We start from the raw sequence: 105,720 nt of genomic DNA, 5'->3' as shown, positions 1-105,720 counted from the left end.
TCTATTACATGTATTTGTCTTTGTTTAATGCCATTAATTGTTGAAGTTCCCCTGATTAATGGGGTTGAACACTATTTCTAGGCTTGTTTGTCCTGACTGGCATTTTCAAGGGAGCTTCACCAAAAGGTGATTGTGTCTTTAGTTTGAATACTAATTTATCACTGCACTCACAGATTCCCTTCATGTGCCAAGCAACAAATTGCCTGACTTGCCCGTACTCTGTCATCCCTTTAAAAAAGCAATCAAGACAATGAGTTTATTCATATAATAAATTATAAAACCTCTATTGTCTTTAATGCGCATGTCTAAACAACAACCAGTCTACAGGTTAATCTAATATCAACCCCATTCGGTTTCTTTACTGGTAACCTGCCATAGTATACATTTGACCAAATTCAAGAACCAACATGAGAATTTGTTTAGGTAACCAACCAGAGCATTTAAAGCCATAAGATATTATAACTATTTTTCTTTTAATATTTAAAAAACATGCGTGTCAACAGAACAGGCAATCATATTAGAAAACATGTAATTACCCAGTATGCTAGTATTTTTCTCAGTGTTAAGGTACTTCATGTTGGGTGATTCCAAGTACGCTCTACATAAAAAGTGTAACTCAAAATCTTGTACTGTTTTTTCACTGTGTAGTGTAATTCACTGCAGTTTTAATGCAGCATTTCATTAACAGAATAATTGAAAAGGAAACTAAAGTGAGTAAAATCTTTTAGCACTGTAACAGCGCCCATGTTTTAGCCTGGTAAGCACATCAATGCTTTGCTGAAATCCATAATAGGTAAGTAAATAATAATCTAGTGTTTTCTACAAAGTCAGGCTGACTGATTAGGTGTTGAAAATATGAGAGCATGGGAATGCTTGTGGTTAACAGTTCTTCAAAAATGAGCATTTATGACCAGGACTTTCCACAGAAAAAGCCAGACATCAGCCTGCAAAAAGGGTAATCACTATTTTGCTCTTTGCTCATGAAATTAAAAAAAAAAAAGGATATTAACTTTGCAATATCTATTACAGTCTTCTCCCCCAAAAAGGAACATTATTAAATTTACTGTAAATTCTAAAAATACATATTTTACAATCCACTTATAAAGTTCTAGTATTAAATATTTAAAGGAAAAAATATTGCCTTGTTCCATTGTCACATCAGTGCACATAGTTTCACAGCTAGTCCTGAACAACACAATTTTATGTAACCTTAAATACAACAGACCTTTAGTAAAATGTTTTTTCTTTTATAATAAAACCAAAATAAACTTCAGCTTCTGTTTTATATGCCAGTTGAGATTCTTTGCAGTAATTCCTTCCACATCTGCTCTGCAGCTTTCAGGTTTATAAAAGCAGCATCTCCCTATTTCCTTTCTTCAAGATACCCATATGCTGTGTTTTATAGACATGTTGGTACAGTTTAACACGGAGTCACTAATTACAACTTGGAGTCATATATATGCTAAGGCAAAGAAAATGAATACTTGTGGTTATGAGGCATTTAATACTGAAAATCCCAGACAAAAGTCAAAAATTGACTAGTCAAATCCCAGTCAAAAATTCTTGAGTGTGGTAACATACCAAAAAAGTGCACCTGAAATTATCACAAAAGTAATAAAAACAAAATTGAGACTGAAAGGAAAATAAGTAAATAATAAAACTATACATAAGCACCACCAGGTTCTAAACTAATGACCTACAATCATGCAGAAAAATTACCAAGAAGACTGCGACAGCAAAACTGCTGCTAAAGAACCAAATGGTTTGTGAATGGGGCTGGTATGGAAACATCTTCATAAAACGTTTGTCCAAAACAAATTTCTAGGATTTCTGAAAACAGTAGAGTGTTGATATCGCCTGGTTTCAAGTTTCTCAGGTGCCAGTGTATTATAAATGTGATCGGCTTTCCAGTGAACAGTCCATCGATGGCAGCATTTGAGGGGAGAGAGAGCATAAGATGACCTCAAACCACATTAATATTCACCATATGCAGGATTAGTTTTGCAGTGTCCTGACTGATCTGTAGTGCTGTATTTCCTTTTCTGCACACCCAATATGCCGGTCCCCCTGACAGTACAACCATAATAGCTCCCATTGATTCCACCTCTGAGAGATGACAGTGTAAGCACACCTGAAAGGAGCTGCTGTTCTTTACAGCAAATTGTATGTCGTCAGTATGGTAATGATCTGTATAAAAATTTGGGACCCTAAACAAATCCATTAAGCTCCAGAGAAATAGATCTGGGCTGCAATTTCAAGAAGTGAAGTGTAACCCTTCGTGCTTCTGTCTAGAAGTGCCAAATGCTTTAAAAACATTTAAATGGGAGAAACGAACTGTGAATAATGCCTCTTCATTAATTACCTACCTGGAACATATTTCCAACTGTGCATATAAAAGAGGAAATCTGTCTTATCATGAAAAAAGATCTGCAAGGACTGTAAAAATGCTTTCAATCCTGAAATGAAGTTCTAATATATCTCAGTAGACAAAAGGCAAATTAGAAAAACATAATACAAAAATATCTGCGGGCATCAGAGAATTTGGAAAGACCATAGAATCCTCCAGAAAATTTTATAGAGCAGAATCAAACTGGCAAATGTATTTTTCTTGAGGAAAACAGTCTTTAAATTTCTAGATTAAAATTGACATCTAGGGAGCTACAGGCTAAAATAATGTCCATCACCTTGAGCCCAAGGTTTCCAGGTTTACAAAAAGGCATAGTAAAGAAATAGAAATGTGGGTTTACTCTAGTTTTCCTATTTTTTTTTTCCATGCTAATAATGGGATACAGGCTGCAATCTGAAGCAAGCAACATGCTGTCAAGGGTATTCTTATATAATCAGCAGAGAACAAACTGTTCCTTCTTGTCCTTAAATCTGTACCCAATCACACAGACAGGCTTCAGTGGGACAGCTTTGCTACAGAGAACTTGCCAGTGAGAGAACAAAGATTTTCCTTTCCCCCCAGACTTTTCCTTTCCCTTTTCTCCCTCTTCTCTCCCCCACCTAAGAGAACAGGAGAGACAAGAGGCTGTTCCGTAAAGCAGTGTCAAGATGATTTATTATAGACATTGAAATTAAAATTTCCAAGTCTCGCTGATGCAAAAAATATGGTTAATCTGTAAAGTTTATTGCTTGTCTTAACATATGTATATGTGTATGCGTACATTTCACTCCTTCCTTCCTTCCTTCCTTCCTTGAAAAAACAACCTAACTGTGCTGATAACATCAGAAATTCAAATTTTTTGCAAACTAAGAAGTAACAAACTGCAAAGGAAATACAGCTACATGGTTCTGGCAGGTAAAGCAGAAAAGGGAGATAAATCACATAAGCAAACGAGGCTTCTGGGGAAGAAAAGGCTGTCCTGCTACTTGCAGTCCTCCCACGCAAGATCTCAGATTGTAGTACTTTGTTATCACTCTCCATTTTTAATAATGGAAAAAATGTTTTGTCATATGGCAAGAATAAAGAACACCAGCTAAGTGTTTTCATATGGGCTCTCTACATACGTTACTTCAATAGCAGAACATAGGGTCTTTTTCATAGTGCATAAAGATGATGTTTAATGAAGAAATTCAACACACATCTTTTACGAGGCATGGACTGACATGAAATAATTCTGGCAAAGTGAAAAAAACCCAATAGAATCATGTTTACTTTTTAAAAGCTAACAGTTTTTTCTTTCACTTCCTGCTCAAAAGCCAATAGTGACTGAACAATTTTTATGGTAATATAAAGTAGTATTTGTTTTATGTAATAAAGTACTAATGGGAAAACAAGAAAGTAAATATTAATATCTAATTCACAGTGCACTGTATTTTTATAAAATAAAATGGATTTGCCACGTAGCCTTTCCAAATAATATTAAAAAGGTTTTTTTCTTCTCTAACATTACTCAGCTTCCCAAAAACTGTCCAGTACTTCCTACGAAGCAGAACAACACCTACCAGTGCCAGTTAACACCAGCAAAAAATACTCCAGCCAATCTTCCAATGGAAAACATGTTGACAAGTATTTTTTCTAGTTCACTGCAGTACTTAGCCATGCCACCTCCTCCGTTTCTAATATTTCTCTCCCTTAATTTAAGTTGGTACAACCTTTCCCAACTCTGCCAGGCTTTAGGCACAGTATGGTGAATCTATGCTCAAAAGCTTGCACAACTTCCTTATTTAATCAGCTGCTCTGCCTGAAGAGGCTCTTCCAGCACACCTGCTCCTGTCCATAGCCCTGCGCTGTGGTGACCAGAGCAACAGTTACTGGGAAACCCTGGCATTGGAAATATTTGGCAGTAGGGCCTGGGCATGAGGTACTAGATGATGTATAAGGCCTCTCTGCCTCAGCACCTGCAGCAAGAACCTGCTCAAGAACTACGCAGGGGTCTCACCCCAGCCCCAAAATAAAAATTAAGAGTGGAACAGAAATAGTTTTTAAATCCCTCAGCAAAACAGGAGAAGAACAGAGCAACAAGGTCAACTGCTCAGACAGCATAAGTGCTCTGTTTCTGTGCAACATTAGAACCAGTAGCCTAAATTCAGCCTGGCCCACCACAACTTGCCACAAAGAATTTAACAGTAAGAATGTACTTGTTATCCCTTGCTTTTTTTTTTTTTTTTTTTTTTTTTTTTTTTTTTTTTTTTTAAAATAAGAATATTTAGGACATATGCTACATGTCCAGACTGCATCGTACCCAGTACCATCATTACTGATAAGATGGCCAATCTCATTACAAGATCCCTGCCAACTCGCTGATGTTCGCATGAAGGGAGCAGAGTGTCTCTCCCTGCTCCCTAGAATTTCAGAGAGCCTTGCCAAAGTCCTCCAGCACCATCTAGAATCTTTTGCTCTGGGGGGGTGCAGGATACAGTTTAAAACATCAGAGAAAAGTGTTTAAGAGATTATTCAAGAGTCTCCTGAGCAGCATTTTGTGTAGTCAGTAAGATGCTTCAACAGCATTTGGAATCCTACTTAAATTTAATATTTACACTGAGTACATCACCGCACTGAAACTTTTAATGTCTAGATCGGGGGATCTGGTTTTTCAAGACAATTTAATCTTACACCCTGAGGAATAAATTAAGAAAGACAGCCCCACCTGCTGACAGAACAGTCACAGTACAGAGGGAAAATGAACTTGCTCGCTGGCTGGAAAACACGAGCTTTCTCGCCACCTCTTTCATACAGACCCCAAAAACACCTTATTACAGCACTGCAAGAACTCAAATCTCTTTTTCCCTTTGCTTAGCATGTAAACTCTGCTCTCAAATCCGCTTGCCATCTTTTCTGGAATTCACTGCTTCTTGTCAGAGTAACGTGCAAACTATATTTAGTAGTGTCAGAAAATACAGTTCCATAAAAGCTACTTGAAGGACAATCAACTGAAACCTATTTGAAGAGTTCATCTGCATATTTTATCTCATGTACTACTTCCTGTGCTCAGGGTTGTAAGAACACTTTATCAAATCAATAAAGTGCAGTGTTCGTAAGTATTTTGCAACTTCAGTGAAGTTTGTTTTCCAATAATGGGAATGCTTTTTAATTTGAAATCCTTTGATCTCTTTTTTTTTTTGGTAGGTTTTTTTGTGTGTAAATAGCATAATTCTGTAATTTTGTTTTAAGAAATTTTGTTTTATTATCTAGTAATAGCCTTTGTCTCTTATGTCACTAATCATTTCTAAATAAAGATATTAATACTATCCAAAAAGCTCTTTCCCCCCCGCCTCCTTCAAAGCTTAAATATCTATCTATTAGATTAGCTGTTCCAAAGAACACACAGAACTGCCAGGAGGAAGTGGAAAAGTTTCTTTCATAAATAATCTTCCCTTGCCCATACCAGGCACAGTTAGATCTCCTGGAAGTACCTTGCTTTTCCTTCACTTTAAAGCATGTGAATCAAACAGTGGCAAGTTGTCCTACAATGAGTTTATTTTTGAGCATACCAAGTGAAGAGGATGCTGGATAGACAGACCAACACTGCCAGTAATTCCCCACGATGTAACTCACAGTCCCTCATCTATTTTTCCCTCTCTAAGTTACACCCAGAAAAAAAGGTCTGTCACTGCCTCTCAAAGTTCTCAAGCACAAGCCTGAGAAGTCACTTCTGTTATCTTCTGCTCTTATAAGAACTGACAACACTGTAGGAAGCAGCACTGCTGCAAGGATAATAGAAGTTAGCAATCTTTCTGTAATACTTACCAAATGTGATTTTTTTTCCTCTTCAGTGAAAAGTTAATAATTAACACACAAGATAATGGGAACCACATGGATGAATCAAGTATCACCTTGTGACAAGTGGGACATGAGTTGAATTCCAATCATGATATATGGTAATAAAACAGAACAAAAAAATCCACAGAAACAGACTGCCACTTGGACACAGGAAAATTTAACTTTACTGATCTGTCAATGCCACAGTGTTTCCAGTTAAGAAATTCATGTATGGAAGTTGAGGAAGCTTCATTTTTTTCACTAGCTTGCTGCAAGGCATAAAAAGTGACGCAACACGATAATATTAGCAGAACTTGAGGCCTATGTTCATGTTTACCAGGGACTGTTTGATAACAGTCCTTTCATTAAGTTTTACAATCAATACATTCAGTTATATTCCACTAATCAATGCAAAGCCAGAGATTAATTCTTCAGGATCATTTTATTAGCAGTGAGGAATATAAATCTCTTATGAAAATATTCTTAACATTTCAATATACAAGAATTGTCTATAAAAATATACTACTAAATAACAAAGCCAGTAACTTCTACAAAACATATAATTCAACATATATTAAACAATATATAGGACATAGCAAAAATCCTTTAATTAATGCTGAGGGTATTTTGACCCCTTTTTGTCGAACAATAATTCACATAACATAGGAAACTACTCATTCTGATATACAGAAGTTATCACCATAGCACTCTATGTGTGCTCCCCCCTGAATTTTCCTGCATCTGCAGGAACATAAAGCCACAACTTTTCTTTGGATGGACAGGGAGTTATGACCCCAAAAGCATTCTGCTGGTAGCTGCAATGTCCTGTGCTGAAGTCAGTGTTCACATCTGCTGTCGGCACTGCCAACACTGAATCCATGATGGGACAGGAACAATGTTTTTATTACCCTTGTGGGGCTAATGCCACAGATGAGCCTGCCATGGTAATCATGGTTAGAGAACTAAAAAACAGACTTCTCCTGGGTAACTACTGCTAGTTAGAAAGGAAATAACTTTGAAAGAGGCTGCCTTCCTAGAAATAAACCTTCCAACAGGCAGCTCTTAAAGAAAAGCTCAGGGAAGAGAAAATACCATGGGAGTAGTTGTTTATTTTAAATTATGATCAAGGGAAGTACGATCCATTTTGTCATTACTAATTATGGGAAGCACCATCTTGAACTTTTTGGAATTAGGAATCTGTTTTCAGAATAAAAATTACACATTTAACTAGCAACATCACCAATGTTTTTGAGGTTACTTCATGCCTGGCGTTAGACAAATGCCATTTTAATTATATAGACCACCCTTGTCTACACAATGAGCTTGTCAAATTCTTGGTGTAGACTTATTTAAAAGTCCTTCTTTAAAGGACTTTTAGAGCATACTTTAAACAACCAACTTAACCTGAAAGAAATTGGCTGGTGCACAATGACAGTACAAAGCCATCAGCTTTCTATAGAAGAGTTGGATACATAAGGCTTTAAGGCTACAAAGTCTCACTGAAGACCACCAGCAATTAGTGTCTTGCATAGTAAAGAATATATGAACCAAAGTTATGATGCATCGCTAACAACTAAATCTTTTTATCCCTATGTTTCTGTGCAAAATAACCAGTAATTAATTATTATGCTTTCTATTCAGAATCTACTGAAATCAGAACACTGAATGAATATGTTGAAATTCAAGAGAAACTTAACATTACAACAAAGCAATTGCAATGCAACAATATTCCATCGTGTTACATAGGCAGGAGTTTCTATTAGAATAGTATATTTATCCAACTTTAAAGTAAAGATCACAACAGGACACTACAGACAATGAACATCAATGTATTTCTGACTCAAAGCTCAGAAAAGTAACTTTTGACCCTGAGAAACTTGCTGTATTAAAAAGCTAAAAAAGATGAGAATATAAAAGAACCAAGGCTCAGCCAGTTTCATTTCAGATTCTCACACTGTTAAGCTTTGAAGGAAAGTTTTACCATCCTGACAGAAATTTTAAGAAACATTTTCAATTAAAAAACTCCAGCATTTCATGGTATCCACACTTTCATAGTTTCATTATCTTTAAGGCTTGCAAATAATATTTAGGTTTTCAACTATATTTGAGAGGAAAAAAAAAATTTAAAAGTGAGGTGGTTGAAGAACTTAAAGCTTAAATGCCTTTCACACCCAACATCACCTAGAAAAACCAATTACAGAAACTAGCTAGTCATGCTTTATGGATAGAGAAGCCCTAGTCAAGTCCTTCATTCTCATTCCAGTTAAACAGTTCCCTAAAAGATCTATCAAAATCAAAACAATGTTCCAAAACATACATCCTCCAACATAAGATCTGGTTTAGATTATTATTTTAGCAACTTAAATATTTAGCAAGGTTTAAGAACAGCAAGAGGAAATAAGCAGATGAAGCCATAAGGAAACTCTGTATGTTTGAACAAAGAAAAAAACCAATCATCTGGGGGTTTTGGCACAACTAGTATATTGAAAGAGTTTCTGCTAGAACTTGAGACAAAAATTACAAACCACTATACCTAGATGTTGATTTCTGGTCATGTAGCATATTTTCTACAATTACTTATGTGTTAAGGGCAAGAAAACAATCCTTTTTCCAGTAACCTGTTCTTCTCTACTAAGTGTAAACAAGATTCATTGAAATCATATGAACTAAAGATGTTTTTCAATGCAAGCTTCCAAATAATTTTTATTCTGTACTGACAAAGCAGTGTTCATATGCTGTAATTTAAACTACTTACTAATCTTACTTCCTGATGTTTTTATACTGTCATCAAGTTTAGGCTACCCTGGTTTTGCCCTCTCCAACAACCTTACCAAAAAGATGTGTACTGGATGAGCTCCCAGGGGTAGCTCATCACATAACCACATAAGCATTGAGCCAAGGAGAGAACAGGGCTAGCTGACAATCCAAGTTTGCAACAATCTGAACTGCTTTGGAACCACACCTTATAAGCTGCAATTCAAACACATACATATTACACATGAAGTGAAGCAGTGAAAAATGCAGTCTGTTTTCCTTCCTTCCCCTGAAAGCCATTGCTCAGTGGCAGTGATGGTTAAGCAGCAGAAAATCAATCCCAGTTCACAGCTTCAAGTATTAAGCAAAAAGAGTGCCAAACCGGAATTTTATTATTATGTGAGGCTTTTAAGAGATAGTAAAGCAGTTTCCTGACCTTGTCAGCAGTGGCTGAGCTTCAGCATTCAGGAAAATCAGAGAACAGACAGCTGTAAGCAGGAACCAATTCTACCACTCAAGTGGTGGATGAGAATCTTCTCATATCCATAAAGACACTCAGATTCACCGTGCAGGTTTTACCTACAGAAACTTGGACAAAGATAGCTCCTCATATCCAGATACACGGAAAAGGTTTTTCTGTGAGGTAATGAAAAACACCTGGAGGACAACTCAACCATTGGTCCCAGCCAGCACGGCTTCATGGATGGCAAGTCTTGATTGTCAAGCCTGATTTCCTTCTACTAGAGGGTAGCCCACCTAGTCAGTCTAGAAAAGCCAGGACACATAATCTTTCTGGTCTTCAGCAGAGCTTCAGACACTGTCACAGCATCCTTCAGGACAAAATGTCCAGCACACAGCTGGAGAACTGTATTAAACAATAGGTGAGCAACTGACCAAGTGACCTTAGCAACTCCTCATAACTCTGAAAACCTCCTCAAGATACAAAGGACCAAATAAAGACTCGCTACAATTTTCTTTAAACTTTACTGAGACCAGACCCAAAAGTATGTAATGTTCAGCTTGGGAAAATCCCACTTCCTGATGCTAAACATTTAGTCCTCCTGAAATGTGAAGGACACCAACACCAGGAATAAAACTATTTTTCTTTAGTATTTGTTGCATTCAAGATAAAGCCTACACAAGTGAGAAGATGTGCAAGAGAAGTGATAAATACAGATTTTAAAGGGCCAGCGTGAGAAGCAGGGCTGAAGTTGCCCACTAGCACAGTCTGATGCAGTGTGGATGCCCGAATGTGATGTGTACGCACAGTGTCACCCTTCCACCAAGCTTTCCTCAAACCTGTTCTGTAGAATCTCTGTATGCCCTTGGCCAACCTGCATTTTCTGTGAAACTTTGCACTCTTGTACATTGCGCTCTTGAACATTTTTAGGAAACAGGCAAAAGCTTTAATGTAAATCCTCCTAAGTTAATGAAGGCAAAGGAGACTCAAACTTGGTCTTAAAAAGAACTTTTGTATAGAAGAATCTAAAAAGAGTCATAAGCAGCATTAAATATAACCTATATTAAATACCTAAAAAATATAATCTTTTGCATAGAATAAAGAAAAGTGCAGCTACAGCGCAGCATTCCACACCAGAAGAAAGGGTTAATTTATGTGTAGTTACTTAATTAACTGTGTCTCTCATCACTGAGACTGCAGCAACTAAAGACATGTTTATAAGGAAAATCACTTTGGAAAAACAAAAAAAGTGATAAGGTTGCTTCACTATGTGAAGTAAGTGCAAATACTTGAAATTCTTTTTTTAAAAGAGCAAAGCTGATACGTAATTTTCACAAGTTGGTTTTCTCCTGACATTACTTAGAAAAATTAAATCGCTTTTGTTCTTTTAGAATCCAAATTAAAATTAAATTCGCATTTGGCATCCGTTTTGTGCAAAATAATAATTAGAAAGCTTATAGAAATACAAGCTTTATCTATACTGTGAAAGCTGGTTGTTTAAGGATTATCAACTCTTCATTCCCTTCTAACTTTTGTACTGCAATCCCTGTGGTAATCAAGCACAGAATAGTATTAAGTCTGGGAGACTTATTTCCACTGCTCTGAAAAATAAAGGAAGAGTTTAAGTGGAGAGTCAGGAACTTTAAGAAAATAAATATAGTCCACTTTTGAAAGAAAGCAACAACTTTTAAGTATCTTTCTACTGCCCATATTAGCATGCCTAAATGTAAGAAAGAAAAGTATATACCTCATCTGTTGCTAAAACATCTTAAATTTTGGTTTAAAAAAAAAGTCAAGTTACTTTACTGGATATAATTTGGTACTACAGTTTAGTAAATGGGATATTTGAAATAAATTAAAATAAATATTATGTTTATATATCTTTCAAGGTTGCTTGTTTCTGTAACGAATTTGTGTGTATACTGTTAGATTTCCCTCTGTTTGGCTTTTTTCACACTATGTCTCCACTTACGAATGGCAGTTCCAGTACTACTGGCTACTACACAAAGGGCACCACCCACAGTCCACCAAGTTGGTAGCTGATTGAGAAAAAGAGCTTGTAAAATAAAAGCAAACACCACATCCATTGTTCTCATTATTGATACTGGTCCAGCTTTCTCTATCTGTAATGCTTTTGTGAGAAATACCTGACCCCCCAACCCTAGCAAGCCTATTAATATTAGAAAAACCCTATCTCTACCACAATGTGGTAAACGCCATTCATTCAAAATGAACAATGCTATAACACATCCAATTAATCCAATGACGGCGTAATACCAAATTGACAAAAAATAATGCACAGATTTCCCCACCTTCCTTATTATAACAATAGTCGAAGCTGCAGATAACGTGCTTGCAATCGCTGCTATAGTTCCTTTAAGGTGATCCGAGTAACTTCCTTCAATCCCTGTAACACGTGAGCCAAACAGAAATGGTGGTCTGGCAATAAGAATCACTCCAGTGATTGCAAAGAGAGTAAACAGAAGATCCCAAAGGCTGTATTTCTCTTTGAGAAAGATCCATGCCAACAACGATGTAAAAACAGGACTGGTAAAAGTTATCACAGTGGCATCAGCTAGAGGCATGGCTTGGTAAGCGTAGTAGAGAAGAACCATTGCAATAGAGCCAAGGAATCCTCGGAAGAAAAGAAAAATTCTTTTACCTTTTGGTCCCAAAAACCCTGTTCTGAAAAACAGAAATGTCACATTAATGTCACTGTCTTGCTTATTTCATGACTAACATCCAAATGTATTTCAGTATGGTATACACTTTTCTTGACAAGGGAGTTTAATACCCAAAAATTCTTAACTGTCTGATCACAGACCAATTTATTTCCACCATGACCCCCAACCACATTCAGAGTCCAGAACCTGTTCTTCTAGTGATTAATTTTTCACTTGGAAAATAACCCAAGAGTATCCACAAATTACCTTCTGTTTTTTCAAGATCACCCCTTTGTGGAAATAAAAGCATTTGATACAATAATCCTAGCAGAAGACTCTACCATTCAGAGAGTCAAAGGTTTTCAGTTTTCTGAATCGTATTAAGAAACTATCAACTAATCTAAAATAATGCAGTTATGCAACTGAAGTCAAAACTAAAATAACATTGCAACTGTAATTTGAGTGATAATTCTAGATGTAGTTTTAAGAAATAACTTTAAACATTTTTTACACTTACTTGTAGTATATTAAACCGGGAAGAACAAATGCCATTTGGAAAACACATCGAAATGCACTCACTTCCACTGAATGTACATCTTCTATTTTTTTAAGGAATAAAGAGGCCACTGAGAAAAGGAAGGCAGACAGTATGGTGTAAAACAGACCAAGTCCTGGGCACGCAGCTTTCTTCTTTGTCTCTGCAACAGATAAACTACAATTAATAAGGATCTATTAGAAGACTTCTCTGATCAGGCAGCTCCATACACTGCAGTGCTCCACATATCTGTAACAATTTTTGTGATGGAGAACAGGGGAACCAAAGAAACAAATGCAAATACTACATGTATTTACCAGACCTATCTCAAAAATACTTTTCACTGACCATCATGGGTCCTCTTTTTTCTTAAAACAGGGTGTAAGAGATGAACTCTAACACCTGAGATACAAACCATGGCAGTTCTATGTGAGTTAGTAGACAACTTCTTGTAGGTATCAGACTAGTACGGGTGATTTACTATAGAGCCTGGTCACAATTCTGCCCAGAAACCAATAAATACAACAGACTACAAAACAGTCCATGGTCAGATTCTGAAACTATTATCTTGGGAATCAGCTGCTCAGTTAACTCAGGTTCCTAAGCAAAAATTTAATTCCCTTTCTCACAAATACACAATGTAAAATCTGTGTACAGAACATCACTAATGTTAAAACATCAGTGGTCCGATATCTATCATAATTCCATGCAGACCTTAGTTTATGCTTATTTATCAGACTTCCACTTCCTGAAAGTTTCCCAAGTCTAATATTTCTATGCAGGTTTCCTCATTGCCTCAGGCTCTCTTCAACAACATACTCTTCCTCGTTCCACTCATTCTCTCCACCCAAAACTATTAAAAAAAAAAAGGGGGGGGGGAGAAAAAGGAAGGAGCGGGAGAACTGTGAGACAAAGAACTGTGTTGAGGTCAGCAGCAGCAATCTCCATGGAAATCAGCCTTTTCTGTTATTGCTTTGTGGCATAAAAGGAACAGTATTTCCACTGAACCTAGAGATGAATACCAGGGAAAATACAGGCCATCTAAAAATTTGAGTGGGGCATCACCTCACTATCTCTTTCTTTTTCTCTACCTGCATAAAATATTGGTTGTTTTTTTCCCTGTGACTCCCTCTAAAGATAGGATCAAGAACTCCATGTCCCAGAGCCAGTGTTTTGATAAGAGGGTGCCTCGTCTCACATCAGTGTAGCAGCCTGTGAGCCTTATGGATACTTTAAAACATAATCAGCCGGGTACTGCTGCGAGTTGCTTAGCAACTAAGTATGGTTTTGAGAGGTTGGTTTTTTTTAAATTAACAAAACTTGTCACAAACCATTTTGATCCTCCTTGAGATCAGCACTCAAAGCTGAGAAACTGCATCTCAGTGCCTAGAAGGAGAGACTGCAGGCTGACAGTCCTAGGGACCTGGCCTTTACAACAGCAACCACAACCTGAAGCAGGCAAAAGGTCTGCTTCCCAAGGAATCCTGCCACACTGCAGCTGAAAACGAGTTACAGCTTCTATCTGAAATATTCCTGTTTAGCAACAGCCTCTTACATAAGACTGACTACAAAAACTACTGCCAACCAGCACTGGACCAGGACACCCACCAACTATAAAACAAAGTGGATTTAAAAAATGTTCATGAACTACGTAATGCCTTAATCCACATAGGCACATAACAGAACTACAAAATCAACAGTCTCTAATATTGAAACAAGAGGAATCAGACTGGCCTACAACTGAAATGGGAAATCCAAACCCGGGCTGGCTTATGGATGAACACAGCACAAACAGAACTATTAACTTTTATTTCAGGCATGATAGCTTCTCTGATTATTACAGAATGAAGCCAACCTAAATAAAGGAAGCGTTGAAATGGAAAAAACAATTAAATTAAAGCAAAATACACTGAAAGGATCTTACACCCAGAACTAAGCTTTGAATTGTAAGGAACAAACAAAAATCAGAAGGAACTAATTTCTGTAAGCTACCCAATACACCAAGCCTATCAGAAACAGAATCTTCAGAATCTTGTAAGACTAGAATTTAAACCATCAACATCTTGAATTGCCAAAGCATGTACTCAGTGCAACGAGAAAGTGTTTTATTTCCTTTTAAAAATAAAATGGTCCAAGTTCTTCCACCAAAAACAAGAACTGCAGTTCTGAAGAGTAAGTTCTTTCAAAGTAAGTTTTAGGGAGAAGTTAGGTTAAGATAACATTCCCACCCCAAAAAATATTAAGCCTTGAAATACTAGCCTAACACCATCAAAACAGTCAAGCACTCATGCTTTTTTCAAAGAACGCAGCAGCCCAAAAATCAAAAGGTTTCAAGCAGTACCCAGGTCCTCTTTTTTGAGTGGCTATAGATTTGGTTTTCCAATTTTATTCCCTGGCCATCTCCACACGTAATGCTTTCAAACAATTTTCCATTCCTGTTTTAAGTCATAGGTAAATGCCTCCCACCGCTCCCTGTTTCAGGTGTAAATTCTAATTGTGTTTTTAATGCTGTACTTGCACAATGCATGCAATGAAGAAAATCACACTTCTCACACACAGGCATCTCAAGAACAGTAGCAAAGGCAGAGGAGTACTGGCTATGGGAAAGACGGTCAGCGAGAAGATGATCTCCCAGACCTTCAGGAAAGGCAGAAGAGTCTCCACATTGTGAAAAGCAGAAGAGCTCTCTGTGACTTCTGTAAAGTGCCAGGAGCACATCAGCCTGCAGTGGAATTAATCATGGTCATGCAGACAAGATCTACATGTGATTCATAGTCTTCAGTCATAGACTCAGTCAACAATTTCGTGAGACAGATAGGCCAAAACCAAAGTACTCTTTCTGGTTAATTAATGAAAGTTTGTCAGGGTTTCAAACACCGTTTTTTAGGGGTTTTTTTCCCAAGTTTTGCTTTAGAAGTGACACTAATGTGAGTTTCACTAATGTGAGTTTCACTAATGTGAGTTTCACTAATGTGAGTTTCATGGTGAAGGACTCTGGCCTCTTCACAACTCACCAACAAACGTATTTTCTGCTGGAACGTCAATTACAATCAATTTAATGACAAGCACGTTTTCAGTGAAGTAGTTTTTTTAAAAAAAAGTACTCGAGATAACATCAGAAATTATTTTAGGATGGCATCTATGTTTTATGAGAACTGCACCTTAAACCTACATGGTCCATATTCCACAATACGTTTGTGGCTTTATCAATTGAAAATCATCCCGAAGTGAAGCGCTGACTCGAGTTAGGATAAAACGATTACACTCAGACTAAAGCAATGTAAGAATTGCCCAAGAAGTCACAGTCCTAAGGACGTGGACTAACTAAAGCGCATTCTCAAATGCGTTTATAGTGCCAGAAGTTCACACAGGCAAAAGGCACCTCTACTTACCCAAACCTGACAAGTCTTACTTTAAAACTTTAAAAACAGGAAGTACTGTTTTCCCGAGGAATAATCGCTCCCGAAGCTCTCTCAAAGGCCACAGAGCGGCCCGGCCCCGGGGATGAGCGGTGCCGGCGCTCTGGCCGCTCCCGGGGTGCGGAGGGCGCCGGGCACCCGGCCCGAGCCGCGCCCGGCACGAAGGCACAGGGCACAGGGGCACGGAGCAGGTCGTGCCCGCCGGCTCGCTGACTCCTCCACCGCGGCCGGCTTGTCCGGCCAAGAGGAGCGGGAGGAAGAGGGCGAGGCCGAACCCGCTCGCAGGTGACCCGCGGGCACCAGGTGCGAGCCGCCGGGGGGCGGCTCGGCGGCGGCTCGGCGGCTCCTGCCGGCGGCGGGGCGGGCACCGATGCCGGGCGCCCTCTGCAGCCGCCCGAGCCCGCTCCCCGCCCCGCCGCCACGTGCGGACGGCCCGGTGCCCTCGGGCCGCTTCTTCTTGCCCCGCGGGATGTCACCCCGAGAGCGGGCAGCCCAGCGGGGACGACGCTGCCCCCCTGCCCCGCCTGCCGGAGTCCCGCTCCTCACCAGGTGCCTCGCAGCAGAACGGCCAGGACGCGCCCGAGCGGCAGCCACAAGCGCGGCGCTCCTCGGCGCCCGCCGCCTCGACGCCGGGCGCCGGGCACAGGCGCGGCTGCACCGCACCCGGCCCATCCTCCCGGCCCGGCGGCACCTCCGGCTCCTGCCCGCCCGCCGCCGGAGCGGCGTCGCCCTCTCCGCCCTGACACAGCACCATGGGGCTGCCGCGATGCTCCCGGCGGCTCCTCGGCTGCGGGCGACACCTGCCCTCCTGCGCATGCGGTGCGGCCGCCCAGCGCCGCCCGCCCTCCGCCCGCCCGCAGCGCCGGGCACCCGCGGGGGCGGTTACACCGGGGCCCGGCTCCGCCGCCCCCCGCCGGGCCAGGCCCGGCCCCGCCCGGAGCCGGCCGGGCGGCCCGTCCCTCCCGCGGCGGGTACCTTGCCTGCGGGCCCGGCGGCCGCCGAGCGCCCCTGCCGGGACAGGAGGCGGCGCCCCGCCGCTTCCTCCCTGGCGTCCCCGGAGAGGGACCCGGCGAGGGCAGCGGGAGCGGCGCCGGGGAGCAGCGAGGCCGCGGTGCCTCGGGAGGGGGAGCTCTGAGCCCGCCGGAGAGCCGAGGGGGCCGCGCAGGCCGCGGCTGCTTCCGAGCAGAGGACACAAAACACTGGGAGAAGGTGACGCGAAGTTATTTTAGGGGCGTTGTTGCATCATGTGCGCGCCCGAAATGAAAGCAGCGCAGTGTGTGTCCGCGGCACTGACCCGGCTCGGCTCGACTCGGCTCGGCTCGGCTCGGCTCGGCTCGGCTCGGCTCTGCTCTTCACTTCAGCCCCAGCCCTGCCCCGGCCTGGCTGGCACGGCGGGAATTCCCGCTGGGCCGGGCTCCGCGCCCCTCGGAAGAGCCGGGATGCGCCCCGGCGGGCCCGTCGGCGTCGCCCTGTTACTGGGCAGCCAGAGCATCGCTCCCTGCGGGAGCTGCTGCCTGCCTCGGCTGCACTCTGGGGGCAGAAGGGACATGGGAACCTGGTGGGCAATTCACTCAGGATTGTTAGTAGGGTACGGAAATCACTCAGCCACCTTCTCGTATGTTTTCTCTTAAGAAAACAATGCCGCCTGTGCCTTTGGGCCAGGGAATCGGGAAGGGTAGAGAGAAAAACAGGAGCAGCCCTTTTTCCTTACCCATGAAAAAGTTCAGAGCAAAAGAAGCAGAGTGAATTTAAAATGCTAATTTTTTTCCCTTTTGAGCAAGTTGAACTATTATCAGTAATTAAAATGAGAGGAATTTCTATTAAAAGGAAAGATTTATGTTCACATTAATCTCTTAGCTGAATAAATTAATCTGTTTATTTCTTTATTCTTAACAAAGGGAAATGTAATCTACAGCTTTAGCAAAATGAATGCCAAATGGTAGATAAAAGCTATTTAATACAAACGATTTTAAGTTTTCCCTCAAGCTACCTCATAAAAGCTATTTCAAGCTTTCGGTGTCTCTAATTTAGCACATTTTATAGTCCATGCTAACCCACCAGAGGCTGTAAGTATTTCATTATCTTGGAGCCAGCATTTGATTAATGTGACCAGAATTGTTTCACAAATTGTTCTTTACTAAAAATTAGATGTGCTATATCAATTATTAAAATAAGAGAAATCAATTAATAACGTTGTGTTGAACAATTATTTCTAAATATTTACATTATCTTGCTATAAAACAAGAAAATAATTAAATATATGCTGCAGTGTTTATAAACAACTTGTGTTACAGTTCCTATCAACATAGCTCTCTACAAAGTTTATAGTGAAAGCTTTACTAAATCTTTCCTCTGGAGATGAAAAATTTCCTAAACAGACACTCTTAATTAAGAAGTTGCTTTTTCTTAGTGCACTTCCCTGTTACTCAGAGTTTGGTTTAATTTAGAAAGGGAGGTGCAAATAAACCTGGCAGCCTGCTGCTTTCTCAAGAACCTTACACTTCTCTTCACTCCAAGGTAGTGCAGCACAAAACTAGAGCTGTCCTTCCCCAGACAAGTTTTGGTGGAAGAGCAGTGAGGGTTCTCTCTCAGCAGCCATCCCGGGCTGGTGACCCCACAGGTGTCTCAGAGGAGACACCTGGCACATCCCTGGGGCAGTGGGGGTACAGCAGAGCGTATCCACTCGAATTCTTGTGGCTGTCTGTACACTCACTTGGTGAGTTGCCTCTCGAGTCGGTAACAGCAGAAGCAGCTGGCTAACTCAAGTCTCCAGTGGAGAAAACCAGAGCCCAAACATGGTCCACAGTTCAAATGCAGAACAAATTTTAGTGAGTTCTTACAATTTCTGGCTATTCATTAAAATATGCAGATTATGTATTTGTTTTTCAATAGTAGATTTTTTTAAAGTGCCACAGTGCCAAGTACTGAGCTGTAGACAGTTCCAAAGAGACTGCAACAATCCCTTCTGTACCCCTCCATGTCTGGTTTTGAAAGAGAACATCTGAGGGCAGTGTTTGTTTATGCCAAGATACATGAAGTGTTCTGTTTGCTCCTGGTCAAACTGCCAGGTTTGTCTCAGCTTGAGAGCTTCCAAGTTCTCCTTGTAAAGTACAACCCTCTTCTCTGAACAAGGAAACAGAGCAATTGCAGCTGCCCAAACTAACCAGCAGGCAAATGTAATTTGCAGTCATGCTGCCCTAGATGGGAGAATTAAGTACCTTCATAAATGTGACAGGTCAGTGTCTCATGCAGCTTTTTCAAGTACAGATTAAGTCTCATGTGTGTAATACTGTGCCCAGAACTAGCTGTTCCTTTCTCCAGCACATCACCTGTAATATCTTTGCTGAGTGCAAACTCCATAAGAAAGGGCTTTAGTAAACTTGGGCAATTTGATCATTGAAATTAAACTGCAGCACCAGCTAGAATGGCATTTATTTGGTTTCCATAATATCGTAAGTGCAGAAAGTGTGCCACCTCCTGCATAGTCACCGCTCTCCACACACTGAGCTTTCTTAGGTTGCTCTTTCCAAAGGAGGAATATTATAATCCTCTTCCAGAATTTAATTTAGGCACAGGTTTTTTCATTATAAATTCCAGGAACAAGCCAGTACTTTACTGCAGGTTGAGATCCAGGCCTGACAGGTGCTTTAAAGTCCTGTAATGAGTCACTGGTCTTGATCTGTGAGCCTGGTAAGGGACCCTTTGGTTTCCATCTCCCCCCCTGCAAATGCCGTTTCTGACTCCTCAGAGTGGCTTTCCAGAAACACTAACAAGCACAAATGACAAAGCAATTAAGTAAGTTTTGTGGAGAACCGTGGGACTTTGCTAAGAGATTATAAGAACTTTATCCACTATCAGATAATTTCTTTTATCCACCACTGATACATTCTAATAAGCTTTTTGGAACGCTGCAGCTCCTGGCGGTTTAGTGAGAACTAAATATAAACTGAGGGAGTCCTGGAACTGACCTGGCCCTTACTCACCTCTCCTAAGGGCAGCACTAAGAGCTCTGCAGAGCTCCGGCAGGAAAGAGGTCTGGATTCCTGGTACTGCACGTGGAGCACCCTGGTGACATCTATCCCAGTTTGATCTGAACATAGCTGTGTCAGCACTGTTATGCACTGCTTAAGCTATAAAAGTAGTAGATTTAAATCAAAACAGTAGTCCATGTCAATGGCTTTTATACTGTAAAAATGTCAATTCTGTAAAACCATTTTTTAAAGTTTAAGTTGTCTTGCAAAAAGCTCATCCAAAGAAATACAGACTAATGTGAAGGAAGTAACAAAATAAATAATAAACTTGCATGGTTTCCTTTCTTTCTGAAAAGGTTTAAAAAAAAAAATCAGATAAGAATTACTTTCTCAGCTTCTGAAATAGATCCAACTCTTAAGTGCATTGTAATAACCATTTACCTCTGCACCTGAGTGCCATAAAACTGATGATTATTGCAGCACCAAGGAGTTTCATTGTCCTAGTCATTCATTCAAACTTCTGTCCAACCCGGAGTTGTTTGGGAATCAGCTGAGGTTGATGGGCACATCTGGTGCCTTGAGAGGTCATCTACTCGACCCCCCCTGCTCAAAGCGGGGTCAGCTAGAGTTCAAGACACTCTCTCTCAGGATTTTGAATATCTCCAAGGATGGAAACTGCACCACCTCCCTGGGAAACATATTCCTGTGTTCAGTCACACATTAAAAAAAAAAAAAAAAAAAAAAAAAAAAAAAAAAAAAAAAAGTAAAAACAAAAGTTACGTTGAAAATGAATGAACACTTGTAGTCTTGCCGCCCAGTGAAAATGTGGTCCATATGAGCTCCTGCCTCCCCATCGAAATTCCAATCTGTCTTAGTGGGGTTTATGTCCATCTCAGGTGTTAGAAGAGACCTGTATTTTTCAGCTTCCCTGTTAAGGTGGATGGCGAATGATTCTTATTTTTGCCATCACCACAAATTGCTTCCACATGAATATAGAGGACTATTAGACAAACATTTTCATCTTGTGTCACAGTATGTTCCAAGTCTCACAGTTTTCTTCTTCCTGAGTTGGTGGTTGTAATGAATAGCACTATGAAACAGGAGATGGGGTGGAACATGGAAATAATAGGGAATCCTGCCATTACGGTCAATAGAATGGAGATATCCTGAGGCTCTTTTTAACTCCATTTTCCAGAGTGCACTATTAGCAGTTGCTCTTCAGGAGACTGAAAGTATTGAGATAGGTAGATTCAGTAGAAGTAAGAAGTAACAAAAAATTCTGTGGTTTCCAGAATGAAAGATTTTATTTTCTTTACTTCTGAAGAATTGAAAAATAATGGATAAGCAGGAGAATATTCAAATTCTTCTTCTATACTTGTTAGGGTGCTTTCAATCCCATATTAAAGGTATACTGCTGAGCAGATTTTGGTCACATAAAGGTCATGCTTCTGTCCTCAGATGGCTTAACTGCACTGCTCACTAAGTAATCAAGTCTCTGTAGCCAATATTCCTGGAAGGATAAATTTAAAATAATTTTCTGTGTACTCTGAAGATCGTAGTGGTTTCATTCTTGTATTTCACATAAGTGTCTGGAGAGCTTATGCAAATTTAGATGGTGATCCTTAAATTTAAAAAGTTATGTAATTTTGTTCTTCTCTTTAAGCATGTGGAAAAGGCTGTTATTCCAGTACATCTTCGAGAAAAAAAATATTTTCGTTTAATCTCCTAATGAAAAATCTGTCTTATTCCTCCTTTTTTTTTTCTCTATCGTTTTATTTCCACCAAAGAACATAAACATCTAAGCAAACCCACAGAGTGAACTTTAGTAACTCACTGGTAGAAAAGAAAATGAACAGTAGTCCTGGTTTTGTGGATCATTTGTATTTGCCACAGGCCAAAACACTAAGTTTTGTAAAGCACAGTGGTGGTGGGTGGCTTTCAGGTCTTGGCCTGGTGCTCTGAGGAAGCAGCAGCACTTGCTGTCGTACTGCGGTGAAGTTTTATAGATTGTTGCATAACTAGCATATCATGCTAATCTCAATGAAAGGAATTTTTAACAGTAAATGTGTATTTACACACCATGTGTGCCTCTCTCAGGTGTAACTCCTTCCTGTAAGGTGCATAGACATACATGGGTATGTTCTCTATTTTGTGCTGTGATACAGTGCAGGTAATGAACAGAATTCCTAACGTTTCCAACTGGCAGGGCTTGATAAAACATGTACAAGGGTATTACTTCTACTTCTTTAGGAGAATCTATATTTTTAATATAAACTTGGCAAGTCAACCAGTGTGAAAGTCTGAATTTGGAAAAGTCTCCTTTCTGGCCAAAGAATTGTGGGTGGGGTTTTCTTCAGGTATGTTGTCTCATTTGGTGGGTTGAAGGTATCTGAGTACTCACTATACATAAAAAACTTCCAGGAAAGTTCCTGGGGTTTTTTTAATGCTAGGGGAATATGGATTCACTGTAGCACAGGAACTCTTATAATTCCAGTTGTTTATTGGAGCCATTTATGCAATGAATGCAGGCTTGGCATGTTCCCTTTCCCTCACTGCATTTCTTGATGCATCAGTACTATTTTGAGTTATGAGTTATGAGTTACTAGCCATAAAACTGAGTAAAGCTCTGTTCCCTTTGAAGAAGTTGTTACTCATAAAGATTAGGATCAGTCAGTGGACACAGAGATGCACAGTGGGGAAAAAAAAAAAAAGGAAAATACAAGAAACTTTAAAAGAAATCCAGAAAAAAATTCAAAAATTAATGGCAAAAAGAAGAAATGAGCATGCTGGAATTTATGTATGCACTGCCCTCGGTAGCTGCTTCTCCTGGTAAGCATCTCCTCCTGGTAGTTGCTTAAATTTAGATCTTTCCAAAATACAGTGCTTTATTTTGAAATATCTAAATTTGGGGTTTCAACAATATAAGTCTTGAACATACTTTTCATTTTAAATTCTTTCCCAAATCTATCCCAATTTCTGTATCTTTCAATAAAACATGTTTGGGAATTTGGTAACATTTCTTGGATTCTTTTACCTCTCCCTTGGAGAGGTTCCTGGAAATCTTGGAAATACTTTTCCCCATTATTTAGTTGCCACTGTTTATAGCTGAAATTACTATAAAAGCTTGTTCAACACAGCTACTAAAGCCAAAGGGCTTGGAAGAGGGAAGGGCAGGTATAATTTGAAACACAGATAGAAAAAACAGGAGTAGGTAGAAGGTTATCATTTACCATTCTGCAACCTGCTTGAAAAGAAATGATGTAATCATTAAATACATACTTCTGAATTACTTGGAGAATGAGTAGCGGACAAGAAGGAGTATTCCTTTCTTCTTCATAGCATGCAGCACCATGGAGGGGAAAAGAAAAAAAGAGAGAAATAAAATATTATGTAACTTTAAAGTTTGTAGTGGTAACTTTCCAGAGATTTCTTTTCTGGCAGGCAGTACAGTACAAAAATCAGAACAGAGGAGTACAGCTTGAGTGCCATTGAGGGTCAGAACTCCCAAGGAGGAGTGGAGGAAAGTGCAAATAGCTCATAGTTGCCACTTTTGCTTGTCTTGTTTTGTTCTGTTCTATAATGCCCCTTATGACTGTGGAAAGAAGATAATTAGTTCTATTTTATTTTGTCACTGTCACTTTAACTGACTCTTTACAGCAGTAGAAATGGCTGAATGTATAGCTTCTCTTTGTGGAAAGGGAGAGAACTATTTCAATCAGCTGCATTTCTTGGCACTCACACAGTGTGTTTCGTATTCTGTAAGCTCTCTGCCTGGGGCTGCTCTGCGGGGCAAGAAGGGGGAAGTTTCCTTACTTGCCACTCCTATGAATTATTAAGCGATTGTTTATATTCCTTACTTGAAGGAGATTATTCTTCATTAGCTTCTACTTTTCCTCAAAAATTTACATAAAATGTAAATAACCTTGTCACAGGTGATGGATCAATATTAGTGTCTTGGGACTCTATAATACATTTAGATATTTTTATATATGTGAATGATTGATTATATTGTTACATTATTATATAAAGCATATTTGTGTTTGGTATTTATATATGGACAAACGATAAACGTATGAAATACTAACATGATTCAGCCTGTGCACCTCTCACCTTATTCCGACAAGCTGGTGCAATGCTCGCTCCTCTAAGTTTGCTTGTACTAGTATGTTTAAAGGGGAGTGATCTGAAATGCAACTCCGGCTTTTGTTAAGGAAAGAAAACCTTGCAACACAGATTTTAAAGCCCTTTCCCTTTGTCAGAGACATAAGTGGGGTCTTTTTTTTTTTTTTTTTCATTATTTTTTAATTGAGTCAGTGCTCCTTCATTACCTCCAGGAGCCGCAATGCAGAAGAGCATTCCTCATTAGAGCAAAAAACCCTGCTGCTGCCTTGCATGAGGGATGTACCTGTTCTAGGCATTTTGCTGTCCACAAGAAACCTCCTTAAGGCAAGAAGCAGGGTTTCTTTTCCTTTCTTGCTGGAGGCTGAGAGGGAATACTGGGAAATCACAGGGCTGTAATTCCCATACCGTTTGGTTTTCTAATAAACATCACTTCTGGCCAAGTAGGCAGGACATTTGGAGCACACAAAGCCAGGTCTAACTCCAAACGGTTATTTTTATGTCCCTGTAACCTCAGCTAGCTCAGATCCTGTGAACAGTGCCAGAGTGGCAGCCCCCTAGGAATGGGCTGACCAAGCTTTTGCGGTGTGTGCTGACCTCTGCAATCTGTTCCCGGCTGCCCAGCAAGCGGATGCTAAGTGAGCTCGGGTTTGATGACACACACAGGCTGGTTACTCCCTCTGAAATACCAGCAAAACCGCGAACGTTCTGCCGTGCACGAGCTGGTGCCCTCAAGACCTTGCTGAGCTGTCCTTGTCACTGAGAGGAATGCCTCTGCTCTGTGGCTGTACTTCAAGGAAATGGTTTCTGTTGAGGCATGAATGGAGCTCGCTCCCTTCTTCCAAGGGCAGCTTCTGGGCTGCCTGCACCGTGTGCAGGAACAAGGAGGGCTGTAAGGTATCTCAGAGAAGGAAGGACCTGGTTCGAGGGAGCTCTGGCTGTATAGAGTGATATTGTTCTGGCATAATTTATTTGCAATAGTCTCATCAGGTGCACTTTGCAGTTCATATCATTTCTTTAACTGATTATTTTGCAACTGCACTTAATTGCATTTATACAACTTTTAGATGAAGTCACAACCACACCCACAGGATTTTTTGATAAGCAGTTGAAATTAGCTTCATTTTTCTTACTCTTAGATCCTCTGATAGCGTCACTGCTCTCAAAACGATTTTACAGAAATTCTGAGATGAGTTGTAATTTTGGAACAAACATTCATTTCCAATTCAATTCAAGCAAATAAAATATGATTATCATAGTGCTGTTGCAGTTTGATATACTCCAGAACCCTGTATAAAAAGGCAGAGCTTTTCTAGCAGCTGCTAGGTGCCAGATATTTTTTCTTGGCCTCAGCCTTGAAGTGAGTTGAGTTTCAAGGACTCATTGTTGTCTTAAATAATACTAAGGAGAAGTTAAAGATAGGATTTAAGACTGGACTTATGTCAGTGCATATGAATTATTTAGAAGCAGTGGATTTTTATTTGTTTTTGCAATCTATAATCCAGGTAGCTAATGACTTCAGGTGTATACATTAAAAAGATGTTCTCTTTTTAGTAGTCGTCTGTATATCAGAAAATTTAGATATTCTGATATTCTGCAATTAAACTTTCTGTTCCAGACTTTTCCTTTTTCTTCCTTTGTTTCACACTTTGGAGCAACATAGATACGGTGCTTTTCCTGAATGGGCAGTATCTTTATGTTATTGTATATGGGGGACAAAAGGGACCAGGATAAGGGTTTCAAATTACACAGTTATTTGGAAATTGTGACAATAGGAATTGTTTGTTTGTTTGTTCTTCCAAAATTGGTGATTTGTTCCTGTGGTTTAGAAATTACTCCCTCACAGGAAAATACTCTTACCTGCTTAATCATAAGGTACTTTGCTACTAATATTCCTACAACTCTAATATTCAAATCTTAATAATAAGCTTATAAAAAGCTGAGTTCTGTTCTTCCCATGGGAATCTACTTCTGTCATGACTTACATAGCTGAAGCCAGCCTCAGTTGTGCAATTACATTCTCAAGTGCTTGCAAATTGTTTGCCAAATTTTTTTAATTGTTGACATAATTTCAGGGAATTATTGTTGCTGTTATTTTACAGATTTCATCAATGCTCACATTCTCAGTATTGTAAATGCTTCTGAATGGCCATCATATGCACATCTTATTTATGTTGTTTTGTGGACCTCAGCAACAAAGTTGAGCTAATTTCTGAGCACTATGTCTCAAGGACTGAAAATAGGAAATGCAACACTGGAGCACATTCATTATCCAGCTGCTTGGCTTTTCATCCAAAATGGTTACAGCCAGATGTTTCTGACAAGTGCAAAGACTCTCCTTTTCCCTAATAAAGAGCAATTTTGTTCAGTACTAAAGAAATAGAGTTAAAAGTTTTATGTAATTTATCAACGTTTGACTTTCTGAATGCTGTCCCCTGTGTCACTGCCTATGACAGTGAATGCCACAGTTTAATTTGTGGGGGAAGGAATTTTGGTTTATGGATTGGGGTTTGATAGTGTCAAATGCCATCTTGTTCCACACCCTCAATGAATTTTTCCACATCTCTCTGAGTCCTTAATTAGCCTGCAGAGTTTTTTGAGATGCTACATTAGTACTGCATGCAGTATCTCAAATAAGGCAACGGCAGTGATTTGCCATGACATGTAGTGTTGTATTCTCCCTATTATCCTGCACACGTGGTAGCATTATTTGTTCTTTCCTGTTGCTGTATATTGAGATTAGTATCTTTCTGAGTTGTACGCAACAATGTCAAGTTGACTTTCTTTACTGCTAATTTAAACTTCGCAAGCATTTCTTTCCTATGTATAGTATTTTTCATTTCTGGACCCTCAACTTCACTAGTCAGCCTGTCTCACTTGCTTAGTTACCTAACTTCTCCTGAAATTTTACACTTCCATTTTCATTTATAATTTCAGATAAATGTGGATCTTACCGGTCTGAAATCCCACTGGTTATTCCATTTAACTTTTTAGAAAAATAGATACAATGTTTGTTACTTCTAGTTCTTTTGGACATAAATGATTTTTAATGAAGGACTATGTATTCTTAGCAGATCAGCCTGTTTATTCTGAGGCTCTTTCAGCATTTTTGGATGCTCACCATCTGGGCAGGTTGACAACTTGCTAACATACTGCTGTCGCTATCCCAGGCCTTCGAACAGGAAGTGAGAAGGGGTCAGAAAGTCCTTTCTCAATTGAAATAATTCAGTAGGAAGAATAAAGTAAGGCTGAGTTGAAAACAACTTTTGAGAATTCAAAAATTGATGTGATGAATGGGAGATTTGGAACAGTAACATAATTATTGCCATCCTCTACTTCAGTTTATTTGGAGTATAAATAAACAATTCTATTAATATAAATATGCATATTTAGGGGCAAATTGCTTTCTACTGTAACAAATTTGAAGACAGAAGTATTACACTACCATAACTAATCGGAGCAATTCAAGGTCCAAGGTCTCAAAGCACAAATACAACACCACTTCTGTACAGCACACTGGAGGTCTTTGTAGTTACAGTTCATTTCAGGAAAATTCCTGAATAGAAATAGGGTTAGGTTTGCCTCTGAGCACTTTGTTTAAGTGAACTATAAACAGAGACATGCCTGTAACACCAGCCATTAGAATTCAGAGTCATCAGTAAGGAAGAAAAGTTGCCATTAGCAGTAAGTCAGGCAGTGTACCGCAGGTCGGTCTGGAGGAATTGAACTCCCCAGGACCTCTACATTTATCGGTGAGTTCCCAGCCACAGAAACACATTGAGCCATTCTAATCAATAGGAGTCTAAATCACAGCTTTACTGCCACGCTTAGGTCTCCAGATCAGCAAGAACGAGAGGGGAAGGCTTGCAGGCATATGAAAGGTAGTGGGAACTGTTGGCAATATGTGTAACAAATCAGAGAGAAAACCTGCTAGGCAGTGGGGGAGGCATTAACAACTGAGTGAATTGAGTGCTTGAGTTTGCATTTTCCATCTGCTGAACCTGGCTTAACTTCTGTCTGGCCCTGGCAGGGCCCTGGCCCTTTCTGTGGGCGGTAGCGTGCTCACCACTCCCTTTGGGCCACCACGGCTGAGACTGATGTAGCACACAGGTGTCAAAAGCAAAAAAAATCCACACATTAGGATCATGGATGTAGTGCATTAAGTTTGTAAGCCTCTTACTGAATTTTGCAAGAACTGGGTGATTAGCTGGATTTTCAGGGGTCCCCACTGAGGAGAAACACATTATGTCTTTCACAGGAAGGAAAATACTTCCTTGAAAGGGAAAACTTCCACTCTCTTGAGATTTGCTGTGGGCTTTATACTCTGTTCCTAGTTGTAACATTTTGGGCATGCTGACTTCTCTGCTTTCTCTTGGTGCTGTTGCCAGTCTGAGGACTTTTTGTTACTCCTATAGTTTAAAATATTCTTTATTTTCCATTGAATGCTAACACAATGTATTGTAATGCTTATATACATAAATACAGCTGTTAGTGAGCTTCCCACTAGAACATATCAAAGCGTATCACACGTTACTAACTATGCAAATAATTGTTTCCCATCCTCAAGCGTACTTCAAGTGGCTGTTACAACCCCTTCAAATAAAGTTAAAAAAAATAATTATGAGAAGTTATAATTAAAATTAAATACAAACCAATAATAAATTTCTGTTGGTTTTTTTACCTTATACAACAAGATATTTCCTTACTGAATTTCTTTCTTCATAGGAAGAGTGCATTTTGGAATATTTTTTCAATGGAAAATAAGTAGAAACAAAAAACCTGCAAGTTCTAGGCATTGCAATAGACAAAAGAAGTTGCACATGGTATAGTATAAAATATTCTGAATGTATTTTATATGTCTCTTCCCAAGTGGAGAGGTGCATATTCTTTAATATTTGTGCTCTATTAAAAAAATAATGAAGTAGCTGTAGGAATACAATACTATTCCATTAATGTTCTTTTTTTTCTTAGGCATTAACATGACTAAGCAGCGTCAACGATCAGCAGTACCCATTAATAGCCTTCAATACTGTCTTCTGTAATACATTTAGTACCTTACATACTCAGTCATAAACTAAACAATTAGGGAGTTTAGAAAGTCCGTTACAACTACAGAAGACAACCAATCAGCCACAAGTAACACATACTTTGCCGAAAGAAATAAGTTTTTTTAAACAGTATTTTTTAAAAGCATATATGATAAAAGGTTCTATTCTAGATTTTTTCTGACTCTTCCACTGATATCAGAAGGAGTACCATGCAGAGAACCAGGACAGAATAGGGCCTTAGCCTTATGCTCAGATGAGCTGTTAAAATGCCCAGTCTCTGAAATCAGGAAGAAACAGCACAGAGAGCCATCTAATGAGCCTTTGCGCTCTTCTACGTTAAGGATTATGAGTTCTGTTCTAAAAATACCCCAGTTCCTTATGTGGTACAAAGAAATGCTGTACTCGCACAATAAGAAACTGGCTGTTGTCCCTGTGAGTCTCCACCTGACATAAACCGACCAGAGAAAGGGATTTTCAAAAGAGAACAGGTTTTGATGCAGCATTTTATCATAATCAGCTGACCTTCCAAAAATGGCATAGGCGTTAAGAACTTCCCAAATCACTAGTGCTTGACTACAGGAAAAAATTATCTGAAGGAACAACCAAACTGATACTGCAGTTGTGTTCTCCAGCAGATTGATCCCTTGCTTCCCTCCACTGTCCCATGGCTAGTTTCATATGTATTGTGAATGTAAAATTCTAGTGACTCACACCCTTGCAGACATTTAAATTCCTCCTTTAAAGCCAGGGGTAACAGTGAATTCCTGTACATCTGTCACATTATTTCAGAGTGAGGTAACTCAGGAGAACAATCATGGCACTACGATAGCACAGGCCATAGCCAGCATAGCTGGCTGGCTCTGAAATACATTTCCATGAAACAACTTTTTCAAGATACACTGTGAGACAATACGTTGTTTGTAAATAAATGTTGGTAGCAGATTAGCAAGTATCTCCAACTCCACTTAAATTCAGCCAGATGTTTATAATATGTTCATAACGAGAAGGATGCATTGCCATTATCTTCATAATTTGATTGAGAGTGCATGTAGGCAAGTATAATGGGAAAAAATCAGATCAAAACCAGTGCGCATAATTCAATAGGACCTTAAGTAAAAGACTGAAACAGAAGACAAGAAGAAATAGAAAACACTTAATGGTTTGCTGGTAGATTGGAGATTGGGTTCATGACTTTATACTTCATTCCTTTCCCATGCAGGGAAGGGCATTGAAGAAGAAAGAAGCAAACTGAGGTGGCAATCATAGATGTGCAGCCAACATTGAGAAATAATAAAAAATATTATTTGGGTTCATCTGGCGTTTGAAATCATGCTCATGTAACAGCTAAAACTATATAAAGGAAATACGGTTTGACATATAAGGGAAACTGCCAGAAAGAGATTATTTATTAAGATGATTTTTGGAAATGTATTTATTAAGAAAAAAATGGGATGTTTCAGTTGTGAAATACAGTTTAAAAATCTTTCTACTCACATTGTAAATACTTATGGAAAAGGTAGTTATTAAGCCAAGTGCTTAGCAGGGCATATGCAGCTACGGATAAAAAGGCATCAGAAAAATTAACTTATAGAGTAGTATTGTTCAGGTGAGATTTTTTCTTTTCAAATAACATTAAATATAAAAGAAACCCCTCCATTCTTTATTACAGAAGCATACTGTTTAGGACTGGCTTCCTAAATATACATTAATCAGCTCATGTGATTAGCTGACATGCACAGTGCGATTAGTTTCATTCACCAATCTGTGAATGAACATCTGTGAATGGTAGAAATGTCTAGAAATGAACACAGTATTCTTGTCTGTATTTTAAAGATGGCACTGGAGCACAATGCTTGATAACTTAAGTGAACGCAAAGGTGTCTAAAATAAAATTGAGCTTTCTTCCTGAGCTGCAGCAAATCATCTTCAGCATCAGTGTAGGTTTCTCTCAAGTGGTGCACTAGATGTATGTAAACAAAAGACTATTTTAACTCTGAGCTTGTAATAGATTTTGATGCCACATTCAGATTTGGCACAATTTAACAGATATAGTTAGCTTCCCTGGAGTTGCATACACTATACAAACTGAATTTATCCTGCCACATTCAAAGTTCCCTGAATTTCAGAAGTACCTGGAACTAAGATTCGTTGCCGGGTAGTGGAAAAAAATTTACTTCCCATTCACTAGCTCCATTCAGAATAAGGAATAAATTCATTGAAGATTAAATAATTGCAACTACAGTGGAAAGACTTGACAAGGACACAGAATTCATGCAAGTGATGTGTGACAGTTCAACTATAGAAATAACACTAGCTGAAAAATAAGCTTTGCTTCTAGCTTTCAGCACAGTAACAGCCCCAGTGCTGTACAAGAGAATTTTTTTCTGCTGCTTCAGCATCAGGTGAAGAAGCACAGACCTTTACCTTGTCTTTCATTCTGCCAAGTTCTTTGTAAATTTTAAGAAAATCACATCCAGGTATACACAGTACAAAGGCCTATCCTACAACTAGATGTGCATAACTGAAACCTTCATCCTACAAGCACATCTAGATAACTAAATTCTTTTTTTCTGGTTAGAGTTCTGTTTAAGTCAGTGAAGCTTTACATAAGTGCAAGGATTGTCCAGGTGATAATTTATAGGCTTGTGTTTCAATGCACTGTTTTAATCAAGAACTTCTTGTTATTAGTCAAACCCACCTGATCTTCAATATTGTGCATCTTCTATGCAGTACAACACTGCATTGGGCAATATGCTTTCTTGGCTTTACTTTATATGTGTATAATATATACACAAATAAAAAGTATTACCTGCAAATAATATTTGGAATGTGAAAGACACAAAATGTAAACATTTTATTTGGCAGTTGTTTCAAACAGGTGAATAAATAAATGGAAAAGTACATCTTAATATTCTTTATAGCAACAGATGCAGTTGCACATGTATTTACATATTGTGGATGCAAAGAACAGTTAATTTAATTTCTTTTTGTTAAAAAATGCAACTTCCAACACCACTAGACTTGACAATTAAAGATGAAGATACTAGTAATACTTTGTTCTAGCAATCTCAACTTTTAAAGGCATTCATTTGGAAGTAAGATAAGAGAGTCATCATGCATTTAGTTCATTTTGTCCACTTACGGTAGAAAGTCTGATGTAATCTCAGAATTATGAGTGTCATGCGCTTAAGTCAACTATGACATGTTTATAAATCAATGTAGTTCCCTTAAAACTTGAAGCAAAGAGAAAATCTCGTTTATCGATGGAGACATGTATGAAAGATCTTGGTGCCTGTACGTTTAATTCTTGAAACTTCACAAATTTTGCCTTTTCCGCATCCCAATAATAGACTTGAGTGAAAGAATAATCACTTCCAAGAATGGCATATTGATAATTATTTATCTGAAGTGGTTGGAATACCATTGACCCTCGGGATGGCATCCTTTGTAAATCCAGAAATGCTGAACCACCCCATTTCATTACTTTAGAGTCCCCAATAAATCTTGTTAAGCAAATGTATACATCCTCTTTCACTTTGAAATGCTTCACAGCATATGCATCTTCCATATCTTGAATATCAAACCGCTTAACAAATTCATTTGTTCCTTTGTTCCATTGATATATTACAGGTCTTTGCGAACTACTTGACAGAATTAAATGTGGTTTGCCAGATATTTCAAGATACTCCACATCAGTATCTCTGTACCAGGCGTGCAGAGACTGATGGGAATAAAATCCATTCCCATTCCACTTGTAAACTGTGGTGAAACCAGCCTTTGAACTGTCTGCAACAACAAAATACCAGTCTTCAGCAATCCTGAAAGTTTCAATGTCATTGGGTTTTCGGATTTTAAGGATTTCAATATCTTGAATTTTTATAAACTTATTAGCAAAAATATCTCTTTTATATATGTGGGAGCCTCCAAACAGCTGTGCGACAATGACATACAGCTGACTCTCAATAACAATAGGTTTACACACAACAGTTGAAGTACCTATAAGAAGAAAAGTAAAAGACAGGGTTAGTACCAATTTTTGGATAATTTGTTGTAATGTTATCTGTCAAGCAGTGTTCATACCTGTAATGTTGTCGTAATTCCTGAACATCACTTCCACATGGTCCCATTCAAGAAAGATGCATTTTCCAGTAAAAGGCTGAGCAATAACCACGTGTTCATCATTCATATATGAGAAAGTATCTACTGACAGAGATTGGTATGGCAGGGACTGATAAACTTCAAATTCTGCAAAAGTGCACACAACAGATGATAATTACAGAGATATTTTACATACTGTACTGAAAAAAACAACTGCTTATCAGATACCAATTTGTTACAAATTACAGTATTTCATCGCTAGTCCAATTTTTCTGTTGATAAAGGAGCACTGCAATTTGTTTTTCAGCCTTTCTTAATAAAAAGAGGTACTGTTTTATGTCCCACTTTTCCAAATCATTGTGTAACATAATAAAGTTTGAGTACATACTGAAATATAGGACCCTGCTCCCAAATGATTCCCATGTCAGACTTAAACCAGCAGAGTTCATATTGATTTTAGTAGAAATTCCATGCAGAATGCAGCATTCCTACAAAAACAGGCTCTAGAATGAAAAACTATAGCTTTGACTTTAACAAGATTATAAATAATTTGAGGCACATTACCTGTAATAATGCAATCAAACTCTTTTGGAGAGAGGCTATTGATTTTGCGCTTCTTATATTCTGGTGGGCTTTCACAGTAAATGTCTTCAACAGTTGCATTGGTGCTGCCCAGCCACTCCACTAACCACTTCAGTTTGCAGTCACAATTAAATGCATTGCCTCTAAGGTCTCTACAACAAATAAATGATGCATTGAAAATAAGTAGTCAGCTGATGTTTTTCTCGAGAACAACAAAACAGGCTTTCGTTAAATATGTGCCCTCTTGCTTATTCTCACTTGAGGCCTTCCTGGCTTAATTTGTCCTGACCCATACTTTAACCTACATATCAGAACCCACACAGATTTAATTATATTAAGGTAATCAAGGAGACCATAACTTGGTGATCAGAAATTTTTATCAATTTCCCACAGTTTACAGGTACACCAACGCCTCCCAAATTAATGACCCCATTTCCTTTGGATTGCCCTTTCTCAGTAAGAGCATTCTAGATAACAAAATAGGAATTAATGTAACCTGATAGTCAGTCAGTCAGTATTCACTATCTCCTTTAGATACACACATTTAGGGCTTCAGGAGACACAAGCAAAGGAGTTCTGTTCAGGTCTTTTACAGCTGTCTTCAGTCAGATTTCTGATCGTATGTACAGGAACAGGCAAGCGCCAGGAACAGACTGTGTAACCACCTGGCCACCGTCAGCCGTGCCAAGTAATGCTCCAGCTACGCTGGCCATGGCCACATCTCACTGCTGCAGCTCTGCCCGAGGGATTCAGCCTACCTTCTTAATACTGGGAGCAGGCAAAGGATTTCCTGAGCTTATCAGCCCAGATCAGAACAGGATTTGGTGTATTGAAAACAGGATCTATTTCACTAAAGCAATTATAAGATTTATCTGTTTATCTATATTTTGTATTTTTACTGGTATTATATATATATACACACACAAGTTTATATGTGTATATATATTTAAACAAGCTGATGTTTTGATCTGGTTGGAATTAGATTTATTATGGGATACTTACTTAGAAACATGCTTTATTGATAAAAGATAGCTTTCCCAGGAATTGCTTGCACATTAAAATATTACTCCATTAAATATCATCCACCTTCCCTGCATGCCTTGCTCTCTCATGCATCCCTAAGGATCTTCCCTTCTTATTCACAAAATCTTAATGAACATGCAGCTTTATTACATAACAACTAACAATATTACTTATCTTCTTAACTGGTGGAAATTCAAAACTATCACAAATTTTCAACAAGAGCAGACAAAAAAACCATGCCTACCCATACTGTGTAGTCTCTACCCAGTAACAAGATCCACTACTGGCTACTGCTTTGAATGGTTACTCAGAATGTCCTCTAAAATAACCTCTCTATACTTCTAGTATAATTAAAAGATTAATTAATTTCTTTCTTACACATTCGTTAAAGAATCCAAGCCTTTAAATATGTCTTTTGGAAGTGACTGGAGATTATTATTTGCGAGACTCCTGTAAAAGAAAACACTTCAGAATTAGTGCTAGTTGTTCATGAAACTACTCATTTTTGCAAGTTGTGATATACTGTGTGGGGCTTTTTACTTACAGCAAAGAACACTGGTATTTTCCAGCACTTAGTTCTAAAAGATTGCTTTTAAGAATGGCTTATTTACTTTGTGACTTTTCCTTCCACTAAAATGCCATGCCTCCTTATGCCTTCTCACTCTTCAGCAACCTTGCAGCATTTACAATACTTCACTTAGCAGAGTAAAAAGTTCTATCACCTTTGGTGTTTTGCTAACACCATTTAACATTTGAAAACAATTAGTCATGATTTGATCCACTGATGTTTTCCCTATGAGATCCCAATACACGGTGTTCATATCACTGCAATTTACCCACTTTCTTGTACCTCTTCTGGAAGGAAAATCTTACTAATATGGGCAGATGGGCTTAGGTTTAGCTCATTGTTTTTGAAAATATGCCGTAATAGGCAATAAATTGCTGATCGGCATGAACTGCTTTCCTGGCATGTGCATGTGTGTGTGTAAATGTGCATCAGACCAGCAAAAAAATTTCATTAATTCCCAGTTTTCAATGCTGGGAAAACTTGTTCAAATTCAGTGAGTATTCCAGCAAGTAGAAGTGACATGGAAATGTGAGCAAGCTTTGAATGAACAGTGTATTACATTTCAGTCAGACTGTCTCTGTGAGTCTGCCAAAGGTCTCAGATGTCACGGAGGGCATGACAGAAAAAGGATAATGTTGTAGGGTATAGTCTATGCCTCTTCCAATTAACAGAATTATTTATTACTTATGAGAAGAAACAAAGATGGAAAGAAACCATTTTAGATTAAGATTCCAGTTAAAATCTGTAGCTAATAAGACTTAGAACCTCTTCTGTTTTAACTTGTAAACATAAATGTTATTTATTAATCACAATTTCTCTAGGCAAGCAAAGACACTTAGGCACATACTTAAATACAAGAACAAGCCCAGATCTACTAGGCCTGCTGCCTCATTAAAAATAACTGTTTGTCTGATCAGTAGTAGTAAATATGGGATGCTTCTATTAGTCCATTCTGACTTCACCACTTTCAAAGTACATCTGATTGTAACACTGTATGTGAATATATCATGTGCTTCACTTATGTGCAATTTCATGCTTCAGAGCAATTCTTTAAAAGTCAGGTAACTCACGTGAAGAAAGCTGTGTGGACTTGCAAGCTGAGACAAGTTTAATGCCCTATATTGTTTTTATATGTTATTATACAGCAAACTAAAAGGGAGGATGTACTTGGGAGTAGGAGTGGTTCACCGCTGCCATGGGTACATGGCTGACAGCAAAATCTAAGCAAGGTTTATGCATTTGCCAATCTCTGAATGAAAATTATGCATTTTTTAGTCTATTGTTAAAAAGCACACTTATATATGAGAAAACACTGTCTTGCCTAGATGGTGCTGTATGTGATATTTGGATTATAGTAAGAGAGTAAAGGTTGACTCAAACATGCAGTTAAACTAATGGTGACAGTTCTGAGAGAAGTGCAATCAAAATTACATATTGTGCAGAGAAATTACCATCCAATGCTAACTCTAAGATTTTGACATTAAATTAGTAACTTAGTAAAAAAAGGCAATTTTTAAAAATTTTTTCTGTTCTTAAATGTACTCTGACCAGAAAATAAATCCTATTGCACAATAATAAATTCTATATGGCTCTCTTTTACAATGACACACTGTAATTACTGAAGTTTAATTGCATTATAAAAATAAAAATGTTTGGATAGCTTACTGCATTCCAAAATTTATGTTGCAAAAAGGAAGTAAATAGAATAAATAGAACAAAGGTCATCTTATCTAACTTCATGGAACTTATTTGCATGCTCATTTATTATGATTCTTTTTAATATATTTTATCTACACAAGTACTCTCTTGTTTCTTAAATGAAAAGTGCCTCAGGGTGCCAAATGATCATTCTTAATGTGTATGTGAAATTTTCCCCAAACGATGGGGAGTGGTTCTTCAAGCAGATTAAACTAGTGGTGCCTTTGCAGTTATTTTCCACAAATTTCTCATTGTCTTTGTGAATAGTGCTCCATGGACAATAGCAGCATGATGCACAAATCTATGTCCCAAAAATGTGCATGAAATGGCAGTTGTGCCTCCAATGTGATTCTGTCTTTTTTATGTTTTCTCTTGTGAAACTCTGAAGCATCCCCAGAAACCAATGTAACAGGCAAGACAAGATGTTAGCCTTGGACTATATGCTCTGTGGAGAAGAAACTGTGCCTTCCTCTGTTTTAGAAACGCCATTTGTTCACTGGCAGCAGCAGCTACTAAATAAGTAAATGAGTATGATAAATAATGTACTGGACCCATTTGTGAATAGAAAGCTATTCATGTGCGCAAATATTTTGCAGATAGGGTCCCAGTTACCAGCTTTATCCAGCTATCTTTTTTTTCTAACAACAGTGTAATTCTGCCTGTACCTCTACATGGATTGTTATGGGATGTGCACAGCCTTTTCATGTACCTCTTTCCCTCTCCTCTCTCTTTCCTCTCCCTCAGACCTAGAGCCATTTTGTAAGTAACTTTATCTACACGAGTAGTCACAGTAGGCTTGGTTTCAGCCAGCTGTAAATCTTGTCCTGACCAAAAGGGAAAGCATAAAGTGTTTTATGGTACATTTACTAGGTGGTGAAGATATGGTGAATTGCAATTTGCCTATTATACTTATGCATTAACGGTTTAAAATAGAACCTTTGCTTTCTCTCCTCTGTCAAAATATATGAAAGAAGTTAAATGACCCTGTTTCAAAACCCTCTTGGGGGTTTTATCATGTTAAGGCCAAAAGGTCAGAATCCACTCCCTTGCCTATGACATGCATATGACATGCTTCAGAATGCAGATGCTCAGAACTGGGTATAAACCCATGTCAGGCACACTACAGATGTTTTAGCCTCATTTTTTCCCCTTTTCTCCTTTTGTATTTTTTTTCTGTTTTCTTATAGTGTGCATTTCATTTTTAAAAAATTTATTCCTCATTAAATTAAATTATTGCTAAAAGATAAACTTGCAGTAAGAGATAAAAGCCTGTATAAAAACTGTCTCCCTAGCTCAGAGACAAGGAAGCTACTCTTGTTTGCAGTGAAATATTTCAGGTATTTGTTGCCAATGTGTGTCTCGCCTGCTGAGGACAGTGTGAGAAATGCTCCTGCTGGTGAGGGCATAGGGAGCGTTGCTCCTACAGCACACTGGCATCCAGAGTGCCTTGGACTAACTTCCCCTCCCAGATAATGCAGCAAGGAGCTGCAGCAGGTCAGAGGGCAAGAGTTGGCCATGCTTCCAAGACAGCCAAAGGACTGAGCAGCACACAGGAAATGGTAAGCAGATCCCAGTGTCAGTGTGTGACAGATCCTGACTGGGAAGCTCCTGCTTGCATGCAGGAGAGGACAGGGTGCAGAGTAGGTGCAGAACGGAAGAAGTAGATCAGTAAGCCATAAAAAATACATCTTGTTGCAAGTCTTGTATTTAAAATTGCTCTGGGTGGGAATTTTCAAGTTTGATTTCATCAAATTCTTCTGTATGCTATTACTGTCTTAAGTGGACACAGGCACAGACAGTGATGGCCTGTCCCAAGAATGGCTGTAATATTCTCCTGGATCCATGTCAGATTGGGGTACCTGGGAAGAGGTGTGGGTCCATCCCTCAGCCTCTCACATTCCTAACCACATCTCCCACCTTCCTCCTTTCCAAGTCCCAAACTGGGACTCACCTCATCAGTGCCAAGACTCCTTCCTAATTCATACTCCTCCCTGCTCCTACACGCTCAGCTGGAAATCCCCTGTGCTCCAAGCAGAAAAAGTCAGGGAACTACTGCCAAACATGTGCTCCTTGGAAGCTGTTTGTACCTTTGCCTTCTACACATACCACAGTTTGGAAGCCATTGGTGGAAACACAAAGATTACCATTCTAATTAAATTATTATTAATACCACTTAAATAACCATGAACGGTTATATATGGAAATCAGAAACAAAACAACACAGTGGTTCAGTTACTATATTAAATATACCAAGTAATATATTCAATCCTTTTACTTACAGGTGAATTAAAGATTTCAGTCCTCTGAAAGTATTTCTTGAAATTGACTTAATGTTGTTGTTCTCTATGAACCTGTAATGGGTCGTAAAGGGATTCTGGTCAAAGCAATGCCTGGAACTTGGAAGCCCACCCACTCCATTTAATAATGCCAGGAAATATACTTTTATCCACTCACAAATATTCTAGATGAGGAAGGCCCATGAAAGCATCATCACTAATAACATCAAAAGTATTGGATGTAAACAACCTGCATAAAGAAATGCAAAAGGAAAGACCATTAGGTTATCAGCAGCTTTAGAAAATGGTTCAGCAAGCCATGGTAGGCCAAATTTCCACTGCCTGGTTTCATGTTTTTTTCTGTGCAAGCACTATAGGACTGTAAGGTTGATATATTGCACCACAGTGTGGTGCAAAGGGAAGGATCCAACAATTGTCTACTGGGGCCATCTGATAAAATTCCTTTGACTTCTGTGAGATGTTAATGTGGGTTTATCACGCCAGTAAACAATGGGATTGTATAAGTCCCTCTGGAGATGTACTAGGACAACGATGAAATCTTCAAGTACTACAGAGGTTTATTTTGTCTTGGTTTAAATTGCTGGTTAGTCAGACATCAGGTTGAATTTGCAACACTGACAGGAAGGAAAATCCTTTAACTTTTAAGTTAAACTTCTGAGTGTATTTAACCTGAGGGTACTGAAAGTTACTGGGGAAAAAAAAAAAAACCAAAGAAAAATCTCTTAAATGCAGACAGTGTTCAAGTCAGAATTATTTTTAAGACCTCATAATACCTATTGGAGATACTCTCAGTGTATGCATCTAACAGTAAAAATACCAGCAACACATTTAATTTTATATAATTTTGTAAGCATTAAAGTGGACAAGCATTGATTTTTCCAGCTTTATTTATGATTATCAGCCACGTTTGCATTTGTCCATTATAATCTAGCCATGGACTGCCACACTTTTAATGTGGTGAGACATCATAAAGTACAATGAACTTTACCCCAGTGGAATACTACATGCACATCTATATTTTAATCAATTGACCTGATGGATAAATAGATTCATCCTTAGACATTCAGGAATGCAAGATTTCCAAGTACTAATGAATCCACTTAATGAGTTAATCTCTTTTTTTGACGTTTACATTGAGAATAAATTGCAGGTAATTTATTTTCTCAGTTGGCTGTTGCAGATTGTGCTTTTTCCACTTTCAGTATGTTCCTATATGAAGTGTATGAAAAAATACAAGCAGGAAATTTTTCCTTTTTGTCAAATCAAGGAATACTTCAATTTTAGAGAAAACAAGTATTTTTATAGAATTCTTGAATCAGAAAACAAATTTATTAAATCCTGCAACTAATTTTACTTTTCTGATGTGATTTTATTGGATTATTTTTCCTTTTCTGCACCCTGGAATTTAGAGAACAGAGTGGTATCCCTTTAAATAGTATTGCTATTTTAGAAATTGCCAGGCTTACAGCATAGGTCTTGCACTTGGTGAGCTCATTTGCCTTCCAACTCATACCTCTCCCCAATGGCTATATGAGATGTATTTGATGCAGAAAGTAGTTTTTTTTCCCCCCAATTTGTCCTCAAACACCATAGTTGGTGCTTCTGGGCATAGAGGTTGAAGGTATGGCGCTGTAGCTAGGGACTGTATCACTTGGCAGGAACAGTACAGGGCTAGCAGGTACAAATCCTGATGCCATGATTACCTCCCTTCTTTCTGCAGGTTTTCATGTCATCAGTTTATAAGGGCACCCTCAGCACGTTGCTGATACACAGAGATAAAAGTGCTGAAGATGAGAGCTGGGAGGTTTTCTCTACATTTAGGGAACACTCCTGCTGGCACTTCACTGTAGCTGTGTAGGTTCTTTGTATTTTTGTTGTCACATGAAGAGCACAGAGCATACCATCCATACTACACAGGAAGAAAAGCTCTCCTGGACTGGGAATTACAAGTAGTGTTTAGCTCAAGACCATGATTTTTCCAGAGACCATTGGTGCTACTACATTAAAAATAGTAGTAAATAATAATAGCGGCAGAATTACACCATATTTAGGAATCTGTGACTAGTATATTAGAGATATCTAATTACATTTGGACTTCAAAAACCGAATGCCGGAGACTATTTCTACATGTATTTCTATTATTATAGAAATACATATAAGCTGCTAAATCTTGCTGTTGGCTGAATTAAACCTACCAATACAGCTATAATCATGCAAAGCTAAAACTTCCTGTAATGTTTATTTAACCTAAGGTTTCCATATTCTTTTTTCCCATACTATCTTCTGCCAAAGATGAAAATTTTTCTTTCCCACGTACAAACTGAAGTGGTGTCCCCACAGATACAATCCTGTTTCTATGGTCTGTGTTTAAGGAGTCATTTGCCTTAGATCAGGAGCCTGACATTCCAAGGACGGCAAGCCATTCAAATACCATGTTAAAAATATATCTGGAAAACAGATCAAAGCCCACAGTGGAACAAACCCTGCTTTTCTGGGGTCATAGTTTTTGTTGCAGCATTTATGAGCAGCACCGTAGAATGTGCATCTCATTGTACAGCAGAAATGGAAATCATTATCATTACCAAAATGTCATAAGACATTGCCCAAGCCCACTGTGCCAGGCACTATAATAACTCAAAATAAGATGACTGTGTCTGTCCTACTCTACCATGCCCAATTCTGCCTGCTTTGCAGTGGGATTGCTAAGTGTAGGTGGTGTATCGTAGCCAAGAGAGATGATGTCCTACTCACTCTCTTCAGATACAAGCCCCACCAGTGCTGCTGCTTTTTTTTCCCCCTCTCTTTTGAAAGGCCCATTGCAGAAATTATGTGAAATGTGTCCCTTTTGTGATCTGTGACCACCTGGGAAAAGCTTCTCTGGAATAAAGCACCATGGAAAAGCATTTAGGTTTCCATAGTAACTGCATTTACCTATTTACCCTGTATCCAAAATTATACAGTATGTCTGCACCTCCTTATCAGCTCCACTTGAGGTAGCAGAGTACAGACAGGGTCAGGGCTTCAGCTATCGGTACGCCACCAGTTTAATTTAAGAGCCAGAGAGCTCCAGTAAATCAACATTACACCTCTGACCACATCCAGAGTGCACGGGAAGTCGGTTTGGGACAGACATCCGATTTGGGTTTTGATCACACTGGGAAGTCTGCCTTCCCGGATTTCTGAGACAAATCTGGGTGTGTGTCAGGCTGGCAGCACATCCACTATAAACAGTTCAGGTTACACCCCCTCTACCTCTCTATAGCTCACAATTATATAATCGCATGCCCACATTTCTAGGAAAGCCTGTGAGCCTGTAAAAATCCTGTTTTGAAATGCAGCTAATAGTTAAACATCCCAAAATACTCTCTTTCTGTGTATACCTCATCACAGTATTTGATTTTGAAATAATTACTTCAGTCTTTAATTGGAAGAAAATTGTCATTGCTTTTAAGACCATGAAATAACAAACAGGGTCAAATCCAGGTACTATGAGGGCAAAACTCCCACTGAAGTGACTAAACTTCCACAGAAGTCCATGGCAATTTTACATGGAAAAGGACTTCAGGACCTGTCCCACTGCAGTGACGGGCCTGATCTCAGGGGCTCTGAGCTCACAGTCACTGGGAGTTGCAAATGGACAGCTTTATACTGGGATCAGGTCCCAGGAATGCAGATAATAAACAAGAATAGTTGTGGCAATACTTAAGTCCTTACTGTAACGTTAATTAAAGTATAACGAAGATAACATGCATTCTGTCACCAAAAGCTTCAGCATGTAAGCATTCAAAGTAGTACTGACAACAGACAGCCTTGCAAAATACTAAGTAAAAATTAAACATGCACTATCTTTCAAATGGCTAAAAAGTCTTGTATTTTATGATCTCATAAATCTTCTGCTGCTGTTTCTTATAAAATTAATACTAAGGCCCTTTCTGAAATATTTATGAATACATATACATTTCATAACAAAAACTGTATCATTTAAATATTTCTCACAGAAGCTGCAGAGATGGTGTGAGCAAAAAACTCCCTTCTGGGATTTTAGTAAAAGCAGATCTCACAAAGGATCTGTAAAGGAGAAAAAAACAACCATACATTAATGTAGCCTCATATGTCCATGGTTATACTGATCTGGTGATCACAGAGAAATTTATTTATATAAGTAAAAAAAATTACCTTCCCCCCCGCCCCCCAAACCCCGAATGTAATGTGACAGGTTTCATGTACTATACTAGAAGGTATAAAATGAGATGTGTGCACATACACAGACAGACAGACAGACAGATGAAAGAGATATAAAATCAAGATTCAAGGATGCAGCACAATTTTAACACATTAGCTGATGATTCTGAATGCTGGAGGTACTCCCTCCAGCAAGCATCCTTCTGTATGCACTGAAAACACCACACATCCTAGTTCATTTTAAATCATAAATTAAATAACCAAATGCTTACAGCCCTTACAGTGAGATAACATCAGGCGGAACGCTGCGAGGAATAGATCTGGCATTTTCACATAAAGCATTATCTTTGGTACAAGTACACCAGGCAGGACATTTTGGCTTCACTGGTTTCTTCCCTTCAGTCAGCAAAAGCACAGATAAAAGGCATAAGAAATAAGCAATTCTTCTAAAGGGTCTGCTGGCATTTCCCATTCTTTTGATCCGCTCTCGTTCCAGCCAGTTGAAAGAATATCCCAAAACATGAACAGGGTTCTTTATTCAGCCATTGGATGTCTTTCTCTAAGTCCAGGTCAATATTTGTCTCTCCTTTCCCAACCCTTTTCTTTCTCTTTCACTCTGTTTTTGTAGATAGAAACCTGCAGCTGATCTGTATGTTTCCACTCACTCAGGCAACGTAGTGCTCAGAGAAGAACCTGCGAGGTGCTGTAAGATGGGGAAAATCCAACCGGCTGAAGGGAAAAAAAAAAAAATAGGAAAGAAAAAAAAAAGACTTGCATCACCACTAAAACACTGAGCACAACACAGCATTAGATTGCAAAGTGATGTAACTGAGAAATACACTGCTTTCTGTTTTCACAGGGAGGCCCTTTCCCTGTTTCCAAAAATAGTACAGCATTATGTTTTGCTGGTGGGTGGGTGAGTGGGTGTGGGGTGGAGTGTATGTGTGTGGGGGGAGAAATCAGTCATCTCTTACTGGATCCCTACAACCTCATGAACCTTTAGAATTATGCTTCACATATTGCAAGCAGCAGAACTAATGGCAGTATCCACAGGAAAATGAAATCGAAGGAAACCATCAAAAGCATTGCTGCAAAAACTGTTAGATTAATTTTTATCCTCAGCCTTTATTGCACATATTTGTACCACTGAAAAACAAACTGCCACACATGGAAAATATTACAATGTATGAGAGAATGCCTTTGACTGTCATTCCTAAACAAAATATTTTCTCATGCAAAATAGACCCCAAATACAGCTCTTTTTTTTTCCTCCCCCCCCCTTTTTTTTTTTTTCTCAGAAAAAGAATTCTTATTTGTTGCATGTTTTCTGAGCTGGTTAAATAAAGGCATTGGTGGATCAAGCACAGTTCTATATGGACAACATTAATATAAAGTTCAAGTTAAAAAATGTATTTTCTTGAAACTGCTTTGATCATTTTAGATGGAAAAAAATCATTTAAATACCAGCTGTGTTAAACCCATAGTTAAGAATGGACCTTCTTTGAAGAGTGACAGGATAAGGACAGATCTTGGTGGTAATAATGAACCTTTACAATACTGCCTGGAGGCTGCAATCAAAATGAGTGCTAGGTGTGGTATGAGTGCTCTGCCAGATACATCCTCAGCCTGAAGACTTTACAGTAAAATACATTAAATATTTTACAGGAAACTTAAGCAGCACCTAAGTATTATTTTATTAAGAATGGTAAAACCAAACTAACAAATGACAAATGGCTGGGAAGCCATACAGGATGATTTTTTGTTCAATATAGTATTGCTATTAGACGAGTTTTGCAAACTTTAACAGGTCTTTACACTTCCCTGTTGGACTGTTTACATTAGACAGCTCACAAACACTACTGAGGTCAACCCAGTGGAACAAACACTCAATACCGTCAGGCTCACTATTAGCTCCTTCACATGGATGCTGTTTCCTCACCAGGAGACACCTCATCTCCTGATGAGGAGATCTCTTTTGATTTCACATGGCCACCTGACTCTGACCCATTGCTCCCACCCTACAAGCCACAAAATCACAAGATCAACATCAGACCGTGTCCATATTCCTCAGGAACAATCCCAGCAAGGCGTTAGTGCATATCCAGGTGCCCACCAGGGATTTAATAGGCTATGGGCAGAACAACAGCCTGCAAAACTGCAAGAAATTCAGTCTATGGATACAAGGCAGGACTCCAGCACTGCTGAATCCTTGACGGGGTGGTGGCTGAGGTCCATCCCCCTGGGAGGAGGGGAGACACCCAGAGCTCACACCGGGTGGTGGGATTGCATCCTCTGAGGGACTGGGTGCAGCCAGAAATGTCCAGAAAGCTTTCAGAGGCAGATGACCACCTTCAAAGGCCCTGCTGGGAGAGGACAGCACTGCCTGTGCATGGGCACACTTCTCACCAGGCATCTGAGCCCGTGGAAGGAAGGGCAACTCGTGCTTTCTCAGCTCCCTTGCTCTCTCTGTTGCACTTTTGTAAAGGTCTTTAATAATTTAAGTGTGGGCCCATGTTTTTGCTCTTAAGAAAACCTTCTCGTCAGCAGTCTCTCCCTGAAGCAGCACCAGCTAAGAGTGACAGAAACCTAGGTTATTTCTGAGCCCATCCACCTTCTCTAAGAAAACGGAACACAATTACAGTAGCCAAGGCATTGAAATCATTATTAAGTAAATGTTGATACCTTCCCATCCCCCAGTATAAAGGTGACTTCTTGTTCTGGAAATGATCTAATTGTACCTACTGAGAAGGAAGCTCGATTTGTAGGACTTGCATAAGTAGGCTACACCATCTTCTCCCCTCCAAGATGTCCAATGGCACAGACATGGTGAGGTGAGAACAGAAAATTCTCTAACTCTTTTTTTCTGAAAGAGGCCTGTTGTTGTTTGTTTGTTTATTCCTGGCAAAGCTACCCATTGCCATGGCAATATTTTGCCATTGATGGTGAAACCCCGTGTTTCATTTCCTTTGGCTCATTCACTGAAATCCACCATCAATTACCCAGGCACTTCTCTTTAATTAATACTCCAACCACACTGTGAACCTCCTGAAAACTTTGCAGTGTAGTGTTTTCTTCAGTGACAAAAGCACATTCTGCAGCAGAGCAGTAACCTGACTCCAGTTTTGTCCATGCAGAGAACCGCCTGGAAGTTAGTTTTCTATTCCAAACCACATGCCACAACAATCACTTTTTCCAAAATTGCAACATTATGAATATTTATAACGGCCCCATCAAAAGACAGGCATATTCGCGTTTTCCAGGGTCCTTTTCTGCCAAGCTCAGCATCTCATTTCCTGCCATGTAGCAGTTTAAAAACAAAGCGGTTCATGGATTTTCAGTGGCACAGCTTCTCTCCAGCCCGGCGACACTTGGCTCACCCTTTGCCGATGCCATCGCTGTTTGTTTGCGGGCCAGCGGAGCAGGCAGCGGCCCGCTGCGCCCACGGACCGGCGCCTGCCTCTCGGCCCCTGCTTGTTTTCCCGGGCGTTTCAGGTACTGAGTAGGCACAATGGGATTCAAAATCCATTTCTTTTTCTTTCCGCCGAGTTCCAGCAGGGGGGATGAGGGAGTTGTGGACGCGTTCCTCGGTCTGCTTCCCATCACTCGACGTTCTAGTCGAAAACCCCGCACCTTGCCGTGCCGGGGAGGGGGCCGGCGGTCAGGCGCGTTCCGGGCTGGGCAGCGGGACGCCGCACAGGGACACCGCCTGGGGGGTCACTGCCCGAGGGCCGCCGTGCGCCGCCGCCTCGCCGCGGCCCCGTCTCCCGGCAACGCGGCGGCCCCGGGCGGCGCCCGCGCCGAGCGGCCGAGGCCGGGCCCGGGCCCGGGGCAGCGCCAGGGCCGCCGCTCGCCTTCCCTCCGCCGGCCCGCGGCCGCTGCCGTGCCGGCGCTCGCTGTGGCGGCGGGAGGGAGCCGCGCGGGCCCACGGCGGGCGGCTGCAGCGCTTCCTGCACCAATGCGCCGTCACGGCTCGCCTCTCCGGCGTTGACCAGAGCCAAGCCCGCCTTAGGGACCGATGGTTTCCCACGCAGTGGCTCTGCGTGGTGAGACACAAATTGCTGTTTCTTCCAATGTATCCAAATTGTTTGGTAACGGCAATTTTTGATGATGATCAACCATCTAGTAAAAGTCTTGGTGCAGGTATATGACAGTCAAAATTAAAGCTACTTTTGCCTGCTGCCACTAGAGGTATCCACCACCCACCACTGCTTGTGTTCTTTGGTCAAACTTAGCACAACTTCCATGGCGTCATTTCTAGAGCAAACATCATCATCATCATTATTATTATTATTATTACTACTACTATCTAAGCATACATTTTAAGCACACATTCTCCAATATCTGGGTAAAATATTAATACTTCTACAAGTAAACCTGTTTGCTAAAATATTAGAGGACAGCGAACACAAATGGTCAGAACATAGAACAAAAATTATTTTAAAAAATATTTAATATTTTTCAAGGTATTAACTCCATGTCAATGACTATATTTGCATATTTGCATTAGACTAGAATGTTTTCATTACCAACATATGACAAAACTTGAATAATCTTCCTGTGATTTCAAGCTCAGTACATTGCCCTTTGCAGATCTATATCCCATTACAGTTACCCTTAATTTCATGCAGCTTTTAGAAAATTATTGCTTTTTCTCTGTTCAGGATGAGCTGCCTGCACATACATAGCCTAATCCAAAACCCACTGATGGTGATGATGAGACTTTACCGTGCTTGGTGTTAAGCCCATAATATTACACCACACAGATGGGCAATAGCTCGAATCACACCCAGTGTTCACGGGTCTCCTAAAGAACAAAACATTGTCATTGCTACGTTACCACTGTTTGCAGCAGAAGGATTTTGAGATCAAAGACTCCTACAAATACCTCATTTTGAGCCCGAGTTTCTGCTCTCTTGGCTCCACCCTTTTAAGAAATTCTGCAGCAAATGGCAAATTTAAAGCAGCTGAGAATGAGGCTGCACTTTCAATAAACAAAACTAAGTCTTGTGAATTCTAAACAGTTCTGAAAAGACTATGCTTCCTGGTGGATCTGGCACCAAGAGTCATTGCCAGGAAGAGGCCTTCCGCAGATTAGGTATAATAAAACTTGAGATGCCTTTACAACAGCTCATAGCACAGACAAGCTTGGGAATGATCACAACTCTGCCCAAAACTTTTTATTTGGAAAGCTCTGCTGACATTGCCCTATCCTATCTATACAGGTTCGTATTATAGGTATCCTTCTTTATTATACCAGTTTCATTAAAAGCAGAACAACCAGGCCAGTCCCTGAGTCAAAAAGCCAAGGAAATGGCTGCTTAACTGCTGCCAGCTTTGGAGGAAAGAAAGACTTGGAGGGTGGTCTCCTTTCCCTTCTGTAAAGTAGCCAGTTCACTGTTCATTACGGACTTAGAAGCGATCGTCCCTGAAGTGAGCTCTCATGGCAAAAATTTCATAGTGATGTACAACATCTGCTCCACTGAGCATATCCTCGTGAATGTGCAGGTGTCTCTGGAACTGCTTGCTGGTTTAGGTACACCAGAATTTGACCAATGACAAAAAATATGTCAGGAGAGATGTGCTGATCTTAGAATGATCTCTCTTTAAGAAAAACAGATGCACAGTGTATTTCTTTCAAAGGGAAGCCAGGCAAAATTAATCTGTTTCTAGGTTTTATTTTGTTGCAGCTAAGAACTTTCAACATCCTTATGATTCTTGATGCTTTATTTGCTTCCAAGCTCTGTCATAACCCAGTGTGCTTTGCAGCACCCAACCCAGCAGCGTCACCTTAACTGCTCTCCTGAAAACCATCCACTTTTGTCCAGACCTACACAAATAGTTCTTGCTTCGCTTCTATTGTCTGTGTTTTGCCTTGAAAATGCTAACAATGGATATTTAAAGTTGTGGGGGAAATGAAAGAGAAACATACAGGCTGAAGAGCAAACCAGAGCCCAATTCAAAGATGTATGAAGCTGTGCTACTTCATGCTTCGCAGCAGGAACAGATACCACACCTAATACAGGGGGAAGTGTAAGAAAGGAAACAGTATAAAAGAACACCAGCAGTTTCCACCTGCTGCAGAAATCTGGATATATATATATTTTTTAATTTTTCAAGACAACTCTCAAGAAAATTTGCCTGTAGTTTACTCAGGGAAGATCAACTTCTCCCGTGCTAGAAATGGGGACACTTCTGAGACAGTCAACATGCCCATCCATTTCAGTGGAACTGACATCACACTCATCACGTAGCATACATTCTATGGTAAGATTAAGTGCCCTCTATATAAACCTCTCAGCAAGGAGAAGTCTTGTTCAAATATACAAATTACTTTTTGCCTTTTTTTTTCCCTACATGGCTCTATCAGACATTAAAACCATGATACTAGTGAGAGAATCTATGCTTAATTTGTAATTCCCAGCTTCTTCAGAACTGGCATGGTCATTTTAAGAACGAATTTCTGTGCAATGCTTTCCTTAATAGGATAGTTTCCCTCTTCCCAACTCTTGCAAGTATTGATTCTGCTCTCTTTCACAGATCACTGCTGGTGTTTCTGTTCTAATGCTATTCTCTAAACTGGATTAAATAAGTTAGCTGGTAAAAGAACCAGAAAACAGATAAAACACAAAACAAACCCAAATCTTTCAAACCCACCCCACCCCTCCACCCTGAAAATTGCCAGAGCCAGAACAAGCAGCTGAGGACAGGAGTGGGCAGAGAGCATTGGTTTCAGTGTTAGAGAAAATGCATAGGGAGCTGCACACTTGAGCAGCAGTTTCATGTTACAAATGCTCAGGTTTAAATGAACCATAGGATAGAACTGGTGACAAAGTACCTCAGTCTCTACCGAACAGGACAAAGTATGAACCTCATAAAACACCCCAGTATTTACCTACCAGTGTTTAAAAATTATCATCTGACTGGAGGACAGAAGTTCAACAGGTGCATACAAACTGACGCTTCATAATTATCATCTGCACTCTGCCAGCTCCTTGCACTCTTAATGTGGTATTTATTCACAGAAGGTATCCTTCATGCCTACATTCAAAATAGGAGGGATAGAAAATCCAGTCCAGTAAGAACTCTGTATACCAAACAGAATGTCCCAGATTTTCCAGCATGAGCAAGTGCTTTCTGCAGACCCAAAACAACATACTACTGTCAGTGTAGCTAAATGCCATTTAATTGGCAGCTAGAAAAGTCTGTAATACATTTCTTCATGGAAAAATGTCTGAGCTCTTCCAGTGTGCCAAGATGCTAATTAAAAACAGACGGCATGTTACAAAATCCTTTCCTTGACCTGTGCTATCTTACATGCCCTTCTGTACTTTTTCATGGCATTGGCTCCCTGAAGAATTATTCTAATCTTTATAAACTTGTCTTTGATTTTCCTTGTCATTTTGAAGACACAAAAGAAGTAACAAAATATTATTTATTTAAAGGTACATAGGAAATTTATTTGTTACATGGCAGAGACAACAGGCTTTTGAGGAGAAAGGCTTTACTTGTTAAAAACAGGTTCCTATGTCCTGAATAATTTACAATGAAAGAAATCTTAGCACCACTGAAGTCACTGAAATACTTCAAGCAGAAGCCTTGCTGGAGTGCCATGGACATAATGAACTGCACAAGAGGAAGGATGTGCCTCATCAAACACATATTGTTTCATCATTGCTAATCGACATGCTTTACAAAACACAGATTTGGATCAGCACTGAAACATTTTAAGGGGTTTTTGGTGATAGCTCCACAAGTGTATTTCACTGATGTTTTTATTGTTCTCAACAACTCAAGAAATTTGGAAAAATACCTTATTTCAGTACGCGTTAATCCTTTTCACCTTAAGCAAGTACCAAATCTGCCTGACGTCCCACCCTACATTATGGCAGGCATGCTGCCACTGCACAAGCTGAGCACAGATTCTCTGTTAAGTCAAATACTGCACCAAGCTGAACTCCAAGGTCCCTTTTTCTTACAAACCACATTCGCCCTGCAGTGGAGACTTCAGAGTGCTGAAAATTTCATTACATCTGTTTGCTCATATCCCAATATGCTACATATTTAGTACAGCTTTAAGGAAAGATTTGCTCTTTTGGCTGCTGGCCCTTTCCCTCTGCAGTGGGAGAACAAAACCAACACAACATCTTTATCTAAGAACTGACTGTAGTTTTAAATATAATTTTCATAGCAACAGAGAAATACACATTTTAGTTATGACTGCTCAGAAGCTGAAGGATTTTCCCTACCTTGAACATGGTAACATTCACATTTTAAGTTCAAAAAGATTCATAATTATCGCTTTTCTAAGACAATAATCCAAATACTATACAGCTGACTTTCTTTTTGACACCAATCACTTGTAGGCATCTGTAAATTTCCACTGTTGCTGCCTTTGTGATTTGGGCAGTCATTAAAACTAGAGGGCCTAATTCCCTGGCTCAGTATAACACATCAGTAAGAAGTAATAAGCTCCTTCATGAAGCAATATAGCTCCCCAGCTAAATAAATGGCACACAGTACTGATTAAACAAAGGCACATGTGGCCTTTTTTCCCAAGATTTTTTTTAGAAGCAAATGGATGAATATATAAGAGAAAAAGACAAGGACAAAAACCCCCAGGTTTGGAAACTCGAGAGAACAGTTAACATCACAGAAACTGAGATGTTGGCTCCTAGGCATGGAAAGGGGGACCTGAGAAATTCACTAGAGAATTTCTTGGAGCAAGTAATGGCTGAAAGGAGCTTGGAACTGCAAATAGTCTCCTGCTGTTCAATTTTCTCTTCACTCAGGGAAATGAAGGCTGTACATTCACTGCAAATAAAGACTGGATCAAAGATATGCAATTCCATTAACAATTTATTTTCTTAAACAGAACAATTGGAAATGATTTTTTTAGACAACTGCTCAGGTCACAAATAGTAATAATCCTCTACTCTATGTTTCTGAAACCCCTGCTTCCCCCTTAGGGAGACAGATATCCCTTCATATGCACATTATATATATACATATATTTTAAGATCTCTCTTGAGCTATAAATAGCTTCTATTCACAGCCGAGCACCACAACCACTTATTCATTCTTTTCATGCTTTACCTGCTGTTTTCAAGGCTGCCCTGATGCTAAAAATAGCTTCGCATATTAGAGGAGGGTTGCTATAGATTCAGAATGGGTGATGTTCCAAAGACAGCTAAATCCCTCCTTGCTGAGGATCCGTGTGGGTGCATGTGATGGGCATCTGTGACCAGGGCTGTGATGCCTTTTCATAAAGACTCTTAGGCTCCAAGGATGGGGTATTTGTGTTGTTCTTAAGGCTGCATTGAACTGCAAATCAATAAAAATCATGGATGTCATTGCAAGTTTAAAGCTTTGTTTTTCATACTGTGGTGTTAGATTACAGTACAACAGTACCTTCATATATTAATGAAGCTAATATTCACATATCTTTTTAACTGGGAGAACAATTTAGTACTCTGTTGTATGGCCATATTTTTTCTGTGGGTATTGATGTCTTCAAGTCAGAAAATATCAAAAATGCTTCACTAGTCTTTTTACCTTTTCTAGTTCTTAACATTTGTGGTTGGATTATGACCATATCTAAGATAAATTAGGTAGTCAGAATAGTATTTTCCTTTTGTTCACAGACTCATATTATAGAAACCTGCCAAACACTGACTCTGTTAAGGCTGAGGTTCAAATAAAAGTTTTACAGGGCAAGAGTGGCATGGATTTACTAAACCAAGATTGATAAAAAACATTAAAACAGATCCTAATATAAATCTAAATAACACAATCCATTTTTTATGAGCAGAGTATTTAAGGCCAGTGTAATGCCAACTTGAGAGAATATTTCATGAAATGCCAAAGGAAATGTTTTTTCACTCAAATCTCACTTCATATCCGGGCCCTTATCTTCTATGGGGTTATGTTTGTATCCATTCAAGAGAGGCAGTCATCTAGATATGTAACTGTTAACATTTTGACTTACCAATTGTGAATTGAATGTGGTTTCAGCAAGTAGCAGGATCTCCCCCAGGGTACAAGCTGCAATATTTCTTTTTAGTTGCAGTAGATAACTGTCCTCAGTGTTTTTTGAGTCTGCCATTTTTACTTTTAGAGTTGTGGATATTGCACAGCTCAGTACTGCTGGCTATAAATATCATAACTTGATATTTGTGACTAAGTTAGACTAATGGTTGCCATTTAGGATAGTTATCTTTCCCATTCCACTTAGGTGCCATGGAATGAATAGTGCTCTGGAAATACTTTCAATAGAAAGGTTGATAGTATTTCAGTACTTCATGTCTTAATGATATTGGTGATTAAATAACATAAAATTGTATTTAATTTGAAATATAATCCCTATTCTTTCTAAACCCTGGTGATCAGTAGTATACTTTTACTAATAAAAGGTCAGTTCTAGCAGAATGGCTCACGGTATTATTAATTAAATGAGGTCTCACAGCAGTACTCTGTAAGCATGTTCATTAAAAACTGTGAAATAGGAATTTTTAACTGATTCTTCCTACTTCAGTGCTTGGACCAGCTTTTTTGTATCCCTGTATCCTTCAGTTTTCACTGAAGGATCAGTTATTGATCACCTCAACCTGAATACTAATAGCCTCTACGTGCAACTACTGTACTACTTTACTATGTAATCCCACTGAAATAGTAAGATAAAGTGAGGGTCGATTCTGTCATCATTACATTATATTATGCTCTTATACCTTAGTTTTTTTAAAACCTGACTCTGGGATTCCAAACAACTGACTGCAGCACTGTATATTGCAAGTAATCTCTGATTTATTTTCGTTGCTTAAGGACAACCCATGAAAAACACAGTGATGAATCCATCTTACTAGGTCCATAGTACAGTTTTCATGACTGGCCTTCTGGACTCCTGAGTTAAGAGCTCAACTTCTAAGTTAATATGAAACACATCTCTAAAAAAACAGGTGTTTTGTGGAAGGTGTTTGCAGGAATGAGACTGTACATCTCTATTAACATTACATCTTAGACTCAGCCTTCAAGGCACCTTTCTTTTCCAGGTTCTGTAGAATGCTGGAACACAAATAGTACATAACTGCTTGCATGATTCAGATGACATGACTTGTCTGTCACCTTTTTATACAGAAGACTTCAGATTCCAAACATTCCCTGTCAACGATTTGTACCTTTCCTCAATTCTCCTAAGTGAATATTATGAATATATATACATGGTGCATATATACATTATGCATAAGAATGCATGTCAGGAAAAGAGGGAATGCAAATCTTATCCACTATGGTTTAAAAATACAATGGACTGTAACTTTCTTCATGTAGTTTTCCTCTTCCAAAACATCTATGGGGAAACACTGTGATTTAAAGAAAATAAGTACATTGCTTGTACACATTACTAGATTTTCTTTCTCTAGCTTATTATTTTCTATGATTTTTTCATCTTATATAATAACTCCAATATCAAACTGGAAAAGCAAATTTGCCTTTCTCTTGTATTTATGTAATTGGATGCCATCAGTCACTTTGCACCAAAGCAGATCTAGCCATAAAAGTAAGATTAGGCATTCTTTGCTCTCTTAGGAAATACTTCATACTTCAGGGAATTTAAACATTCTAAAATCTCCTCAAATGAAAACTAGAACATGGTGGAGGAGTTAGTTTCTGGTTTCCACTTACTTAAATGCAGGTTGATAAAACTAAGAAGTAAGTATTTTGTACACTCTGGTAATTACTCTTAAATTAAATTCTTGATAGGCTGAAGTCACTACTCAAGTGTATGCATGCCTACATGCATGTGTAATCTTGTAGTGAGCTTTGTTCTGAGCAGAGTTGCCAGACTAAGCTCTGGAGACCAAAGTCACCTGCCCCAAAACAAATGTGGGACTAGCAGAGATGATTAAAGGACGCAAGACAGGAGTCTACATAATATATCTCTAGGGGATTTCTTTAGTAAAATTCCGTACATTTTGCAAAAATAAGCCCAAACTTCAGAGATAATACAGGGATATAATTCTAAGATTTTTTTTTTTTTAAATCAAAGTCTGATTTATTTCCATAACTGAATCAGTTGGTCTTTACAGGATCATACTGCTATTATTTACACTGTACATCATAACAAGGACTTGCAGAGAACTTAATTTTAATGAAATTTTCTGAAGTACACAGACGTTTTAGCATCAAGGTTGATGCTTTGAGTGTTCCTTTAATTACAACAAAAAGAATGAAAGAAGCAATCTGGTTTTCAAGATATTATAAGATTCTTACATAACTCTGTAGTCATAGGCAAGAAAACTAAAATAGGTGTTAGGAATTAAAACAGTTATAGTTCTTCTATAGTGTCTCTGTGATTCTTTAGCATGTTAAGAGTGGAAGTAATGAGACCATCAAATAAACTGTGGAACAGGACTTCAACTATTTCAGTCCAGTATAATGAAGACTAAGGCTGCTCTTCTATCCACAGTAATAAAAAAGTCTTGTGAATTGTGTATGAAGTTGGGAGGCCTTGTATACATGATAGAGGGTGGAGCTAAGGAAATAAATCAGATTGTTTAGGCTGTATTTTCTAACATTGTGGCCTAAACTGAGATTCTGTTTACAAAACTGATCAGCTGAGAAAAAGAGTGCAATTTCCACATTTTGACTTCTTGGGAGATTTTCAGATCATCAGGAAATTTCAACTTTATTTTTAATAACATTTGACATTTGTTTTTATCCTAACAGCAGAACAAGCTTAAGCTGAATTCGGGATGTACACCGTTGTCTTCTTCAGTTTTCCATGACTGTTTATTAAACCAATTTCCAAACTTTGGTCTCAAAATAAATGCTCTGTAGACAGACAATAGAACCAGCACCTTCAGTGCACTTGGCAGTAAGTAGTTGTGGACATGGAAGTGATTTGTTCACCCTAGAGGTAGAGGAGCCAGGAATAACAAAGGTCCATGGGTCAAATTCTACTTTGTATGTCCTTCTAAAATGCCATCATCTGTCAGATATGCCTTTAGATACACGAATTTTCAAAAGAACTGTTTTCCAAATTGCCTATCATATTGGAAGTCTTCGTGTTCTAGAAATTCTGTCTCCACACAATGTATCTGACATTGATATCCAGTGGTGTTAAACAGGAATAATTAAGAGAAAATATCCACAGACAACTGGAATTTAGGAAATTCAGTAATAGGATTAGATATTATATTATTAGCTCTATTTTATCTTATTAACAAGTGAAATGCCATACAATGATTGTGGCTACTTATACAAAGGTCCGAGATTTTAGAACAAGGAAGGAAACTGATGATCAATCAGATGCTATTTTTTCAAAGGCACTTTTCTAACAATGATTATGCACTGAAATGGTAATTGCAACTTCAGAATATCAAAAAACTGCACAGGCTCCTCTTGAAATAATGGACATAGCATGGCCTTGTCTATGATTATTTTTTGTAACTGACTCTATACTGGAAATACCTTTAAATACAGAAGTTCTTTTCTTGAGGAAATTATCAGCCAAACAAATAAAAATGCATTTGCCTTTTAGCACAGCAACATTGACATCTAGTGGTTAGTTAAGACTCATATTTAATATTCCCTACATGACAAAAAAAGTGGAACACAGCATTTATTGAACTTGACAAACCAGATATGCACTGCCAGCTATCTCCACATAGCCCATAGCCTCTAGATGATTACAGAATATCATTAGTCTTCAATGACTAGTTTGGAGTGAGCAGTACCTGTGATGGGAACTGGTGAGCGTGAGCCACTGCCCCTCATGTATAGCCCCACTGGTTTGCCCTGACTGTCAGGAAGTCTTAAGCTTGGGAATCAGCTGCCCGATTGTAGTGTGTACCTTCCTCAGGGCTTGCCAGGAGGCACAGTGCATCCCTGAAATTGTACAAGGGTACAGCTAAATGAAAAAGAGCTACAGTTCCTGAATGTGATGTTACTGGCATATGCGAACGTCCATTTTTAGCTTTACTTGCTTTTCCTACATATTACTAGGGGGCTTCAAATAGGAGGAGATGAAAATCAGGAACATGACAGATGCCAAAGTACTGTTCGTACAATGAAGAAACACAAATAAATGATTTGGCAACTTATTTCACAGACATGTAGGAGATAGGAAGGTGCCAATATCAAATTGCATTAGAAAGCAATTTCCTCATTTGTCAACAAAAAAACTGACTTAACGGAGAAAGAGGAAAGATTAAACAGGCCAAGCCTCAGTTTTACTAGCACTCTTGATGCTTCCACATACTGTCTCATAATCAAACTCAAATGTAGACTCTGGCAACAGTCACAATGGATGTAGCTGTCAGTGACTGCCCTGCCCTTGCTCTTCATACCAGTGGTAGCTGCCTCCTCGGGCCTGCTGGCAAAGCCTTCTGATTTGCTTCATTAACAACTGGAACAATTTTTAAAATTGGCTAACCAAACTAATTTTGACTCTACAGATCGGAGGCTGTTGAGTTTAAACAACTTTACCAGAAGATCTTAGGAGGCAATCCTCTTCTGCAGGAAGGCTGATGTGTTTCTTCCTGGCTAAATACTGTTAAGGAGTAAACAACTATGCTTCGTATTTCTTAAAAATACATAGAGAAATCTGAGTCAGAAAAAGAGCAATAAAATGCAGGAGTTCTCAAAGACATGACCTATATTAAAGGTTAAAGTACTTTCTCAGGCTGCAAAAAGGGAAAACTGTGGGGATATGTCTTCCAGTGTTTACAAATGTTATTCAAATTATTATCACTTCTTGTTTTCTGTGCAAACTAGGCAGGGCATTAAGAAATTAACTGAAGTAGCAACAAGGAACTTTTTTCTTAGATAGTAGGAAAAAACCCTTTATACCTAAAAGGTTAATAGACTAAGGTATTGAGCTGTGAAATCTCCTATACTAGAATGTTTTAGGAACAGCTCAAGAAGTATGTCAGGTATAATACTTTCATTTCTACATCTCTATAATGTATGTACCGTGTCTGACTTAAACTTTTTGGATACACCAGGTCTCATACTTTAGCCCATTCTAGATTTAGGGCAGAACTAAAGTTAAAGTTACAGTGATGTTTTCTCCTTTGTGGACCACAAAGTTCAGGGCTACTGTAATTTAAGACTATTGTTTCACATTACTGCTGACCTGATGTAAAAGAGAGCTGCTGCTGAAAGGGCAGCCCCTGTTTTTCACCTCCCACTTCTCTCCTGTCCCATCCCTCCATCCTAACAGTTTTTTGCCCCACAGGGGTTACTCATGCAGACACCACATCACGAAAGACACAGGAGCTAGGGTGGCAGAAAATTAAATTCTGCAGTTCAGCAGGAGTGGTCAGATGAGCACTAAGGCTAGTTCAAGAAGAATGCTCTCTTCAGTGGCAGCTTGACTTACTTGTAAAGATTGAAACAGATTGACTTACTTGTAAAGGAAAGCTGTGTTCCTAAGGTTTAGCCGTACAGTCACCGAAATCCAACATAAAATGTAGCACCTCCTGCCCTGTAAAGAGTTGTCCCCATCTCATCTGGTTTTTTTCCTTCCAGTCCTGTGGGGCTCATATGAGAGAAGTGCCTTTTTGGTGTCAAAACATACTGTTGCTAGAATTAAACTACAGAGATACTCCCATTGGAGAAAAGTGTAACACATATACCAAGGGCTAAGGGCATGATTAGTTTCAATTTCCAGTTTATTTAGGAGGCCATTTCTGAACTCATTCTCCAGCTGTAGCTTACTGTAGCTCACATATAAAATGCAGTCAGGTGATGTTCTAAAGCAACACAGTTAGACATCAGAAAAGCGTAGCATAGCAAGATTAAATTATCTAGCTGCTATTCTCAGAAAAGCTGTTTATAACATAACTTCAGCATCTACAGCAGTTGCTATAGTTGGACTCACTGCAGAATTTTCCTGTCCCAGAAACTGTATTTCTTCTATATGCAGGCTTTCGTGGCCACAACACGATGCCAGGAGATTCAAGAATTGTAAATCTTTCCCCTACCTTTCCCACTCTTCTTCAAAGTGCATAATCAATGATATGTTGGCCCAGTTTCCAGAATCATGTCAGGATTCATTCACACTAAAGCAGTCTGTCATTTCCATAAGACAGGAACAACAAAAAGATGCCTGCTATTACAGCTTTGAGGGTATACATTATTTATTTTCATATATTTAAATTATTAATTAGGATAATTCCATTTTTGCAACAGAGTCTCTGCCCTTTAGAGGAATCGGGCGGCATTCAGTAGGACTCCAGCAGAATACTGCATGCACTCAGATACACACAGTGCCACTCAGCTCCCTTCCATGGGACACTTTAGCATCATCTTTGTATCCCTTCACGGTAATAACGACATAAGAATACAAACACTAGGTCGGGAGAAAAAAAAATTCTGAAAACAGAGATTGAGCAGCCAAGGTAAGGAGATACATGTCAACAATGGTGTGTGATCGCCTTACTGCAGAAAAGCAACTACCTACAACCTTGTATTTTACAACTTGCATATTGCAAGGGCAGCAGAAGTATTTAAATTTTTAATATTTCCCTGTATTAAGTCTATCTGTGGTTTAACTCTTCAAGAATCAATAACACAACTGGAAACTCTACCACAGTCCAGAAGAAAGTACCTGTGATGGATTATAGCATTTCAGACCTCAGCAGTTCAGGTTTTGTTTGATGGGAAACCATCAATTCATTGACAGCTAACTGCTGTATCTGATGACTTAATGCCGAAGACTGGTGCTTCCCAGCTACTTTATATGATGCAACCCACAGGCTCCCAAACTCTTTATCGCCTAGTTGCCGTCGGTCCTCACAGGGAAACTGAGTCACATACCGCCTTTCGTTCTTCTAACTGCGAGATGCGACTGCAAAGAAGAGAAGCCGCTGGCACAGGCAGCACTCAGTGTTACAGATCGCCGTGCCGAGGCCGCGATCGCGGTCTGTGCCGCGCCGACGGCAGCGCGCCCCTGCCGGGCACGCCTGGCAGCTGGTGCCCACCGCAGAGCGCCTCCCGGGGCCTCCCTCCCTAAGGGGTCCCCTTGTCCTCGACAGGTCCCCTCCCGAACCCCGACCGCCGCCTCCCCGATCCTCCCGAGGGACCCTTTCCGCCGAGCCCCGACTCCCGCAGCGGGGTCTAAGCCCGTGCCCCGACAACAGGGACTGCGCTGCCCGAAAGCGCGGGGGATGGTGCGGGGTCGGGGCGAGGGGCGCACTCAGGCCTCTCGGCCCCTGCGGCAGAGTCCTACCTTCCCAGAGGCGGAGACCGCGGCAGCCGGGGCCGCTGACCGGGTTCCCGGGCAGAGAGACTCCCCTCGCCCCTAAACATCATGAGTGGCTTTCCCCTCCCCTCCCGTGCCGCTCGCCCTCCCCCGCGCCCCGCTGCCCCGCGCCGCCCGCCCGCGGCGGAGGGAGGGAGGGAGGGACAGAGGGAGGAAGGAAGGGAGCCCCCGGCGCGGCCCTGCTCCGCCTCTGCCCCGCTTCCCGGGAGCGGCCCGCACGGCAGCGCCGGGGCCGGGAGCGGGGCCGGGCGGCCGAGGCCCTCGCCGCGGCCATGGAGCCCAACCAGCTGCGCCTTTCCGCGGCCGTGAGTGGGGCCGGCGGGGAGGGATGGAGGGCGCCCGGCAGAGGCGGGCGGGGACGGGCCCGGCCGAGGCCGCGGCCTCCATGGCGGCGGGGCGGAGGGGCCCGGCCGTGCCGAGGGGGAAGGGCCGAGCCGCCCGACGCGGCTGGCGGGCGGGGAGCCGGGGGCCGTGCCTGTGCCCCGCTGCGGCGGCGGAGGAAGGGTCGGGCGGGCCGGGGCCGCGCTGGGCCGCTCGCGGGAAAGCAGGCGAGAAAGAACGGCTTGGGAAGCTGCGTCCGAGCCACACGGGCCGGTGGTCGGTTTCTCCGTGGAGCTCCGCAGAGCTCTGATCCTCGATGTCGTGTCTCCTACTTCCTCCTGCCTTTTACTCGGACTTTTTCTTTCATAGGTGTAATAAAGGATCAGTATCTTGCGAGTGCCTTTTTTCTTTGTTAGGGCCGTTCGTTGTACACTGTATGCAGGCAGTCTTTGTAATATGTTTTGCTAGGAAGAATAGATTTGAAACTAGTTGTACTTCCTGTCAGGTTTTTTCCCCCAAGTGGGGGTGGCAAAGTTTCATAGACAACACCAAGGTGGGAAGAGCAGTGTTGCAGTGAAGCGTTCTGACCTTCCACACAGCATCCTTTATCCATCAAGGATGGCTCCTCAAGTCTTCTTATAGATCTGGTGTGTCCTTCAGACCTTCCCCAAATAGTTTGTACTAAAACGAGCACTTGGACCGGTTCTGGGCCACATCTGGGCTGTGAGCAGACACGGCCCAGACCTGTGGGATAAAGGGAAGATAAAGGGAAGGATGGGAGTGATGCTTGCGAGCTCAGTGGCAGGACTGGGCCCAAGGTCAGGAGCCACCAGTTAGGAATATTTTATAGGATTGTTTTACCTTTTTTTCTTCTTTTGACTGTTGTTTCGTGTTCAGCCACATGTTGTGGTCAGGAGTCAACACGAACTGCGATGTGTCCATTTCACCAATGTGTGTTTACCCCACTGGAGAAGCGCGAAGGAGGTGCCTTGTCTGGCTGCAAGTACCTGCTGTAAATGCAGGGCTGGGCAGTTTGTAGTGTCCTGTATTGGCATCACGTGTTGGTATCTCAGTTTGACATCAGTTGTGTACAACGTTCATGCATTTACTGTGTTTTGTGTCGTTTTAGGAGTTGAGTGGGCCCTCTTCTGTCTCCAGTTGTTTCATTATTAAATAATCCAAGATGTTTGGATTACTTCATTGTGAGCTAAATGTACCCCAAAGCATATTTGTTGTGTTTTTTTAATTTTGTGGTTTCAGTTTGTTTTGTTGTTTGGGAATAAAAAATTCAAAGTTGGTGCAGCAGCAAAATACAGTGTACCATTTAATTACATAGCTTTCAGGTCCGTGTTTTGATAAAACACTTGGTATTTGTATTAATAATTAACTAGAAGCATTCTGACAAATTCCATCAAAGCAAATTTTATATTTAAGAGGTTTATTAAATAGTGAAAGTAGTTACTTTAAATTTTGTTGATGATTATGCATATCCATGTCTACATCTACTAGGTTGAGCACAAAGCTTTGGTATCTGCTCCTCTATTTCTACAGTTAAATACTAAATATATTTTCCTTATCTGGGATTGTTGTCTGGCTTTTTTTTTTTTCCTTTTTTTTTCCCTTTTTTTTTTTTTTTTTTTTTTGTGCAGAAGGGGAGGAATCTGTTGTGAAATTTTACAGTATTAAGTAGGTGTCTGTGTACATTGTCCTACCAAAATGGCAAGATTCATTTGTGAATGAGGTTCTTTGATGGAGTTCATGAAATGAATATATGTTTTTATGTTTTACCAAAAGTCAGGTCATCTCGGAATCATCCTGAGGTGTCAGGTTAGAATCATTCAGTCCCAGTCTCTGCGAGGTTGGTCCGGCACTGCTGGAGCTGCTGCTGTAAACCCAGCAGCAATGCAGTACCTGTCTGTCCTGCTGTTGCCTTCAACAGAGGAGTGATCCAGAAGTGTCAGGACTTCAGTCATGGGTTGTGTTCTTTTCCACTCTGAATTTATCTGTGAGGTATTGTAGTGATGCAGAGGAATGTCTGAAGCTGCGAAGAGCTTTCCTGTTGGAAGAGCAGCCTAGTCCTTTGCCATACCTGCCCTTACATTCAGTCAGCTTCACAAAAAGCAGTCATCAGCTTCTGAGAGCCCTGCAGTTTGGCTCTGTTGGAGCAGCTTTTCTGCATCTTTTTTTCTTTTATTTGAATCATTCCTGGAATCACTTGAGAGCTGATTAGTGAGGATGTCTGTTTCTTTCCTGGGGTACATCATTCAAGGGCAACTGCTTTGTGAAAATCTCATTTCATTTGAGCTTTCCTTTTCTTGCCTGCTTCGGTATTTCATCTGTCTTTCATGCTCATGGTGTTGTCTGGGGCTTTCTTCCCTTTTGAGTGTGAAGGAAGCTCTCGATGTTCATTTGGGAAGCATTACTAATGCCATGTAAAACATTCTGAGATTAACATGATAATTTTTAAATTTAGAGGCCAAGTATAAATATATTTGCTGCATACTCATAGAGTGTTCAGACTTTTCTAAAGACCATATATGCTTCATTTACAAGAGTATTGACAGACTGGCTACTAGAACCACCTAGTTATGAGACCACATGGTTGCTGCTTTTTTGCCAGTACATGAGGATGGTTTACAGCAGACATCTGCTGCACTTGTTTATTTGGTTTGGGGTTTTGTTTGTTTTGTTGGGGGGGTTGTTTACTTTTTTGCTTTGTTTCTGTTTTGTTTGGTAATGGGCAGTCTTTATGTCTTCTGGGAAATAGAAAATAGTTCAGAGAAAGTTTTGATTTGCTTTTGTTGAAATACATATGTGTTCTTCAGAAGCATCCAGAAGAGTGGGAGGAACATTACAGTATTTGTTTATTATTAATAATAATGATAATTATAATAGTAAAGGATTTTTAAAAATCTTAAAAAAGAGTCCTTCACTGTCAGTTTGAGAAGATAGTGTTTTCCGTACTGTTCAGGATACAAACCAGTTGCTGGTGTCAGTAGAGGATACAGCTGACTCTTCAGCATGGCATTTCTGCAAGGCATTTGCATCAAGAGAAGGCACCTCATCCAAATCATCCCGAGGAGTTTTGTCTTTTTTTCAGATTTTGTTTTTCTCAGCTTTTTGGCTGAGGAGGAATAGAACTGTAGGTAATGTAAGAATCAGCTGAATCAAACACGCTTGTTTTCTAACCCATTGTCTTCTCTTATCCATAGTCTCACTTACCGAGCTACTTTGGTAGCGTGTGTGGAACCTTTCCACATGCAGCTATATTAATAACCATCCCTCTTGCTTTTACCTCAGTTGTGTAAAAGCTTGTTTGGAGTCGATGCTGGTTTACACCATGGCCAGCTCTGGCTGCTCTCTCCCTGTGCTGCCCCTTCAGCTGGTTGGTGTAGGTTGTAGGGGCTCAGGATGAACTGAAAGGAAACTTATCTGGATTAAAATAATCTTTTTTTGTTGTAACTTGGGTGAGTTGTTTGGTCTGGTTCATGTGTACTTTCACAACTGTAACTGGAAGGGAGGTACCAGAGTAGGAGTGAGGGAGAGGAGATGGGTTCTACTTAAGCTATTGCATCTCCTGAAGGAATTGAACATGAAACTGTGCCTTGAAAAATGGAGGTGATAGATCTGGGCATCACTCAGTGCTTAGTCATTTGAAAGCATTGCAGTATGGATTTTTTTGGTTTTCTTATATGCATTAATTTGACATTGCAGTCCCAAAGTGTGTGGAAAAGGTTTCGTTTTCTGGTAGGAATGTTGTGCTGATGAGGCGATACATTTTTGCAGGCATATTGTTGTTTTGTATTTTAGTTATTGTTTCAGTCAGATTTCCAGCTACCGGTATAAGATCTAATGATCTAAGATGCTGCATCACAGCCCAATAAACTTTTATTCCCATTTCCCTGCATTTGTAATGTGGGCATATCACTTACTGTCCTCCAGCCCCCTCAAAGACTAGCTCTTGGGAAAGATACTCACCTTTGTCTTACATAAGGAACATTGTTTAGAAAATAAAAACCCAAGGTACTTATCATGCTTTTCGTTTGCTGCATCTATATAAGATTAAATATGAGGACATATGCATATAAATTATTTATAAAGTGATCTATTAAAAAGTGATCTTTCTTTACCCTGTATTATGTGGAGTATACTCTTCGTTGTCTGTGGAATTTTGTTTGGCTTAGAGATGTGAGAATTTGCACTTGTTTGCTTGCTCTCTGTCTTTCTGTCTTTCATTTATGCATGATGGACTGTACTGATTTGTAATTATGCCATATCCATGTTACATTAGCAGCTATATTGACTGGTCTATTATTTTCAGGCACATGGCCATGGAGGCTATGATTCTGATTTTAGTGATGAGGAGAGTGGAGAGAAGTCTCTGCAAAAGACTAAAAGGTAATGTAGTACAGAATTAACGCTTTGCATTATGTGTTTTCTACAAATGGTCTCCTAGTGTGCATAGAAGATGATGCTGTTGCATGTAAGGTCTGGTGTTGAAATGGTTTTTGAAAAAAATCAATCTCTTTGATTTCTGCATCTCCTCATCTCGAGCTTGCCAAAGCTTGTCATCTCCTAGGGGCAGCTGATTAAGATCTGTTCTGCCATCTCCATCTGGTGTATATTTGCCCCTCAGTCCTTGGAGCAGAGTGTTTTGTTTTTCCAAGTGTTCGTATCCACTGCTGGGTTTTGGCAGCTCTGTTCACACCACTGTGATCCATCAGGAGAAATGGAACTGCTAGGAGGGCAAGGCAAAAAAGACCAATTGGTAGCAGGCTTTGTAGATATAAAACACATTGAGATATAAAGTGAAGAACTGGTACTACTTCTTTATTATTTAATTTGTGAAGAGACCTGGGAATTGGTAAATTGTTGTGATCAATCCTTGATATGTATCTACACATCTCTTATTTGAGATGACCTTGGCCAATACTGTCAGTGGTTTGCACAGTTCGTGACCTGGAATTCTGTAGTCTGATCTGACTGTATTGTAAAGATTTTTATTTATTGATGTATTTATTTTGCATTTGTACTGTAGTTCGTTGACACTTTCTGCACCGTAATGAACATTTGGCCTACATTTTGCATATAGTTTTCTTACTTTTTCCTGTCTCTCCCTTGCTCTTTTATTGGACTTTATTTCAGAAGGCTTCCTGGAAACTTTCCTAGGACTCTTGCGTATTTTTCCTTTATAGAGGAATTGAAAGAATGGATTTTGCAGTGTTTGATTGCATTCTGGGGGAAAAAAAAGATCATGTTTTAATCTTTGGAATATTAGCAGGCATTGTGCTGTTTCATTTATTTTATAAATATAGCCATTCTCCATTAAAATAGTGACTGGTTTTATTCAGATTTCATTTACTTTAGATGCCATTGCACATTCTACTGTTCCACTTTCTAGGTGGAATATTAACTAACCATCAGGAGCCTTTCAAAAATAACCATCATTATCCTTGTTCTGGCACACCACTGCTAATTCCCAGTAGGGCTCTTATGTGGTTTCCTTTTCTTGCTCTATCATGGTATTCATTTTCACTTTAAGGAAAATAGTAGTCCTAAATTCTCTCCAAATTGCTGTTTTATAGACCTTTCTTATGAAAATTTTGTGCTTACAGATCCTTTTGAGTAAATGATACCTTAAGTTTCTAGAGTCCTATATTCCATAGCTAGGAAAAAATTCTCCGGCTTGCTTTTTTTCAGGTTTCTGATTTCCATCCTTTCTGCCTGCTGATAATTATGGGAAAAAAAATCTTTTCTTCAGTTTATGAATAAAATTAACTAAACATAACTTTTCCTAGCAAAAATGTATACATTTAACTTTTTATTACTTTGTTGAACTCTAAAAGTAATTTTAGCTGCCTAGGACAAATACGGTTCATTACATGGTAGTTGACTTTCAAATTTGTGATTCTGGTGATTGCACTACAAGAGACAGAGCTGTTTAATGAGTGTTGAGACACTGGCCTGAGAGGGTGGAATAGGGTTACTGCCAGTCACTCTCTCTCAGTGAATGCACTGTCCTTCCTGTTCCTACTTTGCTGTGTAGCTGAGATTTGTAAAGGACTTTAAATGTCAGAGTGAAACTGAGAAATCTTCCAAGTTTTATCATTGTGGTTCTACAGTGATAATATTAATAAAAACAAATATTACAAATTTCTGTTTTAAGCAATTGACTTTAAATGCCTGCTGGAAACAAACGCCTTTCTGATTTTGTTCTGCAAATAAGGTCAAGTCCAAGCTGATGGTGGTTCTGAAGTTTCGTTTTATTCTTGTAGAAAACAGTAATATAACAGTTTTTGTTACTCAGGATAGTGCAAGGTTTAGCATATGAGAATTTTATTGCTTGTGAAAAGATCTTGACTAACTTTTCTTCGTTTTTACCACCTTTAGAATACAGGAAGATGCCCTTCTGATAAAGCCATTCCAAAAACCTAAACAAGGCAGTGTGGTTCACAGACAATTTGCAGCTGAAGAATGTGATAGGTATCTTTTATATATTGCTTTTGTGAGGCATTTTACTCTTAATGGAAAGATAATTTTCACTGCAACGTGTTTGTTATTAACAGGGAAGAAGCAAGAAAAAGAAGATTTCACTTGATAGCGATGGATGCTGTATCCTTCTCTTTAATTTTGAAGATGGGGCACAGGTTATCCATTATGGTAAAATACTGGGATTTCTCAGTTATCACATTAGGTGACAGTGCAGCACCAGATACTGAGTTATTCTTCAGAGTAGCTTCTTTTTGCTGTTATGATAAAAGTTAATTGAAAATCTTTTTAAGAAGCCAAGTATAAGGTTTTTATTCATGAAGACACTTATTTTCTGAACAAGTAGTTACATATTTTGCTCAAATTATGTTACAAATGTGTTTCAAATTGTGCTTCTTTTTTGGCCTCGCACTGAGGCCAAAATGTTCGAAGAAGCATTGCATGTTTTTCCATGATTTTCATTTCCAAACTAAAACATACAATTTTTATTTGTATGTTGGTGGTAGAAAGTAACAAATTATTCAATTTTAGTAGCCAGACTGTTTTTATAATAGTAAAGTACAAACTTGTTTTAAACCAAAACTGCAGTACAAAGAAGCTGTTGTCTAAATCACAGCTGAAAAAACGAACCAAGTTTCTGTGTATCTGCATACAGAGCATCTTTGATAAAGGAAGACAGTTTTATAAATGGTGAATGAGGTTTTAAAGGTGATATTGCCTTGAATTCCTGTATTTGGAAATTAGCTTCTATGAGAGGTTATTAAGTTCCTAATTAATTTTTTTTTTTTTTTTTTTGGAAATTGCCGAACTGGTTGTGAGAAGAAAAGTCTTTCTCTTAAATATATAAAAAGATTTCGGTTGGGTCTTTTTTAGTTTTAAACTGTGGTAAAAGGAAATAAGTTCTGAAGCAATCCTTAATGGCTTTATTCAGTATGAAAGACACAAAAAGTTTGTGCATGACTACATTTTATATTATGGCGGCAAAATAGAGGATTTCCGAAGATCTGGGTAAGAGCTGTTTGCAACCTTTCCCCTCCTGGCCTCAAAGCTCCCCTGTTATGTAAAGCTGTTAAATATATATTATAGCTTTGGGGGCAGAGATGCATGTAGCTGTATATCAAATTGCTAATTATTTTGGTGACAAATGGTAACTACAGTAATTGGAAATACCCAAACACAAAACTGCCTTGTTTCATTTTGTTTTCATATTTTTAGATAAGAACTTACCATGAGCTGAATTATTCTTGTTTTGTTATGTTATGTAAAAGGAAGGATGACAGGTGATCATTAATAAAGGGTACATTGAGAAATACCTGTCAGTATCTTCAAAATAACAGTCTAAGATACTTCTGAATGTGCAGAATTGCTATCCATTGTCCGGAATAATAACTTCTTTACAGCTGTCTGTAACTGCCTTTTAACATCACTGTTTTCAATAAAGAGTATAAAAAGTGTTTTGAGACAGGTTCTAAGTCATCACAATTTCAGTGGCCGTTTTCCACCATTAGTTTTTTTATTTGGTAAGAGGTATGCTAGGGAATACATTTCTGATAGTTGTATTTTGTAGAAATGTATTCCTTTGTGCTGGGAGGTAAAGATCAGAACTGTAAAATATTGATGATAACTAAATTATTATTTGATGGATTTTCATTTTCATGTTACATTGTACTAAAAAAAGGTGTGTCTTTTTGTAGAGCAAATGACAAGACGGATCTTGATGTTATTAGAGAAAACCATAGATTCCTGTGGAATGAAGAAGATGAAGCAGACATGAATTGGTACCTGAAGCTATTACAGGATGTTATTTTTAGATCACTTGTACTAAATTTGTGGTTTCCTTTACTAATTAAGAATTACTGTGCATACTTGGTGATCATCATTCTTTGATGCATTTGAAAATGGAAGACCATTAGAAGGTCTTTCATATTGTAATATTGCTCAAATGCCAACATGAATTGAACAGAAAGAACTAAAAAATAATAGTGATTCTCTGTCATCCACATAATTGTTCAAAAACTCTGAAGAAAGCAGAGCTTGAAAAAATATAGTTTAGTATGTACAGTGGATTTATTTCATATTTATTTTTCCAGTTTTATGGAAATTACTCCTTAGTTTAATGACTGTGTGTTGCATTTCTAGGTCTACAACTTGTGTTCTTTCAGTGAAAAAATATGTCTTTGCCTTGCTAATGTTATTGCAATGTAAAGTGAATTATGTTGTCTTCTATGTTTAATAAAAACCAATACTTTTTGTTTTAGGGAGAAGAGGCTTGCAAAGAAGTATTATGACAAATTGTTCAAAGAATACTGTATAGCAGATCTCAGCAGATACAAAGAGAACAAGGTATCTTTCCTGAGTGTAAATCATCTTGGGTTTTGAAGCATAGCCTTTTTAAAAGTTGCCTTATGATTGTGGATGTGTTGCAAAATGAGAATGTTAGTACCCCTTCCATAGAAAGGGAGTTGTGAGAATTTGTCGAGTTACTTAATAAGCAGCAGTTTGAATCCAAGCATTGTCACTGCCTCAGAAATGTGCGTCTGTGGGAATAGGAACATTTCTGTCAGATGATGTTTTATGAAGAGGTACATTGTGTGTGAAAGGCAGAAAACGCAACGGGGTTGGAGAAGGAAGGCTGGAGAGGTTGCTTGGAGAGGTGCAGTAGATGAAGCCTAAAAACCCACGGAATGTTACTGTTAAAGAAAAAAAAGTCTAAAAAGAGTTTTGTACTTGAATGCTGGCAGAAGCAAATTTGGAAAAGTCTATTCTAAAGCAGCATCTTTTGCTGGTTGTTCTTTTCTGTTTGTGGAAACAGGATTTGTATGTGCCTTGTAAATAAATAGAATTTCTTAAGAGAAACAGCTGAATTCCAGTACCAGGTTTTTTCTTAACTGGAACAGCCTTTATTTTTTCCAAGTTTTTGGCTGACTAAGTTCTTAGTCAAAGAGTATACATGGATTTTCTATTGTGATTTTCCAAAGACTGGACTGAACTCGGATATCTCTCGGTGTTTCTAGCACACAGTAACCCAGCCTATATAGTTCTTTTTGACTATTCATAGTCTTGAAAATTACATTCACTGGTAAATATTTGCAAGGACTGGGCTTAGCTGTATTAGGAAGAAAAGATGACAGTCATGTAAGGACAATTGGGACAGTAAAATGCAGAAATTTATTTTAAATCATCAAAAACTAAAATGCTGAAGATGCCTTCCCTCCTTTTTTGAGTAAATTTGATTGTATTTTCCTGTAGCTATGTCATATCCCTCAATGCTGCATCCCCCCATCCCCCCAGCTTATTTTCCTTAAGCATGCTTACAGATTTTTGTTTCTCTCACTACTGTGCCAAGTTTCCATATGTTTGCTGTCTTTTGTGGGAAACTTCTGTTCTGGCCCAGATTTTTTTGTGTGTGTGTTTTGTTGTGTGAACAGTATTTCCCTGTCAGACTTCAAGTGTGTCTATCCTAACTTTGAGGTCACTCTCTGTTCCCATTTATGCTCCTAAGTCATTACCTATATTTTTGGAATTGCCATGTCAGCATAACTGCTGTGTCATGCAGTTTGTAAAATATATATGCTTTCTGTTCTCAAATATGTTCAGGTCATAGGAAAGTCCTTTCTTAGGAATGCTTTGAAAAATAGAAAAAAATACGAGATTTTTCTCAGTGACTGATTTTTCCATGGCCATGTTTGGTACAGAAGGATTTCAAAGCAGGCCTTTTTCTTGGAAGTCTTGAGCTGCTCATCCCATTCACACTGGTGGAATACAGTCTGTGCTTTCAGATTTTTTCCTGCCTTAATTTTTTTCTGCATTTCCAGAAACTGGAAGCTGGATATCTTTAGCCCCCTGTGCCTTCTGTTTTGCAGTGCTGGTGCTGTGAGAGGTAGATAATAGCTTCTCAGCTAGTCAGCCTTTTGCATGATACATGTTGATGCTTCATCTTGGTATAAGAAAGAAATTCTTTTATAGTGAGAACATTCAGTCGCTGCTACAACCTCCCCAGTGGCACAGTGGAATCCCCGTTGCTGGAGGTTTTTCAGATGCAATTGCCCAGGGTGATAGATAATGTCATTTGGACTCCCTTCCCCATGGAAGGTTGAACCTGGTGGTCTGTTAAGATGCCTTCCAACCTGAGCTATTCTATGATTCTATATCGTGCTACTTTGTGTCAAACCAAAAAAAGTTGGAGGTCAGTTTTCTGTGATGTTTTAAATACATATATTGCACAGATTGAGACTTGCACATGTGTGCTCATTTGAGTTTTCACAGCTGTAATTGTTCTGCTGCTGGCCAAAATTTTCTAGTCAGATAGTTTTTCTAGATCTCTGCATAGAGATTGTAGCTCAGATCTCTTTAGGACTTATCTTCTGAAGTAAACCATTGTTTTACAAAGGACTGGGTAATGAAAAGGGCCAGTTTAATGGGGGCATCTCTTTTGAGAATCTGGAAAATAAGCAGAACCACCTTCTCAAAGACCAAAGCTCAGAAGAAAACAGTAAGAAGCCCCAACACATACGCACCCCTGAGGCCACAGGCACATTCCATTGCTGGTCCAGACTGTTTAACTCACACACACACACACACACACACACATGGCTGGGACTCCCCTGCTCTCATCTGTAGAGATTCACAGGTGCTCTCACAGCCAGAGCTGGAGACCCACTCACCCTTTTTGCTCCCAGACTGTTTCACCTGCTGATGACCAGTCTGGCTTGGTCTTCACTGGTGTATCCTTTAACTCAGAAATGCCAATGTGAACCTCTGGTGTGAGGCTGCGTAGACACAGTGGAAGAGTGTTCTGACAGCTCTTGCTTGTGCTGGGTCTGTTGCTCCTGACATTTTTCCTAGATAAGAATTTTCTAGGTCAAGGTTGTCTTTGAACCTTCAGTGCATCTTCTCTGGAAACTTTGAGGCTGATAAATGACCGTCTGTATTGTCAGATAGTTCAGTTCTATTGTCAGCTTTGCAGTTCAGCACAGGAGGGTGTTCTGCATTTAAGTTTTACTTTGATATGCACTGAACTGGAAATGTTCCCTTTGTTGTCTTATTTTCCTAGAGAATTTCTTATTTGCTGTCTCTGTACTTTGTTTTGTAGCTTAACAGATTGGAAGTGTCTCCTATTTACTAAGAAATGAAATCTGTTTGACACCTGGTCATTAAATAAAATACATTTTGTTATTTTGTTTTTATTTCCAGATTTCTAGGCCAACTTGTCTTCTGCTTGGAAATGTTAGTGTGTTTGCTTTTGTAATTGTTTTTCAGCATGGAGGACTTAGTATAAAAATAAAAATATTTGAAGTATTTTTATTAAAAAAATATCATTCTGGTGAGCAGAGACAGAGAGATATTTTTAATTGAAAGAGGAAAAATTAAATTTTCCGGATCAGAATTAAATGAACGAGCCATGTGCAGGACATCAGTCAACTGAAATTAGTCTTTACAGTGCTTAATATGTTGACTATTTACAACTCAGTTTTGGTTCTTATCTTAACAGTTTGGATTTAGGTGGCGACATGAGAAAGAAGTAATTTCAGGAAAAGGTAATCCTGTCTTTCGTTGTACATTACATTCCTTCTTGATACTGCTTTTGCTGCTCCTTTTTGACATCATTTTGTTCGATAATATTTGATGGTACTGGTAAGTTTATCAGATAATAATGTACAGTAAATTGACTTGTCTTCCTGCTTTGCTGTTTTATGCCCCATAGGTTAGATTGCACACCGATCTGCACATATTACAATTAAAAGAGCATGTAGTTTATTTTCACTAGGTCAGTTTTGTAATGACCACCACCATAATGTGTTTGATAACGTAGAATTTCACGGGTGGGCTTTTTAGCTGCTTTTCTCCAGTAGTTAGGCTACCTCATTAGCCTTTGATACCTGTAAATGAAGTTTCTCAGTAGTTTTCCACAGGAAATAATATATTGATTAACAGTTTCCCCAGTGCTGTTCTGCAAAATGTTAACTGTTCAATTAAGGTTTCTTGTGTGACACCTATTTTAGGCTAAATTGGTTTTGGAAGCTTCAGTGGGAATGATTATAATGTTTCCCAATCCTGTCTCTAAATCAGTACCTCAATTCTGGGTGTGAAGTCTTACCAGAGTGTTACTGGGACTTTGCACAGTGGTCCTCGTTCCATGGCTGAGGTGATTGGGCTTTTTCGACTTGCTAAACAAGCAAGAAAATTTGGTGAATGAGGTATTGCTGTTCCTGGGCTGGATTCTCATGTGGTTTTCAGAAGTCGTGGATGCACATGCCAGAAAATTGCATGGTGTTGTACTGCTGATCAGTTTCACTCAGTTACAGTTCTTTAAACAGCTGTATTCTGTAAACATCTGTATTGTAATGTATTTCAAAAAGTTAGAAACGCATTTATGATTTTTTAAAACAATTATTATTTCAGAGTAGAAAGTGTGAACATTAATGGTGGAGATTTTTAAACTGTAAATATTAAAGCCTCTAAAGGTAGTTGTAGTCATATGTTGCATTCAGTACTACACATTATATTAATGGACAGTTACATTTTACAGAATGACATGCTTTATTGAATGTGAGATAATTAAAATTAAATGAGAAGTAAATTATTTTTATGTCTTCATGGGGGTAAAATGATAGCTTTTTAAGTTTAATATGTGGTACTCCGTATTTTAAAATGTGGGAGAAAGTGCAGAATTACGTGTTTCAAGCTTTTTAATGGAATCCTAATGAAAAGCGAGCGATTAGAAGGTAAGAGTGGATAAATCCTCTCTTTCACCACTGGGGGGCGCGAGAACCCAACCCTCTCGCGGGTGTCGGCCGCTCTCTCCAGGTGCGGTTCCAAACAATTCCTTTAAAAAAAGCCGCGGGTCTTTTGTGCAATTTTGAAATATAAATCAGCCATATAAATTGCTTTCATTAAGTGTAATGGCACATCGATACCTACCTGTCTGATAATTGTCATTAGCACTGTATGTACTTACGGTACGTACTGATGTAGCTGTGTCGGTGCAGTGGTGATGAGAACCGCTGCCGGTGTGCTGTTCCTACGGTTTGGGGGTAGTAACAGGGGAATGCGGGAACGCAGTACTCACATTTGGTTACTTTGCATTTGCCTGCTGTCCTTGCATGGTCACAAAGGTGAGTGAAAGAAGAGGTGACACTTGCGTTACTAATTCTAAATGCCGTGTTATTTCTCTGGCTTCTTTCCAGTCTTTGCCATAAGTGTTTTGAAAGGAGGTCATATTGGAGATTGCTATGACATAGGGTACTGATAGCCATACCTTACATAGGGTTAACTACTTAATGTATATTAATTTGAAACTTGCTTTTTAAATGAGAGTTCTGGGGTTTTTTTCACTTTAAATGTTTTCATTGCAAGTGGTGTTTCATTACAGAACTGAAGTATCTGAGGACACTGCCAATCCATTAGTTAGCTGCTTAAGCAGAATTTTCTGAGGTTAATCGTTCACCAACAGACCTGCCTGTGAGCCTATTAATACACAGCCTTTCTGCTGCTCTGCATACAAATCAGTCTTCTGCAAAGGGAATGCATGTATCTTTTATTACTCCAGTATTGGGACTTCACTGGTGTAAACAAAATTGATTATGTGCAGATCTGTTTTGCAGTGTTGCTTTCACATAATTAAGCAAAGCAAGCTTTTAAAGGCTGACATAGCATTTCTCACAAAGTTGATTTCCTTTTCTTAAAAGAAAGGTATTTATGGATAGTCACTAGAGTACAAATTTTATGTCCAGTATATCAGGTAAACTAGTTATGTAAAAAACATGTGGGCATCTTCATATTGTAGGAATGTGATACTTGGAATAGTTTGATGTCATTAAAGATGCATGTCAGAATCACAACTTCTGATCCATCATCCTCTGCTAAGTAAGTAATCATTTAGGGTATAGGATGTCTCCTAGTGACATTCGTTTTTTCAGATTTCATATTAGGCCTATTATTTCATAATGTACACCTTCATCCATACATTTCAAAACACAGTTATGTTTTTCCTTTGCAAATAGGCAATATTGGACGAGTGTGATTGATTGCTTTGTTGTTCCCTGTTGTTCCCTTAATCTAGGTGTTATTTTTAGATCTGTGGGCGTTTTTTATTTGAAAGAAATGGAAAATGAAAAGCAAAAACTGAGCAAACTGGAAATAACAACCCCATATCTATTCATGTTAATCACTGAAGCACGATTTGCTTTTTTGACTCTTTACAGGTCAGTTTTCCTGTGGAAATAAACACTGTGATGAGAATGAAGGCCTGAGGAGCTGGGAGGTGAATTTTGGTTACATTGAACATGGTGAAAAGAGGAATGCACTTGTGAAATTGAGTAAGTCAGCCCTTCTTGGATATGTACACTTAAAAGGAGACAAGTATCTTGTATTTTGAATGGTGCCGGGTGACACCCAATGATAATAATTTGAGTTCCAGACAAATGCGGAAAAGGAGATCATTTTGTTGAATTAATCACAGGTGGTAGTATGGTGCTCTTGATTTAGAGAGAACAGCTGTATCATTATATATGACAAAGTTGTTACAAGAACTTTATTCTTTACAATTAGCACATCATAAAATTAATAATAATTTTATTATAGTACTAATAAGAATAATTGGCTATAAGCTGTTTCGTATAGAAGCATTTCTAGTTTTAATGGACAATACTGCATTGCAAGGAGATTTTCAGCATTGTCATTGCTTACTTGGCTTAGAAGTCCTGAGGGCTTTGGACTAGACAACTTCTTGAACATCTTCAGCTCTACTGATTTTATTTAAAATATTTGTGTTTTCTTACAAAAGTTCTATCTTTAGACATTTTTTTGTAAGAATTTTTCATTCTTACATCTCAACTGGGATTTTCCAATTCAATATTGTGTGCATGTTATGTTTATCAGATAATTAAACTTAGTACAGTTTATACAGTTACTTTGTGTCAAATGAGTGAGTAGTGGGGTTTTTTTCCTTTTGTGCACAAGACACTCCATGTGGGAGCACTTGCTCCCTGACAAAGCTCTAAGAGACGTACACGTCTTCAGTATAATTGTAGAAGAATTTAATCTGTCCATAGGATCCATAAATGGCATGTCTATACATGAGAAGCACTGATACTTCTTTAGCGCTGCCAGTGCTAAACTTGTGATCATCCTTCACATTTAGTAAAATCTGGGTTTCTACTGGAGACATTCATCATGTATTTTTTCAATCCCGACTGCAATTACATTGTAACTAGTGTTTTGAAGGAAAAGCTACTGATATTAAAAGATCTAGTTCTAACTAGTTTTGTAGTTTTGTTAATTATGCTTATCAGATTCTTGGCTGCAATGTTCTCGTTTTCTCTTTTTCAGGACTATGTCCAGAATGTTCCCACAAACTAAACTTCCATCACCGGTAATGAAATATTTTGAAAATAATGGGGACTGAATTATTGATAAGTTGCAATTATGATAAACAGCACACAGGGACAAAACTTCAGTGAGATGATTAGGAACTTAATCTATCCTGAAATAGCAAAAATATTCTGGAGTTCTTAGAAAGCCACTGACCTGTCACTGTTGAGGGTTAAGATACTGTGCTAATGACAGCACAGAACCCCTCAGACTAGAAGAATTCCATGTCTATCACCACAGAAGTTTCATTTGCTTAATTTCAGCCCAGTGATTATTTTTCTTCTGTTTCTAATAGCACTTTTCTTTTTAACCAAATCAGTTTTTTTCAGTTTAACTACTGATAGGTGTCTGAAAAAATGACACGTTTGACTGAATTAAATACTTCAGATTTACTGTTGCATAAGAAGTACATATAATAGAGGAGGTGTACATTCATCTTTTTTAAAGGAGGAAAGAAGTCAAAACATGCAAGAAAAGAGGCACAGCTGCACAGAACTCTAAAGAGCCAAAAAATAAGAAGACAAAATTATCTCGTTCAGCAAAAAAGAAGTCCAAAAAAAAGACCCATAAAGGTAAATTTAAACTTTAAAACTTAGTTGTTGAAATACTCAGATAGGTTAATTGAACCTTAGTTTTGCTACAGCTGCATAGACAGAGACATATAATTATGTATAAATACATTTAGTTATACATACAGATATGTAACTTTCTTGACTGCAGCACAGGTAGTCAGAAAGGTAAATTTCTTAGATAAAATTCCCTAGATGCAGAAAAGAGATAAATTTCTTATATTAACAGAGAGGGACAGCCTTTTGAAAAGTATGCACTGCGAGGGAAACTTGTGCAAGCATTGGATGTTGCATACTAGAAAAGGTTATGAAGTATTTCATCCTATGAGGCTTTGGGGTTGAAAACCTTTTGGAAATGTTAAATAACCTTTTTGCACCGGAGATCTTGAGTTGACATAATTAGGCTCAAACTGATGACCTTTGCACTCATGCAAAAAAAATCCTTTTATTTCAGTGTTTGCTTGCTTTCTTTGAATGTGGTGTGTGCGTACATTTGCACATGTTTAGTGTAATAAATTGTGATAGAAATATCTCTGTAAACAATTTAAGATAACAGATAAAACCAAGAGAAGCTTATTGTTTTTTTTCTGTTTTGGTGTTTCTTTACAGATCAGGTTTCTTCAGACGATTCAGATAGTTCTGATAAAGGTAAAGATATTTTAATAACCTTTATGTTTTTGTAATAAGTTGTATAATATCATAGACAGTTGCCATTGATCTTGTTTTATTAGCTGTCTTTTAATATTTCATATGATAAGAATGCTGTCTGAAACGAACAGAAATACAAAGGTTCAAATGAATGACTTAAATATCTTGCAGAAAAAGTGTAGGGAATTTTAAGGAGGAAATTTTTTAATCAAAAATAAAAATGTGGGCAGATAACAGAATGGAAATAATCAGAAAATTGAGATGTCAGGTTGTTCCAAAAAAGAGTACAACGTACAAAAATAGGTACGTTGTTAATAATTTCATGCTATGTAGTCTGTACTGTGTGAAGATAGTACTTTTCTGATATAATAAGTGCTATATTTTCCTTTGGGGAGTTATACTGATATGTACTCTGCTCAAAAAAAAAAAAAAAAGAAGAAGACTTCAAATAAATCCTAGGCTTTAATTAATGTCTTTACCAACTGCCACCTGTAGTACCTCAGCGACCTGCTTATTGCAGGTGGATGCATTCAGTGACTCCTTAGTCACTGCTTGTATCTCAGTGATTCCAGTCTTCAGTTTCTTTCTTTTTGTGAAACAGACCCATCTCCTGGTCATGCCATTCTTGTTGCAGACTGTCTAGAGGTGATTGGCTGTTTTCACTGATTTGTCTGCTCTGCTATACATTTTTTGGAATGTCCTCACCCACTTGGCTTTCCCAGTTAGATACAGGATACCTGAAGCAGTTCTCTTATTATTTGGACCATACCCAAAGTATTTGTTTCATCAGGAAACTTAGTGGAAGATTTGGGGGAAGGGGGGAGCTTCTGAAATGAAATTCCTGTGTACTAATATGTAATAGTTATGCAGTAATCCAAGTTTTCTTACTATTTCACTAAGTCACAGTAGATAAGAACTGTCATTTAAGTAAGGTGATTGATTAATCTAATATCATATATTGAAACTGTGTTGTAATTCTGGGTTTGTAATTATTTAGTTTTAGGAAAAAAAATGCTATGTTGCTATTGTGTCAAGATCAGTGTTCTGACATGATTGTTGTTGTTTGACCGAAACATTGGTGTGTGATACCTAAGAATCTTCTTGTTACTACACTAATTAACATTGCAAAACATTTTCATTTTCACTTTGTGCAAAGTGTTCTGTTTATTCTCATGGTTGCAATTAAACATTGCTTCTAGCAATATACCATCTAATTTTAAAAAGATTATTTATTTTTAAATATATTTTAAAACATTTTAAATTTTTCAACAGATTTAGATAACAGCAATGCAGAAGATGGTCCTTCAAAAGCTGACTTTTGGAAAGGTCCTCGACGAGAAGCAGGTGAAAAATCACGGTCAGTTTGATGTAGTGAATTTGCAGCTACTGAAATGTACAAGGTCCATTCAGAATTGCAAAGACAGAGTTGTCCTGAGTGTTTCAATGAGTATTCACACATAAGAGGTTATGTCAAATCTCTTTCCACACAGTGAACCTAAAAATGTGTTTTTAAAGGGAAGACATACGCGACTCTTGAGGAAAACCTTTGTTAAGCCGCTACCATACCACTACTTCCTTACCCCCTGCTATACCAATAATTACTTTAGCAGTAGATCCCAAGAGTCTTCTCACACAGGGAAATGTGATGGGTATTGGAATGTAGTGAGTAAGTCAAAATTATCTAAACCTTCTACAATTCTAATCAGAAGTTTGCAAAAACGTTTTCATACAAAAATTATCTCCTAGGTACAAATACAAAGCAGAACTTTCTGACTTTTTTGTTTTTGTTACAGGGAAGAGGAGTTTGATGAGTATTTTCAAGACTTATTTCTCTAAAACTTGCAATTGATGCAGGCTGATTTTCTTCATGAGTTGTCAAAATGGAAGTCTGGGAATCCAGTCACAATTTTCCAGAGACCTCTATCTGCCAGCATATCTTTTCTACAGTCACTCATATGGACCGTTTGGGTGGATTGTCTTTGTAGAAGGCTTCAAATCTAAAAACTTTCTGTTTCTTGTAGTAGGCTGCATACTCTTGAAACAAGAGAAACATTTTTTTCAGTTCAGTGCAAAATATATATGGCACCCAAACTTAAACAAACAAGAATATAGTTTATTAACATTACAACAAGGAAGTTCACTGTTTTATCCCAAACTTCAGCTATTGCCAGATTTTTGTAAAGGAGCATTTTGTAAGATTCTGTGAGTAGTTTAAAGCCATACACTTTAATATATTTATATTTTTAATTTATTAAACAAGAATTAACAGCCTTAAATTTATTGGTTGCTTAGACTTCAATATTTGGGTATTAGTCTCTGTAAATATTTTCAAATGTTGTTGGAGAAGTTCAAATTTTGTCAAATATGTGTTCTACTTGACTTAAGTAAACCATATCTGAAATCTCTCCTACTCCTTTAAAAAGTTATGTTTAGTGTGACTTTCTTTTTAAATTTTAGTTGTAAAGTGATGTGTCTTACAATTCCACTTATAAAAATTTGGTTGGTTGGTGAAATTTTTTGTGTAAAAAATAACGTGGCTTTCTGCTGGAGATGTACGTGACTTTTATGTTATCTGTGCCTTCTGATCTCCTTTCCATTGATTGAACGTTAATCCTTCTTTCACGTGTAATCCTGAATACACAAATAAAGCGTGTATATTGCTTGAGAAACTTACTGGATTTGTTTTCTTCTTTCAGTTGCAACACATCTTTAAACATTCATACAATCATGTTTTCAAAGAAACATTAATTGGTACCACGCCTATATTTTTTCTGTCTGGTGAAAAATACTGTGGATATGAAGGTCAGAATTTTTAGAATTAATTCTCATGTTAATCTGAGGAAGTTAATGTTGTATAAAATGTATTTTTGACAAGTACGTCTCACTGTAGGTATAGAAAGTATTTCTAGTAAGTATTTGATGTGGACAATGTAACAGCAGAGATGGTTTCAGTGTATTTATGAACATTTCACATGCACTCATGAAGAAGTTGAGAACTCTATTTACAAGAATTACTTAACATAATTACATTTTAAACATTTCGTACTTACACAATAAATGACAGTACAAGGACATATTTAGGGTGTCCTTGAATAAGAAAAAAACGTATCCTTGCATGAAGGCTTCTTTAGGTAAGAAGGTGGATTTAAAGGTTAATTCTCTGTCATCTTGCTTCTTGCGAGCTTGGCTGAGAGTCAAATCCAATCTGCAGCAATCTGCTTAAATGTGTGCAACTTGCCCAAAGGGGTTTTTGTCGACTGTGTTGCTATATTTGTTGCTTCAAGTATTGTACATTAACTATGTGTTCTGAAGAACTAGCTTCTCTTTGGGTCTTTAAAATACAGTTACAAAAAGTTACACTATACATATTAAATACATCATTTAATACAGTTTGAATGAAATTACATTATCAAACAACCTTGAAATGGTTTTCTTTAGTAGCGACATTTAATACAGAAAATAACATGAAACCCAGTTTTATGCCATAACTGTTTGCATAAAATATTTGGCCCACTTGTAAGTCAATGTTGTAAGTGTTTGGAGTTTTTTTGTGGATTCCTTTCATTTTGAGTGATAAATGTACACAGTATCTCTGTTCACAGAGCATTAGAAGGGTTTGTAAAGAGCAAATTGCTCATTCTCCCTTCCCTGTGGATGCAGAGGGTCCTTCAGAGGAAAAAAAAATTGTGGGTCTGCTTTGTTCAAAGGAGCAGAAAAAGTGGCAGGATTCAGTCTGTTGAATTTCTCTATTGCGGGAGTTGCATTTGACATCCGTCTCCTTAGATTTGAAACAGGTTCCAGTGAATGCTCAGGTCAGTGTCTGACAGAGTGGCCATTTGCCTTCCTCCAGCCGCTGGAGGAGCTGGCTTCCTGAGTGGAAGGTATGGAGTGGCCTTGTTCCAAAGGTTTGGGGAGGAAGATCAGTGTTCATGAAGAGCTCATTTGTGTGCAGTCTACTGGTTGTAGAAAGACAGGTAATGGGAATTTTGATGTGCTTTACTTCTGCTTTGCTCTCCCTCAGACGATGAAACTGGTGCCAATTAATTGGTTTTCAAAAACTTTAACTCATTGCATTTTGAAAGAGAGGCACTGGGAATATGTGAGCCTTTTAAAATGCCCTTGAATGCAGATCCTGCTGTAGATATGCTGGTGTATCTTAGTAAATTTTTATTTGTGTGGTTGATGTAAGTATGATGTTTGTGGTCTGCTATTTTAGATATTTACAATAAAAGCTGGTCAGTTTAGGAACTGTGGGAGAGCCATTTGTGTACGATCAAAAGGCTACAGTGGCTATAATTTACAGATTTATCATTGGTAATTTTGGAAAAAGTACAGTGTACCATGGGCTTGCTTTTTATAGATAAGAGCTAGGGAATTGTGTTGTGCATTCCTAAAGTGAAAGAAATGTTTTACTCTAGGACTTTATATAGTATTGAAAATAAAGGAAAATAGCAAAATTACAGATTAGGGAAATACACATAATATAAAAATCTAAATATTCAAGTTGAAAATATTGCAATTTTTTGTTTGAATTTTACATCTTAGATTTCATTCAGTAATTTCATATAACATATGTCAAAATTATTTGTATTTTTTCTGGACAGTGTGTAGAAGTTACATATTGTAACAAAAGTACTGTATGTAAATTGAGTGACATAGAAAAGTACCTGGAGCACACAGTTAACTCATTTTGCACCATTATTTTTTCCAGTTTTTAATTGTAACCATTTTTTTAACCCATTAAAAATTATTTCCAACAAATGGCAAGTGTTTAAGAGGATTAAGAGATTGATCTATACTATTCTATGCAAAGCAGAAATCCACTGGGGCTCACTGAAGTTCTTTCTAGTTCTTTCTTTTCTTGTAGCAGGAACAGTGTCTGAGACAAAGAATTACAAAACTACACATGTTTTGGATTTTCCTTCTTCACCACCACCTCCACCTGCAGCACCACTTTCTGTTAAAAAACAAGGAAGGAAAGTAAAATGAGTATTTTCTGTTAATTTTAGCTGCTCTAATTCCTTATTATGGACTGCTGCTTTTATTTTCTGCATATTATGTTTGGCTGTCTGAAATTTCAGTGCTTTTCTGGGATATTGGAATAAGAAACAATGACACGTTATATATACATATGTGTAGATAGTGTAGGAGTTGATACCAACATTTCTCAAGGGACCAAACACACACTGAACCACTCTTACTGGAAAGTTTCAGTATTTAAATATATGACTCTGTCCCACACATACAAAACTGAGGTATGCAAGCCATGCAAAAGAAAGAAACTCTTGAATCAATATAATCTGTGAATCTATTTTTGAAGCAGATGATAGAAAAACTTTAATTTGACCTAATTGCATAAACCTTTTTCCAACCCTGCATGAATCCCTTTGTAATTACTAATTAAGAGAGAGAGACTCTTCTCATGTTTTTATTTATAGCTACTGATTCTGTTACTCTCCCTCAAATGATGCCACAGATGTTCATTGGTCATAGTTAAGATTCTTTCAGTGTAATAAATTGCATTTCCAGATTCACTTAAGGTAAGATACCAATATTAGAATTAAAACTTACATTTGAAAGCTGTGGATCACCATGTTACTAGGTCATTTTCGACCCTTTCCACCTGCATTGAAACATGTCACATAATCAGTGTCCTACCCTCTGTAATTTTTGGATATAATCAACACTATGTTACTAACTATGTATTTGATTTTCTCAGTTTAATACTGTATTTTTTCTTTACTTCAGTTCTGAACTTTCCACTGTAGTGGTTCAGCAAACATGTTTATTTTGTGTCTACTGAATGGCTAAGAATAGCCAGGTCAGTGTGTTCTAGAGAAACCACCATGGTTCAGCATGTATCAAATCTTTGTTTGTATGAACTGACTTAACAAACCCATATATTTACATGGCCTTGATTTGACAGTGTCAGATCTATTCTTCACAAATGTCCATGGCCTCATTCCAGTGTGTGTTTTTAAAGGATGCAGAATAATTCCCTTTTGTTTTGTGTTGCCAATTATTATATGCAAAGACCAGATCCTCAGCTTCTGCAAATCAGCCTGTCCATGCTTGCCTGTGTAAGGTTTCCTGTTTTCCTATAAGGAAAATATTTCTTAATTCAATGACTTAAGTGATTTCAAAATACCAGCAATGTAGGATGGTCATAACCTCCAAGTGAGTGTAGAAATACCTGACTCTTCCTAAATGGATTATTTAATTTCTGTTTAAGAAGTTTATGCTTAGGAGCATTGGAAACTTTTGACTGACTTTGGTAACTTTTTGATAATATTCTTTGCTGAGAAAGCAAATGTATAAGGAGATTAGAAGTTGTGTAAGGAGGTCCCAGGTTTTGTTTTGTTTTGCTGGTATTTCTAGGAAGTTCAGATGGTTATGTTCCAGTGTAAGGAAAAACATACTGACAACCAGCTAGTTCTCAGCAATAAATGAATCTTAAATAAAATTATATGATTTCCAAAAAACTGAAAGTGTCATTGAAAATAAATTTGGGAGTAAGTAGGAGGGTGGAATTTCTGTGAAAATGTGTATAAGTAGTATCACAGTGTGAGCAGGCCATAATATTTGACTCATTCTATTCCACTCTTCTAAAAATCTGCTTTGATTAAATCATGTAACTTACAGTACTTCTTAAACCACTTTTCAACAGCTTTTTTATTTTTTGTTTAACATTTTTATTGTAACCTAGTATCAATTTTGTAGGAGCCAATAACTGACACTGACATACACACACTGACAGTAACTTGATGGGTGGCCTTGAATAGCTTCTTTTGTGTGAAATGTGAAGAATACTCACCTATTTCCCACCGATACTGATTATTATTTGGTACTGTTTTGTATTTTAAAGATGTGTGAAACACAGAGTAACCTAACTTTTCTTCTTCAAACTAGCTGATCATATATCACTTAATCACACATGGGTTTTTTTAACCTTGGAACCTTTTCAGTCATCTCAGTCAACTGGCAGAGCTGTAGACCTGCTGCTCCACATGCATTACAAAGAATAAAAGTAACTGACTCATTTCACGCTTACACTTGAGTGACAGGTTTCAAGTTTCTATAAAATCAGATTCTCTTCTATGTTATGCTGTGCAGAACCATGCTTCCAATTTTAGGACTTGGTCTGTCTTTGGAAAATTAATATTGAATTTGTTATATGAGAGTGTGTATTTCGGCCAAGAAATGGGTGGTAGGGAACTAGAGCCAAAAGCTTTATCTTAAGCTTGGAAGAGAAGTGGGGATTGGCACTAGTTTTTTATGTTCTGAATACATACTCTCTCTTCCTTATGTTTTTCATTTTCAACTGAAAACAAAGCACCTGAATACATTTGGGGCTGATGCCACACAGAATTTTGACACATCTCTTGTATTTTGGATAAGCAAGTGTTTAATTACATTCAATTTTAAGTCTTTAGACAGAAGAAATGTTATGTTCCCTTCACTTTTGCGGTGGTCATATTATGTAATTCTGCAGTTCACAAAATGAGGTCAGTGTACTGGATTTGTGTAGGCTTTAAAAGTTACTTCTCTTTCAAGTAAAGATAAAGCTAATTTGGCTAATTCAGAACTTGCATACCATTAGTATAAAGTTTAATATTGCACAACTGCACTGCATGTGTGAATTTGAGAGAGAGAGAGAGAGAGAGAATATGTTGACTGCTGTAAAAATACATGTAAATGAAAATTTAAGAAGTTACTTAACCTTTTTGGGCAGCTGCTTCTTCTTCCTTTTTCTTTTGTTCCTCAATAGCTTTCATCTTCTCTTCATATTCATCAGCTCGTGTTTTCCATTCAACTCTGTTGTTTTGAAGACCATCAAACATAGGTGTAATTTCCTTGTGAAACCTCGAGAATTCCTGTAAAAGCAATTGAAATTAGTAAATTAGAAAATTGTAAACACTGATGAATTGTTAAGTCTGAAATTGTGGAAATACTGCTGAGAAAACATTTCATTTTTCTATTATATCTAATTCCAAGGCATATTGCTGGAAATACTGTTGGGATAATAATGCCCTATTGTGCACATAATCTCTGAGGAAAATATTGGAATTATATGCTGCACATTTTAATGTCTTCCCTAATCCCACATATGATAGCCTGACTCATATAATAGAACTATGATACATGATATTTTGTCATATGATGATCAGGATCAGGATACAATTTTAGAAAGTCTGTTATCCTCATCTGCTTGGAATTTATTACTGGATATTTCTGAAGATGTTAAAAAATGACATCACGTTTTTGCCTGACATTTTTGGATAATAAAAACTAGACAGGGATTAAGAATGTGGACATTTCACTGCCTTACAGAAGAAACAGCCTATTTACATGCCCCAAATATTGCCTATTCCTATCCCCTTTGCTGTGCTATTAACTGCTTTTTGTAACCATCCACGCTGCTTGCTTATATTAAATGGGAGTGGGAAGAATCAAGCTGGACTTTGTAACTCAGTCTTTCAAGGCAATAACAAAACCTCAGCATCCTAAAGTTTCACTGGGATCTTCCTCTTTTATGAATTTGCTTCACATCTCTTGAATTTCTTCTATGGGAACAATTCTTTGATGTAACAAAATACTGAAAAATTATGGTGGTTGTGATAGTTGTTCGCCCTGTGGCCAAGAGTACTGCTACTGTCTAGAATTTTTACTCCAACATCTTGTCACTAATTGTGCCATGAGAACTGCTGGAACAGGAAAACAAACCCAGTTATTCTTACCTTGTACACAAATGTACACACAAAGTCGATGAAACCAACTTGGAGCTTAGGTAGTTCATCTCCCTTGTTTCTGTCCATCATAGGCTAGAACAGAAGAGCAGTAATTTAGAATATGTAGATATCCTGCTTTTTGGTGTAGTGATCTCATAAGCATCATGGTTCATTACTTATTGCATGTTTTAATAACAGCTAATATTGCTTAAGGCAGTTAAATTATTTAGTACTTACAATAGGTTGTTGCTGTAGCACAGTTCGTTCCAGGTCACCTTGCTCCCAGAATTCATTTGCAACCATGAGAGCAACCTGAATAGGTACAATTCAGTGGAATTGTCAGCAGAAAGTAGTACATTTAAATAAGTAAAACAAGGCCTTCCAGAAAATGTGAAAAAACATACAGACACTGTCTGCTGTACTTAAGGCTTTTCCCAGCAAATTATCATTAGCAATATTTTGATGCATGCTGAGTAAATAAGAGATTATTGCCAACAGAAACAAGGCAATATTAGCAATGTAAGAGTCTTGTAATACCTGTAATGTGTATAACTTAGAAGAACAAGTATTTGCAGTTGTATTTTGATTATGCTTTGTTAAAACATATTCCTGGAAGGCTAAGTGATGAGCTTTAGCAGGATGGTCAATAAATGCTGGAGTACTTGAAGGACTTAGTACCACTCTGTATTACAGAATTTTAGTGTGTTTAAGCTGCTTTGCAGTGGCGCCAAGATCTACAGAACAGACACAGTTCACTTGTATTAATTCTGTGCCCTAAAAATAGCAAAAGTTGTCTAGCAAAGAAATAATTGAGTGATATTTAAGGGTAGGTAGAACAGCTGCCAGAATCAGCAGTACCAGTTCTAGTGGAAGGACAAGTAGAGAAGGGTTGACAACTGTAGAGTGTTTGAGACATCACTGACCACCTCCATTCACAGTGACAGAAAGGTAGAGGTTCTTTTCTAGAAGTAACAGGTACTTAAATATGTATCAAGTAATAAGAAGTTAATTCATTTTTTAATTGCTCCTGCACCAAAATAAAACAGAGCAATAAAACAGAGAGTAAATGCAGTATTGTGTACTTCAAAAGTACATACCTTACTCTGCACTTCCCAGGGCTTGGTTATTGCAGACAGGTCACATCCAGTCATCATCATAGCCCTTTGAAAACAAAAACCAAAACAAGAATACAGTTTTGGATGTCAGGAGGATGGTACCAGACTCTTTCCAGTGCTGCCCAACAACAGGGTGAGGAGCAATGGCAATAAACTAAACCACAAGAAGTTCCACCTCCACATGAAGAAGAACAAATATCCATTAAGGGTAGAAGAGCACAGGAACAGTCTACCCAGGAAGGTTGTGGAGTCTGTCTGGAGACATTCAAAACCTGCCTGGACCAGTTCCTGTGTAACCTGCTCTATGTCACCCACCTTGGGAGAGGGGTTGGACAGGATGATCTCCAGAGGTCCCTACCAACCCTAACTATCCAGTGCTAGGATGATTATAAAAAAATAAAAGGTCTAGATTTTAAGGAATTTAGGATGCCAAATGAATTAATATTTTGCACATTTTAAGAAGATTATAGGCATCAGTTTCTAAATTAAAATCATGGTTATGCTCATCATTGGACAAAAAACACTAAGTCCAAATTTGCATGTTTAGGTGCCCGAATTCTTTTAAAATCTAGTCCTAGATAATCAATTGAATAAGGAGTAAAATATTAACCACCTACATGATGACTTCTTTTTTCGTTGGGTCAATAGATATATACTTAATTGCCTGCTCTTCTGTCTCCATTTTTTCAATTGCATCCACAATCTTTTGAAACATAGTTCTTTTCCTGTTAAAACAAATCATTAAAGCATATATTACTGAATGTGAGTTCCTGCATTAAAAATGAAATATAAAATCATATTTATGATATTTGTGCTTTTCCCAAGTACCATCCTAGTCATAGTAACATCAAAGCAATACTTTCCTGCTGTTGAATGCAAACTTTTAGGTAACCTTGACACTTTGATTTTGCTACGTAGCATTGACATGTGAAGTAGTATGTCAGAGTTCCTGACAAAGAAACAACCAATTTCCTACCTCTTCAGATTAAACTCTTTGGGGCAACATTCTCATTTTTTAGCATTACATGTTCGTTACTTCCTGTAACATACTGAATTGGGAAGAGTGAAGCAAATACTAATAGATGCTCTGCCACTCCCTCCCATCAAAAATCCTAGGAATGACTAAGACCTGACAGAAAAGAACTTTCAAAAACATAAGCCTGTCTTGCTATTGCTTCATAAATCTTCTACTTTTTGCTTAGAATGAATGAAGTAATGCAATTACTGTTCTCTAAATCTTAATAACTGCTATTAAACAATTTCCTGAATTTTTACCTGTTTTCTGACTTTAAATTGTCCCAGTCATAAAACAAAATCCTCCACATATTTTAAGGAGGATACCCCTTATTAAAGCACATTAATTCAGTAACTTAGGAACAGATTGATAGTTTGATATTTGGAGTCTTTGGCATATTTAGTCCTAGGATCTAGTGGATGTCTGCCAGGTTTTTTTTTTAATTTTCAGCATGTTCCTGTTTACTCTGAGTATCTGTTGTCTGGTATGTTAAATATCACACATGCACACAACCTTATGATTGGGCTACAGAATCCACACTTCTGGAATATAGTGCTTGCTGTAACTAAAAGTATATTGGAATGACCTACTAAATGTATTACCTACCAAGTATTATATAAATTCATGCCAATTTGAAAGCTTATACTCAAACTAAGAATGTCTTGGTTTTTGCAAGAATTAGACTGAACGACAATGTTAAATAGAGCTCTGTTCTCTGCATATAAACATCTTTGTATGCTGCATACAAACAACTAAAAACTACAGTTATACATTCATTAGGATTGATTTTTTTCAATAAGAAGTTATACAGAATTTAGTACTTACTTGAAATACAAAGCCAAGTCAGTTGCTATTATTGCAACTTCAAATAAGTGTAGAACGGTTTCATACTGGCGCTTATTTAGGTTCTGGAAGATGTTTAAACTCTGCAAGGTGGAAAGTTTAGGATTTCAATTCCTTTTATAACACTGTCTTTGGTTTGTACTATACAGATTGTCTCACAGAATAGGGTAACAAAATTGGCCGACCATGGTCCGTAAATTAAAATAATGATAAAAATTAAAATTTCATATTCCATTACCCTAATTTTCCTGACTTTTTAAAGCTTCCCAGTTCCCCTTTTCTTCCTGTTAAACTGGGTTGGCACAATTGTCTGCAGCAATGGGTGGGACCTACCATGGTAGTGCAATGTCCTTTCCCTCAGGCAAAGGGAATGCGACCATCATACAGCATTTTTTAAAGTGTCTTAGTTTTATTTCCTCCTTTAACAGAGATACAAGGCCTGTGTCAGCCAGGGCACAGTGATGCTGCCGGTGAGAGCCTCCAGAGCTCCTGCCCGCTGCTCTGCCCGAGGGCAGGAGTCAGTCCCTGGCACCTCACATTTGAAAAAGTACATCACCATCAATAAAGGGGAAGGCCTTTGTTTGTTTGTTTTCATATCATAAACCTTCTAGGTTTTTCATTAATGCAGTGCTACTGCTTAGCGTAAGGATTTATTCCATGGCCTCATGAGGTCAGGTGACAGCATCACCACAGGGATTAGAAGTGGAAAATGAGGGTGAAATGGGTGCCTGCCCCACTGCTGCAAACAAGGGATAGAAGGGGTGCGTATGTACATGGCCTGCTGTTAAATCACCCAGCAAAATACATGGTAGAGAGTGTCAGTAGTGTCCCTTTGCTGTGGCCGGGCCAGAGCCTGGGGCCGCTGAGGGCACGGCGGTCGGTGCCCAGAGGAGGAGCAGGGCCCTGCGGGGCAGCTGAGCCCGAGGATGCGGCGGGAGCATCAGCGCCGCTGCTGGGACGGGCAGGAGCGGGGCAGGAACGGGGCAGGAACGGGGCAGGAGCGGGGCAGGAGCGGGGCAGGAACGGGGCAGGAACGGGGCAGGAGCGGGGCAGGAGCGGGGCAGGAGCGGGGCAGGAGCGGGGCAGGAACGGGGCAGGAGCGGGGCAGGAGCGGGGCAGGAACGGGGCAGGAGCGGGGCAGGAGCGGGGCAGGAACGGGCCAGGAGCGGGGCAGGAACGGGGCAGGAGCGGGGCAGGAGCGGGCCAGGAGCGGGGCAGGAACGGGGCAGGAGCGGGGCAGGAGCGGGGCAGGAACGGGGCAGGAACGGGGCAGGAGGGGGGCAGGAGCGGGGCAGGAACGGGCAGGAGCGCGGCAGGAGCGGGGCAGGAGCGGGTCAGGAGCGGGGCAGGAGCGGGCCAGGAGCGGGGCAGGAACGGGGCAGGAACGGGGCAGGAACGGGGCAGGAACGGGCAGGAGCGGGGCAGGAGCGGGGCAGGAGCGGGGCAGGAGCGGGCCAGGAGCGGGCCAGGAGCGGGGCAGGGCAGCGCAGGAGGGCCGGTCAAACCCCGGCCCCGTGAACAAGGCAGGACCGGGGCGGGTCTGGCCTGAGGGCACGGGGGCCCTCCACGAGCATCTCTTTTTGTTCCTCAGCTGCCAGAGCCTGCGGCTGAATTCAGACCTCATAAACCAGGCACAGCCGTTTAACGACAGGATTTTGCATATATATATTGTATTTTTTGCTTTGGTTTCAACATCAGCTGTTTTGTGCAAACAGAAAAAACCTGAACAGTGTGAGCGAGGCCCAGAGGAAAAGCCTTTCCATCTGAGGTGAATCTGTTCCAGACAGAATCACTGATGTTTCACTAAAAGTGGAAAATGCGTAAGAATTTCTTAAACTTCTGGATTTTAACATTTCTTATGTGGACCTAGAGAAATGCGTGAGACCCACTAAAATTTGGAATGTTTTAAGTTAATTGGATCTTCAGTGTTGATTGGCGTGAGCAGAAGGTCCATGACATACCTCATCTTGCAGCAGGGTTTTACTGTATTCTAGGTGATGCCTTTCTAAAATGGAAGAACCATGAAGTTTTGCCAGGGGAGCGGCTGACCTGTGGAAAAATAAGTAATTCTTTAGAGTATTATATATAGATGTAACTTTAAGGCAATATTTTTTTAATGAGGTTTCATACTATTGGTATAATAGTATAATCTGTATATATTAGCTATGATGCAGACAAAAAAAAAAAAAAAGACCCAACTTGCTTCCCTTCATTTTTGTGACTGAGTAATGATGGAACCTGGAGAGCGCTGGGTGACCAGTGCCCACTGAAGTCGAAGTCATTGTTAGATGCCTCTATTTCAAAAACTTTGGTATTTAAAATATGCCTTTAATTAGTCTTACAAAAAACTTACTTTGTTCAGTTTTGCTGTTTGTTTAATCTATGCTCCTTACATGTACCTTAAAAGTAGACTTTATCAATCTTAGAGCGTTTATTCTGTAGCATGGCTTTTGAACTCTTGTACATCTGTAATGACTGGGCCATGTGCCCTGGGATTCTAGTTAACTATAACTTAAATCTAAAGTAACAGTATAATGGAATTTAAATCTTCTAATGCTCTTGAGCTACTTCACTCCCCCAAAATTGCCATTTTATGAACAGCAAAAGTCCTGATAGCTCAGGTTTGTTCAGTTTTACCATAGATCTTAAAGCATTCCCTGACATTGGACTAAGCTTCAAGAAGAGAAAATTCTGCATCAGATTATGGCTGTGAGGTGAAAGGAGAGGCATCCTACCTACATGGGCTCCTGGTAGCTCTACATGTTTGGAAGTGTATTCTCCTCCTTTTTCCCTTGGTTTATAGCTCTGTTTCCCAGATAACCCAAGGTGGATTGCTACATGGCACCCGTATTTTCTGATGTGATTAGGGCTGTCGTGGTAAAGCCTGATGAGCTCTATAAATAGCTTTACTGCGTAGGACCTCATGCAGAGGGCTTTCATCTAGGGAAGACCACAGCGGGAAGATTTAAACCCGACCCGCTACAACCCCCCTTAAACTTGTTTGGATGAGAGGCAGCCCATTGAATAAGAATCAGCATCTGTCATTCTCTTTCCTACGTCACCTGGAGAATCCCTGGGAATAATCAGAAAATCCCTTTGCGTCACTGCTCTAGCACGCAGGCTGAAAAGGCTGAAATGTGAGGAGTGGATTCAGGGTCAGAGGGGTAGGATCAATTACTCTGGAGATATGGCTGGCGGAAACTAGCCAGAAAATTACAGTCTTCTGGCACACATGATATTCTGAGAAACGTGTTCTCTGGCTAGCACATGGAACCAAGCCCACACAGATCATGCAAAAGATTAAACGGTGGGATGTTCACTCCTCAGGAGAAGAGTGGGTCTCATCATGATACATAATGTTTTAATACAAAGGGAAATTTAAATTTTTACCTTGTTTCCTAACAAACTAGTTAAAAATCATAAAGAAATCCTTTAGAATATTTTCTCAGAACATATTACAGCATGAATTGCAAAGCTTTAACCTCATGACGTGTAACTTCTGGGCCTGTGGACCCAGCAGTATAACTCAAGCTTATTGACTCAGACTTTCATATAACGTGAGGAGATTACACCTCAGGAAAGGACCTAAATCAAGAAACTGAGTGTGGGCTAGGAGCTATTGAACTAGTCAAATTAGACATTGGAAAACAGAGAAAAAAATTCAGTCTCCCTGGCCTTTGTCTATGTCACATCTTGAATCCCTCTCCAGAAAAGTGCTTATACCCTGTCTCGAAAAAGTAATCCAATTATGGATTTTAATTTACTTTACTAATTTCTTTGTGTCCTCAGGTGCATGAGGCTCTGTCTGCTACAATCCAAGCATTGCTAGAATTTAAAAAAGCTGGAGTCTTAAAAATGGATTGCAGCTTCAGGAGATCCTTCTAAGATTCTGCCTTTGCATTTCGTCTTTGTGTCTCAGCTGCCTGAAGCGCCCTGGGGCAGAAATCTTGTCTAGCGTAAGTATTTATTCATGCCAGATGAGTATGAAATATATACCTTACATTTTTGCAAGTTCTGACTTTTTTTTGTGTTTGTTTTCCACTAAAAGTAGTACATTTCCCTATATTTGATCTCTTATACTTACTTCATTTGATACAAGTTATTGGTCCCTCTATGATCAATGTCATGGCAGAAAGCAGCAGCAACCATGGCAAAGGCTTCTAAATCAGTATAGTATTTCTTTATTTTGCCTGTCTGTAAAAGAAAACAGGTAACTCTGAGCATGTGTCTTCCTCAATTTTCCATCTAGAGTTGAAAGTATGCTAATTAATGAATTTGGGGTTAATATTAGCAACATTACCATCAGCAGAGTAAACATTGTTTGTCCCACATTGAATCCATGTCTCCAGTTATGGTAAGTGATATCCCGATAACCCTTCCTGACTGTGTACATCCATCTTGTAAGGACCTATGGGAACAAAAGTGAGTCAGACAGCTGTTAACTGAAACAGAACAAGGGAATTCCCATTAAATAACTAGAATATACTATGGAATTACTTAATTGTGCCAGTCCTTTGAAAACAAATGTTTTTCATTGAAAATGGGAACAGCAGATTTTTCTTACATAGATGCATGTGGATTTAATTCCTTGCCTAGCTTACACAATTCAGGATTAATTTTATGTTTTTATGACAAATATGTAAACCTTTAATTGAAAATGGAAGATTGCTAACCATACGAGTAATATTTTAGTATTGCCTACTTCTAGATTAAAGTATGTAAAATCAGCTATTTTTCTTCTATTTAAAACTAAATATAAACAAGAGAAATAAACCAGACCTCAGCTGGAACTTTGAATTTTTCAACAACATTTATCTCAAAGAACAGTCGTATTCCACAAGTTATCAGGCCGTGCTCTGTAACAGGAAAGTCACTGAAGCGGAATTCATACAGTTCTAAATCTTTTGGATCAGGTAATTCTTCTTTCTGTTAGGAAATATCAAAAACAATGGGTTTTCTGTCAAGAACAAAGTTGGAAAAGCTTTTTTAATTTTCTTGGGTAGAAACATTGTTCAAGGACAGTATGCTTACTATGTCTTCAACGGTCTCAAGTGTCAGTATGAACTAATGTATATTAAATTATGAAATACAATCATGATACTGCTGGCTTTCTTCTCAAAATTAATAGATAAAAGCCTTGGGCAATGTGTTGTGACCATCTCACATCTCAACATTACCTTAGTTTAGGAATCTTGGTCCTTAGAAATTCCCTTCCCTGGTATAAAATCACTCCCCCCCCCAAATTCTCCCACTTTTTGCCTGATCTCAAGGCTACATTTATCTTTTTCTCAACCAAATTAAATTGCCTATTTTGTATATATGATATAGCTTCACATTGAATAGCCTAACTTGTAATAGTGCTATTAGTGAACTGTTCTCTAACATTCTTCATCTCTCAAAGCCTAGGGAGAGCAGCATCATATTTTAAAGACTGTGTTCCAATACAAATAAGAATTCTTCAAGGAAGTCTGATGCAACACAAAAATAGCTTATATTATCACAATGACTCCCTTCCTCCTCAGCAGTCTGTAAATGATCTTCACTTTATGGAGAAAGAAAAAAGATGACTGAATGTACTCATATATTTCAACAAATAAGGCTGATCATCCCTTTTCTCCTCCCTGGGTTTTTCCTTCATATCTATGCAGATCTGAGATCAAGGACAAAGAAACCTAGACCAGTGTTGTTTTAAGACCCATTACTCGGTGAATCATCAGATCTAGAAACACCTGCTTTATCCTATTAGTTATCTGGGATTCCAGGTCTTATAATAGGATAAAGCACTTGCATGTAGCCTTGCCAGAGCAGAAGATATTAGATCTTTGAATCTGTGACTCCACAATGTTGAAAGAACAAATTGCTTTTTGTAGATTTAAAAATTCATACCAGTATTATGTTTTTAAATTTGCAGCCTCTATCAGAATAATTAGATTTTGCTGTATCCATGAAGAAAACTTATAATGTCTATTATTTGTTGAAGATTTTCATGCTGCTAAATTAAATTTCCTTTAAAAGGCTTGTGAAGCTACACACTTTCTGTTGATTTTTTTTTTTATTTTACCACATGCAAGCTGTGTGAGCATCTGTTGTGTGGAAGCCAGTAAAACATTAACACCAATGTATTCCAGCATGCACATGTAGATAACCAAAAAGAGTTTCATGAGGTCTTTTCCCTATGGCTATGTGGACATTAGCAAATGCGGTGGAATAGGAGGAAATGTGTGAAGTGTTTGGTACTGGAAGTCAACAGATTTGTGTATATTTTGACCTTTTTACTACAGACTAGCTCTGTTTTGATCCATTAACAGTGCAAGTTCATTCAGTGTTTTCATTCAGAGCACGTCTTTTCTCTGAATTTGAGGTTTTTCCAGATAAAGTAGGCCAATTCATGTGCTCCAGGACAGCTAAAGCGCTCCAAATGGACAAAAAAGAGCTTTCTTCCAAAGACACTGCCTTTCTAGATTGAAATACTAAGGCAGTCAGAGAACTGCACTACAAATTCATTTTTGTTTTAGTAGTAGCAGAGTAGTAGAGCAGAGAACTCATTAGGTGAAATCTGTTTTGTCACTGTGGAGTCACAGGTCACTGTCTAGACTTCTCTGCCTACAGAAATATAGGAAATTGCAGGAAATGCAGAAAATGCAGAAAATGCAGGAAAAATAGTCTGAAAGTAAGTTTGTTCCACTGGACACTCCTACCTATCTTCTCTTACCGAGAATGAAAGTGGCCTCACCACTATATGCCTTCTTTTATTTTCAGAATTCAATACATTAAATTCAGTTATAGAGATAGCATTTACCCTATGAATACTTTAAGAAATTTAACACTTTAAATGTAATTAATATAAAAATGCCTATGTAACTCTGACTGTTCAAGTGTCTTGATGTACATTTGGGACAGAATGCTTCCCCGTAGGTAGCAGTGGGGCCTGCACAAAGAAGGAGAGAAGAGGTTGAGGATGTCAACTCCATCTAGCCTGTGGAACTGATAGCTAACATTGATTGTATTAATCAGGATTTCACCATACACAGTCTTTCCTATGATGAGGTCCCATTGCTGTCTGATATAAATACACCACCAGAATTTTTAGTTTAATGACTTACCAAAATCCTGATTAGATCCTTTTGGTCACATTCATCTAAACTTTTTGCATTCAATTTCTCCTTGTATTTCTAAAAACAAAAAAAGAGTAAGAAAATTCAGGGTTTGTGTAGTAAGTTACCCATTTTAATTTAGTGGCTGTGGACAGAAACTCACCAGGATTGATTCAACTTCAGCAGGCGTGGCCTTTGTCTGGTACATGAGCATTTCCTGAGCAATGTCTTTCCTGTTTTCAAGTTTATTCATTTTGTCATAAGTGTCAGTATTTAAAACAGACCACCCCAGGAACTGTGTGAGAGTCTGCAACAAAGTCAAGTAAAGCAGAGATAATGCCATGACAACAGAATGAACCCGATGATTTGACCTTAGTTTTCATAAAGTCCCATTTCTGTTAATGCCCTTTGAAAAGCAAGGTGCTACTCTGCTTGTTAGAGGCCTTTATCTTCCTTCAGCCAGGTCTGTTAGCACTCACAGCTTCTAACGATGTTTGGCTCAGCCTAGTAATTAAGTAATTAATATTCCCATTTTATATACAGGACTTTGAGGCTTATGAAGCTTAAATCAGGTAGGTGGACTCGGGTACACTGTGTAGCATCTTATCTTGCCTGAGTGCATGCGATTATGAACGCTCTGTGAACTCCCATGATCACAGGCTTGGCAAGCATTGGCAAGCAGCAGACCACACCTGCTTACCGACTGCTACTTAGGAGATGCTGACCGTCATTAAAAAGTCAAAGCATTAAAAGTAAAATTATAAGCAACTTTTTTTCATCACAGGAATGCAAATGATCACTCAAAAATTTCAGTTTTATAGAGGGAGATAAAATCTCAGAAGAAACTGCATTTTGAAGAAGATAGACACTTGGCTAGATGTTAATATGGCCTATTTGAAAAACTTTTGACATATAAAAATGCCTTTTTACTGCAATATTTTTTTAACATCACATAGTTCCTCAAACCCTCTAATCCTATTAAGCTTACTTCAGTGATTTGTTCATCATACTCGTCAAAAGGTTTTCCATCTTTCCTATTGTAAAATGTTGCAACTCCCACAATTTCTTCTTTTTTGTTGACAATAGGCAATGACAAGACATTTTTGACAACCCATCCGGATTCATCCACTGGTCCTTTCTGTAGGAAAACCAAAAACCAGGAAATGTGTGTTTCTTTGAAAGTAATAATACAGCTCTGGACATAAGCAATGTAACAGAAGTATTTTGTTTGTGCATTGCAATCAAATGAGAAATTATTTATACAATCAACTGTATAATCAATTAGTGGCAAGCACTAGAATTTTTTCTACATTATTTTATAATTATTAACATTACTGAATTTACCTGAAATGAGAAGTATTCATCTGCTGGTGCATTCATCATGTTACAAATCTGCAGCATAAAGAAAATCACACATTGTTTAAATGGAATATAATGTTCATCAAAACTTGGTCTAATATTTTTAAGAGGAATGGTTATTTCTAATCTAGCAATAGTGACCATCCTAGCCAGCTACAGAAACTAGAACCATTCCTCTTAAATTAGATGTGGTTATTCTAACAGACATCGTTTTGGAAGGTTTGTAGCAAAGTCCCTCAGTGTCTCACAGTGCAAAAGCATAATGGTTAAGAAAATCACTTCCAGTTTAAAATGGCATGGGGTTTCTAGAAAGAAATAATTGAGTACTAAGGGCTCTATTAAAAATGCCATAGGGTTACTCATAGCTGTCATACATCCTGACTTTGAATTACTATGTCTATGCAAGAAGATATAGGAAATTAAGAAAAATTTAAAACCTTGCATTGTGCTGATTTTCTTACTTTGACATGATTGGTGATATTTAGCACACCTGGAAAGTGACATCAGACATACATATTGTTCCTCTGATATCACCACAATATGAGGGAAATCATCCTGCTGTTTTCACCATTTGTGCTGAGACCTTGTCTCCATCCAAAATACTGATTCAAATGATTTCACTGGGAACCAAAGGCACTGAAAGCATCATGGTATTTTTGTGGAGGATTTTGATCATGGGGAGGTTTGGGGCGTTTTTTTGTTCAATCAGAACAACAGCATGGTTTAAAATGCTAGTTTTTAGTTTCGCTAGGAACTTACAAGACCATTTTCAGCAACATATGTTGGCAATCCACTGACAAGACACCAGTGATCTGCTGGAGGTGACCTTTTGAGAGACAATGAAATTAATTTATTTCTACAATGTAGACGTGGCATTCTATCCCAGCAATATCTAATTACCACACGTTCACAAGCTGCCAATGAATACTCACGGAATGACTTTGATTTCTTCTTGTCCATGTAACAGATAGTCAATAATCTTATAAAAGTTGACTTCCTAGATAAAAATATAAAAACATCTAGGTGACTTTTACAACTTCAACATCAAACTTAAGATTAATAAAAAGAAAAATTAATATCCTCACTCGTCCATCGGGTGTCTTGGGGCCTTTGTAAGGCTCTGCCTCCCCCAGCCGGATTGGCCACTCATCATAGAACTCCTGAGAAAATGAGACACAGGGAAAAAGGAAAAAAAATCAGTTCCGTGTCCCTAGATAACATCACATCTGTGTCTTACAGTTTGATTTTTATTCCTACATAGTTTACTATGGTCATATTTCCGAAAATATTAAGAAAACATTGGTAATTATATTCCAGACAAGAAAAGTTTGCCAGCAAATTGCAGGCTAGTCTTTTCCCTAAATAGCTGTACAACTTAATTGTTTTTTTAGCAGGTAGATACTTCTAAAGCAATAATCAGAGCTGCACCTCTATCCTTTCTCACATGGAATTATGAATATGAAAAAAATATTTCAGAATTGGTCTTTATGTTCAATTTGGTTGTATCCTTTGTCACACTTATAGTTTGCATGTAATCCTTGTAACATTATGTCAATTATCCCAAAGTGATAGAAAACATGGTAACTTTGTGTCTTGGAAACTTCACCCTAGGAGTTGCTAGCAAGTAAGAAAAATAATTGTTACCTTTTCTTTAGTCATGTCCAGAAGACCAACAGAGTATCTTTCACAATTCAAATACATTCGAATAGTATACAGTGCTTTATGAAACTGTCGTTCTATATCTGTTAGCTCTTCAAATACTTTGTTGGCAGACCACAAAAGCATCTATTTACAACAAAAAAGAAAGAGAATAATGCTCAGAACAATAAGAAAACATAAAAATTCTAGTCATTCCAGAATGAAATTATAAGGTGCATCACTGTTAACAAATTAAAAAAAGAATAAATAGATTGTATCCCATCTTCAATAAGATTGCAAGAATATAAAATAGTGGGAATGATAGGTTTTTCAGAGAAAGAAGGAAGTATTTTTATTAAAAAGATGCTTCTATACCTGGCTTTTTCGTGACTCAATATTGTAGAGATACGATGTATGATTACTTCTTATCATCAAAGATATAAAGTTGAGGTATTTTTTAAATACCTAAAAATGACAAAGATCAAAAATAAGACAAAAGTATTAAATTAAGATATAGAGTCACTCAAACTACTTGTTGAACTTAGAGCTGTATTATTGTGTGACATTTTACCTCTTCATCCTCTTTTGAGAACTCAGGGGCATTTAATTTGTTGAGCGCCATCACAACAGCAAGCACCTCTTTACCCTGTGTAATTGCAGTTGCCAACATATTGACTGTTTTATAACCAGTTTTTTTGTCCATAAAGTCAGAAAAATGGTTGTTCTGAAAGAAAAGGGAAAAAAACCCACAAGTTAAATTCACAATTACCATGCCAAGAGCAAAAGATCATTTCATTTGATAACTGATGTTTGCAATGCTGTGAGCACTGTTTCACAGTGCACTAGGTTTATACTTGAAAAAACCCCACTATGATTACTTAACTCGACCTTGCAGAGTTATATGTACAAGCTTAACTGAGGCATTGGTTGTGAAGAGAGCTTCTGAAACCAAGTTCTGTGCAGGTCTTTGTTATAATGCTGAGGAATTAAAAATATGGGAAACATAGAATAAGTGAAATAACAATATGACCCTGTGGCTACCTGTGAAACTAATATATTTGGCTTGTGTTTTAGAGAATTACTTCATAGCTATGTTATTATTTACTATTGTTTATTATTTCAGTAAATAAAATTCATTATGCATTTCCCTCATACACTATTTAAAAGTACCTCCTGTCTTGTGTCAAAATACTTATGGCAGAGAAACATCTCCAGCAAGTAATCATCTGGCTGACCTGTTTCTTATACTTCCTGTCTGACACACTCCCAGCCCTGTTGCTCCCAGCTGTACAAGCTCTTTTGGTGAAAGGAAGTGATATAGGTATAGGTAGAGGATAGGATATAGGATATAGGATATAGGATATAGGATATAGGACCAGAGCTGCTTTTGTTGAGTGTGTGATCCTGTGGGAATAAGGTCATGTGACTAATGAATGAGCCATAACTCATTACTCCATATGTACATTTTCATCCTTAAAACCAAATGCTGAGGAGGGTTTAGCAAAAGCTATTTTTTTTAATGTAAAAATACTGAGTAGCTAGTTCATGCTTCATGGGGAACTGTTTTATTTCCTCATATCCTCAAAATTCTTGGTGTTCTCTTCCAAGTCTTTAGTATTCTCTTTAATTTAATAAAAAATGATTTAAACATTTTCAGAGAAATCTGTTTATTAAGGGTTGTTATGTTTTGTTATATTATTAAGAAAATACATCTGAATGAGATGAGTTCTGTATTCCTTTTCACCTTTCACTGCTAACATGTCAGTACTCAAACTTCAGAGATGAGCACTCAACCCACTTATAATGCATGTTTATCCCCAGAGCTGGCAAACACTGCTGCTATTCATTAATGCACTCACTTAGGCAGCTGAGATCTGCCTGGTGCATCCCAAGGTGTCTTCCTTGCTGATAGGCCGGAGAATGTTGCAGGATGGGAACTGCAGCTTTCATAGATTGTACATAAAGCTACTTAAACAGAACCCCAAACAAATAAGCATTTTCTAGGTTATAAAATCAAGCATGACAATGCTTGGAAAAGCCAGAACTCAATTTGTTTGTCTATTATTTGGATTTTTCCCCTTAATTTCTTTTTGCCCCTCTTCCCTCAAGCAATTGTTTCTAGTATATGTTGAATTTATAGCATATACAATTCCAACAAAAAAGACAGAATTTTATTATGTCATCAAAGTATTTGGGCTTTTTACTTGTTTTTCATCATCTGTCTCTTCTGTGTAAGAATTAAAAGCTGTCCTGCAGCCTGCTAAACCAGTATGTTATTACATGGAAGTATTTGGTTTTCTGTGGGATGTGTTATCTACTGACACAATCATTCTGGACTTGGGTGTGGGTTTTGGGCTTCTGACTGTTCTAGCCATTGAAAACCCAGTAAATCAGACAGGTAACTTGACCCTCTTTTGTAGTCCCTCTGTGTCACTAAGAGCATCTAGTGCTCCCAGTGAGGCCTAGGTTCCTGGGTTTAGGGTACTGTATTCTGCTGTGAAGGAATAATAAACATTTCAGACACTCGTGGATTTCTGAACACTTAAAAGGCATCTGTAGACACCAAATAAGCTGAATCAGCAGGATTCAGCTGCTGTGTCTTACTTTGTTTAATAATTCTAGGTTGAAGGTACAAGCAGTGGCAATCAGAAGTGTTCAGAAGAAGCACTTTGGTCATGCAATTTGTACAAAGGACAGAAACATTTTAATACAAGTCCCTGTTAATAAACAGAAAGTTCAGTAACCACAAGCCATCCTGTGCCTAGATAGTGTGAAGAAGAAAGATAAAAATACCTTCTAATGAGTTGGCAGCATTCCCACAGCACATACAAAGACTCCTGTCTCACATTATTTTCATATGCAAGCAAAACATTGTACTTAAATTTAGGTTTTTTATTATTGAATATTTTATACATAATTTCTAGGAGTTTTGAAGCCTTTATTTCCAACAGAGTTTTTAAAATATTTTCTCTTGGGAAGCTTTTTCTTTTTTTCTGAAGAAAAACACTTTTCACAATATCTAAGAAATCACATTCATGGACATATAAGAAAGAAATGTGGTCTGCAGTACCAGAGCCAGAAGAACATCTTGGTGCTTCCGTGACCACATGAATGTGGACACTTAGTCTACCCTAGCCTGATCTTATAAATCAAACTATCTTTTAGAGCAATGTTTTGAACTTTCAGCTCTCAGTTAAATCACAAAATAGGCTTTAAAAGAATTACGGAAAAGAAATCTGCTGCTAACTCCCTAACTGTAGTACATCTGCAGACATTTTCTACTAGCTCCATTAAATGTTGAGATACCAAGCCATTTACTATACAGTGATCAGTTCTTTAAGGGCCTTAAGATATGCAACATACCTTGGCTTTGCAGAAAACCGGGGCCAGCCCCTAGCTAGCAGGACCAGCTAGCACAACCCTTTTGATGGAGGAATATCCAATCCGAACCTGCCCAGGCACAAGCTGAGGCCATTTCCCGTTATCCTATGATTTGTTAGTTGGGAGAAGAGGCTGACCCCCACCTTTCAGGGATTTATAGACACTGATAAGGTCCATGTGAGCCTGCTTTTCTGCGGGCTTAACACCCTCAGCTACTTCAGCCACTCCTCACAGGACTTGTGTTCCAGATCCTCCTTCAGCTTTGTCACCCTGCTCTGGAGATGCCCCAGCACCTCAATGTGTTCCTCATAGTGAGGAGCCCACAGCTGGACACAGGATTAGATGTGTAGCCTCAGCAGTGCATGGTACAGGGCAGCAATCTCTGCCAGGGTCCTGCTGGCCACACTGTTTCTGATCCAAACCAGGATGCCCTTGGCCTTCTTGCCCACCTGGGCACTGCTGGCTCCTGTTCAGCTGCTGGTGATCAGCACCCCCGGATCCTTTTCTGCCTGGCAGCTTTCCAGCCACTCCTCCCTGCAATGCCACCTGAGGCTGAAGTGACCCAACACAACAAGGGATAAGACTTAATCCTGCAGATGAGGTGATAGGGCTAAGACAGCAGATGCCTGTTTTCCTTCACCTCCTTCCCCTTGTAAAGCACAGAGGAAGAAGGGGTTACTGTGACCCCTTGCAGTTATGACTGTTTTGCTCCTATTTGGTGGGAGGTTCCGGGTTGGATAGATGAGCTCAGACTGCACATATTTCTTTGCATTATCTCCACATATTTCTGGTTTTCTTTCTGGTAGTTCTACAGTATTTTCTTCTCTCCCTGATATTTTGTTCCTCCACTGATTGTCTTGCATTGCCTCAGATTTCTCAAAATTTTAAACACTTGATAGGTGATATTAATGTGCTATAATGCTTCATCCCTTACTTCTACTTAGCCTAATTTCAACTCACAAATATTTTGCTTCATAATGATATAACTGAGTATGACTAGAAAATAAAAAAGCACATACTACCACCTACCTGGCCCTTTCTTAGGCCACACTCCAAAAATTACATATTGCCAGGAATGTAAATTTCATTTTAAGATGTAACTAGCATTACAGAAGAAATTGACTTCGTTATTGTCAACATGACTAGAGTTCTGAAACTGAATCAAGGTGAAATAAATATATATTTAACAGCTCTTGGGGGTTGAACTTTTCAATTATGTCACTGGAATGCCTGCTTGCTATTTACCAGTGACTATTTTGGAACTTCTTGAAATTGGATCTGTATTATATTAAGTGTTTTTCATGTGAAACAAGAAAATTAGATAAAAGGGAGCTTTTATTTTTCTTTTTTAATGTGCATTTTTTCTTCAGTTTTGGAAACTTTCATTTTAGAGTAGTAAATAAAGGAAGGAATTGTTTGGGGTTTACTTCTGGAAGGCACAGTTAATAGAATTTTGCTCCTTTGTTAAAATATTTTCTGGTAAATTGACTAAATCTTTGCCATTATAGAAGATTGGAACGTTTCCATTTTTCCACTTAATGTTTATTGAGTGTGAATTTCTGACAATCTGGTGTTTATTATCAAGATACGGTAAAATGGAGGAGCAGACGTAAAAATTTACAGTGCATATTCTTCCCATGCAAAAAGCTACCCCAGACAGCCTGGAGTCTGGGGACCAGAACATCCACATTAATCTGAAACTCCTGTCAGGTTAGACAGGCCTGGAATTAAAGTCTCCCCCACTCTTGGGTTAAAGTGTGGAGCTGCTGTTCTGAAGCTCGATCAGCTTACAAAGGGATGATGCCAGTGCTCGCGACTTGAAGATGTGTTTAAGTTGATTTGGACCATAGGTTTCCAGTGGTTAAATTAGGTGCCACAACAATCACTCTTCTGGCTGCTTAATCTGAGTTGGAGTTTCCAATGGTCTTGTTTCTTCACTTCACTGGGGGTTGTGAATTCCAGTGCAAGACCTCTAAAATTGAGGGCTGGTTATTTCAGCATCAAAATATTTCAGCCTCTTTATAGATCTAATCCAAAAGCCTTTGCTTCTTTTGAAGCATTTTTTAACCATTTTTAAAATTTTATAACTATAACCAGAATATTATTTCTTGAATTTCCAGTCCTTAATTAAATCCTTGTCTTCGAATACCTCTGAATTGAAAGGAACAGTGCAATTATTTAAATAGGTTATAGATTAAAGCAAATATATAAAGTCTTTATTATTGGTTCTTACAAGCAGAGAATGTGAAATTTTGATTCCTCAAA

At 38.7% G+C, this 105,720-nt stretch overlaps 4 protein-coding genes across 9 annotated transcripts; 1 reads left to right on the top strand and 3 right to left on the bottom strand.

Annotated features, from left to right (window-relative positions):
- Positions 1–6,632: 6,632 nt before the first annotated feature.
- On the bottom strand, positions 6,633–16,852 carry SLC35G1 (solute carrier family 35 member G1). Its single transcript, XM_066191210.1, is given in 5 exon segments — positions 6,633–12,104; positions 12,600–12,780; positions 16,583–16,791; positions 16,793–16,828; positions 16,830–16,852. Coding segments are annotated over 5 exon segments (1,209 nt in total). The 3' UTR covers positions 6,633–11,344.
- Positions 16,853–30,570: 13,718 nt separating this feature from the next.
- Positions 30,571–60,955, bottom strand: LGI1 (leucine rich glioma inactivated 1). Of its 3 annotated transcripts, none has more exons than XM_066191205.1 (9): positions 60,850–60,955; positions 43,904–44,351; positions 43,437–43,508; positions 39,598–39,669; positions 39,423–39,494; positions 35,256–35,327; positions 33,837–34,006; positions 33,255–33,419; positions 30,571–33,170 (listed from the first exon to the last, which is right to left on the bottom strand). In XM_066191205.1, exons 2-9 carry the CDS (start codon positions 44,092–44,094, stop codon positions 32,353–32,355), a joined length of 1,632 nt encoding a protein of 543 aa, XP_066047302.1. In that variant the 5' UTR covers positions 44,095–44,351; positions 60,850–60,955; the 3' UTR covers positions 30,571–32,352. The 3 variants fall into 3 exon arrangements, with proteins under 3 accessions (XP_066047302.1, XP_066047303.1, XP_066047304.1); XM_066191206.1 differs by lacking the exon at positions 60,850–60,955 and adding an exon at positions 50,519–50,569; XM_066191207.1 differs by lacking the exon at positions 60,850–60,955 and having other exon boundaries at positions 43,895–43,910.
- Positions 60,956–61,030: 75 nt separating this feature from the next.
- LOC136293972 (protein FRA10AC1) lies at positions 61,031–80,954 on the top strand. Of its 2 annotated transcripts, none has more exons than XM_066191209.1 (14): positions 61,031–61,187; positions 65,525–65,601; positions 67,594–67,686; positions 67,770–67,815; positions 68,624–68,700; positions 69,387–69,470; positions 69,951–70,035; positions 73,184–73,229; positions 75,897–76,010; positions 77,023–77,065; positions 77,512–77,636; positions 78,243–78,281; positions 79,554–79,625; positions 80,075–80,954. In XM_066191209.1, the coding sequence occupies exons 1-14, from the start codon at positions 61,155–61,157 to the stop codon at positions 80,128–80,130; spliced, it is 990 nt and encodes a 329-aa protein (XP_066047306.1). In that variant the 5' UTR covers positions 61,031–61,154; the 3' UTR covers positions 80,131–80,954. The 2 variants fall into 2 exon arrangements, with proteins under 2 accessions (XP_066047306.1, XP_066047305.1); XM_066191208.1 differs by having other exon boundaries at positions 61,036–61,187; positions 79,554–79,638.
- Positions 80,955–81,065: 111 nt separating this feature from the next.
- Positions 81,066–103,597, bottom strand: PDE6C (phosphodiesterase 6C). 3 transcript variants are annotated; one of them, XM_066190597.1, is made up of 23 exons: positions 103,438–103,597; positions 100,646–100,798; positions 100,450–100,539; positions 100,081–100,221; positions 99,522–99,596; positions 99,369–99,433; positions 99,196–99,262; positions 98,422–98,469; positions 98,066–98,215; positions 97,241–97,384; positions 97,087–97,155; positions 94,763–94,909; positions 94,284–94,391; positions 94,068–94,177; positions 91,945–92,032; positions 89,966–90,066; positions 88,743–88,850; positions 88,108–88,171; positions 87,248–87,322; positions 87,020–87,103; positions 86,002–86,155; positions 83,853–83,904; positions 81,066–83,238 (listed from the first exon to the last, which is right to left on the bottom strand). In XM_066190597.1, the coding sequence occupies exons 2-22, from the start codon at positions 100,775–100,777 to the stop codon at positions 83,885–83,887; spliced, it is 2,040 nt and encodes a 679-aa protein (XP_066046694.1). In that variant the 5' UTR covers positions 100,778–100,798; positions 103,438–103,597; the 3' UTR covers positions 81,066–83,238; positions 83,853–83,884. The 3 variants fall into 3 exon arrangements, with proteins under 3 accessions (XP_066046694.1, XP_066046692.1, XP_066046693.1); XM_066190595.1 differs by lacking the exon at positions 83,853–83,904; XM_066190596.1 differs by lacking the exons at positions 83,853–83,904; positions 103,438–103,597 and adding an exon at positions 101,934–101,943.
- Between the last annotated feature and the right edge of the window lie 2,123 nt (positions 103,598–105,720).

This window comes from Chamaea fasciata, unplaced genomic scaffold, assembly GCF_029207755.1.
Source record: "Chamaea fasciata isolate MVZ Bird 193981 ecotype frontalis unplaced genomic scaffold, bChaFas1.0.hap1 SCAF_9, whole genome shotgun sequence".
In the NCBI taxonomy this organism is placed as follows: domain Eukaryota; kingdom Metazoa; phylum Chordata; class Aves; order Passeriformes; family Sylviidae; genus Chamaea; species Chamaea fasciata.
Note: the sequence above shows the minus strand (reverse complement) of the source record. Positions and strands in the feature narration are given on the sequence as shown.

What these genes read in the sequence shown, in the direction of transcription:
- PDE6C (XM_066190595.1), bottom strand. Translation starts at nt 100,777, where the DNA reads ATGGACAAAAAAACTGGTTATAAAACAGTCAATATGTTGGCAACTGCA. An exon ending in CAATGTTTACTCTGCTGATG is followed by an intron (nt 94,178 to 94,283) that starts GTAATGTTGCTA and finishes TTTCTTTTACAG; the next exon opens with ACAGGCAAAATAAAGAAATA. An exon ending in AATAACTTGTATCAAATGAA is followed by an intron (nt 92,033 to 94,067) that starts GTAAGTATAAGA and finishes ATTTTTCCACAG; the next exon opens with GTCAGCCGCTCCCCTGGCAA.
- LGI1 (XM_066191205.1), bottom strand. Translation starts at nt 44,094, where the DNA reads ATGGGAAATGCCAGCAGACCCTTTAGAAGAATTGCTTATTTCTTATGC. An exon ending in CTTCCTCATCTAGAATATTT is followed by an intron (nt 39,495 to 39,597) that starts GTGAGTGGATAA and finishes GACCCATTACAG; the next exon opens with GTTCATAGAGAACAACAACA. An exon ending in GAATTACGACAACATTACAG is followed by an intron (nt 33,171 to 33,254) that starts GTATGAACACTG and finishes TTCTTCTTATAG; the next exon opens with GTACTTCAACTGTTGTGTGT.
- LOC136293972 (XM_066191209.1), top strand. Translation starts at nt 61,155, where the DNA reads ATGGAGCCCAACCAGCTGCGCCTTTCCGCGGCC. An exon ending in GATGAAGCAGACATGAATTG is followed by an intron (nt 69,471 to 69,950) that starts GTACCTGAAGCT and finishes TTTTTGTTTTAG; the next exon opens with GGAGAAGAGGCTTGCAAAGA. An exon ending in CAAAAAAAAGACCCATAAAG is followed by an intron (nt 77,637 to 78,242) that starts GTAAATTTAAAC and finishes GTTTCTTTACAG; the next exon opens with ATCAGGTTTCTTCAGACGAT.